Source organism: Capra hircus, chromosome 21 (genome assembly GCF_001704415.2).
Source record: "Capra hircus breed San Clemente chromosome 21, ASM170441v1, whole genome shotgun sequence".
NCBI lineage: Eukaryota > Metazoa > Chordata > Mammalia > Artiodactyla > Bovidae > Capra > Capra hircus.
Genome location: NC_030828.1, coordinates 33,751,721 through 33,893,890, shown reverse-complemented (window position 1 = coordinate 33,893,890; position 142,170 = coordinate 33,751,721). Strand labels below are relative to the sequence as shown.

The 142,170-nt window shown below is 50.7% G+C and overlaps 2 protein-coding genes and 1 non-coding gene across 4 annotated transcripts; 1 reads left to right on the top strand and 2 right to left on the bottom strand.

The window, feature by feature from the left end:
- TRNAE-CUC lies at positions 19,243-19,315 on the bottom strand. The gene has a single exon. It is a non-coding gene; the product is annotated as a tRNA-Glu (tRNA).
- On the top strand, positions 80,276-104,983 carry CCDC33 (coiled-coil domain containing 33). Its single transcript, XM_018066619.1, has 9 exons — positions 80,276-80,983; positions 98,857-99,022; positions 99,266-99,354; positions 99,540-99,671; positions 99,766-99,856; positions 100,874-101,040; positions 101,421-101,516; positions 102,463-102,549; positions 104,786-104,983. Exons 1-9 carry the CDS (start codon positions 80,915-80,917, stop codon positions 104,981-104,983), a joined length of 1,095 nt encoding a protein of 364 aa, XP_017922108.1. The 5' UTR covers positions 80,276-80,914.
- On the bottom strand, positions 107,498-121,233 carry LOC102173131 (cholesterol side-chain cleavage enzyme, mitochondrial-like). 2 transcript variants are annotated; one of them, XM_018065821.1, is made up of 9 exons: positions 120,841-121,233; positions 117,386-117,541; positions 115,485-115,709; positions 114,265-114,468; positions 113,237-113,394; positions 109,288-109,454; positions 108,922-109,000; positions 108,264-108,461; positions 107,498-107,895 (listed from the first exon to the last, which is right to left on the bottom strand). In XM_018065821.1, the coding sequence occupies exons 1-9, from the start codon at positions 120,854-120,856 to the stop codon at positions 107,764-107,766; spliced, it is 1,335 nt and encodes a 444-aa protein (XP_017921310.1). In that variant the 5' UTR covers positions 120,857-121,233; the 3' UTR covers positions 107,498-107,763.

Sequence of the window (142,170 nt, the reverse complement as noted above, 5' to 3'; positions counted from 1 at the left end):
AGGGGCCACAGCAGGGCAGGCAAAGCAGTTAGGGTGCAGAATTTAAGGAGGCGCAGTGTCAGGAACACTCACATAGCCCTGAGAGCCAGTGCCTCTTAAACGTTTGCTCCCTGAGAGCCCTCCTGGAGGGCCCTGGACTGAGCCATGAAGGGCCTCTGGAGTAGCGCTGGTCCCCAGCCCCCACCACAACTTGCTGCCAAAGCTTTGGGCCTGATAGAAGGGGGAGACACCCTAGGGAGACTGGGGAACCATCCCCGGAGGCCTTCTCCATGCATACTAGATCGTGACACTCGGCCCAGTCTGGGAAGGGAGAAAACTGGGAGTGGAACTCACAGCCTCCATCCCCAACCATCTGAGTAACCTTGGCTGGTGACCTTTCAGTTCTGATTAAAGGTGAGCTCTCAGCTTTTCTGTTCTAAACGGGGGAGAAGCACATCCTCTCTTCATGGATCACAGCCTTGTGGCGAAGGGGATTGCGTAACTCGATGAAGCTATGAGCCATGCCGTTTAGGGCCACCCAAGACGGACGGGTCATAGCGGAGAGCGCTGACAAAACGTGGTCCACTGGAGGAGGGAATGGCAAAACATCCCATATACTTGCCAGGAGAACCCCATGAGGAGTATGAAAAGGCAAAAAGATATGACACCAGGAGATGAACCCCTCAGGTCGGAAGGTATCCCGTATGCTACTGGGGAAGAATGGATGGCAATTACTAATAGCTCCAGAAAGAATGAAGCAGCCAAAGTGGGAAAAACTCTCAGTTCTGGATGTGTCTGGTGATGAAAGTAAAATCCAATGCTGTAAAGAACGATATTGCATAGAAACATGAAATGTTAGTTCTGTGAATAAAGGTGAATTGGACACGGTCAAGCAGGAGATGGCAAGATTGAATGCCAACATCTTAGGAATTGATATCTTAGGAAATGGACAGGAATGGGTGAATTTAATTCAGATAACAAAATTGCCAGGAGAAATATCAATAACCTCAGATATGCAGATGACACCACACTTATAGCAGAAAGTGAAGAAGAACTAAAGAGCCTCTCGATGAAAGTGAAAGAGGAGAGTGAAAAAGTTGGCTTAAAGCTCACCATTCAGAAAACTAAGATCATGGCATCCAGTCCCATCACTTTGTGGCAAATAGATGGGGAAACAGTGGAAACAGTGGCTGACTTTATTTTTCTGGGCTCCAAAATCACTGCAGATGGTGATTACAGCCATGAAATTAAAAGACGCTTACTCCTTGGAAGGAAAGTTATGACCAACCTAGACAGCATATTCAAAAGAAGAGACATTACTTTGTCCACAAAGGTCCGTCAGGTCAAGGCTATGGTTTTTCCAGTGGTCATGTATGGATGTGAGAGTTGGGACTATAAAGAAAGCTGAGCACCAAAGAATTGATGCTTTTGAACTGTGGTGTTGGAGAAAACTCTTGAGAGTCCCTTGGACTGCAAGGAGATCCAACAAGTCCATCCTAAAGGAGACCAGTCCTGGGTGTTCATTGGAAGGACTGATATTGAAGCTGAAACTCTAATACTTTGGCCACCTGATGCAAAGAGCTGACTCAGTTGAAAAGACCCTGATGCTGGGAAAGATTGAAGGTGGGAGGAGAAGGGGATGACAGGGATGAGATGGTTGGATGGCATCACCAACTCGATGGACATGGGTTTGGGTAGACTCCAGGAGTTGGTGATGGACAGGGAGGCCTGGCATGCTACAGTTCTTTGGGCTCGCAAAGAGTCAGACACAACTGAGCAACTGAACTGAACTGAACCATTATATCTACTAATATGGGCAAGAATCCCTTAGAAGAAATGGAGTAGCCCTCATAGTCAACAGAAGAGTCTGAAATACACTACTTGAGTGCAACCTCAAAAATGACAGAAGGGTCTTGATTCATTTCCAAGGCAAACCATTCAACTTCCAAGTCTGTGCCCCAACCACTAATGCTGAATAAGCTGAAGTTGACCGATTCTATGAAGACCTATAAGACCTTCTGGAACTAACACACACACACACACACACACACACACAAATGTCCTTTTCATCATAGGGGATTGGAATGCAAAAGTAGGAAGTCAAGGGATACTTGGAATAACATCCAAGTTTGGCCTTGGAGTACAAAATTAAGCAGGGCAAAGGCTAACAGAGTTTTGTTAAGAGAACACACTAGTCACAGCAAACACCCTTTTCTAACAACACAAAGAGCTGGCTCTACACATGGACATCACCAGATGATCATTACTGAAATCAGACTGGTTATATTCTTTGCAGCCAAAGATGGCGAAGCTCTGTACAGTCAGCAAAAACAAGACTGGGAGCTGACTGTGGCTCAGATCAAGAGCTCATTATTGCAGAATTCAGGTTTAAATTGAAGAAAGTAGAGAAAACCACTAAAGCCACTCAGGTATGACCTAAATCAAATCTTTTGTGATTACACAGTGGAGGTGACAAATAGATTAAGGGATATCTGGTAGACAGAGTGCCTGAAGAACTATGGATGGAGATTCATAACACTGTACAGGAGGAGGTGATCAAAACCATCCCAAAGAAAAAGGAAGGCAAAGTGACTGAGGAGAGCTTACAAATAACTGAGGAGAGAAGAGAAGTGGAAGGCAAGGGAGGAAAGGAAAGATACACCCAAGTGAATGCAGAGTTCTAGAGACTAGCAAGGAGAGATAAGAATGCCTTCTTAAATGAACAGTGCAAAGAAATAGAGGAAAACAATAGAATGGTAAAGACTAAAGAGCTCTTCAAGAAAATTGGAGATATCAAGAGAATATTTCATGCAAGGATGAGCACAGTAAAGGGCAGAAATTGTAAGGACCTGACAGAAGCAGAAGAGATTAAGAAGAGGTGGTAAGAATACACAGAAGAAATATACAAAAAAGGTCTTAATGACCCGGATAACCATGATAGTGTGGTCACTCACCTTGAGCAGGACATTCTGGAGAGTGAAGTTAAGGTGGCCTTTGGAAGCACTACTATGAACAGAGCCAGAGCTAGTGGAGGTGACAGAATTCCAGAATTCTGAGCTATTTAAAATCCTAAAAGACGATAATGTGAAAATGCTGCAGTCAATATATCAGCAAATTTGGAAAACTCAGCCATGGCCACAGGACTAGAAAAGCTCAGTTTTCATTCCAATCTCAAAGAAGGACAATGCCAAATAATGTTCAAACTATTGCACAATTTCCCTCATTTCACATGCTAGCAAGGTGATGCTCCAAATCCTTCAGGCTAAGTAAGCTTCAACAGTATGTGAACCGAGAACTTCCAGATGTACAAGCTGATTTAGAAAAGGCAGAGGAACCAGAGATCAAATTGCCAACATTAATTGGGTCATGAAGAAAACAAGGGAGTCCCAGAAAAACATCTACTTCTGTTTCATTGACTATGTGAAAGCTTTTCACTCTGTGGATCACAACAAACTGTGGGAAATTCTTAGAGAATTGGGAATACCTGACCACTTTACCTGTCTCCTGAGAAACCTGTATGCAGGTCAAGAAGCAACAGATACTGGACATGGAACAACTGATGGTTTACGCGCCAAGAACTGATGCTTTCGAACTGTGCTGCTGGAGAAGACTCTTGAGAGTCCCTTGGACTAGAAGGAGATGAACCTAGTCAATCCTAAAGGAAACCAACCCTGAATATCCATTGGAAGGACTGTTGCCAAAGCTGAAACACCAGTACTTTGGCCACCTGATGAGCTGACTCACTGAAAAAAACTCTAATTCTGGGAAGGGGCTTCCCTTGTAGCTCAGTTGGTAAAGAGTCTGCCTGCGGTGCAGGAGACCTGGGTTCGATCCCTGGGTTGGGATGATCCCCTGGAGAAGGAAATGGCGACCCACTCCAGTATCCTTGCCTGGAAAAATCTCATGGACAGAGGAGCCTGGTGGGCTGCAGTCCATGGGGTGGCAAAGAGTTGGGCACAACTGAGTGACTAACACTAATCCTGGGAAAGGCTGAAGGCAAAAGGAGAAGGGGGCAGCAGAGGATGAGATGGTTAGGTAATAACATCACTGATTCCGCGGACATTAATTTGTGCAAACGCCAGGGGATAATAGAGGACAGAGGAGCCTGGCTTACTGCAGTCCTTGGGGTCCCAGAGTCAGACACAACTTAGCAACTGAACAACACCAACATCCTCCCACACCAACCACCCCCTCACTCTGGAGTAAGGAATGGGAGGTAGGCTAGGAGGCCTCCGTAAAATATGGCTCCTGCCTCTTGATGCCAGAGTGGGCCTGCTTTTGGCCCTCAAACCAAGGAAAATGCGAAGAACCCTCTGTACAGTGTCAAAAGCAGCTGGCAGAAGAATGAGGCAGGCCACAGGAGTCTTCCAGACATCGCTCAACTCTACCCAGTGCCCGTATCTCACCTTTGCTAGCCCAGGATTCCTGGTCATCCTTTGAGGCCAGTTCAGACCTTGCCTCCCCATGGAGCAGACCCCACCTCAGGCCAAGGGCCAGTCACTCCTCATTCTGCCATCTCATGGTGGCAGAACCATGCCTGACATGTGGTAAGTGCTTGATAAAAAGAGTTATTATCTTTGTAACCATTTCTTGTGGAGTTCAGAGTTGGGTTAGTCATAACCTTTGGTTCGTACTCTAGAACCACTGTTGACCTGTACATGCCCTCTTTAGTCATTTGTTTTCAAGAATATAATGAACACTCGTGAACTGGCCACCCATTCTAAGAGACAAGGTTACAATAACACATCCACCTATTTCCCATTCTCTCCCCCATCTTCCCACCCACCCTCCAAGAGGAAACCATTCTCCTGAACTTTGTGTTTATTATTATTAAACAAACAAAAGACCATAGGCATCCACAGAGGCAGGATGGCTGCAGATTCACTAACAGAAATAGCTGTTTTCTCAATTGAGTTGCAACTTCCTTGCCGGCAGCGGCGGGGTTTCCTCCTTTCCTGCAGAGCGGTCAGCATGTGGCTGGGTACACAGGCCCATCGGTGAATCTTGGTTGGTGGGCTGTTTGGGGTCCCAAGGGCAGGAAGGATGAGGACTGAATGCTGGAAAGCGGCTCCAGGAATAGGGGGAAGGGCTTCTGATTGCCCTGCCTTGGGGTCTGTGTGACTTCTGCCTGCCCTGTGAGGTCACAGTATTGCCCAGGTGACCCAGCTGGGTGGGAAAGCCCACTGCTTTTCCAGGTCTGAGCAGAGAGAGGGCCACTCCTGTCTTTACCTTCTGTGGGTGCCAAGAGCCAGTTGCCCAGCTGCTGACCCTGCCCAGCTGGCCATGACCCAGAGTCCCCATGGTGCCTCTGCTTATAGAATGTCTCCCTGTTGAGAAAGCCCCAGACCGTGGCCCTCTCCCTTCCCCTGCCCAGGTCCCAGAGCCCGTGTCTGGCACCCCTGAGACCACCTTGACGTTCCATAATGTTAGCCAACCGCAAGACTCCAAGGTGCCCAGGCCAGCTGTCTGGGCAGGATTGATCACCCAATGATACCAGGTACTGGTCCCCAAGATTGTTAAACAAGGCCAAACACTCCTGCCCCCAAGAGGATGGTATGGTGAAAGAGAAAGGTATGGGCTGTGCTCCAGCATGAACTCATCTCTTCTAGAGTTCTTTGTTTCGTTTGCTCCTGAATCACAACAGAAGCTTCCTTTCTCTGGACGTTGGTTTTCATAACTGTGAAATGGGGATGGAAGTGACTTTGGTGGCTTTTCCAAGTGAGGTTCCTAGACCCCCTCGAACACGTGGGATCTGAAACAAGGTGCACTTACAGGTGTTATCAACGCAATCTGGTGATTTTTGCCAGAGAGAAGCACAGCTTGAAATGAGTATGTCATCTCCCCTCCACACACACACACATACACACACACAGAGTCTAGAAAGGAGTCTCTGCTTTCTTGTTGCTGGGAGTCACAGAGGCTCAGAGAGCCTGCTGCGATGGTTCATCATCATCCTCCAAGATCTTCCGGGAGATTTCCAGGCTGCTGCCTCGGCAGTGCACATACCCCTCTGCTCCACAGCCTCCCAGCCCTGACCCAGCCCTCTCCCTCGGCCCCAAATGCTCCAGTGCCTGGAGAGAGGGGATTTTTGTCTGTTTCAGTCACGGCGCATAGCAACTCTGACAGAGGAGCTCGACCTTTACCGTGCTCGCTGGCAAGCCCACGCCCTTCACTGTGTCACTTAGCAAAGGCATACAGGTACTTGCTAACTCAGGAGCACTCTTTTTGTAGTTACACTCCTAGGTCAAATAAACCAGATGGCTAAGGGTACCCCAACCCCAGTGCGGTTTCTACTTTATTACCCTTGACTTTGGTGTCTCTGGTTCCTGCTGTTCTCTACCCCCAGCTGGTTCCTCCTCTTGGCTCCACCCTCCCCCTTTAAGCCTCCTTCTGGAATGTCACCACCACTTGGGGCCAGGAACCCAACTGGACTGACCTGGGGGGCCCTGAACTGCCAGCTGGTTCTGGAAGCTCATTCCCACCTGCCCCCGCAACTGGATTTGGGGATCTCGGGAACCCTGAGGAGGAGCCAGATGTGTTTTATTTGGTTCACAGCTTTGGGAAACATTTTTGATAGTTGGCTAGAACCCCCTATAAGGAGGTCTGTAATATACATAATCACATGTCACATATTAATAATCCCTATTAGTATTTCTTTGTGCATCCTCCATTCACGTTTTTTCTGAGATAGTAATGTTTATAGATTTCAGTGTTCCTTGTGCATTAGGGATATCGTCCTTTTATATATACTGCAGATATTACCTCTAGTTTTTTCTTTTTTGCACTGTGGTGAATTTTGCACCATTATAGAAGATGATACGGATTTTTAAAATTTATTTTATTGTTTGGCTGCACTGGGTCATTGCTGCTGAGCATGGCTTTCTCCGGTTTCAGGGAGCGGGGTCTCCTCTCTAGTTGGGGTGAGCCGGCTTCTCACTGCAGTGGCTTCTTTTGTTGCAGAGCAAGCAAGGGCTCTAAGGTCTCAGGTTTCTTAGTTGTAGCCCTTAGTTGGGCTTAGGCAAGTGTGTGATCTTCTGGGACCAGGGATCGAACCTATGTCCCCTGCATTGACAGGCAGATTCTTAACCACTGGACGACCAGGGAAGTCCTCTGGTGTGGATTTTTAATACAATCAGTCTATCAGTCCCTTTCTTTATGATTGTTGGCTTCTACGTCCTTTTGAAAAACCTCTCCTGCTCCAAGAGCCACAACTCCTTCTGTTAGGACTGTTTGCTGGTACTGGCTCCTCAGGTTATGAGCCTGCATGAATACACACATTGTGGTTCAGAGAAATCATGTCACCTCCAAAGAACAGCTGGTGAGAGCAGGCTAGAGACAGAGGATGTGGAGGTGGATGGATCCTGGTTGCATTTCCGGCTCTGTGCCTATGAGCTAAGCTGTGCACATCAGTGAAAGGCCTTTTGTGTCCCTGAGCCTGCCTCCTCTCCTATTAAAAGGGCCTCACCATGACCGTCATAACTCCCAGGCAAGTTTAAATGCTGAAATGAGAAGGAACAGGGGGGGTATTTTTAACTCCAAGCCCTTGTGATGCAGCTGGAGAAACAGGGGCCTCTGGAGTAAATCAGCCCAAATGACTGATCAGGGGCATTCCTCCCATCCCTCCCAGCCCAGCAGCCCCTCCTCTTGCCCCAGTCAGAGCCTCTCCAGTGGCAAGGCTTTCAGATCCAGGGATACCCTGGAGGGTGGAACTTGCCTTCCTTGCTTCCCATGGCCTCCCAGATTGCTGGAGCAGAGGAGTGGCCAGGGGAGGTTGGAAATCTGTCTCCTTCCACCTCCCTCCCCACAAGAACCAATTTAAGTGCCTGCCACACAGACCATTAACCGCTTCACTGCTGGTGCAGTCTTCCTACCCCACCTTGTCCCATCCCTCCACCACCACATCCCCAAATGCCCTGAGCGATGGGCAGTCACAGGTCCCTCAGGACATCTGCTGGCTAATCCTGGCTTACTGAGGGCATGACAGACTGTCTGGAGGGTGAGACACTGGAATTAGCAACTTCTGAGCCTGCCCACATGCCGGAGCCCAGTGGTGGAACAGAGAGAGCTGTGCTTTGGCATCAGGCAGGTTTGGGTTCTCATAACCCAGCCCTGCCAGTACAGGCTGAGTAGCCTTGGATGCTAGTGGTAAAGAACCCACCTGCCAATGCAGGAGGCATAAGAGGTGGAGGTTCAATCCCTGGGTCAGGAAGATCCCCTGGAGGAGGGCATGGCAACCCACTCCAGGATTCTTGCCTAGAGAATCCCTTGGACAGAGGGGCCTGGTAGGCTATAGTCCATAGGGTTGCAAAGAGTCAGATACACTGAAGCAATTTAGCATGCATGCAAACCAGCCAGACCTCTGCCTAGAAATCCTGCCTACTGATTTCTGCACCCTGGCAGTGTTGGGTGAGTTAACGGAGCAAGCCAATGGTGAGTGTGTATCCAGCTCTGCCCCCTGGCCTATAGGAAGTGCCTTCAGGGGACATGAATTCCCTCCCCAGGGCTCAGCTCATCCTCACAGATGTGTTTGTCGGACCTGAGACTTAGCTTCATCATCAGTTCACTTCCCCACGTGGAACCTGGCATGTGGACATACCCTACTCCCTGATAAAGTCTCCAGTGTAGGCCTGGGAAGGGCAGGAGGTGGGGAAGGCCTTGATCCCGATACAGGCACACATCTGAGGGAAGAGGGGAAGGCAGAAAGGTTGGCCCACTGTGGCTCCTCCAGGTCCTGCTTGATGCCAGGCCTTGGGCCAGCCTGCCCAGTGGGCACATGCCTGAAAGTGAAGCATGAGCAGTTCTTGCCAACCCCCCTGCAAGCTTTATTTCCCAGATGGCTGTCCAGAGGGGAGGTACGGAGGATGCAGAGGACATAGAGAGGCACCACGCACGGCCTGGTCTGCAAAATGCCTGGTCGGACTTGGGGTTGCCGGGAAGTCAGTGAGAGCCTCTGGGCAACTGCCATGCTGCTGGGCGCTCACTTCCAGGGACCTCGGGAGCTCATTACAGCCACGAGGGCGCTGGAGCTACCATCCTAGGCAGTTCCTGGGAACCTGGGAGAGGGACATTAGTCATCTCTCCTGACCTCACCACAGGAACCTTAGGCCAAATCATTGGGAGAACTGAATTACCAATGGTTCTGGACATCCCCATTGACCGGGTGGGAAAAATTAAGGCTCAGAGGGGTTTTCCAAAGAGCTGGGGACATGGATGGGTTGAAACCTAGGTCTCTTAATCCCTGGGCTGCTTGTCTTGCTCCTGGATCACCACACCAGGTCAAACCTGCTGGGGAGTGAGTGGGTCACGGAGCATGCAGTGAGGGTGGAACCCTGATCTATGAGCCTGGGGGTGGCTCTGCAGCTGTTTTTCCTTCTTTCCCCCTCCACCTGGCAGGAGTCCTGAGTACAACCTCCCTCCACCTCCTCCCGCCCTGGCCTGGCAGAGGAATAGGGGAGGAAGGGGGGGTTACCTCTGCAGATGGTGATGTCTCCTGCTGGGTCCCGGGCTGGGGGGAGGGGCTCCTCAGAGGAAAGGAAGGAGAGTCTCTGTAGGGCAGGCCCTTCTGGGCTGGGGGAAGGGCGTGGGAGTGATGCTCTCACCTCCCAATTAGCCATTTTTTAGGCAAGGACCACAGCCTGTACCAAGAAGGCCTCTCTGATAAAGAGTCAGATGCACAGGAAGTGAGGGAACAAGCCACAGAAATGGATTTGTAGGGAAGAGCAGTCCAGACAAAAGGGACATCCAGGGCCAAGCCTGGGAGGCAAAAGCCAGCTTGGAGGGCGTGAGAGATCACTAGAAGGCCAGCATGGCTAGAGCGAGTGGGCAAGGGGCTCGGGGATGAGACAACGTCGGTTTCCTGGACCAGAGCGTGCGGTCCTTACAGGCCAGGGTGCAGCTGTGTGGGAAACAAGGAGCTACTGCAGGAGCTTGAGCAGAGAAGTGGTGTCTGCTTGAAACTGGCAGAGGATCGCTCTGGCTGTTTGTGAGAGGGGGCGGGGTGGCAGGAGGGCCAGAAGGAACAGGAAAGTGATGAGGCGAGTGCAGGAATCCCTTGTCTCAGACCCAAGTGGAGATGGTATGAAGGGATCCAATTCTAGACACGGTTTGAAGGTAGAGCTGGCGGGACATGCTGATGGATTGGAGAGGCACAAGGAGCTGCATGAAATCACATGCATAAAAGCCCTTCCCTTTCTCTCTGCCTGGAGACTTCCCACAGCCAGGAGCAAATGTGCCCAAGACCCCCAGGCTCAAAGGGAGAGCAGTGTCTGGGGAACCTGGACCCTCACAGAGGAAGCAGATAAGTGTCAGACAGGCTGGTCCAAGGACTCATTGTCACATTAGGGAAACATTCTCAGAGCACACGTGGCTTTTTCTCACCGTAATGAGAGGCAGAGTTGGTTTAAACCCAGGCTTTCCAGCACTCAGTGCTCATCAGGACAGAGGGGGCCAGGGGACCCAGCCTGCCTAGGCTGCCATCAGCACAAAGCCTGCCTAGGACACGTCCTTGCTTTTCTGTGAGTCAGCGTCTCACATCATTCTTGATGGTCTCCGTGGACATTTCCCCCTTTGAGGGCTCCTCCTCCCCTGCCATGGCCTGCCTTGGAATGCAGATCTGATAGTTCAAGTTTCTCATATAAGACGGTCAGCCCCCAGTTCCCTCCGTATCCCCCCAGGACCCCTTCTCCAACCTGAGAAGGTCCACTGCCTCTCCCCCAGGGCCAGGGGGGGCCTCTCACATCAGCTGGTGCTTATGAATTAGCAGGAGGCACATAAGGTAGTGGTGGGGGGCACCTCTCGCCAGATGAGGTTTAATCTAGGTCAACTGTGTCAACCCCAGACCCTGGGAAAGAGGACCAGGCTGTCAGTGCCAAGGAACTGACGAGAACTGGACACCCCAACTACAGCAGCCCAAGGGATGAACATCCCAACCACAGCAACCTCAGGTCCGTACCCTGACTCTGCCACCCTCCGTGGACTCCCCACTGCCTCCAGAGTCAAATTGAGCCTGCCCTGGGCCTCAGGAAGCTCCCTCCCCTTCCCACTTTGCCCTCTTTGCCCTCAGCTCAGGGTTCTGCTCTCTGCTTGTGAGTCCACAAAATGCTGAGCTGTTGAGACCCTGCACGTGTGAGCCCCCGCTTGGGGCAACCAGCCTAGAGACCCGATGTGCGGGCAGGCCCCTCTCCTCCTCCAAGGTCCACGGGGTTTTCTGGGTAGAAGATGGATGAGGCATCTGGAAAAGGCACATTCGTTCATCTCCATTTAGTGCTTTGGGTGACTTCATGGATGTGGATAAGCCTTTGTAACCTAGAAAGTGCTGGACCTCCCTGGTGGTCCAGTGGTTGGGACTCTGAGCTCCCAATGCAGGGGGCACAGGTTTGATCCTGGTCAGGGAATTAGATCTCACATGCTGCAATTGAGACCCAGCACAGCCAAATAAATAAATATTCTAAAAAAATATAAAGCGCTATGCACAGGTGGGACCTGGGGTAACAGGATGGACTAGGGTGAAGTTACAAGAGAAAGCAAAGAGGACCAATCGCCAGAATCTCAAAAGCAGGCAGGATTTCGAAATTACAGACATGGGTTCCAGTAAAAGCAAAGGCTTAGAGGTGGGACTGGCTGGACTTGAATGGTGAAGTGGCTTGTCTCATTCTATAGAAAGTGCTGGATCAAGACTGGGGGAGGCAAGAGGGAGGTAGAGATGTGGAGGGTGGGACAGAGGTACAGAGAAAAAGGGGTCAAAGTTGACTGCCCCTCTAGTTGCAGACTGGGTATGGGGATGACAGAGGGAAGCAGCTACTTGGACAAGAGGCAGTAAAGGGAGGTGGCCACCCTGGAAGAGGCCACTCAGCCCCGGCTTTCTCCACAGGTCACTGAGGGCCCAGAAGACCCCATGAATACCTCCCAGAAGGTGGACTCTGTCATCAGCCACCTGGCTCCCCCTCATAGGGAGGCCATAGCGGTCACTCTCCATGGGGCCACCAACCTTCCCGCCTGCAAGGATGGCTCTGCACCATGGCCCTACGTGGTAGTATAAATAGCTAGCTGGTTGAGAGCAGGGTCAGGGATGGTGTGCAAGATGGAGCAGAAACCAGCATGTGGATATTTGGGATATGAGTACCCAAAGGTTCAGGGCTGGGACTGTGACACCCAGCGAGGAAAGAAGGCCTAGTGTGAACCACCCAGGGACTGCGGGCTCTGCAGAGGCGAGGTCTCGTATCTTCCCTGCTGTGTGGGAAGCTGCTCACCATGGTTGGGGAGGAGGGAAGAGCCACTCCTTGATCTCACAACCACCAGGGTTTGGCCACAAATCGACCTCAGCAAGGCAGGGCCCCCAGGTGCAGAGACCTGGGCTGGACTCAGTGGGAGGTGATGGTCAAAGGAAGGAGAAAGCCTAAGGCCTACCTCTCCCGGCCTCTGAGTGCTCCGTCTTACCATGCCCAGTCCTGGGGTAAGGACCCCATGACCATCCTCCTCCTCAGTCCCCATCACTTCTTTGCATACGTGTATGGTGCTCAGTCATGTCTGACTCTTTGCAACCTCTTGGTCCTATGGACTATAGCCTGCCAGACTCCTCTATCAATGGCATTCTCCAGGCAAGAATACTGGAGTGGGTTGCCATTTCTTACTCCAGGGGATCTTCCTGACTAAGGGATCGAAGCTGTGTCTCTTGTGATTCCTGAATTGGCAGGCAGATTCTTCACCACCAGCGCCACCTTCTTTGGTCATTTCTATTATGAGGCTTCCCTGGTTCCTTCTGATCCCTTAATGCATGCTCCCTCCCCTCCAACCAGCTGGAGTCAGGAAGCATACTTCTTGCAGCCTGGTATCCGAGTGAGACCTGGTATGTCATGTACACTGCATGCTTCCTGGACCTCACTTCTGCTGGAAGGGCATCAAGGGGCGACAGAGTCTCCATCCAACCAAACTTCTATATGGATGGGGGGAGGGTAACATCTGCTCAGTCTTGATTATAAAGCATGTGCAGTAACCCCTCCGTGAACTTGCTATCCCTTAGCCCCTCTGTAGACAATGGGAGCCCTTAGGCCTCCCCACCAGGCTACCTACCCCTCCCCTCCCGCAGGCTCTGCCCACCTTTCCTTTGGGGGAGTGCCTACCCCAGCTGAAATCCCTGTTCAGAGCCTGGTTTGTGCGCCTCCCCCTCAGGGCACCCATCCTAGCTGAGCTGTCCCTGCTTTGGGACCCACAGCAGTGGCAACACTGGTCTGACATACTTTATATAAACAAAATTAGGTGCTGCTCCTCTGTCCCCCACACTGGGGTTTCCAAGGACAGACCCCCTCTCCCCCTCTCCATTTCCCTAACAATATGCCCAGTAGAGGCCTGAGCAGGCTTAGGGGTCAAGGAATACTGAGGCAAACATCCTAGGTTACTATGACAACAAGCCGGCCCAAGGCACCCACACAGCGAGTGGGACAGAGGATGAGCTGGAGCCCAACAGGTGACACACTTGCTTGTCTCAAAAGCCGGGTTTCCACCGCCCAGCTCCTCAGCCCTGCCCGCCCCGCCCGCCTCCATTTCCGTGCTAAGGAAGGACAGGTGGCTGGGAGCAGGCTTGGCGGGGAGCTCCCTTTTCCCCTCCGCTATTTCCATAAACCAATTATCGCCGATCATCTCGGGAGATTGAGGCCCTGCCTATCACCGATCCAGCTTGGGCAGCGGGGCGGGGAGCTGGGCCGCCCAGGGCTCTGCGACCCGCGCCGGCACCCGGTTGCCATGGGAACGCGCAGTGGGAGCCAAGCGGCGGCGCCAGGGTGAAGGGTGTGGAGGGGTGGACGTGGGTAGCGGGGGAGCGCATCGCTGCACCCATCTCCCCCCAGAGAGGGGGCAGGGAGCAGGGCCTGGGCGAGCCTGCAGCCTGTGTTCCAGGGCTCCAGGCGGCAGAGCTGCCACCAGCAGCGGAGGTGCTAATGAGATGCAAAGACAAGCAGAAGGGTGGGGGGGAGCTTCTGAGAAAGAAGGCCCAGCTGTCAGAACCTGAAAGGGGCTTTCAGTGCGAGCCCCCGGCACCAGGCAGGAGCCCCAGAGGGAGGACTGGGACCCTCAGAAGCCCTACACCCTGGAAAGAGTACCTTATCTGCCATCGCCCTTCCACGCCTGATTTCAAATACACAGCAACAGAGCACGTCCACCAAAGCTTTCATTTTTCTCACAATGAATATTTCAATGCTTGAAATATATATTGTATGTTTAATATATATTAAATCATATTATATAATATATATTGAATATATATGGAATTTTATGTCCTTTCAAAGTTTTTTTTCCCCCTCAGATTTTTGTTGCCTGTGTTTGGGTGCCCTGTCCTTGATTCCTGGCTTAGTTCCCTACTTTCTGCCATCCCATTGGTCTCACCTCAGCTAGGGAATATGGTCCTTGGGGTTCCTACCTCTGTCTGGTTCCCTCCTCCTCTCTGAGTGGTTGCAATCCCAGCAGGCAGGCCCATTTTGGGGCCAGAGAGGTGGAGTGGGTGAGAGCACCCCAAAGCCATTCACTCACTCAACTCATTAGTGAGGAGCAGAATAGGTAGGGTTCAGGTCCAAAGACGGGGCCTTGCTAGTCTGGGGTTTAGCCACTTCCCTCCATCATGAAGGCTCTAGCCTTGAGAAAATCTAGTAATAGAGTGTGTCCCCCAGTGGTGACTATGCCAGACCAACAGGTCCACGTGGCTCATCTTGTGGTTGGTTCTGCCTCTTTCCAGCTGAGCCATTGACCTGCTTCCAATCTGACCCCACTTCTTCACTGAAATGTTGATGTTGTTCAGTCACCAAATTGGGTCTGACTCTTCGCCACCCCATGGACTGTAGCACACCAGGCTTTCCTGTCCCTCACCATCTCCTGGAGTTTGCCCAAGTTCATGTCCATTGAATCAGTGATGCCATCAAACCAAAATTTTGTTTAAAATCACCAGTAATCACCATGCCTAGCTCTCCATCCACTGGGTCTCATCTTCTGTAATCTCTCAGTGGCATTAGCCCCTCATGACCACTCATTCTGTTGGAAACCCTTCCTTGTCTTGGCTTCCAAGATGCCCTACTCTTATTTTCTTTGAAGTGTAACTCTATCTCGTCTACCTGAAATTACATGTTGGCCTGTTCCAGGTTTCAACCCACGGTCTCTCTCTTATTTCTCTATACTCTCTCTTCATGTGAGCTCCTCCCCATCTTGGCATCAGTAATCACATTCTTTTTCCCCCATTCAATCCACTGCCAAGTCATGTCAATTCTCCTGTGATCTTGATTTTGGCTGCTCCTCTCCCCCAGCTCCACCACCTTAGGTTACTGCACTGTTCACCTCTTGGTACATCTAACATGACCCTTTTTCAAACCCCCTTCAAAGGCAGGTTGTCATTTGATATGGTGGTGCCACAGTACCAGTGGAACTCTCTGATGCTTTCACATTACTCCCAAGGTAAAGAGAATTCTAGGCCCAACATGGTTAGGTCTTTGTCAGTCCCTCCAGCTCCCCAGCAGCATGATACCCCCCACCTCCTTCTGTCTGCTCCAGCCATACCTGATGGACAAACATCTCTCAGTTCTCTGAGTAGTCCCTCTTCCCTCTCACAGCAGGCCTTTGCACTCTCCCTCCCCAGATCATTCTATCCCCGCTCTTTGGGGGATCATCAGTCATCACCGCCTCAAGAAAGCCCTCCCCACTTCCCAGGCCAGGCCAGATCCTCATCTATTACACGCTTCCACGGGACTCTGTACTTCTCCAGGGTTGCTGCTGCAGTTTCACGTGGTTTATGTGCTTTGATGTGATTAGTGACTTATTCTTCATCAGCGCCTCCTCCCATTGTGCCCCACTAGTTCCATGAGCAACCCCAGGTCTGTTTCCCTCACCATCTTATCCCTACTTTCAACATAGTCTCTGGAGCTTAGGAAGCTCTCAATAATTATTGAATGAACAAATAAACAAATGAAAGAATGAATCTGGCTGTACTTTGAGCATGCTCCGTGACATTGGGAAAGTTACTTTACCTCTTGAAGCTGAATACCTCACCCGAGAACCTGCCCCAAAGGGCTGAAGAAATGGGGGAGCCAGACCACCAACTGGGAGATGCTGGCAGATATAAAGCCTTACACAGGGTGAGGGGATAGCCTTAGTAGGGGTCACAGTGGGCACCTGAGACATAGCAGAGGAAGCCACAGAGCAACAGAGAGAAGGCAAAATGGAATCAGGAAAACCCAGGGTCGAGCCCACAGCCCCTGAATCACTGTGTGACCCCAGGCTGGGCCCTGCCCCTCTCTGAGTCCTGGTCTTCCCGTGGCCAAGATATAAGACTTGGCATCCTTGCTAGTTCCAGGCTTGCTGGGCTGGTTTATGCTCTGGCCTGGTAAACCGTCTCAGTTCCTTACAGGCAACAAGAGCTCCAGTTGTACCCCCCCAACAGATTACACCCCGAGGTCTGCTGGGCCTGTGGCCAGGCCCAGGGGCTCCCCTGAGTGGCTTGATTCAAGGCTCTGGGGTCTGATCAGAGCCCAGCACCTGCCTCCCAGCTTGGCACAGAGAGACCTGCCTGACAGAGCACAGCAGGGACCAGGAAGACAGTGGCCTGTCAGGTGGGGGGTATCCCAGCATGCAGAGGGTGGGGAGGGGACCAGCCAGGAGACGGCCTGCAGAGTTCTGACCCTTGGCCAAGGGCTGGATGGCTGGGCTGCCCGTTGGCAGCTGCTTCTGTGACTGCTTGCTGCCCAGAGCTAAAGAGCAGGGACAAAGCCAGTACTGGGAGGGGGAGGGCCGCTTCCTCTGTATACATGGAACAGGCTTGGTCCAGGCCAGGGTAAGAGAGACAGGGCACAGATCAGCCCAGTTAGTCATACTCAGGATCTTTGGGGGTTTTTTGGACAAGCCTGAGAGCTGTGACTCTGGCCCCAGACTGAGCCTGACCCTGATGACTAATTGAAGAAGCTATTAAAAGTAGGGCACTTTTGTCTAAGGTCCTAGTAAGAAAGGCCAAGTTGAAGATGGTTATATTTTTCAAGTGTCTACCATGTATCCAGGGCTTCTTTCATAGCTCAGTCGGTAAAGAATCTGCCTGCAATACAGGAGACCTGGGTTTGATTCCTGGTTGGGAAGATCCTCTGGAGAAGGAAATGGCAACCCACTCCTGTATTCTCGCCTGGAGAATCCCCTGGACTGAGGCACCTGGCAGGCTACAGTCCATGGGATCACAAGAGTCGGACATGACTTAGCAACTACACAACCATCACCATATACCTGTCAAATGGGCTAGGAGTGTGCGTGTGTTTGTGTGTATGTGTGTGTGATGTTTAATCATCACTTGGTCTTGTTAAGTAGGTAACATTGTCCTTAGGTTACTAAGGCTCAGAGCATTTTCATGACTGCCCAACATCACAGAACTAGTGAGTATCCAAGCCAGGATTCCAAAATCCAAAAGGTCTTTCCACTTCACTCTCTGCCTTGATCTTCATGTAGCCGCTGCCCTTGGAAGGTGATGTTGGCATCAGGGTCCCAGAATTGCAGAGAAGATCCAGTGACTATTCTGAAGACCCTCCTGGGACTTGACTGCTCACACCTGCCCGTGTCCAGTTGTGGGCCTTGGCCAAGGCCCCCAGAGGGCAGAAATTTGGGCGAAGTCGGTAGAGGCCCAATATGACCCATAGGTGCCCTGGGAGCTTGTCTCAGCAGCCAGAGCATTGGACTTACAAAAATAACACTATAATAACAAAAATAATCCAGTGACAGGTGTCATGTGAAGTTAAAAAGCAGCCCGCATTTGCTGGGAAGGTTCCACACTGAGCTCACTCAGTGCTTGGTTCTCCACGCACTCTGGCTCTAACACTGGCCCAGCGAGGCCAGTCACATTGGCCCCATTTAATAGCCAAGGAGGCCAAGACTTCGAGCAGTGAAGGGACTTGACTAAGATCGCATGGCTGGCCAGTGGGAGTGGAGCAGATGTAGAACACTGTCCCCATCTGGCCACCAGCCATTTGCTCTGGCAGAGGCCAAGCCTTCTTCCTTCCCAGCAGGATGCCCATGGGAGAAGGCGTGTGATGGAGGAGAAGGCCCTGGAATCCTGAGTTTTATCTTCCCTGCAGGGCCTCCTGCCTATGCCATAGCCTGACCTACCTGCACCTGCTCCAAGTGACGTCAGTCCCCTGAGGCTCAGAGCCTCAGAATTTTTGTTCAATGAGAACATCCCTGTGGCCCAGAGCTATAAACACAGCTGGCATCAGTGTTTAAAAGGAAGTTGGTGGGAGACACCCCAAGCCAGACTGAAGCCACAGGGTTCTTTCCCAATGTTCCCCCATCACTGCTGCCAAGGCCTCCTGAGGTCTTCTCATACTTGAAACTTTTATTCAAACCCCCAAAGCCTGAGTTCTCCCGCGGGGGTGCTGGAATCCCAGAGGGGCAGCCCAGAAAGACAGAGCTTACCAATTGAAGCAAGTATTAGTGGAGTGATTTCAGGCGATGAGGCAGGTGGGGGGGCCCTCCTGGTGTCCTCATCACATTAGACAGAGACTGTCTGGTCTGCTTATCTCTGAGCATGACCAAAACTGATGACAGGGCTCCTCCTTCCTCCCAGGACACCATGAGGAGCCCGGAGCTCTGGTGCCCCATCCAGGCGTGGTCGGACTTCGCTCTGCCCTCGCCTGGCCCCCCAGGTTTCAGGGCCACACGCCTGTAGTCTAGCGTCTGTCGAAGAGGATGGGAGGCCACTGGGCAGGGAGCCAGGACTCGGGTTCCAATTCGGCTCCTTCTGCCCTTGTGCGCTCCCGTCTCTGTCCTTTCCCATCCCTACACACACAGTGAGATTCCACCAGAAGGAATGGCATCAGGGATGGCACGGTTACAGCCCCTTCAAGGCCCACGCCAGTTAATAGGTGCAGAAGTCAGCCAGGTGTACGACATCTCGCTCACCCCAGGCTACCCATCTCCACCGCAATTCTGGAGTGGTTAGAGCTCTCAGGTTTTCAAGAGAAGATGGGAATCCAGATTGTTATGTGAAATCGGCCAGTTTTTACAGGCAGAACGAGCACCTCTGCTCAGTTGGATCTGAGTCTTACCTCCTCGTCTTCCCTTCCTGAACCCTCAGCCCACTTAGACTCAACCTCCGCACTCATTGTCACTGACTGCCCTGCTCTCCCAGGGGCCACAGACTCCCCCATGATTGCTTGTCCTTTGAACAAGTCTGAGAGGCATCCCCCCCCTTTTTTTTTTTTAAAATATTGATTTATTTGGCTGCACAGAGTCTTAGTTACAGCATGTGGGATCTACTTCCCTGACTAGGGATCGAACCTGGGCTCCCTGCATTGAGAGTGTAGCATCTTAGCCACTGGACCACCAGGGAAGCCCCAGTCGCCACTTCTTGTAGCCCTTTCTTTCTTTGCTTCCGGGACACCTGGTGTCCTGATTCCCCTTTCTGTCTCCGCCCACTCCTCTGTGGGGCCCTTTCTCCCTGTACCCTGTGAATGTCCATGCTCCCTGCTCAGTCCTAGACCCTCCCCTGCATCTCTGCACTCCTGAGACATCTCCCCCACCCCAGCCTACCCACCTCCACCCCAATTCTGGGGGTTCCAGAATGTATGGGTCCAGTTCAGACCTTTCCAGCCCCTGGACCCACCAGTCAGTGTACACTCTATGCCAGACTCAGTCTTCCGCAAGCTGGCCTTCTCATCCCCTCCTCCTCTGGGGTTCACTGTCCATCCAGAAACCTGTGCATTACAGAGACATTGTGAGTTACACTGTTGGGAGGTGCTGAGCTCACAGATGTTTAAAGGATGAGCCCGCACAATCAGTAGCCAGTCGTGTGTGTGTGCATGTGTGCTAAGTCACTTCAGTTGTGCCTGACTCTTTGCGACCCCATGGACTGTGTAGCCCACCAGGCTCCTCTGTCAATGGGATTCTCCAGGCAAGAATACTAGAGTGGGTTGCCACATCCTCCTCCAGGGGATCTTCCTGACCCAAGGATCGAACCTGCATTTCTTGTGTCTCCTGCTTTGGCAGGTGCGTTCTTTACCACCACCGCCACCTGGGAAGCCCCAGTAGGCAGTGAGGCCAGGACTCAAGAGACCCACAGCCCATGAGACTGAGCACCAACCCAGCCTCTCTGGCCCGGGAATGCTCAGAAGGCCGAGGGGCTTTATCTCTGGGGAGGGGGGCTGTGGCCTCCCTCTTTCCAGCTCCCACAAAGTTGGAGACAGAGGTGCGCCTGGCCCTGAGTGAGGGGAAGGGCTCATGGTCCTGACCTTCTCCCGCCCCATCTCTCATCTGCTGACTTCCCAGTTAGTTCCAGGGCTTGTGGGGGGTGCCATATGCATGCCAAGATGTCCTGTGGGTGTTGGAAAAGCTGGACCTGGGGAGCCAGACCATGGCTACGGTGGGCAGTGATCAGGATGGTCAGTGTGGCCAGGAGAACCAGGATTCAGGATCCAGCCCCAGGGAGCCAAGCTGGGACAGAGAGGCCAGGGTCCAATCTGCACCAAGGATCTCAAAGCCCCAGGGCACCAGAACCTCAAGAGGTCCCAGCCCCTACTGCTGGGTTCCGCTTGCCTCTTTGTGAAGACACGCTTCTGGGTTAGAACTTGGGATCTGAACTCTCCCCCTAGGCTAGAACTGATTCCAGGGTGGTCCTGATAAGCTTCCCCGGGTTAAAGCAGGGTCCCAGCAGTCCAGGCTGAGGGCTGGCCTAGCAGAGCTGGAGAGGAGGGGCTGCCTCTGTCTCCACGTGCTTTTCCAAGGGTCCGGCGCCCCTTTCTTCATGCCACAAACACTTGCTGGGACCCACTGTGCCCAGACTGGGAGCTGGGAACAACTGCAACTCTAACAAGGCAGATCCTTGTCCTCCGGGAGCTCACAGTCTAGTGGAGGGAGATGGAGTGGTGAGTAACATACAGCCCTCACTTGCTCTGTGCCCACAGTCTCCCAAGGCAGAAGGCAGCTGAGCAGGCTTCAGACCCCAGCACTTGGGAACCAGAGCTCCTGAGGGAGGCTGTCTCTTGGGAAGGGGACAAGAGGCAGGCTCTGTGTCTCAAGTCATTTTTCTGAAGCTGGGAAGTTCACTTAAATGTCTGCCCACATTCTTCCTGCTCTAAAACAGCATCTGTGAGAAAGGGGATACTCAGAGGGAGTCACAGAGAGACCCATTGAGAAGGTTCCAAGTCATGGTGGATCTTCCAGGGTTGTCTCTCCCAAGGCTGTACTTTCCCAAGGAGACTGTCATGACATCCTTTAGGAAATGGTGTTGATGGACAGCTGGGCCCTCTCTCCTCTGCCTGAGAAATGGGTCCCTCACCAAGCCAGGCCACAGGATTGGCCACAGCTGGACATGCCAAAGGGCTTCTCTGGTGGCTCAGAGGAAAAGAATCTGCCTGCAATGAGGGAGACCTGGGTTTGATCCCTGGGTCAGGAAGATTCCCTGGAGAAGGAAAAGGCAACCCACTCCAGTATTCTTGCCTGGAGATTTCCATGGACAGAGGAGCTTGGCGGGCTACAGTCCATAGGGTCACCAGGAGTCGAATGCGACTGAGCAACTTTCACTTCAGACATTCCAAAGGCTGGCAGATGGCACAAGCAGAGGCCTTTCTTTGCCTCCTATCATCCCCGCCTCAATAGAGACAAAAGGGGTCTCTGGAAAACACGGAAATTCTTCCCAGGAGAGGATGAAGAATGTGACGGTGCCTGGTAGACTGGGGCTTGAGTCTGGCTTGGACCACCCCCAAAGCTCTGTGGACTCTGATTTTCCTGTGGGCCATATGGAAAGATTATCCCTGCCTGGCTGTCTCCCTGAGCTTCCAAGGGGAGGGGTGCCTGTTGACCATAAGGGGCTCCCCTGAGAACAGCCGGGCTATTTCAGATGAAGTGTGGGTGGGGGTGTGGGGACCAGCATTCTTGTTTTACAGAAAGACTTCTTCCTTTGCCAGAGCACTCATCTCAGAGTTTCTTGGAGTGTGCCATTTCTGATTTCCAGAGCAGTCCCCGCTGCCCACAGGAGAGTGCAGGGAAGGAACCATGTCTGTGTGGATGCCGAGATGACTGGCCTCCAGTTTACACCCGCCTTACACCTTCGATCCTGTAAATCGAGGCCCCCCTGAGGTGGTGTAGCACCATCAACAATTAGTGATGGTTCATTAGCATCCAATTAAGAAATGAAACCCAGGATGAGAGCCCATCACTTCACTGAGAATAACAGCCCCGCTTATGCCTTAAGTGGCAGCCTTCCAGGAGCTCAGAACCCACAAGGATCAGATGCACTGGGAGCTGAGTGGGGGGAGGCAAGCATGAAGTGGGAGGGGGACATCATGGATGGGCTGTTATCTGGCGATGTGGGAGACTCGAGAGGAGGAGATTCAGACTAAACACTCCCTGACTCGGATCTCAGCTCCTCCTTCATGGAGCCTCTGGAAGGATCTTCTTGCCCAGCTATCCCTTGGCCAAGACTAGAAGTGTGAGGAACAGGGCTTTTCCCTCCTACCTGTCTGGCCTCAGAGGATGATCACATCTGGGCGTGGAGAGAAGGCTGGAGAGGAGATGAGGTCAGGGAGGACCACAAGCCTCGTTTTCCTCTCTGACTACTCCAACTCAGGCTCCCAACCCACTGACCTTAGAGAGGACCGCCAGCCCCTCTCCCGACCTGCCCATTGGCTCACGGCTCCTTTGAGCCTCAGGCTCTATCTCCAGTTGCGAAGGTCTTTCTTTCCACCTGTTCAAGCCCTACCTCCTCCAGGAAACTTTCCTTCCCTGGTCCATCTCAGGCAGGGTCAGAAACACAGGAATCCAGCCTCTGACCAGCCTGATCAGATGGCCATCTCTGCAGAGGCCCGCTCTTCCATCCTGTCCGCATTGTGTAAGGCTGGGCCTCTGAGACAGGAAGTGGTCATGGGGTTTGTCTCTGCCTTCCGGGGATGGGGGTAGCCCTGTGACCTGGGAATCCAGCTGCCTCTTGGGCTTCTGGAGGGTGGGGGAGCCTGGCCTTCCTGGCTCAGAGGCCAGCACGGAGGGTCCAGGTAGAAGACAGTTTCCTTGTCCTCTCAGAATAGAATGCGGCCCAGTCATGGCGCGCCAGCATCTGGCCTGCAGCAGTCTTCATCTGAATCTGTTTCCTCGCCTCCCTCTAAGGTTCCCTGTGAGAGAGCAGCAGGGCTGTGGAGGACAGGTCAAAAGGTCATAAGACCTCCTCTGCCACCCATCCACCTAAGTTCTGCCCTCCACCACATCCTTCTCTATCTACCCAAGCACTTCCCTCCCCAGGGCTTCTGGGAATATACCTCTGGTCTTTCAGGATTCAGGAGCCTGCCCATCTGGGACCCCAGCAGCCAGAACAGACCCACACTGGAGGGCTCCCCTTTCCCCTGATCCCCCAAGGGCTGCCCAGGGAATGGCACTCAGGTCAAGTCAGGTGGCTGACATCCTTCCAAAACCCTGCCTAGGAGGAGGCCAGACCTTGGCAGTTGTTCATTTTGAGGAATGTGGAAGACCTAGAGGACAGCCAGGGCAAGAGGTGGGCTGAGAGGCACAGAGGCACCTTGCGGGCTAGCAGACTGGAGGCTGGGTATGAAGATCAGGTACAGCATGTCACACAAACCTCTGGGGCAGCCTGTGTGTGTGCGTGTGTGTGTGTGCTCGCACTCGCATACACACACCCACACGTGTGCTTGTAATGGGAGAGGGGAAACCGAGGAGTCAGCGGAGCCTTCCTGGGCACAGGGACTTTGGCACATAGGTTTCCCCCAAGGTATGTGCCCTGGAGGGCATTCGACAGACAGTGGAGGCTGAGGGGGATCTCAGGGACTCGCCTGTCTCCCTCAGCACTCTGCGCCTTCTCAGAGCTCACCTCCATTCAGAGCTGAGGCCCCTGGAACCAGACAGCACTCTCCCCTTAGTTCTGGCCTCACGAAGCAAAGCAGAGTCCTTCTCCCCTCCCACTTGCAGCTGGCTGGACTTTGTCAAACACACAAGCACCCGCTCCCATGCCCTGAGGGGTAGGCCGGATGGAGGCAGGTTTACATTTCCTGCAGTTTGGGACCCAGGACTACTGCACTGGGCCTCTGAACCCAAGCCTGCTTCCATCCTGGGGTGGCTGCTCTGCTCCCATGGCTGGATGAAGTCTGAGCCCCGGGACAGTGGGCAGCAGCTGGCAGCTCCCCACGGGCCCCTGATAGAGCCAGGCCAGGGCTTTAAGAACAGGGAGGGAGGGTCTCAAGCTTGCAGGCGGCCTGTGTGGAGGCAGGTCCCTGAGAGGTCCTCTGGGTACTGAGACTGCACTGGGAGACCTGAACTCCATCAGAGGCCTGGGGGATATTAGAGCTCAGCTTCTCTCGTACCAGCTGGGGGCCCAGAGTGGGGACTGAAAGCCGAGAGTGAACTGGTTTCCTTCTGCAACTGTGTGAAGGATCAGAGGCCCCTCTAGCTCTCATTTCTAGAATAGCATCAAGACCAGGAAGAGTCAGTTATGCCAGGAAAAGCCATTACCCTGACAGCCTCCCTCCACCTGCTAAAAGCCTCCATCCTTCCCCTGGGGCTTACCCCTCCTGAGCTATTTCTTCTCAGCTCACCTAGCTCTGCCCAACCCCAGTACTCCCACTGAGGGAGATGCTTGCTTAACCCTTTCTATGCCTGAGCAGAGTCAGCACCAGCAGACTCCCTTGGCCTTTTCCATTGCCCTTCCCTGTGTCTTTCCACCTGGAATTCCTCCTGCCGGATGCCCAGGAGCTTATGTAGAAGAGGGGAGGGGACAAGAGGCTGAAGACATCAGAAGGGTGGAAGACAGGCTGGAAAGTTGGGGTCATGGGTTAAAACCTGCATTGTGTCACTGCACTGCTGCAACCTAAGTTCATCACCCACCCCGTGGGTCTGTCCTCTCTTTGCTCAGGGAAGCCCCCAGGGGTGCAATACCACGTGCCCTGCAGAAGCAGGCTTGCTGTTTTGGTGGAGAAGGTCTGACTTCCTCCTGACACATGTCCTTACATCACTCCCTGCTCAGCGCTTCTGCCTCTCTGCTTCGCTCTGCCTTCTGTCCTCCGTGCAGCCTGGTTCCTGGTTCCCAGAGGAAGGGAGGCGTGGGAAACAGACTGAACAGGCGGCATGGGAGCTGATGGGAGGCTGCTGAGAGCTCTGCGGCCTCCAACCTTGGGGATGGCTGTCAGAGGGAGGACCCGAGCAGAGCGGCAGGAGGAGAGGTCCCGGTGTCACCCCTCACTTAGCAGAGGTCACAGAGCTGGGAGGAAGGGACTGAGGAGCATGGCAGGCTGGGCTCTACCACCCCACCAGCCTTTCTGCCTGCTCCTCTCCAGCCTGGCAGCCTCTCACACACATATCCCTAGGCCTGAAGGACCTGCTTTTCAGGCATGTGGAGGTGATGGCCATATGTGGGTGGGCACTGAGTCTGGGGGCTCCGTGGTATGGCTCTATGGGCACCCTTTCATACCTCATTGAGGTGGCAGGGGGGTCGATGCTAAAGCTTATTATACTTTCTTCCTTGTCCTGATAACCATCCTTAGAGGGAGTGGCTGCTTAGAGAAGAGGAAACTGTGGCTCAGAGAGGGGAGGTGCTCGGCCAGGAGAGAACTGTGGGCTTGAAACCACTTCGGCGTAGCTCCAGAGCCTGTGCTCTTTGCATCCTTTGGTCACAGCAGCCAGGGACCTCCTGTTGCAGACCAAGAGTTGGGAGTCAAGATGAAGAGACACCAGGCCAGGAGCAGCTAAAATTATTGTAATTATTGCTACTATCGTTATTGTTAACACTCTCGTGGTATTTAACAATGTCAGATAGTTTACATGTATGAATTTTTGTCCACAACAACCCTGCATTACCACCCCCACTTCACAGATGAAGGAAGTAAAGCCCAACAAGGTCATGAACCTTGCTCAAGGTCACACAGCTACTTAAGGATTATGTGTTCAGTCGTGTTGGACTCTTCGTGACCCCATGGACTAGAGCCCATCAGGCTCCTCTGTCCATGGAATTCTCCAGGCAAGAATACTGGAGCAGGTTGTCATTTCCTCCTCCAGGGGATCTTTCCGACCCAGGGAGCAAACCTGTGTTTCCTGTGTCTTCTTCATTGACAGGCAGATTCTTTACCACTGAGCCACCTGGGAAGCCCCATACTTCAGGGTTAGTGCTGGGATTTGCAGCCCATGTGGTGTGACTCCAGGGAGCCTGTTGCCATCATCACCATGCCATACTACCTCTAGCTGAAGCAGAGGGAGGAGTCCTCAGTGGACCCCCGAGCTTGGATACAGGACTCCCATATGACTGGGTGTCCATAGTAGTAGAGCTGTAAAGGTTCGAAGGAAAGTTCCAGGCCCCTATGTCACTCAAGTTGAGAGGACAGAGGGAGCAGTGAGGGCCAGGGCATCCCGGAAGGCTTCCTGGAGGAGAGGAGCATGCTGGGCTGGGAAGGATCTCGGGTCGGGCTACTAACACAGGGGACACATTGGCTCTGAGCTTCTGAGCTGACTCCCCTGCCACACACTCCTTGTGGGGGCCTCTGCAGGTGGGGGCCAAGGGTTGGTGAGATCGCCATCTCTGCTTCCCACCCTGAGGTGCCATTTGAGGCTTCTCCCTCCCGAGTGCGGTCCCCCTGCCAAGGCTCGCTTGGATGGTTCCTCACCCGTGATCGCTGCAGTTAATGTAGCAGCACCTGTTCCAGCCCTGATATAATAACCTCCTCCATAGAAGGAGCGTTAATTCCCTCACTGAACTGTTTGATGGCTCAGGATCTCAGGGCCGCTTATCCCAGATAGCTATGGGGTGCTCTGGGATGCAGAAGGCCCACGCTCCCGCCTCACCTCGGACAGCCTGACCTTGCATGACCTTGAGGTCTCATGGGCTTGAAACCCCTCACCACCCCCTGCCCTACCCCATGCCCAGCTCCAAGTGCCAAGCCCCGGGGCCCTGCACACAGTGGCTGCTGCAGAGGGCAGTGGTGTGTGTGCGTCCCATTGGAAAGGTTCAGAGCCAGGGGAGCTGGGAGGATGAGGGTTAAGGAGAGACGAAGCAGGGGGGCACTGTACAGCTGCCCTGCCAAAGGCCCCCTCCCACCAGAACCTCAGAAGAGGGCCAGGAGAAAAGTGTCTATGCACTCAGCAGCCTGCTGGGCCGCCCTGACCTGGCAGGGGGCAGGAAGTCAGACAGAGAAGGTGTTTCCCTCCAGTTCTACCCCACCCTCAGCCTCCAGTGCCTTGGTCACCCAGAAAGGCAGGGCAGCCAAGGAGCAAGGCCTGGCGTTCCCTGGGCCTGGGCCGACGTGAGTGTCTCTGCCTGGGAGAGAGTGCGTCATGCTCTGTCCACCCTTTGCTCAGATTTATGCACAGTGGAGTCTGAGAAGGGGAACAACAGGCAGGACCCCCTCCCTCTGACTTAGCCTGCTCCTCCTCTAGCCAGGAAAACCACATCCAAGGGGGCAAAGAACCTGAGTTCCAAGGCAGTCACGTCTGTGCCCTCAGAGCTCACCAAAGCCCCCATCTCGGGGGACACAGTCAAAGTGGAGACCCAAGCGGAGGATGCGGGGCATGAGGGGGAGGCGGGGGAGGCGGGGCAGGCCGGCTGGCGTGCTGGGGTGGAGTGCGAGGCAGAACCAGGCTCCCTCAGCACAGCTGGAGACCACCTGAACATCTCCTTAGGCTCAGCTGAAAGCACTTTAGAGGAAAAAAGTCATAATGCTGTCATGCCTCATCTCCCCAGCCTGCTCGAAAAATGAGTTGTTCCACATAAATGAATTTTCCAGACAATGAAAGCTTATCTTTTTTACGACCGTTGTTATTATTTTCATGGTTGTTATTACCACCGTCTCCCACTGAAATGGCACATTACTGCTTCCTGGCACATCCCCGCGCATTGCTCACTGGCTCACCCCTCCCCAGAGGAGCAGTGCTGCTCCCATTGCTGAGATGAGAACACTGAGGTTCAGGGAACTTATGTCACAGACACAAGCTCAAGTGGTCGGTAAGGGGGGAACTCGGCCCAGGATCCCGTGCTCTCAGTGTAGCTCCTGAGGTCCTCTGCTTCCCTGGAATGGCTGTGTTGTCCTGCCTCATCCTCCCCAGGCACTGCAGGCTGTCAGACAGTAGAATGTCTGCTTCCGAGGTCGGGGGTCGTGTTCATAGAAGCTACCTAATAGTTCTCACTCCTTCACCCCCGGGAGCCTTTCTAGGCCCTGTGTTTTGGCAAATTCTGACACTGCAGGCAATTTAAGGTACCGACGTACACACGTATGGGCTTCCTGGGTGGCGCTGGTGGTAAAGAACCCACCTGCTAATGCAGGAGACAGAAGGGACCTGGGTTCAATCCCCAGGTCAGGAATATCCAACCCACTCCAGTACTCTTGCCTGGAGAATCCCACGGACAGAGGAGCCAGGGGGCTATAGTCCATAGAGTCCCAAAGAATCAGACACGACTGAAGCAGCTTACATGCACACACGCCTGTACACACATACGTGTGCACACTTGTGTTTTCCATACTGGGGACCCATCTGGCTTCCATTCTCAGGTGAGAGCTTAGGCTGGGCACGCAGCAGTATTGACCGGCTGATGCCAGGACAACTGTGGGCACCAGCATCAGGCTCTGTTAGCGCAGACTTGCAGATGCCAGGCTTATCTGGTCAGTCTCAGGCTCCCATCTTGCAGGTGACCTAGAAGACAGGCCTTACTCCTTCCCTTGGAAACCTTGCCGGGGACTTAGACAGAGCTCCTCGTCTACCTCACAAAGACGGGCCCCCAGCTGCTAAAGACGGTGGAAAGGGCGAGAGGGAGGGGTGGGAGAGGAGCACCAGTAACAGGAGAAAGAAGCTGGTTCTAGGGCGAGCCCCAGGATTTTCCTTTTCTGCCTATAAAGGGATAAGTGGAGCTGCTGAGCAAATGTGGAAAAGGAGGAGAAACTGACCAAGGATCTCATGCAGGTACACATGTACGCCCGCGTATGAACACCTTCATGCTGGTTCAGGTGCATGTGTGAACATGTGCCTGTGCCTATAGGCACACACATCTGCGTGTCTTGTATGTGTGAGTGCATTCACATGTCTGGCTGCAACAGTGTGTTATGTGTGCAGCTAGATTTACCTGGGAGCTGGTGTAAGCCTGTTGATACATCATGTATATAGTTTGTGTGTGTGTGTGTATGTATACCTCTGTGTGGCTGACAGGCTTGCAGGTTGGGATGAGTAGACCTGGGCTGTGATCCCGCCCTGGGCTCTCCACATCTGGGGGGATTACAGGAAAGAGCATGATGAGTCAGTGACCTTGGGGCCCATCTGTGTAGCAGAGGGGGAAGCAGGATTCAGCGCAGGAGGGACAAGAGGGTGGGGAGACCTTGTGGGCAGGCAGGGAGTATTCGCAGGAGCCTCTTTGCAGCCTGAAGGAGCTGGATGCTTGCTGGAACCCGGTTGGAACCGGTTGCTGTGGCGATATCTGCAGTGGGGGGTGGGGGAGATTGGGGGCCAGGCCAAGAGGTGGGGGAAGGGTGGAGGTAGCTCAAGGATGTGTTAATGAAAAGCAAAGGGGAGTCGCAGACCCCGTGTCAGGGCCAGAGCAGGCTGGCGGCAGAAATGGCTTGTCGGCCACACAAAGGGAACTATAGGAGGCCGGAGGGGCCCAATGCCCAGAAAAGAAGCTGATGAGGCGTGTTTGTAGCAAGGAGACAGGAACAGGGAGGATGGCTGTCCATTTCCCCCAATTACAGCTCATCTGCTGGCTGCCCACATAGAGCTCCAGAGATTGGGACTGGGGGTGATGAGAAATGCAGGCCCTCACCCCTTGTTTGGCCTCAGCAAATTCCAACTGGATTTGAGGACTCAGGGCCCATGGGTAATGGCCATGAGGGGCTTCAGGCTTCACAGCTACTCTTGTAAATTTGACTGGGAGCACTGGAACCCCCCAGCTGAGTGTTTTGAGTCTGCTCAGGGCTGGGTGAGCATATGGAACACTACAGATGGTTAATGAGCAAGAAAAGGGTGACTGCTACAAGGAACATTTATTTGCTAAGAATTTTATGGGTTGAAAAACATATACCCCTTCCCTACAGCAGTTATTAGGAGAGGGACAGTTTTTCTTCTTTAAAGTATTAACATTTTGCAGAGCAGGAACATGAAGCTCAGAGAGGTTAAGTAACTGGCTACAAGTTACAAAGCAAGTCAGTATGTTGGTACTAAAAACTAGGTCTACTGACTTCATCCCTTGCCTTACTCTACCTTCTATTTTTTTTTTTAAATAAATCACTTAAAAAGTGAAAGTATTCCTTGCTCAGTCATGTCCGACTCTGCGACTCCATGATCAGTAGCCCACCAGGCTCTTCTGTCAATGGAATTCTCCAGGCAAGAATACTGGAGTGGGTGGCCATTCCCTTCTCCAGGGGATCTTCCCGACCCAGGAATTGAACCTTGTTCTCCTGGATTGCAGGTGGATTCTTTATTGTCCGGGCCACCAACGAAGCCCTATATTTCTGTTTTATTGCGTTATTATTTTCGGCTGTGCAGCATATGGAATCTTAGTTTTCCAACCAGAGATGGAACCTGCACCCCCTGCAGTGGAAGCGAGTCTTAACCACTGCACTGAAGTGAAGTCACTCAGTCGTGTCCGACTCTTTACTACCTCATGGACTGTAGCCTATCAGGCTCCTCCATCCATGGGATTTTCCAGGCAAGAGTGCTGGAGTGGATTGCCATTTCCTTCTCCAGGGGATCTTCCCGACCCAGGAATCGAACCCGGGTCTCCCGCATTGCAGGCAGACTCTTTACCGTCTGAGCCACCAGGAAAGCCCACACCACCAGAGAAGTCCCTTATTCTCCTTTCTTCGAGGCAGCTTCAAGTCCTTTCAGTGCCTATTTCCTCCTCTTTCCTTTGAGCATGAATCCCATATGGCCGGCTCTTGAGGGACTTTGGCAAGTGTCTTTCCCTTTCCGTGCCTCCACGGTAGCTGTGGGGAGGAGGAAATAAGGAAGAGAAAGCAGCAAAGCTCTCAGCTCCTCCTCCACCCCCTCATCCAAATGACCCACTCAGCTCACGTGACCCAGCAGCGCTGTGCTCCCAGTGAGCCTGCAGGGCCGGCAGCTGTCCCTGGTGCTGAAACGTCCTTGTCTCAAGAAGAGAGGCAAAGGGCAAGGGGCTATCCAGAATCTCCCTCCAGTACATCCATCCACCCCGATTCTCCCTTTCCCATTCTCCTCTAGATCTCTCTTTTATCTCCCTCCCTCCTCCATCTACTTATTTATTTCCTCCTCCCCCCTCTCCTCTTCTTCCTCAAATCATAGGTTTCCAGCGTGGGAAGATGAGTCCAGGGTCACTAAATCCAGCCTCTCACATCAGCCATTTACCAACCATGTGATGCTGATAAGTTAGATCACCTCTCTGAACTCCAGGTCCACACTTAAAAAACAGAAATGGTGATTCCTCCTTGAGGGCCTGTGGTGGAAATTTGTTGGAATAATGGGTCAGGAGTGCCCGTCCCTATGCCTGGCAATCAGTCGGTGCTTACTCAGTAGGATCACCATGATTATTTCCAGGTCAGTGGTGTTCTTCAGAGTTCATCCCAAAGTTCATGGATTTGAAGACAAAACGAAGTCTCTTTGGAATGAGTTTCCTAAATGCTGCAACATTCTTAGTGTTTAGACCAGTTTTCATTTATAGACTTTTGTTGATATTTGCATTGAAAGATTTCTTGATTAAAACATTTTTTTCTTACTGAGCCTCATTTTTCCCCCTCTACAACTTATGGGAGACAAGCCCTCCCCCTCCTGCCTAAGGAGTTAGTAAGAGTGTCTGTGACCACAGGAAGGGGCCTTATTCCCGGGAAGGGGTACTATCCCTACTTACGTGTGTGTCTCTGGGTCTGTCCATGAGTCTATTGCTAAGGGGACTGGGCTCCGTTCTGTGTGTGTTCATCTCTGGGCTGGGAATCTGGGGAGCAGGAAAGAACTGCATCTTTCAGTCCCAACAGCGCCTGGCATGGATCCTTACCCTGTGCAGGCATCAGTACTGCTTGTGAAGTTGTGTGCGTCTGTGTGTTCTACAGCTGTGCACGCATGTTGATTCTTCAGCGTGGGCCCCTTGCTCACCTGTCACTGTCTCACCTCACTCGCAGGGACAGTGATCAGCTGAGCCCTGCTATGAGCCTGTGTTCATTTCTCTCTCTCCAGAAGTTATTCTCAAGGTGGTGGACAATGAAAAGAAAGAGGAGCTGTTGCTCTTCCAAATCCCCATCAAGTCCTTGCCTGTCTTCCGCCCCTACCACTTTGAGTTGGTGAAACTGAGGCAGAGCCCTGGGCTCTGGGCTCATGTAGGCTTGGGACAACTAGAGAGAGGGCAGGTGGGCACCACCTAGATGACCCCAGCTATTCCTTCAGAGCAACTCTGGGCATCCCAGGCTGACCCAGTATTGCAACTCTTGGGCCATGTGGGACTCAAGAAACATAGCTCCCAGCAGATAAACAGGAATGATTTCCATAAGAATTTGGAATTCTTCGAGTTCATCTCCATAAAACAGTCCAGTGAGCACAGAACATCTACTGCATTAAATGAATACACCGATTAAAGATGTATTCTCATTTCACACATATTTAAAGAAAGGGAAGTTACCTAAAAGTCAAAGAAATACAGTATTTACAGAGCACCTACTATATTCCAGGTCCTGGGCTAGGTACCACACACACCATCTCTGATTCTCAAGGTGAATCGTATTTTGCATACATAGAACTGAGACCCAGAGAGTAGAACCCTCATCCTGGGTGACAGAGTAAGTGAGTAGCAGAGTCAAGGGTGAGCCTAGGACACACTGTCTCCCACGCTAGCTCATTCTGTGCTGTCTCCATGCTGCCTTGGCAGGAGGAAGGCTCGGGAGAATTGGGGTGTGTGGGAGATACAGTGTTCCTTGGAATGCACCCCTCTAGTGGACAACAGGGCAAGAGCCTAGAGGGGTGCATTGCAAGGCAATAACCCCTCAGTCCATGACCCAAGCCTCCCTGCCCCAGTGCCCCCTGCCCAACCCTTCTCCTCATTGCTGACTGATAGAAAGGATAATTCAGTCTTTCATTATTCAAGTACTTTGTTAAGCACCTACTGTGTGCCAAGCACTGGTAAGAAGTATCACTTTTCCCTCTCAGTATACATCACAGACCTCTATGATTGTTTAAAGAAAAATGTGAAGTTAGCCTGGGTTCCTAACCCAAGTTTCAGTTCAGTTCAGTTCAGTTCAGTCGCTCAGTTGTGTCTGACTCTCTGTGACCCCATGAATCGCAGCACGCCAGGCCTCCCTGTCCATCACCAACTCCCGGAGTTCACTCAGACTCATGTCCATCGAGTCAGTGATGCTATCCAGCCATCTCATCCTCTGTCGTCCCCTTCTCCTCCTGCCCCCAATCCCTCCCAGCATCAGAGTCTTTTCCAATGAGTCAACTCTTCGCATGAGGTGGCCAAAGTACTGGAATTTTAGCTTTAGCATCATCCCTTCCAAAGAAATCCCAGGGTTGATCTCCTTCAGAATGGACTGGTTGGATCTCCTTGCAGTCCAAGTTTTGCTGCTTACCAATGGTATATCCATAACCCCCTAGGCCTCTATTCCTCCTCAGCAAAACTTAGATACTGTCCTTCCTAGTGTGGACATTAGGAAGCTCAAGTGCCATGATGGGCATAAAGCACATAGCAAGGGGCCTGCCACATAGTAGGTGCTCAGTTCAGATTAGTTCTCCTCCTCCCTCCCTCCCTCAGGCCCTGGCACTGACTTCTTTCCAAGCAACTCCTCAACCACAGCCCCAGAAGTCCATACCTTCCCTGGGTTCCAAGGAGAACCCCATGCCCAGGCTCTCAGGATGAGGAAGCAAGATCCAGAGAGATTAGTGCCTCACCGGGGACACTGAGCAGTTCAGCCATAACACTGGGAACATCAGCAGACCTCCTGACTCTCTGTCCGCTTACAACCCTTATCACATCTTTACAAAGAGAACAGGCAGGCAGTGGTCCTTGTGAGGGTGATGAAATATTCAAATAGAACAGGGAAGATTTATTATATTGATCTCCTTGGAAGGGCTCGCAGGGACCATGAGCTTTAATTATCAGCTGGGAGCCCCAGTAGAGCAATGCCAAGTGATTGCAGAGGGCTGGATTTATGGCCAGGGTCGGCCCCTTAGTCACGCTTCCTCTTGTGTGTCTTCTTCCAGCACCCTGTCCCTAGCCCACTGAGTCTGGGAAAGTCGATGAAGCCACTGCCAAGACCCAACTGTATGCAATGGTCATTCAGAAGGGCAGCTTCATCCCCTGCTACGTCAACCACAACCACACAGCTCTGGGGGTGTTGGCACTGGGACCCTCAGGCATGGGGTGGGGTCCAACTTTAAGCAGACCCCAGGCTCTGCCCTTGGCTGCCACCTCTGGCTGGCCTGATGGTGTGAGGCAGGGGTGTCTGGGGAAGAAACTGAGAAAGAAAAAGGCACTGGGCCTTTCAAAAGTAGCCGAAGTAGTTTGTATAGAACCTGCCCTGGGATGGCAGGAATGATGGGGATAAAAATGACGATGATGATCCCTGATCTTCTCCAGCACTTTCCAGGCATGTGACCCTGCCCTAACCTTGCTCTGCTCCTCACATACCATGCAGGGAGGACAGGAGGTTCCCAAAACCTATGTCTCCCTGACCGTCATGGGGTGAGGCAGAGTGCCCTACTGTGGCCCACATTCTCTGGTGTTCTCTCTCTTTTTCTGTCCCTTCAAGAGTAGCGACCCCTGAACTAGGGCTTACATACCCTGAGGGAAATTTTTAGGGACCTCCTTACCCTTCTTTGTTTCTGAAGAGATTTGGCTGGTCTTCCGGTTAGGTCATCATTCATTCATCCAATGAATGCCTCTTCCATTGGCCAGGTCAGGACCAGGCCCAGCTTGGGCCTAGCTGCCATACATGCTCCCCTCCCCCCATTACCTTCTATCTCCAGACCTCTCAGTAGCTCCAGGAGGACTGGCAATGCTCCAGGAAGATGTGGTTTTGGGACCTAGCCCTTCTCCCTTGCCCTCAGCCTTCAAACAGCCCAGGAGGACAGATTCAACTCCAGCCATGGCTGGAGTATGATCAGAGTGGGAGACAGGTGGCTCCCACCTAAGCTCTGGGCTTCCCCTGCCCCAACAGGGCTGGTCTGATCTACCCCATAGCACTGTAAGCCCGGTAAGGCAAGACGTGTTCGTCAGCCCCATTTCACAGCTGGAAACACTGAGACCCAAGGGGAGTCTGGTACAGGAGCCCAGAGCTCCTGACCTACATCTCTGCTTCCCCTTGAACGCTAAGGGTGTCAGACCTGCAGACACCCTCTGCTCCCATCTACCCCCTCCCCCTTTGATCATGTCTTCCCTGAAGACAGCCAGCAGCTCTCACACACACGCGCGCACACACACACACACACACACACACAAGGAAGAGTGACAACCGCTTGGCCTTGCTGTCCCCAGATCACAACCCTCAGTGAGGGGCTACACCTGTAATATCCAGGCTGAACTTCGGCCTGCAGGGCGCCCCCCACTGTGGGTCTGCCCCACCCCCACCCCAGCCCTCTGACTTGTCCTGCAGAGTCTGGGCCCCTTTGCCCTCCAGCACCCTGCCCACTCCCCTGCCCCAGCACAGATGTCCTTCCTGTCTGCTCCTGATGGCAGAGCAGAGAGCACAGTGGAAGAAATTGCTTCAGGTTGGCATGAGCAGGTAGCTGTTCATTCACACTCGACCATTCAGAACAGAACAGTTGGAAATTAACACCTCCCCCGCCATGCACACACACTTCTCAGACCCCCGTCTCAGCCCTTACACCTGTTGAAGTCCCTGTGAGTAAAAGTCTAACAAGCTCCAGTGAAGTCCCTCAGGCCCTGACCCCACTTCCATCCAGAGTTTAAATTGCCACCATCAGAGATTCAGTCTTTTGATTTTAATAAAGAGATTCTGTCTCTTGTGAGAGCTGAATGGTCCTCATCACTGTTTTAAGCCCTTGTCAGCTCATACCTGTGTGGAGTGAGCAGGCAACCAGCAGGGAGGAGTCCTGGCAGGGGTGCTTAGGAAAGGGCGCTGGAGAGACAAAGGGAGGAGAGAAAAGAGAGAGAGATCCAGAGCAAGCTCCTACTCCCAGGCACTCTCTTCCCACTGAAAGCAACGCTAGAAGGGCCAGAGACAGTGTGGTCCAACCTGGCAGGGGCCTCTTCCCATCCCCTTCCTCATCCTCCTGGCAGTCTCCTTGGCCCCATTCCTGGCCCATCCTCCTTCTCCCCAGGCCTCTGTTGGGTCTGGTGGGTTCCCAGTCCTCAGGAGGGGACTCAGTGAGGCCGCCGTGAGTCCTGGGGAAGGGAACCTGGGCACTGCAGCCCGCATCCTGAGCAGGGCTTTCTCAAGGCTAGGACCAGTGATCTGAAGGATCAGGGTCTATCATCTGTCTGGGGGTCCAGACCTGAACGATGCGGGCTGCCTCACCCTTTTCCTCTCTCACATCAATCCAGCGCCCACATGGGAGTCCTCGGCCACCAGGCTGGGCACAGAGCCAGCAGCGCTGGACACCCATCGCACTCCTGTGCTGAGGAGGGTCTCTTTGCCTCCCCAGGGACAGTCAGGTAAACCAGAACCCGGCCACCACGGGGCTTCCCGTCACCCCACTCTCGTTCCCCACGCCGTCCGGAATGAACTTTGACGTTCCTCGGGTCAGCCAGAACGGGTACCCTCAGGTATGGCGCTTTCCCTCATTCGCCCTGTCTCTGGCTCATATCTCTAGTAGCTCACCCACTCATGTATTTGCTCACTCAGTCAGCTGTTCACTTGACTGTTAAATAAGAGTTCACTGGATCCTGGCCTGTGCCCCAAGGCAGGGCTGTCTGTGCTGTGGAGCAGCTGCCCTCAGGGGAGTTTTTGGTTTGGTGAAGACAGGAGTCACATACGTGAAAAGGTTAAATATATAAAATAATGTATAATAGCAACAAACCAGGAGGGACCGGCAGAGCCATAAAAATCAGAGCGGAGATAAACATTATGTGATTCCACTTACATGCAGTACCTAGAGCAGGCGAATCATAGAGACAGACAGTAGAATGGTGGTTTCCAGGAACCGGGAGAGGAGAGAAGGGGGAGCTATTATTATTTAATGGGTACAGAGTTTCTGTTTTGTATAATGAGAAAGTTCTGGGAATCAGTGGTGGTGATGGTTATGCCACATTGTAAATGTACTTAATGCCACTGAACCATGTACTTAGAATGGTTAAAATGATAAATTTTATATTATGCCTGTTTTACTACAATAAGTAAACATTTTTAACCAAAGGTGAGAGGGGTGTGAAGGCTGGACAGGTGCCCAGACGTTGGACCGCTGAGTTTTTAATAGGGAAGGGTTGGTGTAGAATGGCTGAGAACAAGAGCACAAGATGTGGAGGCAAAAATGCACAGGACATGATACACATCTGGGCTGGAGGGGAGGGCGGTGGGTTTGAGTACAGCGTGGCGGCCGGGTGTGCAGACTGGCTGGGTCCAGCGACGGCCTCACTGATCTCTTCCCATAGTCTTCCCTTTGCCCCACATCATGGTCCCAACTTTCCTGGGGTCTTGAAGAAGATAGGAGTGCTTGGGAAGTGCTTCCTGTTGTCTGCCAACCAGAGTTCGTGTCTGGCATAATGAGTATAGAATGAGGTACCTCTTTGGAGCCCCAGTCTCCATTTAAAGGCAAAGACACTGGAAGAAGGCTTAGACATGAACAAGAGTGATGGTGGTAAGGAGGGGTGGGACAGAGGGGGACTCTGGGGACAGAGGCTTCAAACCCAAACCAATCCTCGGCCTGATTTCCCCAGAGTCATCTCACTCATGGCCCTGCATTTGCCCAGAAAATTATGAACCAATCAGCAAGCAATCCCCAGGGACAGGAAGCGCTGACTGCTTTAATGAGTGAGCCCCCTCCCTACCCTGGGGGGCTCTGGCTGCCTTTGCTGCCTAACTAGTCTGGGTGGGGGCATTGTTCCCAGTGCCTCTTGCACGTGTGGGACTGGGGGCCAGAAGCCCAGCGATGATGGGACACTTGCGGAAGGTCACCTGGCCATGGCAGTTGGGCCAGATTGGGAACTCACTGGCAGCTGGCAAAGGGGTGCCCAGGTCCCAGCAGTGAGAGGACACGGGCAGGCTTCTGTGGTACAGGTGGGGAGATGAGGGGAGTGAGCAGAGCCCTACCTGGAAGGGGCACCAGTCAGCAGCTCACACAGATCCCTGTCCTGTCCTCTCTCAAAGTTATCAGTCCCCTCATCTGAGTTCGGGGGTGGGGGATGGACTAGGTCACTGCTGGGACCTGCCCCTCGGACATCTTGGGGTATAGTGATGTCCCACCAGTCACGCACCATGACACAGCACTGTGGGTGGGGACTCGAGGGTTTAGAAGACCTGAGTTTGACCCCTCTTCTGTGACTTGCTGGCTGGGTGAACTTTGGCAAGCTTCTTCTTCTTTTTTTTTTAATCTGTTTGGCTGTATGGAGTCTTGGCTGTGGTGCATCGGGTCTTCTGTGTTCATAGTGACAAGCAAGATTTTTTTTTTTAGTTGCAGCATGTTACCCGACCAAGGGCTGAACCTGGGCCCCCTGCATTGGGAATGTGGAGTTTTAGCCACTGGACCACCAGGAAGTCCACTTGGCAAGCTTCTTGATTTCTCCAGTTCCTAATTTCTACCTTACTAGGCTGTTAGGAAGACTTACTGGGTTAACTTCTGCAAAATGTCCACATCCTGGGTGGAAGTGAAATGGATTCGGACCCTTTCACAGCTGCCCTTCCCCTAGTGCAATGCCCCCTCTGAGGCCAGCCTTGCCATTGCCCTTGTTACAGTTGGCTGCAAGTAGCATGAACCCCAATTCCCATCAACTTAAACTCTTATGGCCCCTTGGGACGGATCCCCATGAAGATGCTGCCAGAATTGGTTGATGCGTGGGCTCAGCAGCATGCTCAAGGACTCAGGATCTTTTCAACAACCCTGGATTGCCATCTTCAGCCAGTTAACAGCTCATGGGTACATAACGTTCTGGCACCCCATCCAGAGGAAGAGGTGCCAAGACCAGGAGGACAAGAGAAACTCTCCTTCCCACAAGTGTTGTTTTTTTTAAAATTTATTGAACTGTAGCTGATTCTCTGCTAAATAGCAAAGACTCAGTTTTACACATATAGACGTGCTTTTTATATATATTCTTTTCCATTATAGTTTATCACAGGATATTGAATATTAACCCCCGTGTCATATAGTGGGACCTTATTGTTTACCCATCGTCCTACATCAAATAGTTCACATATGCTAATCCCAAACTCCCCTTCCCTCCCTCCTCCACCCCCCTCCTCCTTGGCAGCCACAAGTCTGCTCTCTGTGTCTGTGAGTCTCTTTCTACTTTGTAGATAGGTTCATTTCTGTCGTATTTTACATTCTACATACAAGTGACGTCATGCGGTATTTGTCTTTCTCTTTCTGACTTACTGCTCTTAGTAGGCCAATCTCTAGTTGCATCCACATTGCTATAAGCGGCATTATTTCGTTCTTTTTACCGCCTGAGTCGTGTTCCATTGTGTATATGTATATACGTTTTCTTTACCCACTCATCTGTTGATGGCCGTTTAGGTTACTTCCTTGACTTGGCTATTGTGAATAGTGCCGCTGTGAACATAGAAGTGCCTGTATCTCTTTGAATCATAGTTTTGTCTGGGTATATAACCAGGAGTGGGATTGTTGGATGATACAGCAGCTTTTTTTTTTTTTTTTTTTTTTTTTAGCTTCCTGAGGAACCTCCATACTGTTTTCCATAGTGGCTGCACCAACTTACATTCCTGCCAACACCCACAAGTGGTTTTTATGAGGACTTGGCAACCTCCTCCAGCTGCCCTTCAGAAGACCCCCCCCTCTCATCTTTTTGGCCAGAATTGGATCGCATGCACGTCTCTCGGCCAATCATGGAGAAAAGGCATGGCATATCACCCTGCCAGTGCAGACAGGTGTAGAGAAGGGGCACCTGGACCAAAGCTGGTTCTGGGCTTGGAGGAAAGAAGGGGATGGCTGAGAGGCAGGCAGCCCTCAGTGTCTGCTTCACCCCTCTCCAAGCCTGGTGATGACAGCGAAACCTGAACTCTGATGAGTTGACTGGGCACAGCCTGTGGGACCCAACAGAGGGTGGAACTTAGGAGTCACTCCTACCCTGGCCTCCTACAGAACTGATAGAGCTCCTAGCTGATGAAATGCAAGCAGTGGAGTCTGTGCCCACTTGCATCTCTTCCCTGCTCAGTTCCCACAGCCGATCTGCACCCAAGCTCTCACGAGACCCCTTTCCCTTGCTGGCGTCTCCTTTTGGCTGGACCACTGCAGCAGCCTCCAGCAGGGCCCTTCCCATCCATCTTGAGACAAGTGGCCACAGCGGCTCCCTGCCCAGGTTTAGGCTTTCCCCCTGGACTCCTTGTCCCTACCACGGACAGGGCAAAGCCCTCACTGTCAGCCAGATACACAGGCCTTGTCCCCTCCAGCCTCCTGGGTCTCTGTCCCTGTTCACCCAGGCGTTCTCTAGCTACACTGGATGACTGGCTGTTCATAGCCATGCTGTCCTCTGTCACCTGCCAGTCTTGGCCTCTGCTATACTCTCAGACTGGAGCGGTCTTCCACCTTCTTATACCTCCTGCACAATCCCTAAGGCCCTCCCCTCTCCAGTCAGGAAGTCATAGCTTTTCTCTCAGACATTTGGCTTCCACGACCCACAACTTGCTTAGGCCTCTGCATGGATCATAAGAGTGTGTGTGTGTGTGTGTGTGTGTATCCTAACCCCCTGGCAGGCAATGAGCTCCAGAGGGGAGCATGGTCAGGCTCTAGTTCTCCCATAGGCCTTACTGCACCCCAGTATCCATGAGCATGGAGAAGCCTCCAATTAGTATTTGCTGAGTTCAACTGAACTGAGCCTTCACCTTCACAGCCAAACATCTGCTGTCTCCTTCAGCCTTCACAGCAGCCTGTCAAAGCATGGCGCCCAAAATGTCTTCTCACTGGACAATGAAAACCAGGTCCTAGAGAGGGGAAGGGACTTGCTGAAGGTCACACACAAGATTGAAGCAGACCCGGGCCCAGAGCCTAGGTGTCCCAGCCACCCAGCATCAGCTGCCCCCTTTGTGGCCACCACTGCGTCTGGGCAGAGCAGGCAGCAGCAGGCGTGGGTGTGGTTGTGGTGGACCCTGGGGAAATGTGAGGAGGGACCGTAGGCCCATGTAATGAAGGCTCTGTCCCCAGGGAAGGCAGGTCTGCCTCAGTGGCTGGGGGTTAATGGCTTTGCTGAAGATCACAGCTGAAGGTTAATCACATTCCTTATTCCACAGCCTGCCAGAGCCTTTGCCATTAGCATCTATGGGAAATGGCTTCCACACTTATGGTGCCCCCACCCCATGCTACCAGCATCTTCACCAGGTCCCTGGTATCAGCCTCGGGAGATAGTTTAACCTTGATTCCTTGCCCCCACCCCATAAACACAGGAAAGAGGCTGTCCCTTCCTCCGCAGTTCTAGGTCTGAAAGGATCTTTCCTGGGGGACTCATCTGGGAAACCATTCAGGGAGGGAGCTGTCCTTCCTGGCCAGGCAGACACTGTTTCTTGCTGTGTAGACTCCATTTAGACACATTAATAGCCCCTAGAGAGCACAGACAGCATCCATTAAACACCCCTCTTCAGCAGAGGGGGCTGTCACAGGTCCTCCTTGAGTGCCTTGGTATCTGGCAGATGGTCCAGGCTGTGTGGATGCCCCTCTGGGATTCGGGAGAATAGTCGCTCTGGGATGGGCATGGTTTGGGGATAAATCCTGAAAGGCCATTCCCGGGCACCACAGAACCCAGAGCAGCTTCTCTGACCTGACCTGGTGGCCAAGTCACTGTCCCTGAGCTGCCACCAGCGCCTGCTCTCAGGAGCACTCCCATCACCCCTGGTTTCAGGTCCCAAAGTGACTGCAGCTCATCTCCCTGGGGGCAGAGGCAGACACAGCTGAGCCTGCAGCCGGGTCTGGGAGGATGGGAGAGACACTTTAGTGTGACAGGCATCAGGGCCCTGATGGCGGGGGAGGGGACCCACACTGTGCTTCACAATCCTGCTGTCAATAATTCCTGGAGCCGGCAGTGCATTTGTGCTGACCTTTTCGAGTGATGACTGATTCCCGCAGGAGAGCCAGAGGTGGGAGCAACTGCCACCCACCTAAAAGCCCCGGGCTGGGGGCAGAGGCACGGCAGCTACTTGGAGAGTTTGTGCCAATGACCCCCAAGCACCTCCTTGGGTTGGGACCATGCAGGGCTGCCTGCTGGGTATTACAGGCTGACACCACCACCACCCTCCACCACACACACACACGCCCGATCCCATCACTCACTCATCACCTTTTGGCCTTTGCAGATGCTTGACCTTCTCTCCTTGGAATCCCTCCTCATTCTAGGGGGTCCACACATGCCAGACTTGATGCCACCTCCACACGTTTGCTCAGGAGGTTTTCCCACCCAGAATAACAGCCTCCCTCCCTTCAGCCTGCCAGACCTTTCTCTCAGAGGCTTTCTCTAGTCCTGCTTCCTTCAAGCAGGCTTTTCTGATCACCCGTGGGAGTGTCTCAGATAGTCTCTTGTTTGGAAGCTATCGTTAATGCTGTCTCATTTTGTTGTTTAAATACTAGCCACATGCGTGCCCTGGATACTGGCTTAGTCCCCCAAATGCCCTATTGAAGACCTGCTGTGGCTGCTGCGAGGGGCTGGGACACCCATGCAGGGCAGAGAGGGACTGGTGACAAGGACAGAGGTCACATCTAACTTGGCATCTAGAACACCACCAGCCATGGGTGGGAACACTGGTATAACTGTTGGGGAAGAGTTTCCCCATGATGAATCAAGTGTCTTAAAATATGTATGTCCTTTAATTCAACAGTTCTATTTTGGGTACTTGTTCTAAGGAAATAATTTAAGATACAGAGCTATGTATCAAAGATTATTTGATGCAGTTTATTGGATAAATGGGAAGGGAGAAACCAGGATGCTTGGACATGACAGAATGTCCTGCAGCTACTACAGATGGGTAATTATTGTTACTTAGGACTCTGGATATGCTCAGGTTTTAATGGTAAATGTAAAAAAAAAAAAAGCAAGATGACAATTACATGGCGATTATATACAAAATAGGCATAGGAAAAAAAAAACTGTCAATAAAAAGAGGTAATTCCCTGGCAGTCCAGTGGTTAGGATTACAGGGGCATGAGTTTGATCCCTGGTTGGGCAACCAAGATCCTGCAAGATTCACAGTGCAGCCAAAAAAAAACAAGAAAGGAACATGCAGTATTATGAACAGTTTTCTCTAACGTAGGAATTCAGGTTTTGTTTCATCTTTCTGCTTTTCTGTATTTTTCCAAAACTGTGTGTTGCTTTCATAATCGGGACAAATCTCTGTGACGTATACAGACATGTACACAAGCTGATGTCTGAACATTCCTTGATTCAGGAGAAGCTGTGACCCCACCACCTACTCCCACCTTCTCCTTGCAGCTGTTCAAGCCTGGGGGACCCCCAGAGCTGCCCCTGTGGCATCAGTCCTTCCTCTTCCAAAACCAAGATGGGGCCACCAACTTCTCCAAGGACACAGCCCTGGTGCTGGAGTACTGCCCCTCGTCTTCAAGTGAGTGACCTCCATTGCCACCTCAGGGAAGCCACACACCAGGACACATGTCTGAAAGGGTGTTCAGACCATCCTGCCTCTGCCTCCTGTGGGGATGGGTGAAGGGGTCCCGAGAGAGCCTCCGGTGTATGCAGACAGATTGGGGAGCACACTGGGGCCTGGGCCAGGACACACGGGCCCTATTCCCATACTAGATCCATGTGTTTATTGCACCACCACCTGCCTCCAGTTGAGTCTGTCAGTGACAAGAGAGGAGAGGGACCCCAAGAGCTCACAGCCTTGGGGGCAGGGATACAGGATTCAGAGACCAGCTGATCCACAGTCAATTCCGCACCATCAGACTGAAGCCCCCAAAGCGCAGAGCCAAGGGAGAACCATATACACACCTAGAGACATGGAATATGCTTGGAGTTGGCCTTGCACTCAGGAAGCCCTGAAGGGCAGAGGAGGAGATTTGCGTAGGGAAAGGTCAGGAGGCAAGAAATTGGTGGGTGGTGAGGGATGGGAGAATTAGATGTCAGGTACCAAAGCGGGCTTCCCTGGTGGCTCAGTGGTAAAGAATCTGCCTGCAGTGCAGGAGACACAGGCAACGCGAGTTGGATCCCTGGGTCAGGAAGATCCCCTGGAGAAGGAAATGGCAACCCACTCTGGTGTTCTTGCCTGGAGACTCCCAGCTGGAAGCAAGCTGGTCAGGCTGCAGTCCATAGGATCACAAAGAGTCGGACATGACTGAAGCAATTTAGCACTCAGTACTGACCAAAAGATGGGCCCCATTGGGGCCTCAGATGCTGGGATCCAAGAAGCCTGGGCTGGGGGCTTTAGTGGGAGCCCAGTTGATCTTCCCCCACAGTGAAAAGCAGTGAACCATGGACCCTTAACATACTCCTGGGCATCTCCGTGTTGCCTCTAAAGAGCCGTTGTACCACAAGATGCTGACAGGGCAAGGCCTGAATGGACTGCGCGTAGAGAAGCTCCCATCACTGTGAGTAGCCCCCTGGCTCATCCCCTGGACAGAGTCCATGGCTGGTCCCCCTGGCCTCACCCCTCCCCAACCTGCTCCACCACGCCCCACCAACAGAGCAAATCTGGTTTCTCCAGCAACTTCCAACAGGGCCTCCACCAGGGCATCTGACCACTGTCAGATGTGAGGAGTACCTCCAACACCAAAACTCAGTCTTGCCCCTGGGCTAGTGATGAAATTGCCCCTGAGCAACTTGGGAGAGGCACAGGGAGGCCCTGGGGGAGAGTAGACTTGTAACCAGCCAGACCTGAGTTCAAATCTTGACTTGCCCTAGTCCTCACAGTAGAACCTGGGACAGTTTACTTAACCTCTCTGAACCTATAGAGCACCCATCTCTGAAATGGAGACAGCATGCTGGATATGATTTCTCTGTATATCATGACAGTCTGGAGCCACACTGTCTGGTTCTAGCATTTATCAGCTTATACGACCATGGAAAAATTACTTGGTCCCAGTGCCTTAGCTTCCCTGTCTATAAAATGGGTTCATAATAATAGTACTTTTCTCATATGGTTGCTATGAGTTTTATTTTGTTTTGTTTTTGAGGAAACACCTGTATTACACTTAGAATAGAATAAATACTCAATAACAATGAGTTACAGTCATCACTGTCTATTTCTTTGTCATGTTTTTCCCTAAAAGACTATGGTCAAGGGACTTCCCTCTTTGGTCCAGTGGGTAAGACTCTGAGCTTCCAATGCAGAGGGCTTGGGTTCGATCCCTGATCAGAAAACTAAGATCCCACACGTGGCATGGCCAAAAAATTAAACTCATAAAAAAACAAAGAAGCATAATTTGGCAACCAAAAGTAATTTTTAAAAGATTATCTTGGCTACCCTGACATAATAGATAGTGTTAGGTGCTCAGTCATGTCTGACTGCGACCCCACGGACTGTAGCCCACCAGGCTCCCTGTCCATGGAATCCTCCAGGCAAGAATACTGGAGTGGGTAGTCACGAACAGACCTCAACAAATTAGAGCTTCCCCATTCCACCAGGAGGCAAGTCTGAAGGAGCCAGTCAGCTCTCCTGCGGGCTTGGGCTCAGCGGGGTAAGGAAGCAGTTAGGGTGAGCAGAGGTGGGAGACCAGCTCCTGCCTCCCTTCCACCCTCTGGGCACAGCCTCCACCAGGCACCGTCCTAGGGAACCTGGGACAGCGGGCAGAGCAGTGGCAGCAGCTGCCTGCCCTGGCCAGTGCGACCAATGGTTCCCTTTACCTCCCCAGGACACCAAGCTGAAAACCATAAATAGTGAGGCCCCACGGTGGATCTCTCCTTCCATGTGCTTTCCTCTGATGTAAGACCAGGGTCAGGGAAAGCTCAGGGCCTGGCAGCCCACACGCCAGCTCGTATAGCCTCTCAGTGGCTTGCAACCTCCTTCTCAATTGCTGACCTTGTTCAGGAGCTTTTGGAAGGAGAGGGCTGCTGTTTCCGATGGTGAGTTTAGGCTTGAAAAAAACAGATTAGGAGGAAAAGAGTTGAGAACAGAGGGCCACTCAGACCTGGGAGTCAGCCTCTAACTCCTCCCATGCCAAGCCTGGCTCCCTGGGATCGAGATGCTACAGGAGTGAATGAACTAGGATATTTGCTTCTGTCGCTGTGTAAAAACTACCACAAACTTAGTGGCTTAAAACGACACTCATGTATGAGCTCACACTTCTGCAGCTAGGGAGTCCAATACAGCAAGGCTGAAATCAGCATACAGGATACGGGCAGAGTCCTGTTCCCGTCCGGAGGCTCCGAGGAAGGGGGCACTTTAGGCTCACTGAGGTTGTCATCAGAATCCAGTCCCCTGCAGCTGCAGGACTAAGGTCCCTGTTCCCTCAGTGGCTGGGCTCAGCCGGGGGCCTCTCTCAGCTCCTGAAGGCCACCCACATTCTTTCTCACAATGCCTCCTCCGTCTTTACACCCGCGTGTCAAACCCCCCTCCCCACAGCAAAGCACTCACTTTCTCCTCTGTCAGCAGCCAGAGAGAATGTTCTGTTCGTAAAGGGGCTCCTGTGACTCGATCAGGCTCCTACTGATGTTCTATATTGAGGTCCGCGGTGCCACGTGACATAATTTTAGGAGTGATAGCTCACCGTATTCACAGGTTTCAGGGCTTAGGGTATGGAATCTTGGCGGCTCGTTTTGGGAATCCTGCCCACTGCTGAGCCCTGTCTGATGGACGGGTTCTCTTCCTCCAGCAGCTGTACCTGAGCTCTGAGTCCAGCTTGAACCTGGGTCACTTGGCACCAGGGCACATGATAGGCTGAACTCTTTCCACTTTTCCCTCTGAGGTGCTGAGAGAGGCAGGAGGTTGGAATGTGGGCAGTTTAGGACCATGAACCCCGGAAATGCTTGCAGGGGGCTGATGGCTGAATCAGCCCACTCCTGCTGGCTTCCCAGGCCAGGAGAAAGAGCCACCTGCTCTAGGGTAATACTTGGTCCTGTGACTTTACCTGTGAAGAACCCAGGGACTTCCATGTGGGAGCATCTGAGGGGGTATCTGGGAAGGTACCAGCCCCAAAGTGTCTCCCCACAAGCCCTCTGGTGAGTGCTGGAAACCTCCCAAAGCACTCCCCACTGTGGAATGCTCCGCATCACCCTCCTATGGTTCTTGGTCACAGAGGGTTTGTTGGGTACCACCTGATGTCTGCCCTCCCCCTACCACCACCAAACCAGGGAGAGGTGGAGAAGTTACCGAGAGGGGAGGATACAGAAGCAACAAAAGACCCCAAGGAAGGGGAGGCAGAGTCCTCGGAGAAAAATGTCCCAGACTGGAGCTCAACCCTCCACGGCTCTTCTCAGGGTCTGGAGTCAGTCAGTGCCAGGCCACCGCCAGCCCTTTCCTTACCCCCGCCCCCGCCCCACCTTCTACCCATTTACTGGAGCACATGTGTCCTGAGGACCGAAAGGAGCGTCACGTGCTGCTGGTCAGGGCACTGGGGGACCCAGGCAGGCAACAGGCAGGTGGGCAGGATGTTTCCTCCATCGCCCAGGGGCTGGGCACAAAGGTCTCAGTGATGAATTATTCACCGGAGCTGCGCTAAGTGCAGAATTAATCCCTTTCCTTCCAGCTGGCGGCCTCACTAAATTATCCCTCCAAGTCATGCGGGAAAATGCTGCCGAATTCATTTAGCTGCTGAGTGTTTTGATCTGGGCCTTGTGATTTTAGCTTCCCCTTCTCCCAGCCCCCTCCCCCTGGAGGCGGGTTTAAAAAAAAAAAAAAAAAAACCTTTCAGTAATGGATTTCCGAGAAGAAAGGACAAGAAAGGGGATCAAGATTGGGTGTGGACCAGGAAAACAGTACTGAAGGAAATTCAGATTCTGCAGCCAAGTGTTCAAACACACAGAGTTCTACACATGCTCTCACAAGATCGCATTTGAAAACCCACACATAGACAACCACATATGCAGAGACACACACACACACAAACTTACACACCTCTCTGCAAGGGTGTGCACATTTAATGCGTACAGATGCATGCCCCCCCACACACATGCAAACTGACACACAGATGTTTTCACACCGGCATTGGCGCACGCAGAAGCGCAATCTTTTTGTGGTTAAACTGTTTCTTGGCAAAAGCATCTGAGAATTGGCCAATAACTGACTCGCTTTGATTCTAGAATCTTGAAGTCCAATGTGGGGGCCTGAATATGAAGAGCTAACATGGATGGCTTTGGCATAAGGTTCCTGCAGGCTTGGTAACCCAATCACTTTTTCTTTTATCCCACATATATTTGACGAGGACTAGAATTTCAGAGGCCCTTGTGGACTGCAATGAGGAGAGGGAGGAGCTGGCAGACATGCAGCCCGCCTGCCTTGAATTCCCCCTCCTCAGGTGTGGACATGGCTCTTTGCTAGTGTCTGAGCCCTTTGGCGTCCTCCTCCCTAAGGGTGGTAGGAGAGTGTCGATGAAGCGATCAGAGGGTATAGCAGCTCCACCTAAAGGACGCGTCCCCAGCTCCGCTCCTCACCATTGTCTTTACTGTAACACCGCCACCGTTTTCCACACAACCGCAAGTCTTTGCTGAGCACCTGCTGTGTAACCAATACTGTCCTAGGTTTATGGGTCTTACACGGAAAAAGATGAGAAAAGGCCCTGTCTTCACAAAGCTTGTATTCTTAGAGGGCAGGGAGTGTGGACCAGACAATGAGCAAATCAGTTCACGAGCAGATATCAGCTCAGGATACGAGGCCTGATGAACCCCAAATGAGTTGACATGATAGGGAGTATTTGGACAGGCTCTTTGCATCTGCTGGGCTCTCCGAGTAAGCTTACCAGCCAAGCTGCTATATCAAGGAAGACTGGGTTCCTTCCATCTTATTGGTCCACCTAATGTGCTGCCCGCCAGTTTGTGGTGGGAGTCACGCAGCCTTCATCTCTGCACTCCAGACTCTTCCCTGAGAACATACATGCCCTGCAGATTTGGGCACAGGCCATCCTGGTTACTTGACCTTCTGGTAAACACAGTTTCCTCGCAGCCACAGCTCTCATATCATCCATTCTCAGAGCTCCAGGAACAACACCACTGTGGAACTTCCAAATAGGCAGAGACCACAGAAGTGTCTCTCAACAGCTCACCTGGACAGGACTCTCTGTGATGCTGTCCACCACGATGGTCATCCCAGCCTCTTCCTCTTGCTCTGCCGAGTCTGGGAGCTTACTACCTCCAGAAGCAGCCAGTCCCATGGTTCAGTGGCTACAGCTGATAGAAGTGCTCTCTCCACATTGAGCCCACCCTGACTCTAGGGGCTCTCCCTCTGCCCCAGGCTGCTGACTCTGCCCTCTGGAGCCACTGCGCAACCCCAGCAAGCCTCCTTCCAAGCCCTCCAGCACGCTGGTGGGCAGACTGCACAACCAAGCCTGCCATCATAGTCAATGGCAAGAGAGAGCTGTTTCCTAGGTTGGGATACTGGGTTTGAAGCTGGTTCTGCTGGCGACGGGTTAAGCTTTTTCCCTCCGATGGAACTCCTCAATGGACACCTGCTGCTTAGAGTGACCTGCCTTAAGCTGGAGTTGTGTGTGTGTAGATGAGTACATACACGTATAACTACACACAGATACAAAACCTAGGAAAACATGGACACCTGCATATACATGGAAAACTTCTCTTCATGGCCTATTCAGTCGGAGTTCACCTTGGAGGTCTATTCGACTCTGAGAACCCAGGAGTCAATGGCCACTCCACATATACATACATGAATAAACCCATAGCCTCCTCCAGTCCCTCTCTGATCTTGGCCTCTACTCTTTGAAGAGTGCAATCTGTCTCCCAGGAGTCTGGGCTTCTCCGGGCTAAGCAGTCTGCCGCTTTTAATGAACTGGTTTCTGGATCCCACAGCATCCTGGGTGCCCTGCAGCTTGCAGACAGCCTTTTTGAAGTGAGATCACTGACTGGGTTTCCTAAGCTGACTATGTGGATGGGAGTCTGGCTTGCACACAGTAGGAGCTCATTGTGTCAGCTCCTGACTCCTTGCCTGGAAATACGCCTCCCCCCAAGGCGGGACAAATCCTTACTGTCATCTGGGTGTTCTCTTGGGGCTGGGATTTGGGACCTAGAGTCTTGCCAAAGCAGGGTGCCAGGTCACCAGGCAAGGTAGGGCCTCTCGGGTGGGTAGCCACCTCTCGTTAGCCCATAGCCCTGAGAGTTGCTGGAGGATTCAAAGCCCACTGCTACCTTGGGTTTGTCACAGACAGGGTGCACTGAAGGAGAGGCGGAGGTGGCCCCTGCTCTCCCCACTGAGGGTGGCTCCCACAGTCCCATCTGATCTGACCTTCCCCCTCCTTGTTCTCCTCAAGGTGGGGGGCAGGGCTTTGAGGCCATGCAAAAGGCTGCCCTGGTGCTTTTATTCAACCCACTTACAAAGATCTCTCTGGAGACCAGCCCAGAGTGGGGACAAGTGGCTGTTTCGCAAATGTGGAGTGGAGGGCAGGTGACAGGCAGAACCATGCAGACATCTGATGAATTTTTATGGATTTTTGGAAACCACACATGACAGCCCTGGGGCTGGTCCTCAGAGAAGCCCCAACACAAGCTCATCTCCATTTCCTCACCAAGCCCAGCTGCCCAGAAGACCCAGTGTCCAGGGTAGCACAGCTGCCTCCTCAGTCAGTTCTATCCTCTGGGAGCTTCAGTTCCACCCCCAAGACTTCAGCTCTGGAAATGCTACTGTAAGGACAATGGCGAATCCAGAAATAAAATACTCTTTCCCCTCTTTCAACCTCACAACATCCCTGACTGTCTTCCCTGCCCTACCCCCAGCCCCGAACCTCACCCTGAGCCCCCTCCCTCCCTGTCCTCCCATTCTCCCAGGCCACATGGCAGGAGACAGAGAAATTGTCTCTCTGTCTCCAGTTCCCGGGTACCCTTTCCCCACTTGCTCAGACTCTAGGTCCAGTTCAGAGATCTTCCCATACAACCAAAGGAAGCTGGAGACAGATGCGTGAGAGGGCAGAGCCTGTGCCTTTCCAGGGCCCGCCTGGCCTTTGGCTCACAGGTGCTCAGTGTTGGGGCAGGGCTCACCATCCCACCATAAGAGGCTCTTGCCTGCTTTTCACAGTGCCTCAACCCCTCCCAGCGGTGCTCCACACTCCCTGCACAGGCTGTTGGTTATGATTCAACCTTCCCACCCTGCTCCCTGCCTCAGAGAGGACTTTTGACACTCCCTGCAACACACAACGTTTGACAGACTCTGCTTGCTCACTTTTCATGACAGGGAGCTCACTACCTCTCAGGAAGCTCTCTCCAGTCTCCATCAGTTCCCTTATAGGCCTCTTCCTCCCTACCTCTCTCCATTTGCCTCTCCCAGTCCTGCCTTTTCCCTTCTGAGATCAGCTCTGGAGAAATCAGCTCCCATGCCCAGGTCAGCCCTGTTGTTTGCAAACTGGCGTCGTCTCCAGCCTGACCAACTCTCCTTCCTCTGGCTGTCCTTGGTCACACTGAGTGTTTCCCTTCTCACCCTCCTGCTCACCTCACCTTGCCAACACCCCCCCTTAAAGTGTCCCCTGCAAACTGTGGAACTGGATCCGTATCGGTGGGTAGAATAGGACCAGCACCCTTTTTCTGCAAATACTTTCTCCCCTTTGGTGCAGCTGAAGTCTATCATTTGCTTTATTTGATTACTAACCAAGGCCGTGGGGGCCCATTTAGAGCCAAGAAGTCCAGTCTGGATGTGAGCCATTGTCAGGCAGCACATCTTCACCTTGACCTTCTGCTGCTCCAGTTCGAACTTAAGCAGGGCTTCTCTTCCCTGCGGTATTTCACCTTCTGTGTCTCGGCATATTGTCTGGACCTGAGATCATCCTGGACTCTGATTTCATCATGGGTCACACATTCACAGCCCCGCCTCCACCCCACCCGAAGCTCCAGGTCATCTGTTGACATGGTTAGGACACTTTGCTGCAACGTGCAGTGGAAAAAAAGATGCATCCTTAGAACTGGGTTTGAGTTCTGAATCTTCCACTTGATCTTAGCCACCTTAAGCTTTACTTTACTCATCTATAGAAAGGGGCTGTGATCCCTACCGGCCAGGAATGTAGTGAGCATTGAACGAGGGAGCATGTGTAAGTGCCCAGCACAGGGTCTTGCAGACACTCAGTAAAGCGAGTGCTTCCTATTGTTCACCCAAGTCGCTGACAAACACGTTGAACTCATCAGAGATGAGGACAGGGCTCCTGGGGGAGGGGAACGACAGAGCCCTGCTAATCCATCACTCGGCGCCCGCCCCTCATGACAGCTGCTCCACCAGATTCCCATCCATAAGGACATCAGGAGGCCTTGCCGAGTGCTGAAGATAAACGTCACCAACACCACATTTGGTCTCACAGCAATTTTTCAGGGAATGAAGAAACGCAGAACAGACAGACAATCATGTCTCCAGAGGCCAGAGCCCTGAGCTGGGGGCTGGAGAGAAGATAGAGAAAATGAAGACCTGTGAGCTCCCAGGTCAGAGAAGCCAGAGCTGAACCCAGAGCCACACTGCAGGCTCATCCTGAATGCCTCCCTGATCACCCCGTGCTGCCTTCAATGTGAGCCTACGACTCCCAGCCACAGATGGAGTGGATTGAGTCAGGATACAGACTTGGAAACTGGACATTTGGGCCTTCCTCTGGCCTGCTCTCCTCTTCCCATGAGCCCAATGCATAGCTGATGGATTGAAGAAGGGGAGGTGGGGAAGTAAGACTGGGCAGAAACTTTCAGACCAAACTTCTTAGAAAGCGGAGGCTGCTCTTGGGTTTTTCCCTATCTCAAAGCCAGACTACCGCAGCCTAGACCTCCTTTCAGCCAAACCACGAGCGCCGTGGGTCCAGCCAAGGTCATTCAGGCATGAATTCATCAGCCGTTTATTAGATCCCTCACCTGCACAAGCAGTAAAGCACTCCAAAAGAGCATCAGTATCCACCTTGCTAAGGGTTCTAGTTAAGGTAGATGCATTGAGCACAGGGGAAGAGTCATAGAGAAGCATGGTTTACACTCTGCCTCAAAGAGTGGCTTGGAAATGGGCAAGACAGGGGAACCACAAGTGCAAAGCCCCAGAAGCATGTCTGGAGTTCATGGGACATGAGGGAACTGTGGTGGGCAGCAAGACTGGAGAGTTAAATGAGGCCTAGATTGCGGAGTGTCTGGATGCCAGGATACAAGGTTTAGACTTTGTCATATAGCAGTAGGAAGCTGGACTTCCCTGGTGGCTCAGACAGTAGAGAATCTGCCTGCAATGCTGGAGACTCCGGTTTGATACCTGGTTCAGGAAGATTCCCTGGAAAAAGGAATGACAACCCACTCCAATATTCTTGACTGGAGAATTCCATGGACAGAGGAGCCTGACTGGCTACAGTCCACGGTACCAAAGAGTCAGACATGACTGAGTGACTAACACAACGTAGACACACAATAGGAAGCTGAGGAAGAGGTTTGATCAGCAGTAAGATGTGATTTGATCTATATATTGGACAGATCTCTAGATACGAATAGAGGGAACCCAAGGGGAAAGATTCAGCACAGAAAGACAAGGTTTCAGGCTAACAAGAGAAAGCCCACAGCTTATCCACTGAGCCATAGGCAGGGCTCTATTTAATACTAAAATCTCTGCCAGAATTTTTAAAAAATCTTTATCACTGGCTTCCCTCCTCTGACCCCACAACTTGCTTTTAGATTAACCCTCTGACACCATTTTCTGGAGAATGAATCATGGCCCCAGTGAGGATTAACACTTGGGCCCTTCTTGGCTGGCAGACAGACTCAGAACTTCAAACCCCACTACAGCTGCCAGACCACATGGTTTGTCATAAATGAGGCTTTCGATATTCAAGGGAGACGGCAAGCACTCTTGGAGGGACTCCTTGCCTGAGCCTCGCCTTCAGCTGAAGAGATAAGAACCTACAACTGCAGCCACAGGAAATGACAAAGCGCGACTGAGGGGGATCCACGGCACAGGGCTCATTACAGCGCTTGCCAGCGGGCGAGACACCCTTATCAGGGAGAAAATTGCATCAGACCTCATGAATTACTAGCGATTGGAAGCAGATTTCTCGGGACGCACTTTGTTAGATACCTAATGAGCAGGATACAGGCGGGCAGAGCCCAAAGCCAGTAGGGCGGGGGACAAATGTCTTTGTTAAACAGAATTTGTCAGTTTCCGCTTCAGGCTCCCTGGGGAGGGTTCAGGGCCAGCTAATTGAATTAAGAGGCCTGTGCGCTCCAGCAAGAAGGTTCTGGGCGGGGCGAGAGGCAGGCAGGCCTCAAGACGGGCACTTTCAGAACCAAGGACAGCAGCTGCAACCCGGCTAGTCTGTAATTGCCAGGGCAGGTTGGAACTGTTGCATTTTGCATGATCAGGGATCTAGGGGATGAACTGAGTAGGAGGGAGGCAGAAGATCCTGGGGCGGGGGGGTGGGGGGGGTGGGGGGGGGCGGGGAGGGGGGAGACAAGTGACCCAAGATGCCTTGAGCCTCTTAATGCTATTGGCCTGGTCTATCTCAACAGACCCTCCTCTGTAGGCAACAGCGAGGGCTGAGAAGGATAAAGAAGGGGTGTCTTCTCCCCTCCATGCCTCATGTGGTGTGGGCAGCTGCAGCAAGACAAGGAGCGGTGGGCTGGGCGCTGAGTCTGAGCCAGTGCACGGCTGTGCATCACTTTGAGCTTTCAAAGTAAGTCTCCCAATTACAGCCCTAATGAAGCAGGACATGCTGTAGCCATGGAGCCACAGAGCAAGGGGCCACTTGTCAGCCCCAAGCTTCCTCCGCAGGCAGGGCCAAGCTTACCAATAGAAAAGCAAATAAGCAGGCTTGTGGGGTGAACCAGCAGCCTCCTCCCCCACCTGGAAGAAGGGAAGGAGAGCAAGGCAAGGCTGGACCTGAATACGGAAGAGCTAGTCCCCAAAGCCCCACCCTCTTTCCGTCCCCATTTTAGCACTGCTTCAGCCTGACTCACTGCTACCTGTAGTGTCAGACAAGTTCCATCCCATGAAGAGCAAGGAGAGGAGGGCACGACCCCCTCCCCAAAATGTGGGCAGGCAGTGTTGGCCCTAAAGAAAGGGAATGACTGAGGAGCATTTAAGCACTATGTGAGGTGCTATGGTGGTCCTGGGGCCCCTTACATCAACATGACTGGAACAGCTGCCTCTGACCTTCCCTTTAGAGCCTGCGTTATACGGAAGTGAAAAAGATTTTTCTAGAAAAGTCTCCCACCCACCTTGCCCCAACCCCCAGGAAGGGAGGAATCTTAGCAAAGCTGATGGGGGCAAGGATTGGAAATGTGGGCAGTAGGCCTGCAGCAGTGGGGGCTGAGGAGGTACTGGCATGAAGCAGCTGTGGAAACAGGTAGAGGCCAGGGCCAGCCATGGAGAGGACAGAGCGGGAACCAAGTCTGGCAGAGGCTATAGAAAGAGCCGCGGGGAGTCCACAAGGGGTATGATGGGCAGGACAGACTGAAGTCCGTAAATACCCTGCCTTTCCTTTCCTCCTCCTTGGAACAACCCCTCTGCCCACCAGCAACTGATGGGGTGGTCTGGACTGAGGGGTCTGTCGCATGTTTATCTTTGTGATGAAATTAAATGAATTATACATAATACATTTCCAAATGCACATAAAAGTAGTACCTGGTGAGTGCCCAGCCGTGATCAGGGGTCCAGTAAGTGTTGGCTCTGGGTCACCAAATTGACCCATCTGGTACTGGGACCACACAGGGTGGATATCAGGCCGACAGGCTGCGGGGGGAGGGACACTGTCAGCAATGTGTCCCTGCTTTCAGAACTGACGGGGGCACCTCTGGAGACCTCGCCCTTGATTTCATTACTTCTACTTCCTCCCCTAACTGGATTAGATGGCAGTCTATGAAATCCAGGGCATTCAGATTGGCTTTCTGCCTGGAAATGAGGAGAAATGTCATTATAGGTCCTGAATCAGCATCTCACCCCAGTCCCAGGGGCCAGTTGGTCAAATGGGAGTTGCTCTTTGCTCTGGCTAGCTATTCTTTCCTTCCCTCTCTCCTGCATCCTCCCACCTATCCATCCAACCGGTACACATTCTGCCATTTTTCTGCTACAGCCAGTCTGGTGTTCAGCTGTTCCAAACAGGAGACAGCCGTGGTGCTTTCTACTACCTAAAACACACAGACGACCAGAAAACCCCGAAGCATCTGACTCAGATGCTTTACAGAGGGCATGTTCAGTGGGGAGTCTCTGAATGAATGAAACTTACTGAGAGGAGCTGATGAGAGAGACAGCCAGGCCTCATATCCAGGGACAGAACAGCCCCAGAAGTCTTGGTTATGAAGTGCAGTCAGTGCCGACGTCAGCCTCGAGGTCACCCAGTGCTTCACTCTTCCCATCCCCAGAGTCTTCGTACAGCAGCTTTCTCCTGGTACCCATGTGATGGAGGGAGGGGGGGTGAGGCCCAGACTGGACAGGATACCTCTGTACTTGTATGAATGTCCCTTAATCTGCTGATGCAAGCCTGAAAATGCTTCTTGTTAATGAAGTTCTGAGCACCAAATTTATTTTATTTTATTTTTTAAGCATTTACTTATTTATGTGTTTATTTGGCTGCATTGTGTCTTAGTACCAGATCTTCGCTGTGATGCACAGGCTTCTCTCTAATTGTGTCTCATGGATTCCATAGTGCAGGAACTCAGTAGTTGTGATGCTTAGGCTTAGTCGCCCCTCAGTATGTGGGATCTTAGTTCCCCGACGAGGGATCAAACCCTTGTCCCTTGTATTGGAAGGTGGTCCTTTACCACTAGACCACCAGGGAAAGCCCCACCAAATTTATTTTTAAAGGTAATGGGCTTCTCTGGCGGCTCAGTGGTAAAAGAATCTGCCTGCTAGTGCAGGAGAAGCGGTTCTATCCCTGGATTGAGACGATCCCCTGGAGAAAGACATGGCAACACACTCCAGTATTCTTGCCTGGGAAATCCCATGGACAGAGGAGCCTGGTGGGCTACATAGTCCATGGGGTCACAGAGTCAGAGTCAGCTTAGCAACTGAGCGTGCATGCAAGCACAAGTAATGGGAAGGGTCATTGTCCTAATTCAACTGGTCCATATGTGTGGACTTTCATACAGAGCATCCACTTAAAGAGAGGACCACCTGCATTCATTCTGTTTTGCTCAGGGTCAGACATTCGAGCATGTCTAACGCTGAGCACGTTTGTCCTGGTTGGCATGGTGTCCGTTGTTCAATTTGCTCCTAGCACAACACTCTAGACAGTGGGATAATTTGTCCACTGTGTGGCCAAGACAGGATTCCAACAGCTGAAGTAGGGTGGAAGTGGGTCACTGTTGAGGTCCCTGCAAACTTCAGACTGACTACACAGTTCTTTGAACAATGGGCACATTTTGGAGGCTAACATGGATTTTCAACAGAGCTTTCAAGTAATCTCTCCCCAAAGGGAGTATGAGACATATCCCTAAGCTTGAGCAACTTAAAGTTTTGCCAGAAAAACAAAAGTGGCAAATAAACCTAGAATGGGAGGAAAATGTGAGAGCAGAAAGCTGCCCAGGTGGCGCCAGTGGTAAAGAACCTGCCTGCCAGTGCAGGAGATGTAAGAGATGCAGGTTCAGTCCCCAGGTTGGGAAGACCCCCCGGGGGAGGGCACGGCAACCCACCCCAGTATTCTTGCCCGGAGAATCCCATGGACGGAGGACTCTGGTGGGCTATAGTCCATAGCATCGCAAAGAGTTGGACACAGCTGACTTAACACACATGATTGTGAGAGCAGAAAAAGCCAGCTGCTGGGCTGGGAGAACCCAGAAAAGCTTCGAGCAAGTGTGTGTGGAGGCCATCAAGGGTTGTTGCTGGTCGTTGCTGTTGTTCAGTTGCTAAGTCACGTCCAACTCTTTTCGACCTCATGGACTGCAGCATACCAGGCTTCCCTGTCCTTCACTGTCTCCCTGAGTTTGCTCAGACTCATGTCCATTGAGTCAGTGATGCCATCCAACCGTCTCATCCTCTGTTGCTCCCTTCTCCTCCCGCCCTCAATCTTTCCTAGCATCAGGGTCTTTTCCAATGAATCAGCTCTTTGCTTCAGTTGGCCAAAGTGTTGGAGCTTCAGTTTCAGCACTGCCAATGAATATTCAGGGTTGATTTCCTTTAGGATTGACTACTTGGATCTCCTTGCTATCCAAGGGACTCTCAAGGCTTCCTGGAGGGGCTGGTATTTGAGTGGGGTTAAATTCTGGAAAAGCAGAGATGGGAGTATTAGTCATGCCAAGGGAGGAAGAAGAGAATTAGGAAAAACAACATGGATGGAGAAAGAGGCCCATCAGAGTAGAGAAGATGAGAGGGTGAGATGAGGAGATGGAAAGGAAAGCAAGTCTACAAAGCAAAGGGTGTCAAAGGAGCAGAGAGGTTTTCAGATCTGTTGTTATTACACCAAGGGTTGGAGTCACAGATGGCACAACTTATTTATTCTTTCAACAAATATTTCTTAGATTTCCCTGGAGGTCCAGTGGCTAAGATTCCTTGCTCCCAATGCAGGGGGCTGGGTGTGATCCCTGGTCAGAGAACTATATCCCGCATTCCACAACTAAAGATCTCACACCCTGCAGCAAAGATCGAAGATCCCATGTGCTACAATTAAGACCCAGCACACCAAATAAATAAAATAAATACTAAAAACCCACAAATACTTCTTGAGTACCTACAATCAGGCAGACACTAGGGATAAATGGGGTCCCTGTTCACTAGTAACTTGCATTCTAGTGTGGAGAGTGGAGGAGGGAGGCAGACAGTCAACAAGGAAACATTTTTTGAAAGTGAATTTTCTGGTAAATACTGTGAAGACAGTAAAATGGGATAGTGTGGATAGAATGTATTGGAGGAAGGGTTACTTTAGGTGGGATGGGCCTCTATCTCCAAGGTAGGGACTCTCTGAGAAGAGCCCATCTGGGCTGAGACCTGAATGATGAGAAGTGGATAGCCATGTAAAGACGTAAGGGACTCTCCAGGTAGAGAGAACAGCAGATGCAAAGGCCCTGAAGCGAGAAAGAGCTTCAGGCAAGGTTTTCCTCGTTGGAAGAAAGGCAAGGACAGTGTGGTTAGGGCGCAGTGAGCAGGAGGCAGGTGGTCGGAGGTAGACAGGGGCCAGGCATGCAGGCCTCCTGAGCCAAGAATAGGAGTGGCTTGGGGGTGTGGAATGGCACGGTTATGGTAGAAAAGTCACAGAGCCACGTCTCTGCACCTTCTCTCCACAAAGGCCGGAAAACTTGACACCAAACTACAGCAAAGGCCTGCCCGTCCTGGACCCCAAGATCTTAGATGAGAAGCTGGGTGTCATCCGTGAGTTCTGGTGCAAGGCCACGGTGAGCTGCATGATTGGGTCCATCACATCCACTTGGCAGGAAACAGAGGCCGAGTCTCAGGTGCCCAGGGTGTCCAGAGAAACGGTGAATGTCTCCCCTCTGAGCCAGGCTAGGAGGGCCAGAGTGGGGATTGGGCCTGGGGAAGGGGCTTGCCAGCCACCTGTGGGCTGTTCACTCCTAGGTGGCCAGTGGACCTTCCCTTTAGGCTCCTTCTGTATGTGAGTCACCCTAAATGGGTGAATTCTTCATTTACCTAGTCTCTTTTCCTTTTGAATGGAACTCCCATTTGCACTTCCCAGGTGGCGGAGTGGTAAAGAATCTGCTTGCAAGGCAGGAAACCTGGGTTTGATCCTTGGGTCAGGGAGATTCCCCTGGAGGAGGAAATGGCAACCCACTCCAGTATCCTTGCCTGGAAAATTCCATGGACAGAGGAGCCTGACGGGCTACAGTCCAGGGGGTTGCAAAGAGTCAGACACGACTGAGCACACACACACCAGGGATTTCTTCCCAAACAAACCCCTGCCACACTTGTAAGACTGGGTTCCTTCCTCTGACTCAAGTTGTCATCAACACAGAACTTCCTTGGGAGCTCACCCTCTGGGTAATGGGAAGCCCCCGAGAGTTTGAACTTTCGAAAGAGGAAACTGGGGCTCAGAGAAAAGGAGACTCGGTCTTGGGTCACAGAGTCTCTGCCCTTAGTCCCGGGAATTGGTCTGGCTTCCTGTTGACCGGACGCTGGGAGAGGGATGGTGCAGGTGGCTGAAATGATGCCTTCCTTGGATAAGGGGTCATGGCCCAGTCCCAGCCCCTTGAGGCGGAAAGCTCCAGACTGGCCGCCGGAAAGACAGCACCGTCCAGGGCCCCCACTGAAGTCCTGCCCCAGCCACCATGGGTGAAATCACACGTGGCTTCTTCCCTTCTCCCCCAGCGCATCCCATGAGGAACACTGCTCTGGAAGACACTGAGGAAAGGCCCGAGCCGAGGCCACCGGCCCCTAGGGGAGCCCTGGGCCTCCTCTTCCCAGGACTTACCCCTCACCACCGACAACCTCCGCATCTTCCCCTGGCACTTCTGCACCTTCCTGGAACATGTCCCATCAGACCAATAGGGAGGGAGCTGTCCACTAGGTGTGCCAGGATGCCCCCACGTGGAGTGCCCCTGCCCACCCCCAACGGTGCCCTCCCTGGAGACCCAGAGCACTCAGGCCATCTTCCACATTCACTCTTCTCACCTCTGCCCCCTGGGAAAGCGGCTCTCAGGCTGACCTGCCAGCCCACCCGTCAGCTGGGTTGAAAATAAAGATTCAGGCCTGACTTTGGAGACTTTGGGTAGTGTGAATAATCCAATGCCTGCTGCCCCCACAGCCTGGCCTCGTGACACCCCTCTTGTGTCTCTGAGCAGAGGATGTGCAGGGGAGAAAGGAGGAGGGGAAACAGGGAAGAAAGGGAAAGGGAAGGCGCCACAGGAGGGGAAAGGCAGACCGGGAGGAAGGAGAAAGGCAAAGGCATTCCGTCCCTGGTCTCGCCCTGCAGAGACCTCACCCCTCCAGGGCACTCTCCTCCCCTCACCCCTCCAGCCCCGGGGGTCTCCTCGGGGATGCTAAGCCAGCCAAGCCTCGGTCATCACCCAGTGAGGCCCCGCTTACTGCTGGATGCAGGCCTCACACTGTCCCAGGGAGTGGAACTGGGTGCTGGGCCAGTGGGACCAAGGAGGGAGCCGTATGGGCCCCACTCCGGGTACTGTGCATGGCAGCCCTCTCTGGTTTGGAGTCTGGTGAACATTTCTGCTTGGCAGAGGATCCGAGGTCTGAGTTGAAGTCAGTGGCTCTGGATTATTTGAGAGAAATTAGATAGCGATGGGGGCTTCCCAGGTGGCACTAGTGGTAAAGAACTAGCGATATAGGAGACATAAGAGACACAGATTCAATCCGTGGAGTCAGGAAGATCCCCTGGCAGAAGAAATGGCAACCCACTTCAGTATTCTTGCCTGGGGAATCCCATGGACAGTGAAGCCTGGTGGTCTGTGGTCCATAGGCTCACAAAGAGTCGGACACGACTGAAGCAACTTAGCACCCGTGCGCAAAGATGGAGATAACTTAGTATGGTCTTTGTGTTTGGTTAGGGAGGATATGACTTATTAATAGAAAGTGTTGGAATGGGCTGAGCTGGATTTCTCATACTGCATACAAAATGTATTGGTGTTAATGGCAATGATGGGGGTAAGAAGGAGAAAAAAAAATCAGAGCTGAGGGGAAAGGGCCTTTACATATAGGATGGATCCAACAGGTGGGCAAATTTAAACATTTTATTCATATATATATATTTAATGTCCTCTAATACTTAAAGGATAATAACTTGGATAGTGGCCAGCTAGTCTTGACCCTCTCTAAAGCATTAAGCCGTGGAGATGAGTCCATATTGCACTTGAGAAGTCAAAGCTAGCCACCAGGAGGAACCCTTTTTGAGCGAGGGGTTGAATAAATATCATGACTGGCAGGGGGTAGGAGGAGAAAAAAGTGGCCCGAGGGCACTAAGGCAGGATGTGAGGAGGCTCTGAGTATGAACAAGGGGGCTCAGGGCTGCCCTGTACCCTGTCAGAGGTGCTGTGAGCTGGGTCTATATGGAGAACTAATTGCAGCGTGCCCTCTCTGGGTATCCCCGCAGCACCCTCGTTGGTGGACTCAGTCCTCTATCCTCCCCCTTGCTGGGTACGTGGCAAGGTCTCAAGCACTGGCTCCTCGCCCTAGCTTCCTGTTGAATTCGGTACCCTCAGCCACCACCTTCCAGGACTTGAACTAAGAGCACTTTGGCTGCCTCATCTCTGAGCTCCAGGGCCCAGGGCAGGCCTGGTTCCACACGGATGTAGGTAAATGCTTTGGGACCGTGTGAGAGAATTCCTAGCTGGACAAGGGCCTCAGAAAGAACCTTAGAGAGAGTATCCAGGACAGTCTCCTAATTTTGCAAAGGATGTCAGTGAGGAAGCCCAGCCGTGGGACGACCCTTGCCCGAGGCTTTCTGACTCCACCACCCCAGGGTGTCCTGCACACAGCCGAGTGAACACCAGATGGCTGCAGAGGCCCACACATACCAGCCCTGGGCCCTTTGGCCACCCTGACGCCACTGGATCCCTCAGACACTGAAAGTACTCAGGCAACAGGCCTGCCTGTCTCTCTTTCCCATTCATCCTGTCCCAGGCCCAGCTTCCAGACTATTCTATGCTAACTTTTGGCTCCATTCCCTTTAACCTCCAGCCCAGCCTCTGTCCTCCAGTGCATCATTGTTCTGTCTCTCTCTGTCTCTTATCAGCACAGATTTACCATGCTGATTATTCCCACCTCTGCTTTGGTTGAGTCCGAGACTCAGCCCCCAGCTCCAGTTCTAAGCCTTTAGCCAGAGCCTCGAAGGACCAGCACAGGAGCCAGACAAGCATTCATGCAGCCAGCAGAGCCCAGGAACAAGGACTAGACCGTGGGTGGGTAGCAACTGTGCACAGCTCCGTGACAGGGCGCATGTAGCAATGGGTTCCATAGCAACCAAACAAAATTACATAGCAATCAGTGAGCCATGTGACTGAGAGACACAATGACAAGCTATAGGCCACGGCCAGGGGGCTGTGGAGCATCGTCACACAGCAATAGACCCAAGCCACACAATGATATCACACAGCCGGCATAGAGGAAGGCACAGCCACGGAGCACGGCAGTGGGCAAAGACGGCAGTGTGCACACCGTAGACACAGCCGCAGAATGTGGAAAGACACCTCACTGCACTAGCACACATCTGGGTGGCCGTGGCACCGTCACGGGTGCGTGACTCCTGGATGTACCGTCAGGGAGCGGTCAGCAGAAGTGGAGCCTGGCAGACAGCGGTGGGCTCACGATTGACTGTGTCCCTCGGCTCTCAGCCGCTATATCTGGACTAGGAGCCTCTCAGCACCACCTGATTCCAGGAGTCATTAATCTGTGTCTGGTCTTGAGCACACTCCCCAGAGCCCAGAAACGATTCTGCCGCTGATTTCCTCCAGAGCCTAATAGGAAATTGAACATTTGCTGGAGAAAGGATCACCTTGGGAACAGAGAAGGGAGTGGAGGAGAACAGGGTCTGTGCCCCCTCTTCCAGGAGGATACCGCTGATGCTCCCTGCCGCCCTGGGCCTGCCTGTCCCAGCCCCACACCCCTCTTCCCTTACTGGCCACGCTTGCCCTAGTGTGCCCTGGTGTGCCCTGGTGTGCCCTGGTGTGCCCTGGTGTGCCCTTGGATCTGCCTTCAGGGCAGTCAATTCTTCCTCCCTTCATTCAAGACACCTGATTTTGACACAGGCTTTTCAAGTTCCATTCTGTCCAAGAGGTGCAAAGTGCCAGTCCTGAGTGGACCCACCCGGGTCAGGGCCTTTGTGAGTGTGACCTTGAGTCCAGAGTTAGTCCTGGGCAGAGCTAAAGAAAGCCTTCACCTCCCTTCTGAACAGCCTAGGGAGCCTTCTTTGGAAGAGGTAGGCTTTTGAGTGAGGGTGAAGAATGAGATATTAAGAGTCATCCCAGGGGACTTCCCTGCTGGTCCAGTGGCTAAGACTCTGAGTTCCCAATACAGGGGACCTGGGTTCAATTTCTAGTCAGAGAACTAGATCTCACATGTTACAACTAAGACCCACACAGACCAATAAATAAATAATTTTTTAAAGCCGTCCCAAACATGCTAACTCTCCAAATTCCAAACAACTTGTAAGCATTCCCTGCTTGCTCCCTAGACACCCTGAGCCCACCTCCTGCTGAGCCAAGCAATAGATGAGGGGCCCCAGGCAGCCTCCAGACAGAGCAGCTCCTCTCACTGGGGCTTGTAAAAAAAACCCTTGCCATTGCCCAGATTTCTGTTCCCCAGCAGCTCCAATAGCAATTTCTCTAACCAGCCAGGAAAAAAGAACTTGCCCCGGAGCCAGGTGCCCAGCCGTGTGCCCAACCGTGCAGGGTCCTGGAAGGTGGGGGGGGGGATGGAAAGAGGCCCAGGCACCCAGCTCTGGGAGTTCCCAGCAGGTAGGAGGAGCAGGGTAGGTACACAGTAGCCGGGAAATATTTGCCCTTTCCTCTGTCTCTCTCCTCCAGTGCCCCCCCAAACCATACCCCTCTGTTTAGTTCCCTCCCTCCTTTCCTCCACTGCTCAGAGGAGATTTGTGGCAGACCAGAGGGCCCTCATACCAGCAGATGAATGAATAATTGACGAGGGTTGTTTAAAGATTCAGTGGAGTTTTTCCAACCTCACCGCACTGGAATAACTCATTTCTTTCATTCTCTGTTTGAAAGCCTAACCCCCTCCCTTCATCTTTCCCCTTCCTGGTCCCCACATGCCTGCCCTGCTCCGAGCATCACACTTTTGTTTCTCTTCCTCTCTTGAGTCTGCTGAACCCTGAATGATCCCTTGATCTCTGCCTACCCCCGTTTCCTTTGTGTCCCCTTCCCCAGCTGTCCCCACCCCCATTTAACCTGGTAGGTTGACTTCAACTCCTCTAGACGTCATTTCCCCAAGACAAAGGGCCCCATTTCAAGGATGAGGTAAGGAAGGAAGGCGGCAGGCGCTGTGGTTCCTCCCAGGTCACACAGCTGTGGAGGGGGGGGCTCTGGAGACCGAGGGCAGACCTCCCAGCCCAGGGACGGCTTCCTTCCCAGCCAGGCAGAGAGGGGTTGGCTCTGCTGTGCCTTCCCAGGGTGACTTGGAGCCCTTTGTGTCCCTGGACCTTGATTTCTCCCTCTGTAATTGAAGAGAACCACTTACCTGCCTTGCCTGCCTCTCAGGGTCAAATGGAACTGGTGAGGGGCCATCAGAAAGGGCTGGCATGTAGCAGAGACACCTGTGAGCCTGGGCCTGCGAGTCTGCCTGGCATGGCCTTTATGGAGTCCAGCCGTCCCTGTTTGCCCAAGACTGAGGGATCCCGGGACATAGGACTTGCAGAGCTAAACCTGAGTCCCAGGCAAATCGGGATGGGGTCATGGCGTGGGCTCTCCCCTGCCCCTGCCCCAGCCCTGCTGCTTTCAAGGTAGTAGCCCCCTCAGCCCCCCACAGCCATAGGACATATACCCTCCACCTGTCAGCCCAGCGCCACACTGTGCCCCACACTCACAGCACTCCTCCTTGAAGTGACCTTGAACTCCCTTCCCTTCTCTGGGCCCCAGTCTCTTCCTCTGTCTGCAGAGGAGTTTGGAGCAGATGTTCCAAAGCCCCCTGGGGTCCCTGGGCTGTGACTGGAGCCTTGGTCCTGCCCCCAGGCTCCGGCCTAGGAAGAGGACTGCTGACTGAGGTGAGGTTCAGCAACAACCTCGGCTCCCCGGGCACCGTGTGGTAGCAGGTGATGCGTCCTGGGTAGGAGGCAGCTGCCGACAGTGGTCCCCAAGTATGGACGCCACGCACATCAGTGGCAGCTAGTAGCAGGAACATCAGCTCAGGTTGTGAGCATCACAAGGCCAAGAGCCTGGGGTCAGCCCCCAGAAACCAGAGTGACACGGAGCCCGCCCTGGGAGGCAGATTGCCCAGTCCTGAGAGTCGGAGCCCCACCCAGATCTTTGGTCCACAGGAGGAGGAAAGATGCAAGACAGACAGATGGAGGCAGAGACAGAGCAAGCCTCTGGTGCCCCTCACAGCCTCTGTCAGATGGCCCTGACTGGTGCCCCCATGGACCACCAGCTGTGTTCCAGAAACATCACTGTCACCCCATCTCTCCTGCTCCAACACCCCAGTCTCTGCAGTTCAGCCTCCACTGCCCAGTGTCCGTGGTCCCGTTTGCCAGGTCAGGCTCCTGTCCCTGTCACTCTACAATCACCCCTGTCTGTCCACCTGGCTTTAGGCTCATTTAAGGATACGTGTTCATCGCACACGGGCACCAGATCCACTCCCATCCCGAGCCCAGCTCCTGCAGGTAGAAGGTCTTCTCAGGACTCCAGTCCGCCTCAGCTCCTCCCCTGCACTCCTGCAGCCTGAGTGGTAAGCCCTGCATGCTGGCACTTGGGGGCTGTCTAAAAATAAATCTTGTGAGGGTGCAGCAGTCACAGCTCCCGGGCTTGGCTGAAAGCCGTCACCAGCTCCACTCTGCTTCTTCTTTGTCCTTCTCTTCCTCCTCCAGTCCCTACAGAGCGAGAGAGGAAAAGGTGCTTACCAAGCATTTGAGAGAAACAAGGATCTTATCCTATATGCCTCTGTTATCTCCCTCTGCAGACTCCTCCTCTCCCCCCTCTCTCAGCTGTGAGCCATCTCCACCTCTCAAGAGCTGTGTGACCTTGGATAAATCACTCCACCTCTCTGGGCCTGTCTTCTTATTGTTAAGTGCAAGAAATCCACCCCCTCCCCACCCATACACAACCTCTTGAGGCTGTAGAGAGGGTTAACCAGAGAGTGGATGACAGTACGGTGCATTAGAAACTGTAAGGGCTGTCCACTTTACAGGAGGCTTATATAGTCACTGTGTTGGTGGGGCTTTTGCAGACAGAGAATGAAAGGGGGGAAGCACGCATCTGCCAGGCCTCCCCACTCTGACCCCTTCTGCACAAGGGCTGTTCCCAGACCCCTGACCCTCTTCTCCCTCCTTCCCCCCATCTCCGGCATCTCCCTGGTGGGCCATTCTCCTCCTCCATCCATCACCTGGGACTAAAGAGATTAATAAACGAGACTCATAACTCAGCTGCTGGGATGCGGCAGATATTTACAGCTTCGTTTCAATTTGCAGAGAGATTAAGTGTTTGTCGATTTATTGTCTTGGTGTGTTTGTGTGTGTGTGTGTGTGTGTGTGTGTGTGTAGCTGAGCGAGGCCCCCTGCAGGCTGGCTCCACCTCCCCCAGTGCACATACTCTCTCGCTTGTGGGCTTACTCCCTCCCACACCATCCCACACCCCGGCCAGGCCCCTGGAGCTGCTGGGGAGCCCAGGGTCAACTAGTAGCCAGTTCAGAGAAAGCCACTAGCTGCTGGAGTGGGTTTGTTTTTCTAAACACCTTGACCAGAGTGGCAAGTGGCTTGGCCACAGGAAAGGTCCCCAGGGCCCTTGGAACCAGGGTTTTAGACAGGACAGGGGAGGAATACCATCCTTAGATGATTTCAATTCAGTTCAGTTCAGTTCAGTCACTCAGTCGTGTCCGACTCTTTGTGACCCCATGAATCGCAGCACGCCAGGCCTCCCTGTCCATCACCAACTCCCGGAGTTCACTCAGACTCACGTCCATCGAGTCAGTGATGCCATCCAGCCATCTCATCCTCAGTTGTCCCCTTCTCCTCCTGCTCCCCAATCCCTCCCAGCATCAAAGTCTTTTCCAATGAGTCAACTCTTCGCATGAGGTGGCCAAAGTACTGGAGTTTCAGCTTTAGCATCACTCCTTCCAAAGAAATCCCAGGGTTGATCTCCTTTAGAATGGACTGGTTGGATCTCCTTGCAGTCCAAGACACTCTCAAGAGTCTTCTCCAACACCACAGTTCAAAAGCGTCAATTCTTTGGCGCTCAGCCTTCTTCACAGTCCAACTCTCACATCCATACATGACCACAGGAAAAACCATAGCCTTGACTAGACGGACCTTAGTCGGCAAAGTAATGTCTCTGCTTTTGAATATGCTATCTAGGTTGGTCATAACTTTTCTTCCAAGGAGTATGCGTCTTTTAATTTCATGGCTGCAATCACCATCTGCAGTGATTTGGGAGCCCAAAAAAATAAAGTCTGACACTGTTTCCACTGTTTCTCTATTTCCCATGGAGTGATGGGACCGGATGCTATGATCTTCGTTTTCTGAATGCTGAGCTTTAAGCCAACTTTTTCACTCTCCTCTTTTACTTTCATCAAGAGGCTTTTTAGTTCCTCTTCACTTTCTGCCATAAGGGTGGTGTCATCTGCATATCTGAGGTTTTAGAAGGGCCCTTTCTGGGCTTCCCCCAGCCTCATCTCTCCCCAGAGAGCAAGGGGTCCACAGGGCCAGATAAATGTACTCTGGAGCCCAAGCCTCGCAGTCTAGACCAGTCTTTCGGTATCCAAGACCTCAGAATTCCCTGCCTGAATGGACCTGAGCCTGCTTCTGAGAGCTGTGCAGACCTGTTGCCAAAGTCTATCCTCCCAAGATCCAATACTTTTGGGGATGCCCATAAGCCGAGGAGATAGCTGTTTATCGGGGAGTGTGGGCACCTGCTGGTAGCCTCTATGCCCTTATCCTGGGCCTCACAGATGTCAGGGGCAGACCTAGAGATGAGGAGACATGATTCCATGGAGAAGGCCCCCAGCCTAACTGGGAGGAGCCTGCAGAGGCCAAGGGAAGTGAGCCAGCCTGGGTAGGTGAGTTAGAAAACAGCGCTTCCCCAGGGACTGCAAAGGGGAAAGAGCTCTGCCCTGAGTCTGAGTGGGGCTTGAGGAGCTAAGACAAGGGCATGTGGGCACAGGGAACAAAAATGTCAAGCACTCCCCCAACCCCGCATGCCCTGAGCCACTCCCCTTCCCAGTGGACTTTGCAGTCAGGCATATGAGCTCACTTGCTCATTCATTCACTCATTCATTCATTCAACCAGGTTTTTGAGCATCTACTCTGTGCCAAGCCCTGTTATCTCCCCCTGCAGACCCATCTACTCATCTGCACAGCTATAACAGGTTTGAGTCCTGTCTCCACCACTCAGGAGCTGTAGGACCTTGGAAAAGTCACTCCACCTCTCTAGGCCACCTCATCTGTTAAAAGGAAGGAATCCTCTCCCTCTACCCGACTCTTGAGGCTTTTGAGAGGATTTATAAGAGAGTGGATGGCGGTACATGGGAAACTGTAAAGGGCTGTCCACTTTGCAGAAAACTTATTAATAGTCACTGCATTCACGGGGTCCTTCCAGATGGAGAGAGAAAGAGGGAGGTGGCACAACTCACCCAGACCCTCCCTTTTGATCCCTTTCCAGAAGCTTATCCCCAGGTTAAGTGACAGTAACATGATAATAGTGAAGTGAAGTGAAGTTCGCTCAGTCGTGTCCGACTCTTTGCGACCCCATGGACTATACAGTCCATGGAATTCTCCAGGCCAGAATACTGGAGTGGGTAGCCATTCCTTCTCCAGGGGATCTTCCCATCCCAGGGATTGAACCCAGGTCTCCCACATTGCAGGCGAATTTTACCAGCTGAGCCACAAGGGAAGCCCAACATGATAATGACCCCCTACAAAGGTCCCTGTCCTCAGGAAGCCCAATTCAACAGAAGAGTCATTGTTCAATTGCTCAGTCATGTCCGACTCTTTGTGACCCTATGGACTGCCCCATGCCAGGCTTCCCTGTCCTTCACCATCTCCCTGAGTTTGCTCAAACTCATGTCTATTGAGTTGGTGATGCCATCCAACCATCTCATCCTCTGTCGTCCCCTTCTCCTCCCAGCACCAGGGTCTTTTCTAATGAGTTGGTCTTTTCTGATGAAACAGAAGAGACACATCAGAATTCACAGGAGGAGAGTATGTCCAGGGCTGGGGAACAGTCGGCTCAGGGGATTGTAGGAGCACAGAGGGGAGTATACCTAACCTTAACCTCAGTGCCAGGAAGGGCACATTTCATAAAGAATGCCAGGTATGGTCCACAGACGGCACGGCTGTCAGGAGTTGTTGGTATGAAAACCGTGGCGGATCATTGATTTGCCAGTAGAAGAGAAGTGTAGGTGAGTGAACTTGTTCCTGCAAGAGCAGTCTGTTGAGTGGCGATGACGTGTGTGTGTGTGTGTGTGTGTGTGTCTCCATATCCCCCAAGTGGGACCCTGGCCTAGTATCTCACCAAGAGGTACTGTGGAGCCTTTGGGCTAGTCTCTTCCCTCTCTGGACTTCAATTTCTCTATCTATAAAATGGAAATTGGCCAAATCAGGGCCTAGCCCCAAGCACCCAAGAACCAGGCTCAGAGGGGGAGAAGATGAGGGGGCCACCGGGAAGAGAGGAAATTAACAACTGAGAGAGCACCAGACAGGAGAGGCATCTGAAGGCCTGGGGCCCAGTTTCTGTTCTGCCACTGACTGGAGGAGACACCCTGGCTGACTCCTTCCTCCTCTGGGCCTCCGCCTCCCTCCTCTGCGGAGTGAGAAGCCTGGTCTTCATGATGTCCTCCTTCATCCCGGCAAACAAGGCAGGCAGAGGGCGGGATGGCCTTCTGGCTCGCTCCTTAGTGAGACGGCTCTTGCTGCCCTGTATCACTGTCCATCTCAGTTCCTTGATTAAACAGTGGGTGGGTGGGGCAGGAGTGCAGCTCTCTCTGTAAATAAAGCCGAGATGATGAGGCCATAAATTGCTGAGCACTCCAATCATCGATTGCGGAAGGTAGGAGGGGACTGCAGAACCAGGGGAGACTGGGACAGATTTGCTAAGCTGGGAAATGGGACCCATCCCTTTCCACAAACAGCCAGCTCAGCCTTCCTTTTAATACTACTAATTATTCCATCAATCTTTTACTGAGTCCTTACTCTGCTCCCAGATCTTTGTCATAATCTTGTTTCATCCTTGCACCAATCTGATCAAGGATGTACAATGATCATCCCCATTTTCCAGCTGGGAAAACTGCTGGAAGCTCGATAACTGTCTCAGGGCCGCAGGGTGAGAGCATTCATTGATCCAGCGCAGGTCTGGGTTCTCTGCCCAGGGCCTGCTCCTGCAGCTGCCTTGGCCAAGCCTCGTGACTCAAAAGTCAAGGGCCTGACTCATCGTCTTCCCGGCCTGTCTGGGTGGGAGGACTGCCTTGGTCTCAATTAAACTCCAAAACAGAGCTCTGTGGCTGCAGGTCCCCTCCCCAAGCCCATCCCAAACCCTTGAGAATACATGTGGAGATCTATACATCACATTACCTACAACCCAAATAATGAAAATTTGTAATTCAAGCCGGACCCCCCTAACTCTTACATACATTCTATTCTTCTGTCATGACAGATATATATAATATATATGTATATTTAGATATATATATCTTGCATATGTTAATAATATATGTCTTATATATGCATATCTTAGAAACAACCTCAGAGGATTCTCAGATTCCACCTTGGACCCTGTTGACATGGGGAGCACAGCTCCCAGCCCCCGCCCCTAGTGCCCCCACATTACACAGGAGGCACCCCCTTTCCTTCCCTTTAGGCTCAGTTTCAGCCCCACACCCTACTGACCCAGTGACCGTGGGAGGCCTTTCACCTGTGTCAGGGTGCACCGTCCCCTTTAGGAGGACAGGCACTAGAAGCAGGAAGGGATTCCACGGTCCCCTGTACCAGGGTGTGGTCTAGTGCGGGACTCAGACCCTGCATGGGCACAGCCCCTCTGCCCCACCATCTCCTCCCACCCCACGGGGAGGGTTCAGCCCTAGAAGGGCTGGAGTAGGACTCCATTTAAGACACAGGGCCCAGGGCAGGGCCCCTTTTCGTCCAGGGTCAAGGGCAGAACTGTCTCTCCCCCAGCTCAGTGACTCTATTAGGGTGGGCTCCTGAGCTCAGATTAAATGCTTTTCAGTACAATCCAATTTCCTCCCGACGTGGACTAGAAAAGCCCAGTTCATGCATGTGCGTGCACACACACACACAGACACACACACACTACACTTGGTGTTAAATATCCAATCAGGTCCAAAGATAATAGAGAAGGGCCAGTTCACTCCCAGTTTAATCAGATAAAATGCCCATTCATCGCTCCTCCAGCCGCAGCCCTCCGCTCCTCAGTGCTGCAGCCAGGACCAAGCAGACAGGGTGGGAGGGGAGCAAGGGGAGGGGTGAGAGGCCAGTGGGAACTATGGGAGAGGAGAAGGGGCTGAGTAGGTGGGCTGTGCCTTTAAATCTTCAAGGAGGGGGGGCAGCGTTGCCCACAGGGGACTAATTATCCTTCAGCCTTCAGCTCTTACTCAAACAGACAAAAGGGGGCTCGAAGCCCTGGTGGCGCTAAGCTTCTGCGGCAGAATGTTTTTTTTTTCACCCTCAGATATGCAAATCCACCTTGATGTGTGGACACTGGGGATGGCCAGATAGCGGCTCAGGGATTTTGAAAGGCCAGCTAGGGCACGGGCCTGGCAGCTGGACCACCTCAGAGGACTGATGTGGGCAACTGGCGGCATCTCACGGTCCCTGAGTCCTGCTCCCCGCTGGAGGAGAGTCTCCTGGAGGCCAAGATGAAGGCCCCTCCCTCTCACCTTCCTTCAGAGGTGGGGGCTCCTGTGGAGTGCCAGAGGGGCTCCCTCGGGAAGCCAGCTCAGGGTCCAGGAGCTAGCAGTCCAGATGGAACTCTCCTGTACACCTGACCCTCTCTGCCTCGGCACAAAGCCACCCGGCGTGTTGCTCCCAAAGCCTTCCACAGTTCCTGTACCTGCTGCGTGAGCCCCTCGGCCTGATGACCCCTGCAACCTCTGAAGCCTGTGCCCCAACCCAGAATATTCTACCCACACCCAACCCTACTCATGCTTGCTCACAGCTCAAGGCCTTTGCTCCTCTGCTCTCTCTGCCCACATTCCGGGGAGCCTGGATATATGCTCCATAAATGGGTACACAGGTGCATAAAATGTCCCTCCTAAGCAACCACATGACCTGGGGAGAAGACAGGTCTGGATCAGAGATAGGAAGTTTGCTTCCCACTCAGTACCCAGCCAGCACCTATAGGAACCTCAGTCTTTTCAGCTGTGAAATGGGAATAATGATAATGCTTACGCTAACGCTACACACTAGCTTTAAAAATCCCATGGTGCCTGGAAAGTGTTCTGTGAGGTGTGAAGGGGCTCAAGTGCCTTAATATTCACAGCAGGAAGTGAGGACAGTATGGGAGAGTTTGGGCAGATTTCCTCTCTCTCAGCCCCTCCAAGACCCTCATATCAGACTACATAGCCACTCCCTTGGGGAATCCAGTCCCCCACTGTGTTTGGATCTCTGCCTTACCCAACCCAGACCTTCCCAAATCCTCTGGAGTATGTGATCTTACTGCTGTCTCAGCAGGAGGGACTTGGGACCTGACATTAGAAGCAGGAGGGGAGCTGGCCCTGAGGCAGGACTTGTGCTTGGAGCAAGTCTGACTAGTCAGGATTTGAACCTGGGCCTTAGCTGGCCGGGGGCATGGGCACCCCAAGAGACTGGGTAGAGAGAGAGCCCTCAGCAGCAGCACCACCACCCACCTCCACAGCCCCATGAAGCCCATCCCTTCATTCCTGCCTAAGCCTGGTGTGCGGTGAGTGGGATTCACAGGATGGGGAGGGGGCAAGTCATGAGGGCAAAGTGCCTAAAAGAGGCTGGGTCACCAGTCAGGTGAGAAGGAGCTTTGAAGGGACCCACTTCCTTGTGGCTCAAGCCTCTGAAGGCAAAGCATAACATGGTTGTCCAGAAGCACCACCCAGGAGGCTGAAAGCAGAAAAACTCTGTGACGCTAGGGGATGAGCCTGGAGCCTGGCAGAAATGGAGCCCAGTGTCTAGCACTTCTGGGCTGGCTTGCAGACAGGAGAGGACAACCAGCCAGAAAGGGTCCAGACACTGAGGGCGTGGGGCAGACGACATAAAGGTTTCTTGAAAAGAAACTCGATACGGCTAGAGAGGCAGAGACAAGGTCGGCGAGCTCCCAGGGGTGGGGAATTACACTTGCCCATCCCCAAGTACCCTGGGGCATTGTCCAGGTATGCCAGCCTCCCCCAGAAAGCCCTGGGAGTCTGGCCCTTGGGCACATCAGGTCCAGGCATTTGGAGTAGAGGACCTGGCTTTCCAGAGGCTAAGGTGAGCCCTGGAAAGAAGGAAGAGAGATCCTACCTCCAACTCCTCTGTCACCCCAGCCCCTCCCCATTCACTGTCTCTCTCTCAGCTCCAGATTGTCTCAGTACCCTTGAATCACGCCAGAGGTCCAGACATCCAGCCTGGGGCTCCTTCCTCCACACCAGAGACTTGGCAGGTAGCCTGAGGACCTCTCTCTATTGCAGTCTGCCCCAGGGCATCTTTGCTTCTGGCTTAGGGAGGGGACACTGAACGGGAAGCAGTGGACACACAGGCCTTCACAGAAATGATGAATTGTAGAGGGGAGGGGTTCTGAAAATGAAAGTCTAAAATTCAGGCGTGGAGCACGCTAATCGAGACAAATGATGTTCTACTAATAATCTCAAATCCTCTAGCCAAAGATAACCGAGAAGGTGGGTGGGGACCTCAGGAAGTTGTGCTGGGAAAGGACAGGAGGGACTCAGGCTCCCGTTGGGTGATTTAGGGGAGACTTCAAGGACAGAGGGCTTTTCTCTAGTCAGATGCTCTCAGGAGGGGGGATAGTTCCATAAGCAAGGATTTTAGTGATTCTCATCCAGAAGGAGGGGAAACAACGAAAACTACAACCGTTCTTGGTAAAGAAGCAGAAGGCACTTGTATTAGCCAGGGAAGGCTGCTGTCTTGTCACCCTTGTGGTTTGGGCAATGTTCACGTCTCAGCTGTGTTCAGACACGATTACGGAGTGTCTTGCTGGTCAGAGAGTAGCCTTGTCAATGCTGTGAAATTATGTTCAATAGGAGAACACCAAGGTCCAGGTGGGTGTGCCAGGCCAGCTCCTGGCATGTAAGGGGCTGCTGCCTTCTTTCTCAGTGACTTCAAGCAGACTGACCAAGAGGAGAGGGAAGGGCTGTGTTGCACATGCACCAGTGCCAGGCCTGGTGCTAGACTGTTACAGACACTGCCCAGTTCATCTTCACCCCAGTCCTGTTCCCACTGTACAGATGAGAAAACTGAGGCTCAGAGTGGCCAAGTGCCTGGCAGAGCCAAGAGTAACTGGCAGGCGAACCCTGAGCTCCCTGGCCTCAAAGTCTCTTCCACCCCGCTGCCTTTCGTCTGGAGGCTGAACCTCTGCCGACTCTCTGGGGCCTGGGACCCTAAGTCGTGTCCCCCTAGGCATCCCAGCTGGGCGTCTCTTGCTGCAGCGGCTCAACCCGCTGTCACAGTCCAGCCGGAGTGTCAGCAGCCGCCACGGCTCAGGCTGGTCCCCTGTGTCTAGAGGTGTGAGGGGTAATGAGGCCCCGTAATTAAGGTTTCTGGAGACATGGCCAGGAGATTTATAGACAGGCTTTGTCAATAACCACGTTAGCAACTGCAGACCCAGAGAGACATCGATAAGTGCTCGTTACAGCTTCTCACCCGTCCTCACCGCCCCCTCCATCCCTCCCAGGCCTGTCAGCCTGCCTGTTCACGGTGCCTATGTACACAGGCTTCGCTCAATTAATTTGCACTTGTTGGCACCATCTGTTCTTTTCATGTGTCCTTATAGGGAGTGTGTGGGTCCTGCCTCCCTACCAGACGTGCTCCTGAGCAGGCCCATGGCTCCCCCCTCAGACTGGGGCTCCACAGGCAGGGGCACCGTCCCCTCCCTCAATCTAGGACCATCCCCCTGAAGGTAGGACCAAGTCTTCCTCTCCTTCATCTCCCTCCCCACCTCTAGCCCCTCACCCAGGTGAGCTGAGGGCCTTGGTCCTCCCATCCCAATCAAACTGTCCCCCAGAAAGCTGGCTGCCCCAGGGGGACCTGAGAGGCACAGCCTGAGGTTTTCAGGTTTCTGCTCTAAGAAGAGGGACATCGCGGAGCCACAGGGTGGGAGGGGGCTGAGAAGTCGCAGCCAAGTCTGCTTCCTGTGAGGTGAGGTGGGGCTGGCCTGGTGGCTCCAAGATGTCAGGATAGGTGGCCCACCCAGAGAAAGGGCAGCATCCTAAATTCACCTGCCGGAGGCTGGCTCCCCATCATCCCCAGGTTCTCAGCGGCCAACATCCCAGCCCAACCCTTTCAGGCCACTCTCTCCTCCAGAAGGTCTCGGTCCTTCCAACTCTGATAGACTGTTTTCCAGCCCTCAGCATGGATCCTGAAGCAGCCTGGCTTTCCCAACCCTGATGAGCTATGAATGCCAAGCTGGCTCTGCCACTGAGGTCTGTAGGAGGCAAGGCAACTCCCTGCCCTCTCTGGGCTCTGGTGCCCTCTGCAGCTCGCTGGGCATGGTTACAAGGCAACCAGGTCCTGGGAAAAGTGTAAAAGTGTTAGTCATTCAGTCACGTCCAACTCTTTGCAACCCTATGGACTGTAGTCCACCAGGCTCCTCTGTCCATGAGATTCTCTAGGCAAGAATACTGGAGTGGGTAGCCATGCCCTTCTCCAGGGGATCCTCCTGACCCAGGGATCAAACTGGGGTCTCCTGCATTGCAGATTCTTTACTATCTGAGCCACCAGGGAAACACCCAAAGGTCTTGGGAAATTCATCATCAGGCTTGGTGCCAGCATCTAGCTCCAGCCCAGCCCACCTCTCTTGACTATGATAGGCTTAGATCCCAGCCTGGCATTAAAGTCCCCATGACTGGGCCCTGCAGCCACACCAGCCTCATCTCTCACCACCCCTCCTCAGCACACATCCGGACTGTCTGCCCTTCAGCCAGTGTGCCAGGCTGCTTCTCGCCTTCCCTCCTTTGCTCCTGTGGCTCCCTCTGCAGGCACCCACTGCTTCCTCACTCCTTTCTCACCTGACACACTCCTACTCACCCTTCAAAACTCGTTTCAGCTCCGGGACACCCTCTCTTTACTCTTCTGCTTGCATGCATCCTGGGGTGAGGAAAGGCTGGCTGAGGGGCTCCCCCACTTATGCGCTGACCATCCTGTGTATCGTATCACACTCTGCTTGCTGCCACATCCACTACAGGCTCCCCGGGGACAGTACAAGCCCCAAGCATTGGTCACATGCGTGTCCCTGGCAGTACAGGCCTGGTCAAACGGAGCTGCTGGGCAGTGTGTGCTGAATAGATGGACCCTAGTGCCCTTATCCCAGCTTGGAGAAGAGAGATACTTAAGCCTCCCCCACAGATGGGGGGCTATGTGCCTTCTCCCTGGGCTGCCTGCTAATAGAACTCTGGAGGCCTCAGAGGGGGCTGTGGATTCATTAGGGCCCAGTGCAGTGCCCCACCAGGGAGGCACCCAAGGAGGAGGCTCTATCCAGCTTCCCACCCAGCTCCCCCAGCCGGACCTAGCTGCAGGCCCAGCACAAGAACCCCATGTAGATGTTGGTGTTAGAGTCATAGTGAGTCCCCTGCCACAGCTCCAAGCTTATCCTGCCTGGGCTCCTGGAGCAGGGTTTTGCCTGGGCGGCAGAAGGGGAGAGGCGTGTGATTCATGGCTTCCATGTGTATTTCAGACCCACTGGTGGCATTTCTGCCAGGAGAGGCTTTTAGAAATGGAGACCCACACCCCCTTGGCGTATGCCAGGCCTCCAGGTGCTGGTGTCTGAGGCCCCACACAGCCCATGCGCAGGGACACAGAGCCTGGGGTGCCCACAAGCCCCCTCCCAGGCTGAAGCAGAGGCCCATAGCTTGGCAAGGCCCGAAGAAATACGGCAACGTGCCAGAAGCCATGGGACAAATCACCTCGGTCCCAGCCTCCTCCTCTCCCGTGTGTTGATGTGCTTTATTGCAGGGAAGGGCAGAGCCCAGGACAGCCTCAGGATGTTGGAGCCAGTCTTGGAGCCTGTAGGGTGGGGGGAGTAGGTCAGGGTGGGTGTTATGAGACCTCCAGGCCCTGCTCTGAGTTCCCCTGAACTGGGAGCCGGACAGCCCTAGGCCCTGCAGTGGCAAGATCCCAGCCCTAGTCAGTGAGGAAGTGGGGAGCATAAGCCCTGCCTCAGGGGACCCGAAGGCCAATTGAGGACAGGACAGCCAGCCCCAGAGTCTGAGCAAGTGGTTAAGAGAGTGGACTCGAGCCATCTCCTCCACTGGGACAGGTTCCTGCTGCACCTCCACTGGGACAGGTTCCTGCTGTACCTCCACTGGGACAGGTTCCTGCTGCACTGCCCACCTCTGTAGAACAGATGTAGTGGCAGCTGCCTCACTGGGTTCCTAGAGGGATGAAATCAAATTCATCTCTACAAAGTACTTAGAACAGAGCCTGCCCATGATGAGCGCTTCGGGTCTGGTTCAAGCTCTGGAAACCCAGCAAAGGAAGCTGCCATCGCTTCTCGCCAAGGAGAGTGGAAAGGCTTTGTCAGGAGGGAGACTGTTTAAGAAGGGATCTGCAGAGATAGGGTGAAGGCGCCTCCATCTTGCCTGTGGAAGAACTGTAACGGCTCAGAGGAGAACAGGACAGAGCCTCTGTTCTTCCCCCAGCCTTGGTTCTGAGACGACAGAAGCGCTCGTGGAAGGGGAGCTGGGCTTTGAGGCTGGAGGGGGCAGGGCCGGGGCCACATTGGACCTGGACCACGGAGTTGGGTGAATAACCTCTGCCTCACTGCCACCAGGCTTCTTTCTTCTTCCCTCAACTGCCTCCCCACCCCAGCCTGGTGCCTACCCTGCTTTCCTGGAATCCACAGAGGAAGGATATCCCCCAGCCCCACAAAGAACCCTAGAACTCCCCTAGCAACTCTGCTATGCCTCACCATGCTTTAAGGAGTAGGACTCCTCAGCACCCATTCTACGGATGAAGTGACTGAGACAAGGCTTCACGGGGGCAGGCTCAAGTCTTTGAGTCCAGCTTCTTCCCACCTCCCAGCATCCCACATTTATGGGGTCCAGTGACCGACCCCCGAGGGCTCCACTCCCGCCTCCCACCAGAGCAGACTGGAAGACAGCCGTGTCTGGGGCCTGGCTGAGCTCAGCAATGCCTCTGCACGGTGCATTATTGATGGGGCTTCTAATTGTGCGTTTCCCAAAGTCTACAGGCCTTTGATGAAAAATTCATGGCACGCCCGAGGATGGGAGCAGATTCAATCGATAGGCAGCGCGGCAGGCGTGCGAGCCCAGGGCCCCTCTCATTGAGGGGGCGGGCGGCTGAAGGCCGGGCTGGGAGAGGATGTTACTCTGGCTTTGCCTATATCCCAGGCTTCTTCCCCGGGATCTTGGGATGGAGGTGGGTGGAGATGGGAGATACACCAGAAGGCAGCAGCCTGTTTCCCCTGTGGGGAGGCTGAGGGGCAGGACCAGGAAGGTCTAGGCCCATATCTGGGATGCCATCTGAGAGGCTGGCGCTGCCCAGAAAGGGTGGCCAAATCCTTCACAAGCCTCATTTCCTTAGAGAAGGGTTAGAACCCCCAGGGGTCCCACAGAGGAGATGATAACATTTCCAGAGCTGCTCACGTGCCAGGCACTCTGATTAGAGCTCTACCCACCCCCTTGCCCCAGCCTCAGTATCCCTGCCTCCCAGCAGCTCTGGGAGGTGGGTGTGATCACACTCTCCACCTCACAGAGGAGGAAACTGAGGCCCAGGGTGGGACTCGAACACAGTGCTGAGCAAACACAAAGCCCACTGCCTTCCCACAGCTTCCAGCCAGCTCAGGTATGAGCCCCAGAGCTGTGTGGGGCTTATTCTGCTCCATACTCCTGCCTTTATGATATCATATTCATATGATAGAGAGGAAGAAACCCCATGAGGAATGAGTGAATTCTACAGGGTCTCAGAGTAAATTCAATGAGAAATGAGGCCTGCCAAGGAAAGGAGTAAGAGCCCACCTACAATACTGACAGGGGCCCCCACCCACACAGAACCCTGGGCTAGCACCCAGCAGTCGGGGGTGGGGGTGCCTTAGACAGGCTGGAGCTTTGGAAACAGGTCAAGCTGTCTGTCTTGGACTGTCTTCTTGAACCACCACTGAAACCCCAGAAACCCCCATCGTTCCTCCATGCATTTATTAAATAGATGAGCAAATATATATGGAGTCCCAGCTTCATGTAGACATCTTGCTAGGGGCAGATGGAGGGGTGGGGCCATCAGAGGAGGCTTTGGGACCAAGCTTGCCTGAGATAGACAGGCTGGACCCAGCTCAGTTGGGGCAAAGCCAGACAGAAAACGCCAAGCCCTAGGAGGGTGTCTCGGCAGTCCCAGGCCAAGGGCAGTTGTAGCAGATGGCTTTGCCTTAGAGACCAAGGCCGTTTCTAGGTGGTGGGCTGCCTTGTTTGGGTTTGTTTTCCATTTGCTTCCCAGGGAGTTCCTTTTAAAGACATCCACCCATGCTGTCTCCACTGAACTAACAGGAAAGGAATTTGTCCAGACTATCAGGACAGCGGAGATGGGAAGGCCCGGGGGGCAGGCTTGGGGCGCTAGGCCTCACTATGCAGCTGCAGGAGAAAAGTAAGCCCGGCCTGGACCACTGCAGGAGGACTGCTGAGGGTTCAAGGGCCAGAGAGAAGGGAGACTGAGGGCTAGAAATAGGAGGAGGCTAAAGGGAAGAGGACAGGGGAGACTAGGCTACGGGGTAACCAAAAGGCAGAGACAGTGGGAATGGATGGCGAGACTAACAGGAGACTGAGGCCTACATAGAGGGCAGGTCGCGGGGGGATGCTGAGACTGGGGTTGGGGAGACAGAAGGTTGGAGCCCTTCAGGGTCTTGCCCGTTTCCTGGTCTCCTGGCCCCACAGCCCTTCCAGGTCCTGCCATCTCCTTGCAGTTCCCTGGCTAAGGAATAAGCCTAGCCTGATTCCAGCCACCCCACCCAGATGCCCTTACCCTGGAACAAAGCGGGAGTGGTCCCCTGGGCCTGCCTGCTTCCAGCGCAGGGCAGGGCTTAGTCACCAGGCAGGCACTTGTTGTAGCAACGGTCCCTGGGGGCCCATCCTGGGGAACGGAACTGCGAGCAGGAAAGATGGGGGAACCAGAGTCTCCATCCCCTCCAGCCCCCCAGGCTGCCCCAGGCCTCCTGGACAGCCACTCTGTAAGTCTGCCCCCATACCGCTGGTTCTGGGAGGATGGGTTGGCTTACCTAGCAGCCAGGTGTGTTGGGGTGTGTTGCCTAGCAACCAATAAAGGTATTCCCAGAGCAAGGTAGAGAGAGGACTAGAAGATCAGGCCCCCACAGCCACTGGCCACTGGATGCCTGTGGTCACTGGAACCTCTGTGGGGCTCCCAGGCCCAGCCCAGGCTACCTGAGCCCACACCTGGGAACCCAGAAAGGGAAGAGAGAAGGACTTCTGGAAACACCCCTTAAAGTGACCACTGCATCCTGCTAACTCAGGGCATGTCTCTGGTCTCTTGGAGGTCCAGCCCTATATCCTAGAAAGTGGCTGGGGCTGGGCTAGCCTGGGGCAGTCAGGCCAGGAGGTCTTGTTGATAGGGCCAGAGCTCATAAGGGCCAGTGAGGGTGAAGAACAAAGCAGATTATTCAGTCATTAAGTCATGTCAGACTCTTTGCAACCCTATGGACTGCAGCACACCAGGCTCCCCTGTCCTTCACTATCTCCTGGAATTTGCTCAAATTCATGCCCATTGAGTCAGTGATGCCATCCAACCTTCTCGTCCTCTGCTGTCCCCTTCTCCTTTTGCCTTCCATCTTACCCAGCATCAGAGGCAGGTGGGGTCATCCAAAAGGAGGGGAATCAGCCTTAGGCCAAGGGGCCTGCCTTGCCTGGGATAGGGACACCTTTCTCCTTCAGACTCCAGGAGCCAAAGCCTTTGTTCTTTCTTCATGGCAAGAACCCAGAGCAGGCCCATGAGGGAGCATATCTCCAGCCCACAGATCAGGAGACCTGGAGTAGGTCAGGGCCTTGCTTAGGGTCACACAGCTGATTTGAGCAGAGGCTAGATTAAAACCCAAGATTGTGGCCTCCAACCAGGGCTCTCCTCACACCCCACATGGAGCACTCAGGGACAGCAAAGCTCTAACCAGGGAGGAGGCTGGCAGGACATGAGCACAGGGGAAGGGGTCCTTATTGGAGAGTAAGCAGAGCCTGTAAAGCCAGGGCAGGGATTTGTCTGCTCATCAATGCCATGAGTGCCTGTTCCTCAACTTCCCTGGGCTGAGATCAATGACCACCCTCAAGCTGAGTCTAGGAGAGGCAGGTCTCTGATCTCCATACCTGAGGAGGTATAATGGAGGTAGCCCAGGAGATCTTCCTGGAGGAGGAGGGTCCAGAGCGGAACCCTGAAGGTCCACAGGGAGGCCTGGGAAGGGAAATGGGAATGGGAGAGAGCATCCTTCAGGAAGCCCCTTCCCCAAGCCAGCCCCACCCCCCTCCATTGTCCAGGCCCTGCTCAATTAGCCGGCTGACTCGGCAGGGGCCACCTAGGCAGAGCTTGGGGTCAGCAACCAAGGCCTTGCCATCACCCCTCCAAGCTTCACTGTGCTGAACGCAAAAGCTTTCCAGGCGCCGTCTCTGCTGCCACTGGAAGGAAAAGAAAGAACAGAAGGAAAGGAAATTTCACTCCTTCCGTTTCATTGCTGTAACCTTGGGCTGAACAAAGAGGCAACTGCCTCCCCCTCAGGGAACCTGTTTTGAACTGCAATTTGCACAGATTTGCTTGTGTTTGGGAGGCTCAGCTGACATCTGAGGTGTGGAGGTGTCGGGTGGAGGCACCAACTGGAAAAAAATTGCACAAGCTGAGATCTGTGAGTTCAGTTTTATGTAGGGTCTTAGGACGGTAGCTCAGGAGACAGCCTCTCTTGTAGCTCTGATGGAGCTCCTTCAGAGAGGTAGTGGGGGAGGTCAGCAAGCACATATGTGACTGTGGAGAAAGGGGTCCATGCCACCAAGCCCTCATCTCGGTAGAAGGCTGCTCTTAGTTACGAGGAACAGATATCTCAGTTCGTGGGTTTAGTGCTTTTCTAAGTAGGGGAAGATGCAAGATTCTGGATTCATACAATTTTCTCCTGAAAATGTACCTAACTATCTGAAGGCTTCTTCTGCTGTTTTTCCCAGAGCACAGAGTGCCTCATTCCTGATTTTTGCCCTGAATTTCTTTCAGGGTGTACTATACATGGAACTGGATTAGGGACATTCATAAATTCGACCAAGGTTTGGGAGGCGTTGCATGACCAATTTTTAGTAGAAATCCTCATTGCTGAGTCGGCAGGGATTCCATTGCTAGGTCCCTCGGTGGACTATTATTGGACTAGACCCTGTTAAACACACCTAGAAGTCTCTGGACATGTCTAACTAATCTGTTATGGTCCGGGAGAAGATTCCCTCTTGTTGCTTCTTCCCATATCTGCAACTACACTATTGCAATCATTGATCCGTTTATCTGGTCGGTCATTTCAAGTCACCAGCCATCATTCTTATCAGTAGCTGTCACACACTGGAGAATACAAGAAATAATAATCTTGTAAAATAGGCAAAATATAATAATATGTGAGTGAGTGTTAGTTGCTCAGCTGTGTCTGACTCTTTGAGACCTCATGGACTGTAGCCCACCAGGCTCCTCTGTCCGTGGAATTCTTCAGGCAAGAATACTTGAGTAGGTTGCCATTTCCTCCCCCAATATAACTAGTAGGCTTTATAAGGTCATAAGTAAGAATTTAAGCCAAGAACTTCCATTAGATGCTGCCCAGTACATCCCTGGTCAGCTGACCCAATCTGTTTAGTATCAATCTCTATCTTTAAGGGCAATGATGTATTAGTCCTGTTCATAAGGCATCAGCCCCAATTTCCTAGTGTTATTAGGCTGATCATCCTTAGTATGATTTAACTGTCCCTGACATAAGGGGGGGTGGTCCCTTCGATTTAAGCCATAATAGCCTGATGTATAAATCCATCCCATAACTGAGGGGGGGTTGTCCCTCCTAATAATCGAGAAGTTGTATTCTTTGATTGAAATTTAGGTCATTTCTCTGATTGAGCCTGAGTAAATTTAAAGATCTTGCTTAGAGCCAGTATGATTGATTGGCCAAGTGGGTTCCATCTAGTAAGATCAATAGTGACTCAGACAGAACTACAACTTCTTTCTTCTAGAACAAATTTCCTAAGGGCTATCCAATTAGAGCCTCAGAGAGGAGAAATCCACCAAGGAGTACTGGTCATATTGGTAATTGACCATAAACCCAACACTTGGATTAATTTTGAAGTTCCGCATAGGCTTACGCTCATGGTAGAAAAAACTTTTGATTCATATGCAAAAGTTCAAGACCACAAAAACACTATAGATAATCACACAGATCAGGTCCAGCATCTCGGAATTGCTGTTGACTGCTGTGGTCAGGCACAACCTCTGTCCTCTCCCCTGCCTCCCCTGCTCAGACTTCTGATCTCAGGAACTACAGAAACAACACCAATTTGTACAAACTGAGTGTTTCCATTTAAAAGAAATGTGGTTAATTTCCCCTTAAAGCTACAGATTAGCTAAGAGTGACCTCTCAGACATCCTGAGGGGACCTATAGGAGCTCTGCCCTTCAAATGATGACCAATCTGGCAGGGTCCTTGGCCACCACTCCAGGGTTGGGGCAGGGCGGGGGGGTCTTCCTGACCCTACTTCCCCAACTCAGAATGGCAACCAGAGGTTGTGGAGAGGAGGGAGAGGTCCTTCCGTAAGTCAGGATCTTCCACAAGCTAAGGGCTTCCTTGGTAGCTCACACTGTAAAGAATCTGCCTGCAGTGCCAGAGACCCAGGTTTGATCCCTGGATTGGGAAGATCCCCTGAAAAAGGGAATGGGAACCCACTCCAGTATTGTTGCCTGGGAAATCACATGGACAGATCGTGGGGTCACAAAGAGTTGGACATGACTGAACTACTAACACTTTCCAGGAGCTAAGCAGAGACTGGTAGGGTAAGGAGTGCCAAGCTAGAGTGGGGGTGGAGGTCAAGGATGTCTTCTAGACAGAGCAGTAAGATTTCAGAGATAGGGAGGAGCCCAGGAAGGCTGGCCCCTGAACTTAGTGGCCAGGTGATATGGTTGTGCTGTGACAGATGGCCTTGAAATTGAGTTGGAAGTTTATTATGCAGGCACATGGAGCCATTGGAGGGCTCCTGAGGCCAGGCAGAAGGTTCCAGTTACCTCTTGCTGCATAATAAGCATCCTGAATTTAAAGCAGTAATGTCTTCTTTTATATTCTCAGTTTTGCGGGTCAGGAGCTAGGCCAAGGCACAACAGGGAGGCCTGGTCTCAGTCCATGATATGTGGGTTCCCAGCCGCCATGACTTCCCAGCCCAGGGAGGCTGGGGCCAGGCAGACATCTCTCTCCCACACACTTGGTCTGGGCTTCCTCACAGCGTGGCCACCTCAGGGTAGTGGACATTCTTCTCTGGGGGAACAGCAAGGCTTCCAGGAGGAAGGGTGGACACTATGAAGATTCTGATGACCTGGCCTGAGAAGTCCCAGAGCTTTGCAATGTGCCATTCTGCAAAGTCTCTGAGGCTCATCCAGTTATACGAGGAGGGAGATTAGATTCAATAAGAGGAGGAACACAGCCTTTCTAGCCCTCTTTCATTGATCAGAGAGGTAGGCTGTGTATTGAGGGAGCACAAAGAAAGACCAAATGTAAGAGAAGCGGAGAACCATGAGGCCTGCCTGCAGAAGGCTCCAGAGATCAGACCAGTCAGCCAGGAGCAGTGGAGGAGGCTGCCCCCTCCCTGTGTCCTTCTGGGCAGAGGGAATTCCTGAGGGAAGGGTGGATATACCTACAGTCTTAGCTGGTTTCTCAAGGGCCGGGGGCTTCCCAAGTGGTCCTAATGGTAAAAAAAAACCTGCCTGCCATACAAGAGATGCAAGAGACACGGGTTTGATCCCTGGATTGGGGAGGTCTGCTGGAGGAGGAAATGGCAGCCCACTCCAGTATCCTGGCCTGGAGAATCCCATGGGCAGAGGAACCTGGCAAGCTACAGTCCACAGGGTCGTGAAGAGTCAGACACGACTGAACACACACACACACACAAACACACACGCACACACACACAGGCAGAGGGATTATGAGGGAATAGAAATGGGCCCTCCTTGCTTCTGTAGGAGTCCAGGAACACCAAGGCCTGGCCAGACCAGGGTAAGGGGGTGTATGGGTAGGAATGAATCTTTCTGTCTCTGACTCAAAAAAGCAGCTTCTAAGGGCTCCTAAAACACCTTGCTTGAAGGGAATGTGCACACACCCACCCCCAGGCAGACTCGTTGCCTAGGAGATAGCCCCAGTCCTTGGAGAATGGAGAAGGTCAAGGGCAGGGTGGCAGCTCGTCCTGTCCCCTTGGAGACAGCAGCTCAGTAAACCCTACCCCAGGCTTGGCTTCCTGGGCACCATAGCAGCCTCCCTCCACAATGCCCAGAGCACCCCAGGTAGAACTGCAGCTCTGCCTCTGAGAGTGGGGCAACCTTGAACACATCACTCAGCTCCTCCCACTCTGGGCCTCAGCTTCCTCCTCAGCAAATTGGGTCTGAAAATGCCTCCCTTGCAGACTCATTGCTCAGGTCAGAGAAAAAGTACATAAAGGGCCTGGCCAGTGACAGACGTTCAACAAAGGGGAGCTGCTGTCATGAGGCTCCGTGACCCTTACAGGTCAACCTGGGCTTTGTGTATCTTCCTGGGTGGATGGAGGACTTGTAAAGATTTAGGCTTTGGGGTGTGTGCGTGAGGGCGTGGCGTACACGTTTTAAACTGCACCCAAGTCCCTCTCAACTGTTCCTTTGGCGCAATGGTCAGCTATGCATGTGTATGTATGTCAGGGTCGCTTCAGTGCTTTGAAATGGCTCTTGTCCCAAGTCCCATCTCTCCCTACTCAACCCCATCATTTTCCCTGGGGCTGGCTCAGGACAGAAGTCCCAGCTGAGGAGCAGGATTTGCTGTGTGACCTCTGGTAAATTACTGCACCTCTCTGGTCTCCATGGGCAGTTCTCAGCAGAATCTCCTAGATAGAGTTCTGGGGCAGGAGGTGTGAGATGGCAGGTTAGACTACCGGGGGGAAGACCGTGTGTGCCTGCGGCTGGACAGCACCCCTAGACATGCTCCCCAAGAGCACGGGGCCCACTCAGGCCATACTTCCCACTGCAGGCCGAAGCCAGAGCATCTGTGGAAGGCGAGTGCCCTCTGCTGGCTGCAAAGGCAGACCACACTGCAGGTAGCCTGCCAGTCAGGGATCCCTGAGGCCTGGGGACCCAGATGTTGGGTGGTTCCCCAGGGAAGGGCAAAGTTGGAAGGGTGCATGCCCAACCCTGCAAACCCACCCCCTGGCTGGGCCTTCCCACCCACCCTCTGCACCCACTCCACCCCCTGCAGAGCCCTGTCACCCATGCCACCTTTGATCTGGACACCCCAGGATTCTTCCTTCCCCTTGGAGCATGAAGCCCCCGCCAATGCCGTAAATCCCCATGCTCCAATCCATGACCCCTAAACACCTCTCCCTGCATGTCTCCTCATCCTCCAGAAAACCCCCTCGCCATCCCCAGGTCTCTCTTCTACCCGGTATCCCCAGCCACCTCTGTCCTTTCGCATCCTCTGTCCTCCTCCTGCACACCCTCCTCCTGGCACTCAGAGTGCTGGCCAAGGTCACCAGGGGCCATTTCCTTCAGGTCCCGCCCAGAGGCTTCCTGTACAGATTGGAAAGCTAGTAAACCCCACCTTTTATCAAAACCCTTTTAAATTGTGAAATACAACCCCCATGGAGACAATTGTGCTGAACAGAAAAATTAAACACAACCAAATTATCTTAAAGTAAACATCCATGAAACCAGCACTCAGGTCTAGAAATGGAATATCACCAGCACCCCAAGTCCCTGGTGCTTCTCATCTCCTAGACATGACCCCTGGACCCGCTCATGTCTTATACTCTGCTGCTGCTTCTTCTTTCTTTTTAAATTTATTTAGCTGTGCTGGGTCTTAGTTGTGGCATGTGGCATCCTTAGCTGAGGATACAGGGTGGAAAAGAGACCTAGGGATGGAGAGGGGGTTTTCTGGAGGATGAGGATTTTTTGTTGGCCGCACATGGGATCTAGTTCCCTGACCAGGGATCAAACCCAAGCCCCCACACTGGGAGCTCAGTCAGCCACGGGACCACCAGAGAAGTCCCATTTGCTTTATTTCTTTATATTATCAACACTTCCGTACATCTCCCTCATCACTATGGCCTAATAGGCCCTGTTTTTAACTTTCTATAAGGAGCATCACGTCACGTGTTTTATTTTGTATATGGTTCATTTGCTCAGCTTTATGTGTGACAGTCATCTGTATGGTTGTGGGGTGCTGTGGGTCCTCTTTTACATTGTTGTATAGTATTCTATTGTATGGGTTCCTCCACCCCACCCCAACCTCCTCTCTTACCTATTCCGTTAATTCCTCACTGTCACACCAGTCCTTTATATGTTTAAGAAGGTAATTTCTACTTTGTATCCAGCTTTGCAGCTTATCTACAGGGAAAGTTGGTCTATATTGCTGCATGTGCCATTATCCAAGTTCAGTTCAGTTCAGTCGCTCAGTCGTGTCTGACTCTTTGCAACCCCATGAACTGCAGCACTCCAGGCCTCCCTGTCCATCACCAATTCCCAGAGTTCACCCAAACTCATGTGCATCAAGTCGGTGATGCCATCCAGCCATCTCATCTTCTGTCGTCCCCTTCTCCTGCCCCCAATCCCTCCCAGCATCAACGTCTTTTCCAATGAGTCAACTCTTCGCATCAGGTGGCCAAAGTACTGGAGTTTCAGCTTTAGCATCATTCCTTTCAAAGAACACCCAGGACTGATCTCCTTTAGAATGGATTGGTTGGATCTCCTTGCAGTCCAAGGGACTCTCAAGAGTCCTCTCCAACACCACAGTTCAAAAGCGTCAATTCTTTGGTGCTCAGCTTTCTTCACAGTCCAACTCTCACATCCATACATGACCACTGGAAAAACCATAGCCTTGACTAGATGGACCTTTGTTGGCAAAGTAATGTCTCTGCTTTTGAATATGCTGTCTAGATTGGTCATAACTTTCCTTCCAAGGAGTAAGCGTCTTTTAATTTCATGGCTGCAATCACCATCTGCAGTGATTTGGGAGCCCAAAAAAATAAAGTCTGACACTGTTTCCACTGTTTCCCCATCTATTTGCCATGAAGTGATGGGACCAGATGCCATGATCTTCATTTTCTGAATGGTGAGCTGTAAGCCAACTTTTTCACTCTCCTCTTTCACTTTCATCAAGAGGCTTTTTAGTTCCTCTTCACTTTCTGCCATAAGGGTGCTGTCATCTGCATATCTGAGGTTCTTGATATTTCTCCCGGCAATCTTGATTCCAGCTTGTGCTTCTTCCAGTCCAGCATTTCTCATGATGTACTCTGCATATAAGTTAAATAAGCAGGGTGACAATATACAGCCTTGACGTACTCCTTTTCCTATTTGGAACCAGTCTGTTGTTCCACGTCCAGTTCTAACTGTTGCTTCCTGACCTGCCAAAGCAGAAGGCTATCTCCCCTCCTTTCTAAAGCTCTGTGGCCTTGGCCAAATCAACCTGCATCCACCCCTTTTCCTCCTACCCCTCTGGCAATTTCCCTGAACTTGAAGGCTCCTGTCCTACCACCACCCTTTTCCTTTGTCCTTGAACCCCTCTCCCCACCCTACACTTCCTCTGACTCTGGAAAATCTCCTCCCTGTCAAGGTTTCCATCACACCTGGGAGGCTGTCTTCCCACCCCTTTATCTCCAGCTGAGATTCTTTAGCTTACCACCATCACCTTCACCTGGAAGCCACACAGGTACCTCCCACCCAGCCTGACTGCACCTCAGGCCAACTCCTCAGCCTCCGTACTCCATGTACGCGCCTCCTCCCCTGAAGACCCACTGCCTACCCCTGATACAGGTCCTAACAAGTTCACCTGGCTCGCTGTTCTTAGCCTTCATTCTCCTGATTTATCTTCTGGGCTCAGCATCCTGAGAGGTCTTATCACAGGCAGCCCCTGCCCCACAGCTTAGGCCCTTCCATGGCCTTCGGAATGGAGTCTTAGGCCCTGAGACTGGCCTTCAAGGCCGTCTTCTGTCTGCCCAACTACCTCTCCAGCTGAACCCCTATTTCTCCTCCCTGCACCCTGCTCTCATCTGCTTTGTTCCTAATCTCTCTCTCACCTCCTTGTCTTTGCCACAGCATCTCCTCTGCCCAGGGGCTCCCCAGGGGGCTCAGTGGTAAAGAATCCCCCTCCCAATGCAAGAGATGCAGGAGACTCTGCATCTCCAGGGTCAGGAAGATCCCCTGGAAGAGGAAAGGGCAACCGCTCCAGTATTCTTGCCTAGAGAATCCCGTGGACAGGGAAGCCTGGCAGGCTACAGTCCATGGGGTTCCAAAGAGTCAGGTATGACTGATCGACTGAGCAGTGTACACGCCTTTGCCGGGAGAGCCCTCTCTCCACCTCCAGAGAGCTCATTCCCAAGAGTCAACTCAGATGATCACTTCCTCCAGGAAGCCTTCCTGCTCCACCCTGCCCCGAGACTGGAATAAGACTCTGAGTTTCCCTCTGTCACAGGCACTTCCTGCCACCTCCTCAGTGTAGAGGGGAGCCCATCACGTTCCTGGAACAGTCTGGACTCTTCTGGGCTCTGAGACCCCAGCATAGCTCACATGTGGCACTCAGCAAGTGCTGTTTGACTGGATGTTTGCTGAGCTGCTTCCAGTCAAGGCTTTATGACTGAGTTTCTGCGACCTTGGGCACACTGCCGCCTTCTTGCCTCTGCTTCCCCATCTGAACAGTGAAGGTATAAGGCGTACCTGGGCTTCCCCGATAGCTCAGTTGGTAAAGAATCTGCCTGCAATGTAGGAGACCCCAGTTTGATTCCTGGGTCAGGAAGACTCGCCAGAGAAGGGATAGGCTACCAACTCCAGCATTCTTGGGCTTCCCTTGTGGCTCAGCTGGTAAAGACTCCGCCTACAAAGCAAGAGACCTGGGTTTGATCCCTGGGTTGGGAAGATCCCCTGGAGAAGGGAAAGGCTACCCACTCCAGTATACTGGCCGGGAGAATTCCGTGGACTGTATAATCCATGGGGTCACAAAGAGTCGGACACGACTGAGCAACTTTCACTGTCACTTTGGCCAACATAGTTGGTTGTGGCCACAGGGATATTTGAACAACCTCAAATGGCTGAAGTGCCTCTGATCCCACCGTAAAAAAGTTCTTTGTGGGGGAGAGGGGCAAGCATTGCCCTCTTCAGGCTTTTGTGAAAGATCACCACCACCCCTCCTCTTTTATTAAAGGTGAGGGAGGCTGAGGTGGATGCTGGGCCTCAGCTTCTGTAAAATGGGAGCAGTCAGATAATCATACCTTCTGGACTTGGTACTCAGGGCTATCACACAGATACTTTTTTTTCATCTATGTCCAATAATTCCTCATTGTCTCACCTGCTCTTAATACGTGTAAGGTGATTTCTACTTTGTATCCAGTTTGTAGGTTATCAAAAGTGGTACAAAGATGGGAGGTAGAGGGAGATCCCTAGTGGCCTAGTGGTTAGGATCCCAGGCTTTCACTGCTGTGGCCCAGGTTCAATCCCTGGTCAGAGAACTGAGATCCCACAAGCCAAAGTGGCCAAAAAAACAAAGATGGGATGTGGTGTCTTCAGGCAGCCTATATACCAGAGCCAGGCAGGCCCTCATCACACTTCCTGATTCCACAGCCACCGCTTGAGATGAGACTATTTTCCCATTCCACAGATGAGGACACTGAGGCTCAGAGCATAGTTACTACCCTTCCAGGGCCAGAGAGGAGGTGCATGCAGCAAAGGCCACCAACACCCTGTAGCAGGGGAGTTATGAACCCAGGGCCACCTGGTGCCTCTCACGTCAGCTGCTCAGAGAGCTGGGGTCCCAGTGGGTGAGGCGGTACAGTGGGCACTCAGGGTCGGGCACAGGTAGAGTCCTTGTCCCTAGAGGATGTGCAGGCCCAGAGAGATAGGAGTGAGGCTGACGTCCTGCCCACAACCCCCACAGCAGAGCAGCCTGGGAGCTGGAAGGGGAGGGGGCAAGTGGAGGGCAGGCACACCACAGGAATCTGGGTCGTGGTGTCCTGGGTTTTCTCAAGGCTGCACTGTGACGCAGAACGTGGCCCTGAGCCGGGAGCCCAGCCCAATCTGTTTGGAGAGGTCAGGGCTGCCGTCGAGAAGCACAGCTCAGCTGTGGGGGTGAGTGGAGTTGGAGAGGAAGGGAGGTTGCCGCCCCTCAGGGTCCCCTGGGATAGAGGAAGCCGGCAAGAGTAGAGCCTGAGGGCGGGTGATCCAGGGCCAGGTCCCTCTCCACCCCTCCAGGGGAGATTTGGCTGGGGGTGGTGGTGGGGCCTGTGGAAGCTCAGTAGGGCTAACCTCCGAGGGATGGAGCCCCCAAGAACCCATCAGCCATGTGGCTGATGTAAGGCCTCCCCACTTCAGCAGGAGCCACACTGTCCTCCATTTCTTTTTTTCCCTTCCTCTGGACCTCATCTCTCGTTCTTTGTCAAAGAGGAGGGGTGTTAAGAATAGAACTTTGTTCACCCCTAAGACTCCTGAGTGAGAGGTAATAGAGCATTAGAAAGGGTGAGCCCAATAAGAAGAGGAGCTGATTAGACCCGTGGGGCAGGCCAAGGTCACAGCCCCTTCCCCAGGACTCCCTCCACGCAAACGTGCACAGGTGCACACACATGCACACTCAGGAGCACACACACGCACACTCAGGAGCACACACACTACCAGTCCTCATGCAATTACAAATTACTGTTGTTGTTGTTCATTCAATCATGTCCAACTCTTTTCGACCCCATGGATTGCAGCACGCCAGGCTTCCCTGTCCTTCACCATCTCCCGGAGCTTTGAACCCATGTCCATCGAGTCGGTGATGCCATCCTGTCCTTCACCATCTCCTGGACCTTTGAACCCATGTCCATCGAGTCAGTAATGCCATCCAACCATCTCATCCTCATCCCCTTCTCCTGCCGTCAATCTTTCCCAGCATCAGGGTCTTTTCCAATAAGTCAGTTCTTCGCATCAGGTGGCTAAAATATTAGAGCTTCAGCTTCAGCTTCAGTCCTTCCAATGAACGCTCCGGATTGATTTTCTTTAGGACTGAATGGTTTGATCTCCTTGTAGTCCCTTAGACTACAAATTACTGAGTGGACTATAAAAGATCAAAGATTAGGTAGTGGAAATGGGGGAGAGGTTCTCTGCAGATATTAATAGTTCAGCCTGAGTAGAGATGTGAAGGGGGAGATAGGAGTGCTGGAGGGGAAGGGCGGGGTTGATGGGCATAAGGGGATGGCTTGTAAGAGGCCTTGAATACCAAGCCTTAGATTTTGCCTCTAAGTTGAAGCAGGGCAGGAAGAAAGCTGCTCCAAACCTCAGGCACTCATTCTGAACCACAGCCGTGATGATCTCAGCCCTCCCCATCCGCACACACATAGACTAAGGTACCCGGACCTCAGCATCTAGCAGGGTTCTTCCCTGCCCAGCACCTCTCTCGCTGCCCCCCTACCTTGAGCAGGACCTACTGAAGGAGAAGCTGGTGAAGCAGCAATGGGATCAGGCCAGCAGTTTTCTCACTGTGCTAAGCAGGCTGCATGCCCACCTGTCCCAACGCAGGGAGACCTGGGCACTTCTGGCTCACTGAGGAGCAGGCTGGGGATGCCCTTCTTCCATCTCCATGCCAGGCAGCCTTGGCATCAGGGACAGAGGGTACCCTGGGACCTTGGGACATCATATGGACACCGGTGCCTGTGCTGGCCACAACCCCAATCAGTGCCCCTCAATTTCTGTAAACAGACTCAGCTACTGTCAAGGCAGGATCCCAATCTTCTTCCCTCTGGGTGAAGCCCCAACCTGCCTCAATCCAGTAGGTGCAAAGAGCACAGGTTTTAGCAGGGTCTGGGTGCAAAGGCTCGCTTCACATTTGCAGGCAATGGGAAACGTGAATTAATCTGAGTCTCATAGGATGTTCTGAGGCATCCTTTAGGCCCTCGACAAGGGTCAGCGTGGGCCTGCTTGCTCTCAGAGGGCCCTGCCAGGAAGGTAGAGCAGATCTGGCCATTTCTCCCAGACAGGACTGGATAAGCCTCACAGGGTGGAGAGGCTGCGATCAGGGCCCAGAACCAGGGCCCACAGGGAGCACCCAAAGCTCAGGGCTGGAAAGGACCCCACTATTGCTGAAAACCAGGATGATCTCCAAAGGGGTGGAAATGTGGAGGCTTCCTGTATTTAAATGAAGTTGACCAGGATTTCCTTTCTTTTTTAATTCATTAAACGTTTTTAACTTTTTAATGTGAAGTACAACACCCATTCAAACAAACACGCAAAACATAAATGCATACAAGGGATGAATCATCGCAAGGTGAACACACACATGTAACCCCCTACAGGTCCTACAGGTCAAGAAGAGCACTCCAGCACCCCAGAAGCTCCCTCATGCCCTCATCATCTCTCTACCTTCCCGAGGGGATCTAATACCCTGATTTTTAACTCGTCAAAGTGTACTTGCTTTTAGAGAAAGTCTGTATGGAATTGTAGAGTAGGGGCTTTGTGTCTTTCTTCTTTTGCTCACAGTTAGTTTGAGAGATTCCTCCATATGGTTTTCCATGACCACCATTCATTCATTTGTGTTGCTGTGTAGCATCTTACTGTATGACTCTCCCACCATTCTACTGCGATGGGTGCTTGTTATTTCCAGTTTAAGATTATTACAAGTAATACTACTAGTAATGTTCTTAAACCAGCTTCTTGGTGCATTTGCATGTGCATTTTGGGGGGTGGTATATACTCAGGAGTATAATTGCCAGACCATAGGCTATGCAGGCATTCGGCTTCAATAGGATCCAGTTTCTGAACAGATCTGTGAAAGGATGGTGGCACTTCCCGTTCCCCCAGCAGGGACTAAGAGCTCTACTTGTGCTACGTCATCACCAATATTTGGTATGCTCAGGGTTGTTTTGTTTTTGTTTTAGTCAGTGTGGCAGCGTATAGCAGAATCTTTTTGGTTTTAAAGGACTAATGAGGGTGGCCACTGATTCCGATGCTTATTGGCTTATTTTGTTGAGGGTCAGTTCAAATCTCTTGCCTGTTATTCTCTTGCATAGTCTGTCTTTCTCTTGTTCATTTGTGGGAGTTACTTTTTTATAATTTTATTTATTTATGTCTTGTGTATTCATTGGCTATGCTGGGTCCTAGTGGCTGTGCAGAGTTGTCTCTAGTTGCTTTCAGCAGGGATGACTGTAGTTGTGGTTCACGGGTTTCTCTCTACGGTGGTTTCTCTTGTTGTGGAGCGTGGGCTGTAGGGCGCTTGGGTTTCGGTAGTTGCGGTTCCCGGGATTTAGGGTGCAGGCTCAACAGTTGAGGCTTAGTTGCTCTGCAGCATGTGGGATCTTCCTGGACTAGGGATCAAACCTGTGTCTCCTGCATTGGCAGGTGGATTCTTTACCACCGAACCACCAGAGAAGCCTGGGAGTAGTTTTTATATCTGAATATGAGCTCATCTTTGGTTGTGTTTGTTTCAAGTATCTTCTCCCACTTTTCTTGCACATTTCACCCTGTTAATAATGTCTTTACATGAATACAATATCTTAATTTAAATGTACCAATTTATCAATCTTTTCTATCCTGATTTGTGCTTTTTTGGCATATTTTGGTTTGGGGTTTTCTTTGTTGTTTTGGGTTTTGTTTTGTTTTGTTTTTTGCCACACTGTGTGGCTTGTAGGATCTTAGTTCCCTGACCAGGGATTAAACCTGGGTCCACAGTGGTGAAGGCCAGCATCTCAACCACTGGACCATGAGGGAAGTCTCCCCTTTTTGGAGATATCCTGTTTTGAAATACCTTTCCCTACCCCAAGTTCATAAAGATGTTCTTATCCTCGTCTCCTGGAGGCTTTATTGTTTCACCTTTTACGCTTAGATCTACAGTCCCTCTGGATTTTGGGGGGAGGGGATTTATTTTTAATTATGGTATGTAATAGGAGTCAAGTTTCCCTTTTCTCCAGATAGATATCAATCGATGCAGCACCTTTTATTAAAATGACTGTCCTTTCCCTACCACCCTGTAGTACCATCATATGTTAAGGGTCCATATATGCGTGGATCTGTATTCGGGCTCTCTCATGCTTTGGCCTGCTTGTCAAATTTTGCGGTTATATTACCCTGTCTTAATTACTGTAGCTTTATCATAAATCTTGACAGCTGATACAGCAAGTCTTCCCACCTGTTTCTCTTCAAAAGCATTTTGGCAATACTTGTTCTTTTTATTTCTTTATTTTATTTAGAACCAGTTCATCTGTTTCTCCACATATACAAGAGGGTTATGATCTTAATTGAAAATACATTGAGTCTATGAATCAGTGTAAGGAAGAACTAACTCCTTAAACATTTCGTCTTTCACTCTGTGAACATGGTATAGCCTTCAATGTATTTCGGTTTAAATTATTTTTAATTAGATGAACAACATGAATAAATTCTTAGAAAAATGCAGAGATTAAGCAAGTGTTCCTTTTCCTTCCCAAACTGAGCAGTTACTACTGTTACTATACTTCTGTATGTATGCTCTCATGCACACATGTACGCACATGCATTCACACGTACACATACCAGTTGTGGATGCGATCATATTAATTTGCCACATTGCTACTTTATTTTTTTTAACTTAAAAATACAGTGTGGACATCTCTGCCTCAGAACAATTGAATCTAGGTCATTCCTTGTAAGCGCTGCCTGTATCCAGAGACTGAGCATTTCCTAGAATAAAATCACACATTGCAGCGTGTGGAGCATCCTTGAACTTGTTTTCTTGGACAAGCTGTGTTTTCTCTAAAAGATAATTCTAAATCAAGGAAACCCACTTGGATACTGCCGTAATTGTTCAGAGAAGACATGAGAAGAGCGTGAACTAGGCTAGGGAGGGAAAGGAGAGATGAATTTTCTTTTTCAAAAATGTCATGTGATTCCTCCTGATGGTCTACTGAGCCTCCCAAACCCCTGTCCATCAAGGGGCTGCTATACATTGAAGATGTAGAGCACAGCAGAGGAGGGAGCAAGGGAACCCAGGCTGAGGGTAGCAAGGACGAAGAGGAAGGGGTCTGGCCTGTTAACTAAAGCTGGTACTAGAACAGTGATGGGGTGGGATGGGAACTGCTGCCTCCAAGGCCTGCCTGCCTGAGGCAGGGCCCCTGAACTCTGACCTTGCAGCAACTCCATGCTCCTCCTGCCAGAGAAACCTGAAGCTCAGCATGATGAAGGGGCTTGTCCAAGCTCACTCAGTGAGTCAGTAGCCAAGCTGGGCTACTGCCTGGGGCCCGACCACAAAGCCCTGAGGGGGTGCAGTCTCTGGGCTGAGTGTCCTAGTTAACGTAGCTGTCTGAGGGCACCAGATGGGCAGATCTACAGGAGCCAAGACCTGAAACTTGACTGGGGCAGGTGCTGGGGAGACAGACCCAGCGCTGGCACCATTCAGAGGCAGTCTAGCCAGAAGGCTAGACAGCAGCAGGTGACAAGTGGTATCTGATGAGCCCCTGCTGTCTGGAAACCCCGCCCTGGGAAGCCAGCAGCCCACCATGCAACAGGTTGGAGGCAGTGACTGGGAGCCAGGCCATATCCCCAGTCAGCATGGGGCCCAGGTGGGAGTTGGGGACCGAGCTCTGCTTCCTGAGGACTTGGGAGCCCCTTCCTGGCTGGAGCCCCCGCCCCCCCGCCTGCAAGGCCTGCACAGTCTCAGGAAGGCCACAGGCCACAAGCTCCCCCTGGCCTTGCTTCCCTCCTCCTGCTCCACCCCCAACCTAGTGCCTCCCTCCTCCCCCTCTGCGGACCTTTCTGGCTTCACGTTTTGAGTCTCTCTTTTCTATTTTGTTGTACTGTTTATATTTAAGAAGCTACCTTCACAAAAGTGTTTGTAAATAACAGTAGGGAATTTCTGATTATAAAACAAATAGTGTAAATATAACCTATGAATTCTCCTATGTTACACACAAGGGTAAACGTGAATTTTTTTCCCAAGTTGAAATCATAATTCTTTGTAATAACCTGTTTTCATCACTTCTCAAAATATTGTGAAGTTTCCCTATATGGGGCATCGTGACAGGATTGCACAGTGCTTAAGAACAAGGATTCAAGGGCCAGCAGGCCTGGATTTCAGACCCTGACCCTGCCGCTCATTAGTTTTGTGACTGAGCAGGCTACTCACCTCTCTGTGCCTTGTCTTCATCATCGGTAAAATGAGGATGATAAGAGAACCCATCCTCACAGGCTAAATGAAGGAGGCGGGCCTGACCTAGAACATGGTAAATGCTCAGTGAACACCAGATATTAGTATTGCTGTTAATCCTATCCTAATGACAGAGCCTGGCATCCTGGCCCCACCTCATATCCTGGATCCTATAGCTGGATCCCAGCGCTGACCCTGAGTCCTTATCTGGGTCTCCCAGGCTTACCTTGGGTCCCTTCAAGACCCCTGGGCTGGTTGGGAGGCTGGTGCCCAGGGGCAGCTCCCAAGGGGCCTTCAGGGAGATTTCAGAGAGAGTCTTCCTCGGGTTCTCAGTGACACAAAGAAGAGGGATTAGAGAAGAAAGAAAGGAGAAAGGAGAAGGTGAGAATGGCCCGAATTTAGCCAGGCCCTGGAGAGCTGGCCCGGAGCTTTTCAAGTCTCTATCATTCAGGGGCTTCCTCAATGGTGTCTGAGGCCTGGGTCCCCCCTAGAAGGCATCTCATGAAAAGATGTAAGCCCCCAGAAGAGCACATTTACACAGCTGTTCTCACTGACCAGGAGGGGTGAAGACCCAGTCATGACCACCCCTCCAAGGAGTTGCTAAGACTTGAGGGCACAGCTTGGGATTCTCTCTGTTCTTTGGCCTCGGGAGTGACCCGCTGACCTCTAAGTGTGAATGTCGATATTGGGTGGCAGCCACAGTGGGGCTGGGGGTTCAGCTCTGAGCTCCGGGGTCCGCAGGAGATGAACAACTACCGGCGGGCCATGCAGAAGATGGCAGAGGACATCCTGTCACTGCGGAAACAGACCAGCGTCCTGGAGGCAGAGAACCGCATGCTGAGAAGCCAGCTGGCCCAGAAGGAGGTAGAAGAGGAGTCAGCCAGCCCTGACAAGGCCCAGAACCTGGGTGAGGGCATGCAGGCCAGCTAGGGAACAGGGAGGTGGGGGCCTCTCCCAGGTGTGTGTGCTGCGGGACACGGGCTAATCAATAGGAGTCTGGGGTCTCTCCGGGGAAGGAAATTGAGAGTCCAGCCCTGTCTCAAGCCCCAGGACTGAGAGACATCTGCCCTCCCCACCTGCCCACCCTCAAGTATTCCAATTTGAATTGGGAGGTGCCTCCTCCCTGAGCCAGCTCCTCCACCACCACTAGCATCCATGAAGCAGAAACTGCTGCTGAGTGAGCTGGACATGAAGAAGCTGAGGGACAAGGTGCAGCGTTTGCAGAATGAACTGATTCTAGTAAGCCAGGGCTCAGAGTGCAGAGGGGAAGGGCGCCCAGGAGGGAGTGTCTGAAAGTAGAAGGGAGAGGGACATAGGGGCCAGGGGGCCAGGGCTGAGCAGAGGGGGCTAGGATAGACCCTCGGGGCCAGGGGCACCCCTGTTCCCCCTTCTCTCCCCTCTCTTCCCCCGCCCCCCACCATCAGAAGAATGATCGAGAAAAGGAGCTGCTCCTCCTACACCAGGCTCAGCAGCCACAGGCTGCGCTGCTGAAGCGCTACCAGGACAAGCTGCAGAAGATGAAGGCGCTAGAGGAGACCGTGAGGCACCAGGAGAAGGCAGGTGTCAGAAAGGCCAGGTTGCCTGACCTGGCCATTGAGGGGAAGGTGTGGTGCCCCGGGGCCAGCCCAGCCTTTGTGCTCTGCCCTCCAGGTGATCGAGAAGATGGAGCAAGTGCTGGAGGACAAGCTGCGCAAGAGGGGCAAGCCCCTGCAGGACAAGCCGCAGGGAAAGCCCAGCATGCGTGAGTCTGCTCCCCAGCTGTCGTCCCGCCCCTGGAGGCCCTGCCTTCTTGGAGCCTCTCAGTTTCAGCAGCAGCTTCAAACTGCCCAGAGGGTGCTAGTTCCCCATTCATTCAGACACTCAGCACTTCCAGAGGCCCCCTGAACTCTCTTCTCCTGCCAGGGAGCCCCTCAACACAAGGGAGGGGACACAGCATGTGAACCATGCTAGAAAGAGGCTCTGACCTTCCAGAAGCAGCTCTGAGACTCAAGTGAACAGAGATGGGCTACCTGCAAAGCGGGGCTTTTCCAGGCAGCAGTTCCCAACTTCTTAACTCCAGGACCCTTCAAATTATATGCTCATCTCCCTGTATCTTCAGAGAGTCTGCTTCTATAAAATAAACAGAAAAAAAAATATTTTGGTCAAGTCCATGATTTGCTTTCTCCATCAATGTTAACGAAAGCCATCCAGAACTGCCCATCCGAGGCAGCTCTGATGAGCAGAAGAGAACCAGGTCACACGGGATCAGGTCAGCCCAAGCAGAGGATTTCTGTGCCACCTCACTGGGGACCCCCATAAGCCCAGCCCTGTGACAGCCTTCACTGCATGGAGGTGTCAGTGGGAAGGAGGCATTTTTGAAGGCCTTTAAGAAACAATGAAAGTTGAGCCCGCCTTTCAGGAACCCTGAGGTTAGCATGAGAGATGAGAAGGCAATCTTGGGAGAGGAAACAGCCAGGCCCTGGCTCAGGGAGTAAGGATGCCAGAAGCAGAGAAAGGAGGAGAGATAGAGATGAGGAGCTGAAACAGACCCAGGAAAAAGGGTGGGGCAGTGATTAGGGAGATCACCCAGGTCAGATTCTAACGAGCCTAGAACGATGGCCTCTGGAGGCGTGTGGACCTGATCTCACTGGCAGTAGGGAGCCATAGCAGGCTGGGGAGCAGAGGATGAGCAGAAAGAAGGAAAACACTGAGGCAGATTGGACCAGGCACACGGAGGCAGGAAAGCCTATCTCATGCACATCTATGGCCACATTCACAGGCTTCCCCATGCTCTGGGCCTCTGGCCTTCCTCTGGGTCCTACGGGCGAGAATCTGCCTGTTGACGTCTACTCAGTGCTGCTCACGGAAAACTCGAGACTGCGGGCAGAGCTGGATAAGAACCACCACCAGTCGGCCCCCATCATTCTGCAGCCGCAAGCCCTGCCGGTAAGAGCCACCAGCACAGGCGTGGTCCTGGGCCTGCCTACCCAGGTCACCAGGTGCCCAGAAACCACTCACCACACAATCCGAGGCGAAGCCCCAGACCAGGAGCTAGGTTTCCCAGGGTCTTCAGTGTGCCTGGAATCTCTGGAGAGTCTCTAGCTCTCGGGCCTTGGCTCTTTTCCCCTGGAGAACACTACGAGTCTGAAAGCTTCACCCTTACCCTCATCTAGTATCCTGGGAGAGCAAGCAAGCCCCTAGCTGACCCCTGAGCCCATTTGCCACTGGCTGGCCTGCAGTGGGCTCCACACAGGGCTCTCAGAACTCCATCCTGGAGCATTTCCTGGGATTAGTACAGCCTTGGAGAGCCCTTTCCCTGATTCCAGGTGGACCCTGGGGAGTTGGAAGCAAGAAGAGACCTGGCAGAAAGCCTGCAAGAGACAGAAGCCCCGGGCCACTCCAGGGGCACCCTGCCCGCACAGGTGGGTGTCCCTGGCCCCTCCCTCCTCCCGAGACTGTTACAGGTGTCTGTGCTTTATGCAAACCCAGAGACTGAACATTTGGAATTACAAGCCAGGTGGGCTGGGAACAGCAGAGTTTTTCTCTTCATCCCAGGATTTGCAGGTGAGTTCTGTTTGAAAGCACCCTCGATGTGTGGACATCCAGGTAAAGTGCGGAAGACAGGGAACCCTCACTTTACAAACGGATCCTTTACTTTACAAAGACCCACCCCCCACCAGCTCAAGATTCACTTCTGTGCACTAACCTAGTGCTCCCTAGTATTAACACATTTTTTCTTAAAAAGGATTTACTCATTTACTTATGGCTGTGCAGGGTCTTTGTTGCTGTGTGTGGGCTTTCTCCAGCTGCAGTGAGCAAGGGCTACTCTTCGTTGTGGTGCATGGGCTTCTCATTGCAGTGGTTTCTCTTGCTGCAGAGCATGGGCTCTAGGCACGGGGGCTCAGTATTTGCAGCTCCCAGGCTCTAGAGCGCAGGCTCAATAGTCGTGGCACATGGGCCTAGTTGCTTCCAAGCATGTAGGATCTTTCCAGATACAGGGGTCAAACTCGAGTACTTTGCACTGGTAGGTGGGTTCTTCACCCCTGAGCCACCAGAGAAGCCCTCCCTAGTATATTTTTACATTTTTAATTGATGTACAAAAATTTCATACACTCAAAATATGTGGGGAGAACAGCTGTGAAAAAAGCCACATGCTAAGTGTGAAACCCTGGACAGGGGCTTTGGCCCTGAGTCTGAGGTTCTGCAAAGAATCGGACACGACTGAGAGAACAGCCGGGGCTCTGCACTGGGAGCTGAACTTGGAGCTTGGACCTGGCTGATTTCCCCCTCAGCATCACCTGGCCTCCCGAGCTCACACAGCTGCAGCCCACGACGGGGACCATGTGCCAATTTCTGCTGTGCCCACAGGATCTCCTTGCCAGTAATTCAGACAAGTTTAACCTCCTGGCCAAGCTGGAACGAGCTCAGAGCCGGATCTTGTCCCTGGAAAGCCAGGTAGGTGAGGCGAAGGGGTCTCACAGGCCAGGGAGTCTCCACGCAGTCAGAGACCTGGCTCCGCCTCTATAGTTCAGGAGGGCTGGGGCTCCGTGTGTGAGGAGGGTCAACTCCAAGTTCAAGGAGGGTTTGGGTCCATTTGTGGCCAGAGTCGGGGCTCTGTGTTTGAAAAGGATCAGGGCTGCATGTGTGAGGAGGGTCAGGACTGAATTCATGACCAGGACTGGGGCTCCCTGTATTTAGATATCAGGACTCCCTATTTAACATTTGGGTTCAGTGTGTATGTGTAGGGTCAGCACTCAATCTGAATCCAGGGTCAGGGGTCCATGGTGACCAGGACTGGGGGCTCCCTTTTGTGACCAGGGCCTGGTGTGTGACTGGGGTCAGTGCTCTGTATGAGAGGAGGGTCAAGGCTTCGTGTGGGATCAGGGTGGGGGCTCTGTGTGTGTCGAGGGTTGGTGATGGATGGCTTTATTTCTAATATTTATTATTCGGCTGCGTTGGGCCTCAGCTGCAGCGCACGGGGTCCTCACTGTGTCATGCGGGATCTTTCCTTGCAGGGCACAGACTCTAGCTGTGGAGAGCATGGACTCAGTAGTTGTGGCACACGAGCTTAGTTGCCCCGAGGCATGTGGGAGCTTAGCTCGCCTGCGTCCCCTGCGTTGCAAAGCAGATTCTCAACTGCTGGATGACACGGGTGTCTCAGTAATCAGTTTTGGTCTAGGGTCTGGACTTCCTGTGTGAGGAGTGTCAGAGCTCAGTGTGTGAAGAAAGTCGGGGTTCCCTTTGTGACCAGGGTCAAGGCTGCACATTAGAGTAGGCTAGGGCTCAGGTCAGTCTCCATGCATGACCAGGGTGGGAATGCCCGGTGTGACCAGGGTCAGAGCTCTGTGTGTGTCCGGCACTGCTGATCGCTGTTTGCTAGGGTCGGGACTCCCTGTATGAGGAGGTTGGGACTCCAAGTGTGAAGAGGGTCAAGGCTTGCTTTGTGAGCAGGATTTGTGTTTCAGGACGGTTAGGGCTCTGTGAGAAGAACTGGGGCTCCACCGGTGACCAGGGTCAGGTCCACATGTCAGAAGAGGGTTGGGGCTCAGGGCATGAGGAGGGTTGAGGCTCCATGTGTAAAGCCTCGAGAGTGGGGGCTCTGTGTGTTTGGAGGGTCAGGTCTCTGTATATGACCAGTGTCGGGGCTCCATATGTGACCGGGATCTGGGCTCAGTGTTTGTCCAGGGTCAGGGCTCTCTGTGTAACCACGTCTGGGCTCAGTGAGGAGGCTCAGGGTTCAGTCTCCATCTGGGGTCAGAGCACCGTTTGTGACCTGGTTTGGGGCTCCTTGTATGAAGGGTCAGGTCTCCATGTGTTTGGAGGGTTGGGGCTCAGTGTGAGGAGGGTGGAGGCTCCATGTGTGACCAGGCTCAGGACTCAGTGCTCACCCAGGGTCGGAGCTCCCTGTGTGACCACGTCTGGGCTTAATGAGGAGGGTCAGGGTTCAATCTGTATCCAGGGTCTGGGCTCCATTTGGACCAGGGTCCGAGTGTGATGTATGACTGTGTCCATGCTCCGTGTGTGATCAGGGTGGTGGCTCAGTTTGTGAGGGGGGTCTGGGATCTGTGTGTCAAGAGAGTTGGGGCTCCATTTGTGATCAAGGGGGCTACCTTGGTGGTGAGACCTGGGTTCAATCCCTGGGTCAGGAAGATCCCCTGGAGAAGGGAACGAATGGCTACCCACTCCAGTATTCTTGCCTGGAGAAATCCATGGACAGAGGAGCCTGGTAGGCTATAGTCCATGGAGCTGCAAAGAGTTGGACACAACTGAGCGACTTTCACTTTCACTTTGTGATCAGGATCAGGGCTCCCTGTGTGACCAGGTTTGGGGCTCAGTGAATGAGGAGTTTGGGGGCTCAACGCATGACAATGGTAGAGGTGAGACAGGGTTTCCCGTACGTATAAGGAGGGCTGGAGCGCCGTGGTGGAGGATTGGTTGGACTCATTGTAATAGTGTCTGAGCTCAGTCTGCTGGTGGAACTAAGAGAAGATCCATCAGCCACAGTCAAGCTGTCACTTAGTCCCTCTTCACCCACTCTTGTCACCCTGAGGTCTCTAAGGAGGGTAGCTAGCCCACATGACCCAGGGTTTTGCTTTTTCCCCAAAGAGCAGGCTCAGGTAGGTTGTCCTAGCTCTCAGGGAGGGGCCCTGCTGCCTAGCGGTTCTCCATCTATGCCTCTTCATGTCTATAGTTAGAGGACTCAGCTCGGCGCTGGGGACGAGAGAAGCAGGACTTGGCCACACGGCTGCAGGAACAAGAATATGGCTTGCGGCACCCTTCCAACATGGTCGCCACAGACGTGCCCGTGAGTGATCCCCATGGGGGAGCTTCTTGGGGCTCGGGTGGTGGGTCTGACAGCTATCCCACCTCCAGAGTCACTGGACCCTGATAAAAACTGTCCAGGGGGTCCTACTTCCTGGCTGGTAGTCAGAAGACCCAGGCTCAGCTTCTGCTCAGTGCCAGCTGAAGCTCTTGCCCCATCTCAATGCCCCGGTCTAAGAGGAATAGTGAGTCCTGCCAAGACATGCCCTCCCCTTCAGGTAGTGATGAGTATCACCAATGAGATGGCTGTGGTTGACAGGTTGCCCACGAGGGCATTTCTCGAATGCCCTGGCACTGGCTGTACCTTAGGACTGGATTTGCTCATGGGCAGAGTAGCTGTGGCCCCACCCCACCCCACAGTGCCTAAGATTCGCCCATGAACAAGCCCTTCTCAGGCAAGCGCAGTGCTGCAGACCTGCCAGAGATGGGATCGTGCTGCCAGAGAGAAACCTCGCCAGCTTCCCAAGAACAAATAGGCCCCTCAAGCTCAGCCCTGGGCCACCCAGCCCCACAAAGCAAACCCCCTGATTGCTCCTGCTCTTGAATTATCAGTATTCTGCTTCTTTCCTGGCTCCTGGACAGATCTGAAAAGGATTGGGGAGCTGGGGGCTGGAAGGAATACCGGGCTACCTTAGTAGACTCACCCACTGAGCCCTGGAGACTCTGAGAGAAATTAGGTATGACCTACTGTGGTTAAATGGGTTTGGAAATATTTGAGAAGTCATGACCCACTGGATTTCGGATTGTCTGAGGCATGACTTTCCAGGAAAGATGCATTTTATTGGATTACTCCTCTGGGAGCAGGGGCATACTCACTTCATCTCGCTTTGCCACCACAGAACCCTTCCAAGGACCAAACGCAACCCTCCAAGTTGGATGCCTGATGCCCAGCTCAGAGACTAAGCTCAACAAGCTCTCGAAATCTCAACAGACTGACTCCTAGCAAGCCTCCCCATCTGTGTGCTGGAGTCTCAGCCCCACCCCCTTAAACTGACTTTATTAAATGCTGAATGTCGGTGAGCATTCACCCTTTTCCCAGAGCAGGGCAGCCTGGGGTACCTAAGCTTCCTCCTTCCAGACCCCACTCTGGGTCTGGGCCCTCTGCTGTAGCCCTATAGCCTCCTGCCTGTCCCAGGAGCTACCCTCTTTAAAGAGTCAAATGTCATAGTGGACTCAGGACAGGGGTGGGCAGGGAGAGGGAAGAGGCCTTTCAAAGCATGAACCAGGGAGACAAGCCCCATTCAGACCTCCAAAAGAATTGAGACCACCAGAGGTCAGCTGGTAAGAGAGGCTGGGATTTTCTACCTGCCCCTCAACATGTATCATATCTGAAATCCTTTGTTTCAAGTTTGCTTTATCTGTTTCTTGGGAAGGAAAAGACTTGAAGCCTGCCTGTGACAATCAGTTACATGTTAGTATGAAATACTCCATTCACGAGGGATAGGCTGAGCTGGGAGTGTTGTGTCTAAACACATCCAGGGACAGAAAAGCAGAAGGGGCTAGAAGAAGGAGCCCTCCACTGAAAGTTAGGAGGCCTGGCTTCTAGCTACAAGCATGCTGTGTGACCTTGTGTGACCCAAACAACCTCTCTGGGCTAACATCTGTGACTGTAAGGCCCTCCAGCTCTATCATTTCCAAGCAAAAATGACTCAAGCCTGGAGAAAGGAAAGGAAGCAGGAAGGAGAGAGAAAGACAACAAGGAAGAGGATTGTGATGAGGAAAAGCAGAAGGGCTCCAAGAGTGAATTCAGAACCTGCAGATCCTGGTAGAAGAGGCCAAGCCATCTGTGCTGCTATCCTGAGCAGCACTAGCCCCTTATGTCTGCCTGACTTGAACTTGGGTAGCCAAGGGCCAGGGAGGATCAGGTACCTGGTCAAGTCAGGAGTCACAGAACTCAGAGGGGGCCAAGGGGGTTAAAATTGAGACCATTTTCAGGCAGTCCAAATAATGCACCAGAGGCTCTGCCCCAGTCTCCCTGCCTAATGCCCAGAGCTTGGACCTGTGGGCCCATCCCACTGGTGCTGGAAGTTAAGGCCTGGGGAAGCCCAGAGAAGGGTGGTCAGGTGGGGTAGAGGAAGCATGCCGGCCTCTTCTTTCCAGAGCCAGTCACCTCACACCAGCCCCTCACCCACATCCTCTTCACCATATTATCCCCAGATATCACGCTCAAGACCCTCATTGGCCCTTGGCAGGAAGTCCTCATAGCCCCACAGGCAATTCCCACCCAAGGCTCAGCCAAGCAGAGCACTGTAGGCGCCTCATCCGTGATAAGCGGGCCTGCCCCAGGAGCCAGGATTGGCCCACACCTCTCAGGCTGCTCTGTTCTCTCAGCAGAACTCTGCCAAGTTCTTTATCCCTATGCCAGCTGCTCCAGGGGTGCAATGGCAATAGCCCTCCATCTGCTCTGCCTCATAAGCAGCAGGACAACACGGAGCTGCTATAGGTGGGTGGGTCCCGGCAGAAAAGGCTTCAAGGGTAGCAGTTCTCCATTCATGCTCAGATCTACCTGCTGACCTGGGTCAGAAAGCATCTCTCCAGGAGTGATGACTGCCTTAGGGGGTCAGAAGGAAACTGAAAGCACTTTGCAGCGTTCACCCGTTTATTGCCTTCATAGGGTGGGTGAAGAGGGGGAAGAGGTAGGGTGAGACAGGGGTGCCTCAGCTGAGCGGAAGCAGCTGACCCCTGAGTGCCAGCTCCATCTGGTCACAGCTTGCCAGAAAGGTGCAAGGGGTGTGGACTGAGTGAGCAATGGAGGTGCGGGTACCTCCACGGCCCCACCCCCTCGGGCCGTCCTCCCACACCCTGGCTAGCTGGATTGGTGGAAAGGGGAGTGCCCGCCCTCTCCGGTCACGCCTGGGGCGGGTCCTGGTTGAAGGGCCGGAAGACAAGGAAGATGGGCTTGTCCGGAGTCAGGATGAGGTTGAAGATGGTGTTCACATCACCGATCTGCTGCATTTCAATCTTGAAGTTCTCCAGAATCTGAGAAAGAGGGGTAGTGGGCTTAGGGGAGAGGCGGGGCAGGTCTGGCTCCCCCAGCCCAGGCTCATTCACCTGGGAGCAGTTGCGTGTGATGTGAGATGCTCCAAGTGGGTCTACCTCCAGCTCCTACTGAACCCTGTGCAGAGCCTGAAAATACCACTAGCACTCTGTCCCCCTGGTTCAGGCTTTCACTTTGGTTTCTACGAAACCTTTTCCACCCCACCCTCCTCCCATCATAAGTTCTGTGGGACCTTACGGCCAGGGAGCCCGTGGATGGTGAGTGGATTTGCCCCAAAAGGAGACAGCAGGAGGCTGTGGGGGAGGGGAGACCAAGTCCCGGGAGACAGATGTCCCCAGGTCAGACTCACGTGGATGAGGAAGAGGGTCATCTCCAGCTCGGCGATCCGCCGGCCCACGCACTGCCGCACTCCCCAGCCGAAGCCCAGGTTCCGGAAGTGGATGAGGTCCTTGTCTTTACCCAGCCACCTGGTTGGGTCAAACTTGTCCGGATTGGAGAAGAAGGCAGGGTCTCGGCCCATGGCATAGATGGCCACTTGCACCAGTGTCTGAGGACAAGGTGAGCCGAGGTCTGAGTAGGCCTTACCTCCTCACACCCAGAACAATACCAGCACAGCATAATACCCACTATGTGATCTTGAATAAGGCCCCACCTCTCCCTGAGCCTCGCCCATCCAACGGGCACCACCAAAGACACTAGGCTGGGGACGGGCCAAGGGATTGTCGTGCCCCTTTCCTCAGTCCCAGAGGACCCTCAGAAACCCAGGCAGCCCGTGGAATCTCCCTCCTAACCTAGAAGTCCAGCAACATCCCAAAACCACCATCCGCTGTGACCATCCCCTCTGCCCTTCATTCACACTTGGACCACTGCTGCCAAGGACCCCACCAGCCAGCCCCAGGGAGAAAGGCAGGACAGAAGCCCCCCTTGCCACTATCTTATGCAATTGCAGTCTGCCCCTGGCCTCCCCTGTCTGACGACAGAGCCTGCAGCCTTCTTGCCACACCTACCTTGGCAGGAATCAGGTAATCTTGAAGAACCAAGTCACTTTCAGGGTATCTCTGCAGGGTCACGGAGATAGGGTGGAGTCTGCCAGTGGAAAGCATTCAGAAGCTGATGCCCCAAGGCCTGGACAAAGGCCCGGCCCCCAGCATGGCAGCTCAGCTCCAGCTGGAGCACCCCGGCGAGGGTGGTGTTCTGGAGGCAGGACCCCTCCTCCCCATTCCCAGCTGTCTTCCCCAGACTCCTCACTTCCTGCTACCCATTTTCTCCACCAGCCCATCCTTGAACCCTGTGCTCAGGCAGCACCCTATCCCTGCCCAGGGATTTGAGGGAGTAGGGTGGGGCAGGGCAGGCATAGGCGGGAGTGGACTTGCCTCAGCGTCTCCTTGATGCTAGCTTTGAGAAGTGGGACCATTTGCAGCATCTTGCTTATGTCGCCCTCTGCCTGGCGTCGGGCATTCAGAACCTCCTCCCGCAGCATCTCCTGCACATTCAGGCTGCGTGCCATCTCGTACAAGTGCCACTGCAACGTCATGGATGTCTGGTGGAGAGTGTGGGGGTGCAGAAAACCCAGAGGGCTGGTTACTCATGGGGCATCTAGTTCATTGCCAAACACTTCCCCTCACCCTTGTCTAGGGATCCAGAAACCACTATCCACATAAAGCAAACCACAATTCAGAAGGCAAATGTCAGGACTTCCCTGGTGATCTGGTGGCTAAGACTCTGCATTCTCAATGCAGGGGTGGCCCAGCTTCAACCCCTAGTCAGGGAACTAGATCCTGCATGCTGCAACAAAGACCTGGTGCAGGCAAATAAATACTTTTTTTAATTTTTTTTTTAAGGCCAATGTCCAAGAAGCTTTTCTTGTGGTCCAAGCAGGAATGTTTGGGGCAGCACTTATCCCTGCCCTCCCCACTCACATCACCAGAGCCCTCCCATCTTCCCAGCCAGTAGAGGGTCATCCCCTAACTAATGCCTTCTTCCAAAGGACTCCAGAGGCCTTACGAGGCCAAATCCTACTTCTGTAATGGCTGTACTCCTGATGACTGCCGTTCCTCTTGAAATGCCTGTTAAACGAGCAGCCCTCTCCCCAGCAGAACTTCCCTCTAAATGTAGCATCTGCCTATAGTAGTATAGCATAAAACGAGGCTCAAAAATGCTGAAACCAGAACAACCAGACCTCTTTTATGTCAGAGTTGCAATTAGCATGTGGTCTATACTGAGACTGACCAGCTAATCTCAGAGCTAATGTAGTGAGTGTTAACTTTCACTGGAGGTATGCGTGATCCTCCTCAGGCCCCATAGAACAGATTCTTCAGTGATGGAACTGGAATATGTCCTAGGGCTAGACACACAGTGTTGGCATATTAACTTGCCAAGGATCATATTTTGGTCCAAGAGGTTTGGACATGCTTCTTCTTCCTCTCAGTGGAAGCAATTGTGGAAAAAAAAAAAAAAAAAAGCCATCCAGTCACTTCCCAGCTTGAAATCCTTGCCTGGATCCCTGGAGTCCCCAGATCAAGTCCAGAGGCTGTAACCAGACCCATGGACCCCCTCCAACACCTGCTGGTTGCTCCCAGCCCACTGCCACCTCTCTCCAGCATGCTCCAGCCACCTTGAGCTACATGCAGCTCCTGAAGCCCAGAAATCTTCCTCATGCCATTCCCTTTTCCTACAGTTCCCTTCCCCAGCCTTGGAAGCAGGTGTGTACCCCTCCCTTAAGACTCAGATCAAATGCATGTAATTGTCTCACTCCTTCCAAGCCCTGACACAGCGTGGGTACTCAAGAGATACTTGTGTAATAAGCAACAGGGCTGAATCACGAGGCATCAGGTACTGACAACACTGAGAAAAGAGGAGAAACTGACATGGCTTTTGCAGGATGAGGAGAGAGACTACTGGCTGTATTCAACTAAGTTAGGGCTTCCCTGGTGGCTCAGATGGTAAAAGAATCTGCCTGCAATGCATGAGACCTGGGTTTGATCCCTGGAGAGGGGAACGGCTACCCACTCCAGTATTATTGCCTGGAGAATTCCATGGTCAGAGGAGCCTGGTGAGCTATAGTCCATGGGGTGGAATAGAGTCAGACATGACTGAGTGACTTTCACTTTCACTTTTCACCTTCACCTGAATTACTGGTTGTGTGACCTTAATGAATTTCCTTAACCTCTCTGTGCCCCAGTTTCCTCATCTCAACAAAGGGGAGCAGTAACATACCGCAAAGTATTGTTTGTGAATGCTAAACGAGTTAAAAGAGTTAATGTGAAAAGCTTAGGCTCCTGCTTGCTGTATAGTGCTTGCTTAATAAATGTTACCCAAGAATAACAGCTGCTCTGGTGCAGGTGAGCTTTTAGCAGGGAATCCCTTTTACATGACTGACAATGAACTATGTTTAAAATATGCCCAAAGTCTCCATCTGCAGCCCAGGAATGGAAACTCCTGCATTAGAGGTTAGAGCACAATGTAAATAGAATACGTAGGAAATGAAGTTATTCACCCAGGGGCTTTGTCACCTGCTTCTCCCCAGTCCTGAAATGCTATTTCCTCTCTCTCCTCCTGGCACAAGAGGGAAGAGAAGTTGACTACTCTGTGGAGTGCTCTCCCTGTCCTGCAAGGCCACGCTGGTCTCTCCCCTCTTCTTAGCATTGTCAGCACCCAGTACCTCGTCATCCAGCCCTATAAGGTGAAGAGGTGGTCGTCTGGGCCCATGCTGCCTCCTTGTCCTGGGCTGAACTGTGTCCCTCCCAAAATTCATATGTTGAAGTCATAACCTCCAGCACCTCACAGTGTGACTGTATTTGGAGAGAGGGCCTTTAATAAGGTAATTAAAGTAAAACAAGAGCTTCCCTGGTAGCTCAGCAGTATAGAATCCGCCTGCCAATGCAGGAGACACGGTTCGATCCCTGAGTCAGGAAGATCCCCTGGAGGAGGAAATGGCAACCCACTCCAGTATTCTTGCCTGGGAAATCCCATGGACAGAGGAGCCTGGCAGGCTGCAGTCCATGGGGTTGCAAAAGAGGTGGACACAACTTAGCTACTAAACAAGGTAAAATGAGGTCATATGGGGGGTCCCTAATCGAATAGGATTGGTGTCCATGTAAGAAGAAAAGGGAATGTTAGTTGCGGCACAGGAACTCTTAGTTGAGGTATGTGGGATCTTGTTTCCCAACCAAGGATCGAATCCAGGCCCCCTACATTGAAAGCAAGGAATCAGAGTTCAAATGCTGCAACTAAAGATCCTGCATGCTGCCACTAAGACCCGGCTCAACCAAATAAATAAATATTTTTTTGAAAAGAAAAAGAAGGAAGTAGGGGAAATCATGTGAAGATGTAGGAAGAAGACAGCCATCAACAAGCCAGGCAGAGGGGCTTCAGAAGAACGCAACCTTGCTGATACCTTGATCCAGAATTATGAGACACTACACTTTTGTGGTTTAAGTCACCCAGTCTGTACTACTTTATCATGGTACCTCTCACAAACTTATACGTGCTTCCTGTCTGAGCCATTTAGGATATCTGAGGTCTGCTGTATTCATCTTTATAGTCTTGGGGCCTGAATCATCACTAGCAATCAAGAAACGCTAATGAATTAACCCTCACCATCACATTCGCTTGAGGAAGTTTAAGGTTTAGGAAAAGGGAAGGCACACAGGACAGAGAAATTTTGACATTCAAGAACAGAAGCTTCTGGGACTTTCCTGAAGGTCTAATGGTTAAGACTCCACGTTCCCAGTGCAGAGGGTCCGGGTTCAATCCCTGGTCAGGGAACCAGACCCTACAGGCCACAGCTAAAGATCCCGCGTGCCACAACCAAGTCCTGACACAGCTAAATTAATACAGTAAAATAAATACTAAAAAAGAAGTTTCTTGGATATTATTCTACCTGTGGACCTCTGGGAGACACCGTGCATGATGCCTTCAGACACTGGGGGCATCAAGGGGGACTGAGGTCTGGAAGTGGGGGCATGGAAGGCAACAAAAAGATTTGGAGGGCAAGCCCAGGGCAAATTCCACTGGTTGGTTGGCTCCCAGCTGCTCAGAGACCCACCTGCCCTCCTGATACCAGGTGAGCTGTGTCACCCACCTGAACCTAGTCACGCCCTCTTCATTAGCAAAGGGAAAATGGTGGATCAGCCTCAAGGCACGCTCAGTGGATGACTGACTTGAGCTCGCTCTCCCAGAAGATTAGCATCTAGGAAGTGGGGTCAGGAGGGGGAGATGGAGCCTTCATGGACAGGGGTTTCAGACAATGAGGAAGGCTGTGGGGAAGGGGCGCAGGAAGGGACCGGATGTACCCCTACGGCCACCTCACTGGGTCCTCACCGTGTCCACACCCCCAGCCAGCATCTCCGTAATATTGGCCTTGACATCCTCCAAGAGCATCTTCTCACTTTTCAGGAGGTGGTAGAGGATGCCTGGGTAATTCCTAAATTCTGTTTTCTGTCTCAGATCCTGGTAGAAGATCTCAGTGTATTTTTCAGCTGTGGGACAGAAAGAAAGAAAACAGAGGGAGGCCAGGAATTTCCCTGGCTGTGCAGCGGTTAAAAATCCATGCTTCTCCTGCAGGGGAGCACAGACTCAATCCCTGGGCAGGGAAATAAGATCCCACATGTTTCCAGGTGACCAAAAGAAGAAAAGGAAAAAGCAGCAAGGCTCTCTCAGAGGGGCAAGAAGGAGCACAAGGGCTTGAGGATTCTGGAGCCCTGCACTTTCTTAGCTGCTGTTTCTTTGAGGAGCACGCTCTATAAAGTTCCTCATACCTGTTGTTTTTTTTTAATTATTAATTATTTAGGGTAAATGCTATCATGCCCATTTTACAGATAAGGAAACAGAAGTCCATCTAAGATAATAACTTGCGCAAGGTCACAAGGGTGTCCAGGCAGAGGCAGGATTTAACTCCAGACCTGGCATCATCACCACATCCCAGTCAGCCGTCTCCACCCTGTCACCAAAGCCCTGCTCTGTCACTAAGCACAGCCGTGTCTGAAATGCTGGTCTTTAACCCATGTTGGGGATCCCAGGCTCCTTGGAAGCATACGATAGACCTCTTTAATCCTCTTTCTTCAGAAAAATCTGATCATCCCCAGGAGCCAGCTTTCTGCCTACCATATTCAGGGGTTCCTGGTCCTTCCTGATGGCCATCCGTGGGTTTTCTATGCGGCAAGTCGTAACTTGGGACAAAGCGGCAGGCCAAGGTCTGAGGCTCCCAACTGACTTTCTCTCTCCCTCTGTGTCTTTCTCCCCACTCCCCCAACCCTCAGCCTTCCAACCCAGGCCTGGATTTCCCATCTCCAGAGGCAGACAGGACTCTCCTGGCTCCCACCTATGACTTCCCAGGGTACAGCCCTCACCTTTGTTGAAAATTGTGTCCCATGCGGCTACATGGTCCCTCCAAGTCTTGGTTCTGAACAGACGGTACAGTTCTGGAGGGAGGTTGAGCAGAGGGACACTGGTATGGAACATCTTGTAGACGGCATCAATGAACTTCTGGGCCTCGGTGTTCACTGTGTCCTCCAGCATCCCCAGGCGCTCCCCAAACATGACATTGGTGATGGCTGCAAAGTTGAAGAGTCTCATCCAACCTGACCATCTGACAGCCTCAGCTCCCAGGAAACTATCGCCTCCCCCCCTCCCCAACACATGGAAGCCCTTGCATCTAACCTCAGCCTCCTTCAGTAAAGAAACTGAGAGCTGAGTCCCAAAGGGCTGAGATTGTAGGAATAAGGAAAACTGCCTTTGTGGCAGTCAATCAGGCCCTTCAGAGGGTCATAGGACAGACCCTAAAAAAGGATCCCTCAAGTGGGAGGCAGAGCCTCCAGCACGGCTGAGAAAAGGCTCAGGCTGGGAGGAAACTGCTCTGTCCCCCTTCCACCAGCACTCCCCAGCAGCCTCTCAGCTTTCCTCCTGGGAAGAGAGACTTCTCGTCTATAACTGATCAGAGTGGCTAAATACTTCCTGGAACAGGTCAGATGAGTGCCTGGGGGGACATTAGTCCCCAGTAACTGGCCATCCAGGGCCTACTCTGGCTGGTCATAAGAAGTCACAACAACCCTCAAGGGTTTCCTGCCTCTTGGGTCAGGAATTTTATGCCAAACCCTGGGCACTCCAAATCTCCTGCAGTGACCACATGATCCCCATCAAGCCACAGGGCCTTTGCATGTGCTGTTCCCTCTGCCTACACTGTCCAACCTCTTTATTCCATCTGGAAAATTCCTACACATCCTCCAATACCCTGTTTCAATTACCCACCCAACTCTCCCCTCTCCTCCCAGACTTCGAAGGGAAGCTCTGTCCCGAGAGAGAGATTTGCTGAATGAAAGGCCAAGTCAGACCCTGGCTTTTGGAGGAAACTGGTGACAGGGACCCACATTTTAGAAATTCCTGCCCCCATATCATGAATCAGATGAGAGCGTGCAGCTCTCTCCCGGGTAGCTGATGACAGAGAATGTGTTCAGCGGCTCCTCCCAGAAACCGATCCTGACACTTCTTCAGAGTCTATGCTGGGTCTCAAGGTGAGATGCTGGGTTCTCCCATCCCCAGGACTGTCGCCAGGTAGGTTCCGGTTCCTTACACTCAAAGGCAAAGTGAAACAGGTCTTCCTTGATGTCCCCTGCAAACTTTCCGGAGCCCTGCTGCTGGATGCGCTTGCGCAGGAGGCTGACGAAGTCCTGAGACACTGGATTCAGCAGTGGGATGAAGTTCTTTATTGCCTCTGGAGCCATCACCTCCGTGTTCAGGACCACCCGGTCTTTCTTCCAGGCTCCTGACTTCCTGGAAAAACATGGGCCCTCGGGCCCTCATGGTCACAAACCCCAGGCCTAGCAAACACAGAGGGGGCTGACTAGGCTTTCCCAGGAGGCTGAGCCACAGCTTAAAGTCCAGCGCTCACATCCACAGCCCTCCCTGCCCTACCCTCCTCCCAGCTTCTGCCTGGCCTAGGTGGGACAGAGGGGAGGGAATAGGGAGGCTTGTGTGACAGAAAAAAAAAAAAAAAGCTGAAGATCAAACCCCTAACCGTGCTCGACTCCCTCTGCTGCTGCTGCTGCTGCTCCTTTAAACAAGATGGAAATCCTATTCTTAGAGCCTTTAAGTAACTGTCAAGCCCTCTAGTCTTGGCCTCTGCTACAGATCTGCCCTCCCCACCACTTCTGCTTCCTCCTGGTCAATCTCACCTCCTACCATTCAAGGCTCCCTCTACATCACCTTTTCTGGCCCCTGCACAACTGACCAACCTCTGTACCCCCAACACGTCTCGTTACTTTCATTGGTGGGGAATCTCAGGTGCCCAGAATTGGGTTAATACCCATTCCTATTCACAGCTTACAGCCCTTTCTTGAAAATAGATCCGTGCAAAGCCCTCTTTGTTATTTGGGGGCTTTTTATGTTTACAAGAATGTTATTATAAACTCACAATCCAACATGAATACTAGAAGCTTGATGATAACTTTCAGATGCCAACCTGGTCCTCCCACATCCTGCCTCCCTTCCTCCCAACCTGAATCTCTTCTTTGCTTTTGTAAATAGTTTTATCTGATCAACATATATTTCCAAAACGTGCTTTTTAAAAATGCATGCTTGTTTTCAATTTCTTATAAAAGCTGTCATGACTTGCTTTTTTCACTCAATTTATATCTCTAAGTATCATCTGTATTGTTGTGAGACACTGAGTCTGTTCTTGTTGACTGGGGCCTGCCACCGTCACTCGTTTCATGCTCCTGTTAGGCATTTAGGTGATTTCCCGGTTTTTGCTATTATGAACAACTGCATTGCAAACATCTTAGTACATATCCATCTCGGTGGGTGGGGTGGGGGTATTCTTTGGAGTATATTCCTGAGAGCAGAATGACTGCATTTTAAGTATGGGTTTATAATGGCTGCATTATAAACATTCAACTGCAGGAAGTAATGTCCAACCATTTTCCAAAGTGGTGACATCGGTTTTCAGTCCCACTAGCAAGCTAGGAGCACTCTAGTTGCTCCATATCCTCATCAACATTTGTTATGGTCACATTTTCTTTTTTTGATGAGCCATTTGGTGGAAAATGCATCTACTGCATTTAGATACACTGACTTGTTCATGCTTCTTACTGCTCCTTTAGACTATAAGGGACTCTCCTAGGGGCAGGGCCCTGCCCTACTTGTCACTCAGAGTCCAGCACCAGGACTGGCACATATGAGGCACTCAATAAAATGGGTCTTACTGGATGAACCAGTGAATGAGAACTTTTCAAGGTCTTTAATTACTCAGTAAGATCTTCTTCCTGACCATGTTCCTGAAGATTGGCAGGGCAGTTCATCCTCCCCATCATCTGTTTGATGGAGGCAGGAAGATGACAGGGATTTGTCTAGAGGCCCAGCTGTTAACAGAAAGGGCAGGACAAGCACGGCCCCAGCATCTCACCCCCAGCATTTGCCCTTGCCCCAGCCACCGAGCATCTCCCTCCAGCCCCTGGGAGAGGGCCCAGGACTCACTTAAACAGGACTCCGATGGGTTTCTGATAATACTGGTGATAGGCCAGCCAGGGCGGGATGTCATATCTCTGTGGGTAGGATCCCTCGAACTTAAAGAGATGGGCCACGTCTTCAGGGTGAATGATATAAACTGACTCCAAATTGCCGAGCTTCTCCCTGGAGGGGCAGAAGAGGGGCGCTGTGAAGTCAGGATCTGCGGAGAGTCCCACAGACCCTGAGCAATCAGGGCACAGGACTCAGCTCCTCTGTAACCACCCTGCGGCCGACAGCACAGCGCGGACGGGCCTGGGAGTGGATCCTGGCCCCTAGTTTCCTCGCTGTACGACCTGAGTCTCCTCCTCTGAGTCTCAGTTTCTTCAGTGGGGATAAATACAGTACCTGCCCAACAGGACTGCTGAGGAACAGGATGATATGAAATCTATGAGTGTGACTGCTGTTGCGTGTGTCTGTGCTCAGTCTGATTCTTTGTGACCTTATGGACTGTAACCCACCAGGCTCCTCTGTCCATGGAATTCTCCAGGGAAGAATACTGGAGTGGGTTGCCAAGCCCTCCTCCAAGGGGTCTTCCTGCCCAGGGACTGAACCCTTGTCCCTCGTGTCTCCTGCATTGGCAGGCGGATTCTTTACCACTGTGTTACCTGGGAAGACATTCTCTAAGTAACAGCTTCGTGCTCATCTTATCATCGCAGTGGCTCCTACACATCCTCAGGACCAAGCCCACCCCTACCCAGGGCCTCCCCTGGATCATCAGGCCCTCCAGTGTTCATTCTTCCTGTGTGTCTACACTCTCAGCACCCTCCACCCTCTCAAGTATGCAGAGCCCAGAAACATGGCACTTTCCTGGCAGCTGGGAGTAACCCTGGACTAGAGTGACTCCAGGTCACACACCAGGCCAGGCAGTCCCTTCTAAGCTCTAGGATTGACGTTCTGGGACTGGTCACCCTCCCCCAGGAATTAGATGCCCAACAAAGTACTCTGTCACTATTAAAATAAAACAGAGCTAAATCATCAAGCCCCAGGTATAAATATACCTTAAGACACTTTGCATAGTATTAATGTACAACTGTCATGAAACAACAGAAAATTCTGCTTCTCACTTGTATCTGCCTTTTGCATAAGAAAGTTAATTCAAGATACACTTCAAGGTAAAATATAAAAGCATACAAGTATAAGCCAAATTCTCATTCTCTCCCTCTCTCTACCCTCCTTCCCCTCTCTTCCTTCCTCTCCCTTGAGAATGGAGAGAGAGGGGAAGGGGAGAAGGCGAGGCTGGGGAGTGGGAGAGAGCATGGCTTTAGCCACTAACCCACAGAGCCCAGGCCTATCTTCCCCAAGTCTCCTTGGCTGACCATGGCCTCCCAGAAAATCCCCCCAGTGTTTTTCCAGCTGCCACACATCCTCAAACCACTGACTCCATTAAAAACAGCTAAGCAGAGTCCTTGAAATGCTATTGTTATTATCAATTCTACCTCTGGGAATCTAGCCCAAGGCAGCTATCTGACATCAGTGATGCCTGATGGATGAAATGTTCATAGAAAAAAAAAAAATGGATAAGGATGTCTAATAGTTAAAAAAAAAAAACTAGAGTGGTCTAAATACCCACTTTAAAAAGCTAGCTGAAAAAAATATGCCTTATCCATACTATGGGCTAATATGCTGCCTTTTAAAATTATATTAAAGAGAGAAAAGAGAAAAGAAGTCCTTGGTACAGTGTTATTGGATAACACAAATAGCATATAAATACATTCACATTCTGAATGGTACATAAATATTACCAAAACTGAGATTGTATTTGATATCAATTTTTCTAAACTATTGAATAAAGAACAGGAATAGACTTGTATTAAGGGAAAGTCCATGAACTTGTAAATTCCTCATGTTCATTTAGAAGTTTGTTATTTCCAGGCTATAGTTAGAATACTGACACCCTGAATAATATAATAATATGCGTGCTCACTCACGTCCAACTCTTTTCGACCCCATGGACTCTAGCCCGCCAGGCTTCTCTGTCCATGGGATTTCCAGGCAAGAATACTGGAGTGGGCTGACGTGTCCTCCTCCAGGGGATTTTCCTGACCCAGGGATCACACCCACATCTCTTGCATCTCCGGCATTGGCAGGTGGATTCTTTACCACTAGTGCCCCCTGGAAAGCCTGACACCCTGAACTGGAAGCTAAACAATCAGGATTCCAGCCCTGGCTTTGCCCTGATGAACTGTGTGACCTTGGCAAGACCCTTCTCTCTGGGTCTCAGTTTTCCCATCTGTGAATTGGGAATAATGCCAAATTTAAGGACAGGTTGCAAGACTCAAATGAAAGTGACTCAGAAAATAGGGGCTTTATAAAATAAAGAGTTCCTACAAGGGGCTAGGAACAGGAAGGAGGAGGAGAGGAGGAAGTAGGGAATAATGAAAAAATCCATGGAGTAAGACTGGGGAGAGAGGCTTAGAAGGGAGAGAAAGAGACAGACAAAGAAGAGAGACTAAGAAGCAAACTTCTTCCAAACCAAACATTCAGCCTGGGGCTAAGGGGATGCCCTGTCTCCAACCAGTTCTAAAAAAGCGCTTGTAACTGCAAAAGGGGGAATTCCCTGTCAGTCCAGTGGTTACGGCTCAGTGCGCCCACTGCAGGGAACACAGGCTCAATCCCTGAAGAGAACTAAGATCCCACAGGCCACGCAGTGCATCCCCCCCACCAAAAAATAAATAAATAAATAAAGTAAAAGTAAAGCGTTATCCTTCCTCATATCCCTTCCCTGCCCTCAACCATCACCTTTGCCACCTCTAATCCCCCTCACCTATGCTCTCAGAAAGGAACCCAAATGTCTCTTGAAGCCCACCTACCTTAAAAACTGCTAAACCAGAACAAGTGAGGCCTCCCTCCCAAGGGCAGCCCCCAGACCTCACCCCCACCCCAGGGCAAGAAGGTGGGGTACAGCGAGGCCAAAAGACCAAAGGCCCTCCCTCCTAGCTGGATGCAAGGCAGATGTTTGGGGAAGAGGGACGGCAGCCAGGCCTAATGGAAGGGACCAATCAGCCACTCGGAGCCCCACAGGCCCAGGGGTGACAAGACCAGCACCCTAGCAGGACAGGCTTCTAGCTGAGTGGTCAGGGCTAGAGTCCTAACCTCTCTGAACTTCCTTCTCCTCTGAAAATGGGGATGACAACCACACCTTGCAAAGTGTCCTGCAGATAATGGAGGTACCGGGGCTTATTCTCTTGGCCTCCCCACCTCCCCAAAGTTTCTAAGGGTGTAGAGCCCGGGGACTGTTGAGGCCTCAGGGCTGGAAAGTGAACCCACTGTCTGGGAAGCATTAACTCTACTCCTGCCACCCCAGGCAGGAAGAAATAAAGTCAGAGGTGAACCAGAGCCTGGAAAGGGAAGGCAGACCTTTCAGGGAGGGGGCCACCACCGGCTTCCCTATCCCGCCAGCCCCCATCCTCTGCCAGGCTTACCTGTAAATGGGGCCATACTTCTGGAAGTTCTCGATGTGGCGAAAGTGGATTCTCTGTGAGCTCTTCTTCCTCCAGAAATGGTACAGGTTAATCCAGCCGTTGTCACCAGGGGAGGGGATCTCACTGTAGGGGCGAGGGGTCCTCGTGGAGATGCCAGCTCCCTCTCCAGTGCCCACCCTGTGGTGGCCCCAGCCCTCCCTGCCCGTGTTCAGGAGGGGTGGGCAGGCTTTGACCAGGGCTGAGCGGAGGGGAAGCCCCCTGGCCAGCATGCTGCCCCTACAGCTGCCTCTGTCCCTGCCCGTACTGCAGCATGTGACTCTGGCCCTGGGGCCCTGGGACCCAGCTTATAATCACCAGCTCAAGGCTAAATGAGAAGCTGACAGGGAGGTCAGCTTCCTCCAGCTGACTCCAGCCCACACAGCTCCTCCCAGACTCAGTACTGTAAAGGAAAGAATGTAGCCCATCATTTCAGTTCTACAAACATCAAGCATCAGCCACAGTGGTCACCTACCTGAGGGAACTCCCTCCCTCAGTGCACCCTGAGGAGACTTCAGGATGAAGAAAAACAGAAAGCATTTGCATTGTACTGGTCCCTAGGTAAGATGTTTATCTAAGGGAAAATTTCCATGACCCCAGATTCTTGCACACATAACTTCTCTGGTGGCTGTCAGTAAAAAATCCACCTGCAATGCAGGAGACGAGGGTTCAGCCCTCGGGTTAGGAAGATCCCAGGGAGAAGGAAATGGCAACGCACTCTAGTATTCTTGCCTAGAAAATCCCATGGACAGCGGAGCTTGGTGGGCTTCAGTCTATGGGGTCTCAAAAGAGTCAGACAGGACTTAGTGACTAAACAACAACATATATAGAAAAACACTAAAATCATTCACTTGAGGTGTCTGTTGTTTGGGATTAGCAGTAATCTTTTTATGACTACATATTCATCCCCCTTCTCCCGGCAAAAAAAAAAAAAAAAGATTGATATAAACCCTATATTTTCCCTTACTTCTTTGGAACAGATCATTGGAGCTGGCTGAGAGCAGTCTCCTAGGCCGAAGTCCTGTAGGGGAGCAAAATCTGCCACCCAAAATATCTCTTTAGAATGCAGATTACTTAAAAATGAAAACAATCAAAGCCCAAAAGACTTAGGAAAAATTGACCTTCCCTCTAACTGCCTGAAGAATTTAAACAGAGGGCCTGTTTCAGGAATCTACCAGGGACATCTACAGAGAATATGGTCTTGGAGATGGAGATGAGACCCCTCTGTATCCCATTATCTCTGCATGGGCCAGCAAACATCTATTTACCAATCATTTGCTATTCCATCTCCATGCCTCTTCAAACCCCTTAAGCCCATACCTCCAACATCTTCTTTTACGGGAAAAACACAAGATACTGGCCCCAGATAGCTGAGATACAAATGAAAAGAATTATTTCAGTGAGCCCAGACTCTTATAGTTGTTGTTGTTTAGCCGCTCAGTTGTGTCTAGCTCTGCAAACCCTTTGATTGCAGCATGCCAGGCCTCCCTGTCCTTTACCATCTCCCAGAGCTTGCTCAAACTCATGTCCATTGAGTCGGTGATGCCATCCAACCATCTCGTCCTCTGTCATCCCCTTCTCCTCCTGCCTTCAACCTTTCCCAGCACCAGGGTCTTTTCTAATGAGTCAGCTTTTCGTATCAGGTGGCCAAAATATTGGAGCTTCAGCTTCAGCATCAGTCTTTCCAATGAATATTCAGGGTTGATTTCCTTTAGAATTGACTTGCTTGATTTCCTTGCAGTCCAAGGGACTCTCTCCAACATCACAGTTCAAAAGCATGAGTTCTTCAGCACTCAGCCTTCTTATTGTCCAACTCTCACATCCATACATGACTACTGGAAAAACCATAGCATTGACTATATGGACCTTTGTCGGCAATGTCTCTGGTTTTAATAGGCTATCTCGGTTTGTCATAGCTTTTCTTCCAAGGAGCAAGTGTCTTTTATTTTCATGGCTGTAGTCACCTTCCTCAGTGATTTTGGAGCCCAAGAAAATAAAGTTATTCACTGTTTCCATGATTTCCGCATTTATTTACCATGAAGTGATGGGACTGGATGCCATGATCTTCATCTTTTGAATGTTGAGTTTTAAGCCAGCTTTTAACTTTCCTCTTTCACCTTCATCAAGGGGCTCTTTAGTTCCTCTTCACTTTCTGCCATGAGGATGATGTCATTTGTACATATGAAGTTATTGATATTTCTCCTGGCAATCTTGGTTCCGGGAATCAAGTTTGTGCTTCATTCAGCCCGGCATTTCACATGATGTACTCTGCATATAAGTTAAATAAGCAGGGTGACTATATACAGCCTTGACGTACTCCTTTCCCAATTTTGAACCAGTCCGTTGTTCCAGGTACGGTTATAACTGTTGCTTCTTGCATACAGGTTTCTCAGGAGGCAGGTAAGATGGCTTGATATTCCCATCTCTTTAAGTGCATGGGGATGACCCAGAGAGATGTTATGGGGAGGGAGGTGGGAGGGGGGTTCATGTTTGGGAACGCATGTAAAAATTAAAGATTTTAAAATTTAAAAAATAAAAAACTAAAAAAAAAAAAAAAAAAGAATTTTCCACAGTGTTATGATTCACACAGTCGAAGGCTTTAGCATAGTCAGTGAAGCAGAAGTAGACTCTAACTTTCCCATGTATAGAAAAGTGCTAAATTCATTAACTTAGGATATCTGGTTTCCTTTAATTATATCATTTTGATGTTCAGACTACATGCCCTTTGTTACAAAACTTCTATATAACCTGGCTCCTCACCTCACCTCCTCAGAGAAGTTCTCTCCCAGGCTTAAAGTCCTAAAAGTTCCCACCAAATAAAAACATATTTCTCAACTTTTAGGTTGTGACTATTTTTTAATTAGACAGTATTTAAGGTGAAAGTTTCAAGTATTTCAGCGTGTTAGTTTTTCTGGATCTCTCCCATTTATGTGTGTTGTTAAACTCCGTTTTATTTTCTTCTGATGAGACATCAGTCTCATGTCAATTTCATTCTTAGACCAGCAAGAGGAACCTAGAAGGGCAGAGGAAAATTTCTTCCTCCCCAAGAGCTGGCAACAAGGGTGGGATGCAGCTTTACTGGCTGGACACTACTCACTTCAAAGCTGCTACAGTTAAGAGACCCTAGAATGACTGACAAAATTTAAGAATTCTTACTATGCCTGTCTCCTGAATCTCTATCTTCTAGATCTATTGGAAACAAGAGTGGTAAGTTATTCTCTTTCCTAAAATAGATTATCTGGAGAAAACAGATATAGAGCTAGCTGGATTTGGCGACTCTTGGCTTGAAATTTGGCAGAGTACTCTTGATTTGTTGATTCTTTTCCTCTCAGAAGTTGTCACTGTTTTCCTTGTCTGTTTTTTGTGTCCTTTGTCCTAAGGAAGAAAATCATTCATCTGATTAGGTTTTCCTTTCGTCTTGTTCTGTGTCTTGAGAGCTTGGCTTGTAAACCAGTGAGAATACTCTCTATTTTCTCTACCATCTCTGGCAGGTGCACTTTTGCGGTTGTTGTTCAGACACGAAGTCTAATCTGTCTCTTTGTGGTCCCATGGGTTACAGCATGCCAGGCTCCTCTGTCCTCTACTATCTCCTGGAGTTTGCTCGAATTCATGACTATTGAGTTGGCGACGCTATCCAACCATCTCATCCTCTATCGCCCCCTTCTCTTCCTGCCTTCAGTCTTTCCCAGCATCAGAGTCTTTCCCAATGAGTGGACACATCCCATCAGGTGGCCAATGTTTGGAGCTTCAGCTTCAGCATCGGTCCTTCCAATGAATATTCAGGATTTATTTCCTCTAGGATTGACTGGTTTGATCTCCTTGCAGTCCGAGGGGCTCTCAAGAGTCCTCTCTAGCAACTCATTTTGAAAACGTCAATTCTTTGGTGCTCAGCCTTCCTTATGGCCCAGCTCTCACAAGGTGCACCTAGCAGTGTGCACTTGGGAGCCAGCTGAATAGACTGGGATTCTTAGCAGTCTCTTGGTCCAGCTGTGCCAATTCTCAGGGGACTTTGTCATATGGAGTCTCAGTCCATATGGGCCTTTGTTATCTCAACCCTCATTGCTTTATTAGTGAGGTAACAAAAGTCTTTAATTTCTCAGACTATATTTGAGACTGAACTTTCTGGATCTTGTGAAGACTGAATTCTCTACACTCTCTTGTGGGGATGTCTCTTGCATTTTGTTGGTTTGAGTCACTATTAAGATCCTTGTCAATGGCCAGATGATGGATCCTTTAAATTGGAAAAGCTTCTAAAGTGATAAAATATTTTACAGAGCTCTCATCATAAGTACCTGTTTTATTGGTACCTATTAAAAAGAATAAATTAAGAGGGTAGATACAAAGAAATATAGCAACTAACTTTAAGAAATCCTTGATGAGAAAAAAAGGAAAACAAAACCAAAAAGAGTTTGGAAAGCCTTAAGGAGTTTGGTGTCTCAGTTTTCCCTCATGGGGAACAAGGTGGAAATTTTAAGGGGTTATTTAAAAATAAGATAAATAAAACAAATATTGTAAGTGGTAGAATAAAGAGAAATCAAAAGGGAAGAGTTACTGGACCCCTCAGGCAGAATGAAAATCTTTAGATATTTATTAACTAATCGGATAAATAAAACAGACATTGATGGGATTAAAACAAAGGTTTTAGGTTTTCCTAACACTGGGTGGGTCAATGAGATCCCCCCTCCCCTGGTCTCCCCAAACATTCAGTTCAGTTCAGTCGCTGAGTCGTATTCAACTCTTTGCAACCCCATGGACCACAGCATGCCAGGCCTTCCTGTCCATCACCAACTCCCAGAGTTTACCCAAACTCATGTCCATTGAATCGGTGATGCCATCCAACCATCTTATCCTCTGTTGTCCCCTTCTCCTCCTGCCTTCAATCTTTCCCAGCATCAGGGTCTTTTCAAATAAGTCAGTTCTTCCCATTAGGTGGCCAGAGTATTGGAGTTTCAGCTTCAACATCAGTCCTTCCAATGAACACTCAGGACTGGTCTCCTTTAAGATGCTCTGGATGGATCTTCTTGCTGTCCAAGGGACTCTCAAGAGTCTTCTCCAACACCACAGTTCAAAAGCATCAATTCTTCAGCACTCAGCTTTCTTTATAGTCCAGCTCTCACATCCATACATGACTACTGGAAAAACCATAGCCTTGACTAGACGGACCTTTGTTGACAAAGTAATGTCTCTGCTTTTTATTTTTATTATTATTTTTTTTACTTTACAATATTGTATTGGTTTTGCCATACATCAACATGAATCCGCCACGGGTGTACACGTGTTCCCCATCCTGTACCCACCTCCCACCTCCCTCCCCATACCATCCCTCTGGGTCATCCCAGTGCACCAGCCCTGAGCATCCTGTACCATGTATCGAACCTGGACTGGCAATTTGTTTCACATATGATATTATACATGTTTCAATGCCATTCTCCCAAATCATTCCACCCTTGCCCTCTCCCACAGAGTCCAAAAGACTGTTCTATACATCTGTGTCTCTTTTGCTGTCTCACATACGGGGTTATCGTTACCATCTTTCTAAATTCCATATATATGCATTAGTATACTGTATTGGTGTTTTTCTTTCTGGCTTACTTCACTCTGTATAATAGGCTCCAGTTTCATCCACCTCATTAGGACTGATTCAAATGTATTCTTTTTAATGGCTGAGTAATACTTCATTGTGTATATGTACCACAGCTTTCTTATCCATTCATCTGCCAATGGACATCTAGGTTGCTTCCATGCCCTGGCTATTATAAATAGTGCTGTGATGAACACTGGGCTACACGTGTCTCTTTCAATTCTGGTTTCCTCGGTGTGTATGCCCAGCAGTGGGATTTCTGGGTCGTATGGCAGTTCTATTTCCAGTTTTTTAAGGAATCTCCACACTGGTCTCCATAGTGGCTGTACTAGTTTGCATTCCTACCAACAGTGTAAGAGGGTTCCCTTTTCTCCACACCTTCTTCAGCATTTATCACTTGTAGATTTTTGGATGGCAGCCATTCTGACTGGCGTGAAATCGTACCTCATTGTGGTTTTGATTTGCATTTCTCTGATAATGAGTGATGTTGAGCATCTTTTCATGTGTTTGTTAGCCATCTGTATGTCTTCTTTGGAGAAATGTCTGTTTAGTTCTTTGGCCCATTTTTTGATTGGGTTGTTTATTTTTCTGGAATTGAGCTGCAGGAGTTGTTTGTATATTTTTGAGATTAATTCTTTGTCAGTTGCTTCATTTGCTATTATTTTCTCCCATTCTGAAAGCTGTCTTTTCACCTTGCTTATAGTTTCCTCTGTTGTGCAGAAGCTTTTCATTTTAATTAGTTCCCGTTTGTTAATTTTTGCTTTTATTTCCAATATTCTAGGAGGTGGATCATAGAGGATCCGGCTGTGATTTATGTGAGTGTTTTTCCTATGTTCTCCTCTAAGGGTTTTATAGTTTCTGGTCTTACGTTTAAATCTTTAATCCATTTTGAGTTTATTTTTGTGTACGGTGTTAGAAAGTGTTCTAGTTTCATTCTTTTACAAGTGGTTGATCAGTTTTCCCAGCACCACTTGTTAAAGAGATTGTCTTTAATCCATTGTATATTCTTGCCTCCTTTGTCAAAGATAAGGTGTCCATAGTTAAGGTGCGTGGATTTATCTCTGGGCCTTCTATTTTGTTCCATTGATCTATATTTCTGTCTTTGTGCCAGTACCATACTGTCTTGATGACTGTGGCTTTGTATTAGAGCCTGAAGTCAGGCAGGTTGATTCCTCCAGTTCCATTCTTCTTTCAAGATTGCTTTGGCTATTCGAGGTTTTTTGTATTTCCAAACAAATTGTGAAATTATTTGTTCTAGCTCTGTGAAAAATACCGTTGGTAGCTTGAAAGGGATTGCATTGATACTATAGATTGCTTTGGGTAGTATACTCATTTTCACTATATTGATTCTTCCGATCTATGAACACAGTATATTTCTCCATCTATTAGTGTCCTCTTTGATTTCTTTCACCAGTGTTTTATAGTTTTCTATATATAGGTCTTTAGTTTCTTTAGGTAGATAAATTCTTAAGTATTTTATGCTTTTCGTTGCAATGGTGAATGAAATTGTTTCCTTAATTTCTCTTTCTACTTTCTCATTATTAGTGTGTAGGAATCAAGGGATTTCTGTGTGTTGATTTTATATCCTGTGACTTTACTATATTCATTGATTAGCTCTAGTAATTTTCTGGTGGAGTCTTTAGGGTTTTCTATTTAGAGGATCATGTCATCTGCAAACAGTGAGAGTTTTACTCCTTCTTTTCCAATTTGGATTCCTTTTATTCCTTTTTCTGCTCTGATTGCTGTGGCCAAAACTTCCAAAACTGTGTTGAATAGTAGCGGTGAAAGTGGGCACCCTTGTCTTGTTCCTGACTTTAGGGGAAATGCTTTCAATTTTTCACCATTGAGGATAATGTTTGCTGTGGGTTTGTCATATATAGCTTTTATTATGTTGAGGTATGGTCCTTCTATTCCTGCTTTCTGGAGAGTTTTTATCATAAATAGATGTTGAATTTTGTTAAAGGCTTTCTCTGCATCTATTGAGATAATCATATGGCTTTTATTTTTCAATTTGTTAATATGGTGTATTACATTGATTGATTTGTGGATATTGAAGAATCCTTACATCCCTGGGATAAAGCCCACTTGGTCATGGTGTATGATCTTTTTAATGTGTTGTTGGATTCTGATTGCTAGAATTTTGTTGAGGATTTTTGCATCTATGTTCATCAGTGATATTGGCCTGTAGTTTTCTTTTTTTGTGGCATCTTTGTCAGGTTTTGGTATTAGGGTGATGGTGGCCTCATAGAATGAGTTTGGAAGTTTACCTTCCTCTGCAATTTTCTGGAAGAGTTTGAGTAGGATAGGTGTTAGCTCTTCTCTAAATTTTCGGTAGAATTCAGCTGTGAAGCCATCTGGACCTGGGCTTTTGTTTGCTGGAAGGTTTCTGATTACAGTTTCAATTTCCATGCTTGTGATGGTCTGTTAAGATTTCTATTTCTTCCTGGTTCAGTTTTGGAAAGTTGTACTCTTCTAAGAATTTGGCCATTTCTTCCACATTGTCCATTTTATTGGCATATAATTGCTGATAGTAGTCTCTTATGATCCTTTGTATTTCTGTGTTGTCTGTTGTGATCTCTCCATTTTCATTTCTAATTTTATTGATTTGATTTTTCTCCCTTTGTTTCTTGATGAGTCTGGCTAATGGTTTGTCAATTTTATTTATCCTTACAAAGAACCAGCTTTTGGCTTTGTTGATTTTTGCTATGGTCTCTTTTGTTTCTTTTGCATTTATTTCTGCCCTAATTTTTAAGATTTCTTTCCTTCTACTAACCCTGGGGTTCTTCATTTCTTCCTTTTCTAGTTGCTTTAGGTGTAGAGTTAGGTTATTTATTTGACTTTTTTCTTGTTTCTTGAGGTATGCCTGTATTGGTATGAACCTTCCCCTTAGCACTGCTTTTACAGTGTCCCACAGGTTTTGGATTGTTGTGTTTTCACTTTCATTCATTTCTATGCATATTTGGATTCCTTTTTTGATTTCTTCTGTGATTTGTTGGTTATTCAGAAGCGTGTTGTTCAGCCTCCATATGTTGGAATTTTTAATAGTTTTTCTCCTGTAATTGAGATCTAATCTTACTGCATTGTGGTCAGAAAAGATGCTTGGGATGATTTCAATTTTTTTGAATTTACCAAGGCTAGATTTATGGCCCAGGATGTGATCTATCCTGGAGAAAGTTCTGTGTGCACTTGAGAAAAAGGTGAAATTCATTGTTTTTGGGTGAAATGTCCTATAGATATCAATTAAGTCTAACTAGTCTATTGTATCATTTAAAGTTTGTGTTTCTTTGTTAATTTTCTGTTTAGTTGATCTATCCATAGGTATGAGTGGGGCATTAAAGTCTCCCACTATTATTGTGTTATTGTTAATTTCCCCTTTCATACTTGTTAGCATTTGTCTTACATATTGGGGTGCTCCTATGTTGGGTGAATATATATTTATAATTGTTATATCTTCTTGGATTGATCATTATGTAGTGTCCTTCTTTGTCTCTTTTCACAGCCTTTGTTTTAAAGTCGATTTTATCTGATATGAGTATTGCTACTCCTGCTTTCTTTTGGTCTTTATTTGCGTGGAATATCTTTTTCCAGCCCTTCACTTTCAGTCTGTATGCATCCCTTGTTTTGAGGTGGCTCTCTTGTAGACAACATATATAGGGGTCTTGTTTTTATATCCATTCAGCCAGTCTTCGTCTTTTGGTTGGGGCATTCAACCCATTTACGTTTAAGATAATTATTGATAAGTATGATCCCGTTGCCATTTACTTTATTGTTTTGGGTTCGAGTTTAAACACCCGTTTTGTGTTTCCTGTCTAGAGAAGATCCTTTAGCATTTGTTGGAGAGCTGGTTTGGTGGTGCTGAATTCTCTCAGCTTTTGCTTGTCTGTAAAGCTTTGATTTCTCCTTCATATTTGAATGAGATCCTTGCTGGGTACAGTAATCTGGGCTGTAGGTTCTTTTCTTTTTTTTTTTTTTTAATTTAGAGAATACTTTATTAGTTTCTGTAATCAAACCCATGTAGATAAGACCTTACATATTTAATACAGTGTGTTACCCCTGTACAAATGGAAAAAATTATGTTTAACGTTTCTAGACCAATATGGCTGTTAATTTCTGTACAATGCCAACCCAACACGGTACAACTGGGATACTTTTTCATTCATCACTCTAAGTATGTCCTGCCATTCCCTCCTGGCCTGAAGAGTTTCTATTGAAAGATCAGCTGTTATCCTTATGAAAATCCCCTTGTGTGTTATTTGTTGTTTTTCCCTTGCTGCTTTTAATATTTGTTCTTTGTGTTTAACCTTTGTTAATTTGATTTATATGTGTCTTGTGGTGTTTCACCTTGGGTTTATCCTGTTTGGGACTCTCTGGGTTTCTTGGACTTGGGTGATTATTTCCTTCCCATTTTAGGGACCTTTTCAACTATTATCTCAAGTATTTTCTCATGGTCTTTCTTTTTGTCTTCTTCTTCTGGGACTCCTATGATTTGAATGTTGGGGCATTTAACATTGTCCCAGAGGTCTCTGAGATTGTCCTCATTTCTTTTAATTCGTTTTTCTTTTTTCCTCTCTGACTCATTTATTTCTACCATTCTATCTTCTACTTCACTAATCCTATCTTCTGCCTCCATTATTCTACTATTTGTTCCCTCCAGAGTGTTTTTGATCTCATTTATTGCACTATTCATTATATATTGATTCTTTTTTATTTCTTCCAAGTCCTTGTTAAACCTTTCTTGCATCTTCTCAATCCTTGTCTCCAGGCTGTTTATCTGTGATTTCATTTTGTTTTCAAGATTTTGGATCATTTTCACTATCATTATTTGGAATTCTTTATCAGGTAGGTTCCCTATCTCTCCCTCTTTTGTTTGGTTTGGTGGGCATTTATCCTGTTCCCTTACCTGCTGGGTATTCCTCTGTCTCTTCATCTTGTTTATATTGCTATGTTTGGGGTGGCCTTTCTGTATTCTGGCAGTTTGTGAAGTTCTCTTTATTGTGGAGTTTCCTCACTGTGGGTGGGGTGTACAGGTGGCTTATCAAGGTTTCCTGGTTAGGGAAGCTTGTGTGGGTGTTCTGGTGAGTGGAGCTGGATTTCTTCTCTCTGGAGTGCAATAAAGTGTCCAGTAATGAGCTATGAGATGTCAGTGGGTTTGGAGTGACTTTGGGCAGCCTGTATATTGAAGCTCAGGGCTATGTTCCTGTGTTGCTGGAGAATCTGCGTGGTATGTCTTGCTCTGGAACTTGTTGGCCTTTGGGTGGTGCTTGGTTTCAGTGTAGGTACGGAGGCATTTGATGAGCTCCTGTTGATTAATATTCCCTGGAGTCAGGAGTTCTCTGGTGTTCTCAGGATTTAGGCTTAAGCTTCCTGCTTCTGGTTTTCAGTCTTATTTTTACAGTAGCATCAAGACTTCTCCATCTATACAGCACCATTGATAAAACATCTCCTTTCAAAGACAATGGGCTGCTTTTCTGGGTGCCTGATGTTCTCTGCTAGCATTCAGAAGTTGTTTTGTGGAATTTTCTCAGCGTTCATATGTTCTTTTGATGAATTTGTCGGGGAGAAAGTGGTCTCCCCATTCTATTCCTCTGCCATCTTAGGACCACCTCCTCTCTGCTTTTTAATATGCTATCTAGGTTGGTCATAACTTTCCTTCCAAGGAGTAAGCGTCTTTTAATTTCATGGCTGCAATCACCATCTGCAGTGATTTTGGAGCCCCCCAAAATAAAGTCTGACACTGTTTCCACTGTTTCCCCATCTATTTCCCATGAAGTGATGGGAACAGATGCCATGATCTTAGTTTTCTGAATGTTGAGCTTTAAGCCAGCTTTTTCACTCTCCTCCTTCACTTTCATCAAGAGGCTTTTTAATTCCTCTTCACTTTCTGCCATAAGGGTGGTGCCATCTGCAAATCTGAGGTTATTGATATTTCTCCCTGCAATCTTGATTCCAGCTTGTGCTTCTTCCAGCCCAGCGTTACTCATGATGTACTCTGCATATAAGTTAAATAAGCAGGGTGACAATATACATACAGCCTTGACGTACTCCTTTTCCTATTTCGAACCAGTCTGTGTTGCATGTCCAGTTCTAACTATTGCTTCCTGACCTGCATATAGGTTTCTCAAGAGGCAGGTCAGGTGGTCTGGTATTCCCATCTCTTTCAGAATTTTCCACAGTTTCTTGTGATCCACACAGTCAAAGGCTTTGGCATAGTCAATAAAGCAGAAATAGCTGTTTTTTCTGGAACTCTGTTGCTTTTTCAATGATCCAGTAGATATTAGCAATTTGATCTCTGGTTCTTCTGCCTTTTCTAAAACTAGCTTGAACATCTGGAAGTTCATGGTTCATGTATTGCTGAAGCCTGGCTTGGAGAATTTTGAGCATTACTTTACTAGTGTGTGAGATGAGTGCAATTGTGGTGTAGTTTGAGCTTTCTTTGGCATTGCCTTTCTTTGGGGTTGGAATTCTGGTCAGATTTTTCAGTGTATTTTTTTTCCAGTTTTTAAATTTTTCTAAATTGGGAGTAAACAGAGTGGACTTGTTTATAAAAATTTAAAAACTGGAAGAAAAAAGTATACACTGAAAAATCTGACCAGAATTACTTACAGCGACAGCTAGACCAATTAGTCAAGTTAAAGACTGACCAAAGAGCCTGAGTCCCTTGGCTCCATCCTTCAGTGATGACCCAAAGCCTTTTACACTGGAGTAGACAAAATACCAGGGGACATCGGAACTATCACAACATTGTTAATTGGCTATACTCCAATATTTTAAAAAGTTTTTAAAAAATAGCCAGAGGATAAAACTTTCTGGGACTCATTGCAAAACTGAGTCCCCCCCTAAAACTGAGTTCCCCTACCAAGTTTTTGATTAACTTCTCTGTCCAAAACGCTATTCTCTTTCTTGTCCCATTCCTGTTCCCCCCACAACTGAGGAATATCAAAGCAAAGAGGAGATTAAAACTGAGCAAGATCCTGTCAGACCTTCCCAGTGACAAGACCCCTCTGTGTCCCCCACTTCTTGTTTGTAGAAAAAGCTTTCATCTCCTAGACCTTCCCTGAGTTCCAAACAGCAGGTTCAAGAAGTTAGCAACTAGAGAAGTGAGGGAATGCAAAATCAAATGAAAATCTCTCCATCAAGAAAAAGAATGGTAACTTACACAAATAGTTCAGTAATAAAAGAATCTTGGCTCTTCCTCAAGGGCTCTAGATAACCATCTGATTCAGAGCTTTGAGTTGTTTTGCAGAAACTAAAACCCTCCCCTGGCAAAGGAAAGAGACTCACTGACCACAAGGACATGGACCCCAGACTGGCTGGAATCAGAAGGTGGATGATAAAAATTCCTGAAATATCACCCTGTTGCCTCACAACCAGCCAATCAGAAGAAAGTCCACAAGCTGCACCCATCACCCCTAATGTTGCCTTTGAAAACACTTTCCTGAAAGCCCTTGGGGAGTTCAGGTCTTTTGAGCAAAAACTACCCGCTTTCATTGCCGGTGCTCTGCAATAAACTCTGTACTTTCTTTCACAACAATCCAGTGTCAGTAAATTGGCTTTGCTGTGGAGTCAGCTGCTGCTGCTAAGTCGCTTCAGTCGTGTCTGACTCTGTGCGACCCCATAGACGGCAGCCCACCAGGCTCCCCGTCCCTGGGATTCTCCAAGCAAGAACACTGGAGTGGGTTGCCATTTCATTCTCCAATGCATGAAAGTGAAAAGTGAAAGAGAAGTTGCTCAGTCATGTCCGACTCTTCGAGACCCCGTGGACTGCAGCCTACCAGGCTCCTCCGTCCATGGGATTTTCCAGGCAAGAGTACTGCAGTGGGGTGCCATTGCCTTCTCCAGTGGAGTCAGGCAAAGGAACCCAAATTTGGTTCAGTAGCAGCTGTAAGACCAGGACCTACTGATGGGGTCCTAATGGAGGCTATGGTTAAAAGAGTAGGAGTTAACAGAATTGAGATGAAAGTTTCTAGGGAAACTGAAATATCTGAATGGGCTTTTTGTATGATGGTGGCGTCTCTTTTGCCTGATTTGAACAGAGGAGCCTGGCAGGCTACAGGCCATGGGGTCACAAAGAGTGAAACACGACTGAGCAACTGAACAACAACAGTCGTGGGGACAGACATTGTGCCTCACTGGGAAATGTTTCCCCACCTGTAACACAGGGCGCAGAAATCCAGCCTCAGGCAATGTTAATTAAACACGCTGAAGAAACTAGTAGGGATGACTGAACCCATACAATGTGAGGTAAAAACTGGGGATTCACATTGTGTGGGTTCAGTTGCCCCTACTAATATCAAGGGGTTAAAATGAGCAATAGTGAATGAAAGCTTTTTGCCCATAGGGTGAATTGATCTGGGGTTGATTTATGTGCTTGGAAAAGGGGTCTTTGTTGAATTTCTTGTGCAAACTTTTGAAGGCATAGTACACTGAACTCTAAAGTTTTAGAACATAAAAATCTTTTGATTTCCCATTTAGTTGAAACTCTCACTGATATAAAGAAGCAAAGTGAGAAAAAATGTAGTTGGGCAAATCAATCTTTTGATATCATTTAGACAGCAGTCCACTTCTTTGGGGAATTGAAAGTAACTGTCTTTGTCTTGAAAACTCTACAAAGTCAGAAATATAACTAGACTGAGCCTAGTTGACTTGGATCGGGTAAAACTTGAAACCAAAGAAGAGACCTTTTAAAAAATATAAATTGCTGGAGTTCTCCCTTACCCAAAAACTAGTTCACAGGGTTTCCCTAGTGGTTCAGTGCTAAAGAATTCACCTGCCAATGCATGAGATGTGAATTTGATCCCTGGTCTGGGAATATCCCACTTGCTGCGGAGCAACTAAGCCCATGAGCCACAACTACTGAAGACTGGGCCACCTAGAGCCCCCTGCAGCAAGAGAAGACACTGCAAAGAGAAGCACTCGCGCCACAACTAGAGAGTAGACAGCGATCGCCGCAACTAGAGAAAAGCCTGCACGCAGCAACGGAGACCCAGCACAGCCAAAAGCAAATAAATGAAATTATTTTCAAAACACTAGTTCACAGCCTACGTAAGGATTTATTCAGGACAAATACCAATCTTAAAATTCCTTTCCACAAATAGTGAAAAGCCTTAGCCATCAGAGCAAATAAACTTAACTTATTCCAACTGCTATTTATAAACTAATGAGTTTTATACTGTTATGTCTGATTCACAACTAAAAGTTTTAAATGCAAGCTATAAGGTCTCTGGTTGTGTCTGTCTTCAAGTCTAAATGTGTACATTATAGATGTGGTAGTTTTCTACCTCTGGATGTATTGCCAAAATTAATTTGTAAAAGATCTCTATTTAATGGGCTTAAAAGTAAACACTTACAAATCAAATAACTCTAAATCTCAAAAGTGTAACAGAAACTAATCCAAACATTTTTCAGGTTCACACGTTCTGGGACTAGTGCACGCGAGCGTGCTCAGTCGTGTCTTACTCCTTGCAGTCCCAGGAATTGCAGCTCCTCTGTCTATAAACTTGTCCAGGCAAAAACACTGGAGTGGGTTGCCATTTCCTACTCCAAGGGTTCTAGGACTAATTTTTAGTAAATAAAAGCAAATGTTAAATTATTGGCTTAATTAAAATAAGCATGTTTTTACTGTTATCAGCATTAAATGTAAAACTTTTATTGTACTTAGGCTTACCACAAGCCAAATAAGCTTATGCTATCCCTGTTACAAAATCTATCAGCAAGAAAAATTGCTTGGGATGATGGGTGATTTTACGGAGAGAAAAAAAGTATTTCGGCAGAAACTATAACACAGCAGTTGTGGATGTTAGATTCCGGTTCTGTTTATTATCTTTGAGGTTTTTGTTTTTCCATCAGTAAGCTGGACTGGATCCTGAATTCTTAGGGTTTCCTCAAATATTTGACTATAGCTCTCCACACTCTTCCAATTTTTTTCCTACTTTGACTTGGAATCATTGAGAACTGAAACCGTCCTTTTTCCTGAAGCCCTGCAAACTAAAGCTCGATGATTGGATAGAAACTTCAGAGAAATCACCACAACAGCTCATGTTTAAACAGCTTTCACTTCTCTTGTTGTTGGGGCCACTCAGAAAGTTTACCTAAATACCTGACAGCATCGTCACAGACATTTCAAACTTCAGCAGGTGGTTCGACCCTCACACCTAGAAACCTTGACTGGTAGCTTTCAGGACTCAGACACTGGGTTTATATTAATAATTTGCTCCAATCACTAACCTTTGTTTTCCTCCACAGAAATGTCTCTTATTAAATACCTGATTGCTAGCACCTTATACACCTAACTTTGAGAATCCCCCTGTATCAGCATCTCCTAAAATGAGTCCTATTATCAGGACTACGAGAGATGGAACAGTCCACCAACTCAGCTTCTGGAATGTGAAACTTCTGAAAAATTTCAAAGGCAGGACTGCAAGGAAGCAAAACATGCCCAAAATATCTCTGAAATGCATATTGTTTCAAGACGGAAACAGAAGACTCAGGTAGAAGCGTTTCATTTTCTCCCAAATTCCCTGAAGAATTTAAATAGAAGGTCTGTTTCAGAAACAGACTTATTATCAGAAACATCTACAAACACAGGCTAAGTACCATGAGGTCACAGAGTCCAGCAATACTGAACAACTGGGCAGGCTCACATGCAGGCACCAGCACGTGCATGGGGGCGGGGGCAATGCTTGGAGATAGGAGACCACTCCATCCCATTGTCTCTGCTGCTGCTACTGCTAAGTCGCTTCAGTCGTGTCTGACTCTGTGCGACCCCATGGACTGCAGCCTACCAGGCTCCTCCGTTCATGGGATTTTCCAGGCAAGAGTACTGGAGTGGGGTGCCATATGGCCCATCAAACATTTATTTACCAAGCATTTGCTTTTCTATCTCCCTGCCCCTTCAAAGTCCTAAACTCCTTTCTTCAGCATCCTCTTTTGTCTTCAGTTGAAGATGGTATCTATGGTGAAGTTTTCAGCCATTTTGGCGACTTACTCAGTTTTCCTGGGTCTTTCCCATGTATTCATGTTACTAACTTCTTTTTATTTTCTCCTGTTAATCTGTCTCATGTCAATTTCATTCTTATACCAGGCAGAAGAACTTAAAAAGGTAAAGGAAAATTTCTTCCTCTCAACAGTCTTCAGGTAAGTCCCAAAATAAAACTGAAATCCACTGTTCTCACCTTGTGTGTGTGTGTGCCTTTTTTTTTTTTTTTTTTCAGTTGATAGTACAAAGGCTTGACCTGGAATTCCTGTAGTCAGAGAGGCTCCGCAAAGCACAGGAGACCCCTGTGTCTCTAAACTCAGTGCCAGCCCCAGTGGGCCCTTGTAATGATACAGAAATGGTTCAGATTTACGCCTGTCTTCTACTGGGGCCCTTTGCTAACCACCTCTGTTGTGGGACCTATTGGAACTGAATCCCCCTAAAACTGAGTTCCCTTACTGAGTTTATGATTAATCTTCTTTTTTTTAATGTATTTGGCTGTGTCAGGTCTTAGCTGTGGCACAGAGGATCTCCGCTGTGGTGCTCGGGCTTTTTTCTAGCTGTGTCGTGCAGGTTTATTTGCCCCACAGCATATGGGATCTCAGTTCCTCCACCAAGGATCAAATCTAAGTCCCATGCATTGAAAGGTGGGTTCTTAATCACTAGACCACACCAGGAAAGTCCCTGATTAATCTTTATGCCTAAAACTTTATTCCTTTTCTTTATCCCCTCTGACCTCAATCCTGTGCTAAACAGAGTTAAATGAATAAGTGTTATTGTCGATAACATCATTAATGTACTAAAATTTGCTGTTCTAGATATCATCATCAACGTAAAAACTCAAGTTGTTTCTTCAGGACAGGATAAGCTAACAGATCCCCAAGCCATAGAGAATTATAAACCAGGGACATCTTGATTCCCAAAACTAAATTCAAGAAATGCCACATAAGTGTCACAAGACCATGCTTCATTCCAGCCTCTTTGCTCGTCCCCATTTAAAAAACCTCTAACTTGGACTTCCCTGGTGGTACAGTGGATATGAATCCACCTGCCAATGCAGGGGACACAGGCTTGATCCCTAGTCCAGGAAAATCCCACATGTCAAGGAACAGCTAAGCCCAAGCATCACAAGTATTGAGCCCGTGCACCTAGAGTGCAGGCTCTGCAATGAGAGAAGCCACTGCACGGAGAAGCTGATGCATCGCAACTAGAGAAAGCCCGTGAACAGCAACACAGTCCTATCGCAACCCAAACTGAAATTAATTAGTTGATTAACAAAATGAATAAAAACCGCTAACTCAAAGACCAAGCAGAGTGGCTCTGAGGCTTGTATCTCACTCCCTTGCTTGGCACCCTGAAATAACCACTGTACTTTCTTTCACAACAGCCTGGTGTCAGCAGGTTGGCTTTGGTGCAAGTCAGGCAGGCAGACCCAAATTTGGTTCAGTAATGCTAGCTGCTGCAGGAATCTATAAGGTTGTGCAGACAGCCTGGTGTTGGGGTTAATGATGAGGGGCCCAAGAGGAGATTGGAGCCACCTTGCAACTTCGGGATGACATACATCTTAGTTGCCACCTCATTATTTCTATGCATATGATTATCAACTGTTTTTGTATAGTTCTATGATTTTTCAAGTTCTACTTTTTCTGCTCACAAAAAAAAATGCCTATACTTTCTGAAAATGTTGTAATTGACAGGTATTGTGATTATTTTTAAAGATATTATGATCTGTAAAAAATAAACTTAATTACAGTAATGCTTGCTCACTGTAGAACACTAAGGAAAAGGACAAACAAGAAAAATTGAAATCTCCTGAGCCTTTCATGTGGAGTGAAAGAAACCAGACATGAAAGGGTATATACTGTTAAATTCCATTTTGACAAAGTTCAAGAATTGGCAAAATGAATTTGTGCCGTTTAGAAGTGGTTCTCTTGTGGGATAGTAACTAGGAGAGGGGATGTAAGAACTTCCTGGGGTCCAGGGATGTTATCTGTCTTAATCTGTGTGTTCATATTTGTAAAAATTCACCTGAGCCATCAACTTGCAACATTAGTATTATCTGAAATATACACAATTAAAATATAAAGAAAAAGAATGGCCCTTTGCAAAGAGGAAACTGCCTCACCGAGTAGGAGTTAAATCCAAATCAAGCAGATCCCGGATCCCTAGGCAGAGTGGAAGGAAGTCCTTGGCTGAGGGTGAGCACTGCAGACAGAACACAGACGATCAGACCGGGGAGGGTAGCAGAAGCCCTGGTCCTGAGAAGCTGTGCCCAGCTGGTATGGAAGGGCAGCAGTTCACCCAATGGATTCCAGCAAGGATGACAGCATCGCCCTACCCGAACATCTGTCCTGCTGGCCCAGAAAGTGGCCATCAGACTCACTGTTTATGGAGCCAATGAATCAAAAACCGTCTTTTATCCAAAAAATGCTGGGGGACTTCCCTGGTGGCCCAGTGACTAAGACTCTATATTCCCAACGAAGGAGGCCCACGTTTGATCCCTGGTCAGGGAACTAGATGCCACTTACAGCAACTAAGAGCTTACAGGCCGCAACTAAAAATAAAAAGATCCCACATGCCGTAGTGAAGATGGAAGATCCCATTTGCCACAACTAAGACTCAAGACAGCCAAAAAACAAAATAACTGCTGGGCATCCAGGGCTGTGCTGTCCCAGGGACAAATGCCCACACATTGCTTTCTTTTTAGAGATTATCCATTTAAGAACCCACACCCCGTTTAGAGGCAAAAGCCAGAAGCTCCCTTTCCCAGCATCCCTTGTACCCAGTGGCAGGCCAATGACTTGGGCTCTACCAATCAAATGCCACCTTTGTGAAATGTTAGTGAGAAGCTAGTGACATGGAGAGGTAGCACCATGTGGAAGGTATCTGGCACCTGTTGTGGCAGAGACCTCCAGGTTGGGCAGCTGCAGTGTGTGAGCCTGGGGCAGAGGGGAGTGCAGGGGGAGGAAGGGCATGGGCAGGGATCAGTGGGTGGCCACCAAGGCAGCCCTGGGATATGATTCAACTGATGTTTCTGACACTGTGGCATCCAAGCCTGATTAACTTCCCTCTGAGAGATTTTGTGAATGACACAGTAACCCTTGATAAGTTCTTTCCCTGAGAAATACTAGCTGGAGTGAATTCTATTCTTGACAACTAAGCACTCTCAATGAATCAATAGTAAACACAATTGGCTTAAAGCTCAACATTCAGAAAACTAAGATCATGGCATCCGGTCCCATCACTTCATGGCAAATAGATGGGGAAACGGTGGAAACAGTGGCAGACTTTATTTTGGGGGGCTCCAAAATCACTGCAGATGGTGACTGTAGCCATGAAATTAAAAGATGCTTGCTCCTTGGAAGAAAAGCTATGACCAACATAGACAGCATACTAAAAAGCAGAGATATTACTTTGCCAACAAAGGTCCATCTAGTCAAGGCTACGGTTTTTCCAGTAGTCATGTATGGATGTGAGAGTTGGACTATAAAGAAAGCTGAGCACTGAAGAATTGATGCTTTTGAACTGTGGTGTTGGAGAAGACTCTTGAGAGTCCCTTGGACTTCACGGAGATCCAACCAGGCCATCCTAAAGGAAATCAGTCCTGAGTGTTCATTGGAAGGACTGATGTTGAAGCTGAAACTCCAATACTTTGGCCACTTAATGTGAAGAGCTGACTCACTGGAAAAGACTCTGATGCTGGGAAAGATTGAAGGCAGGAGGGGAAGGGGATGACAGAGGATGAGATGGTTGGATGGCATCACCAACTCAATGGACATGAGTTTGGATAAACTCTAGAAGTTTGTGATGGACAGGGAGGCCTGGTGTGCTGCAGTGCATGGGGTCACAAAGAGTTGGACATGATTAAGCGACTGAACTAAACTGAACTATTTTGGTAAAAGTCCATCACACTCCTACATGTCAATTGTCATTTACACCTAAATTAATAAAGCTAGGTTGGACCATTTTGTATCATCTTACTTTTAATTTATCCCCTATGATTTGTTATGGAGACATTCCGGGAACCAAAGAGAGAAGGTCTCATAACAAAGTACTTTTGAGGGACCTCCTTGGTGGCCCAGTGGTTAAGATTCTGCACTTCCAATGCAGGAGACAAAGATCTCACATGTTGTGGGACATGGCAAAAAAAAAAAAAAAACAAGAAGCAAAAAAAAGTGGTGTTTGATGAAAACAGGGGGCCATGGGTTTGTCATGGGGACTGCCTCTGTAATACCTGTCATTCTATCACACTAAGATAAACATAAGCCAAATGTCAACTGAAGAAAAAAACTGCACAACATGAGAGCTGTGAGGTCAGTTTTATTGGGAGACTTATTGAGGACTATAGCCCAGGACACAGCCTCTCAGACAGCTCTGAAGAACTGTGCCAAAGAGGTAAGGAGAGAAGTCAGTGTATACACGATTTTAGAGTCAGTGTATACACACATTTCGCTAGAAGGCTACTGTTAAGTCATGAGGAATGTTATCTCAGTAAATTAGTTCTTTTGTAAGTATGCAAGGTGGAGGAATCTGTGTTCAGACAATTTTCTTCTCAAAATATCTAACCTCTGGAGGCCTCCTATACTTGTTTTCCCAGACCACAGACTGCCTCATTCTTGGTCTTTGCCCTGAATTCCTTCCAGGATGAACTGTAGGTAGAACTTGATGGTGGACAAACATTTTGATGTATTTCCTTTAGTCCTGTTTCCTAGCTCCTCATCCGATTTTCAGGACCTTCCTT

Coding starts and splice junctions, on each gene's coding strand:
- CCDC33 (XM_018066619.1), top strand. CDS start 80,915: ATGGGGGAACCAGAGTCTCCATCCCCTCCAGCCCCCCAGGCTGCCCCA. Junction 99,355..99,539: donor TGCAGAATGAACTGATTCTA/GTAAGCCAGGGC, acceptor CCCCACCATCAG/AAGAATGATCGAGAAAAGGA. Junction 102,550..104,785: donor TCTTGTCCCTGGAAAGCCAG/GTAGGTGAGGCG, acceptor TCATGTCTATAG/TTAGAGGACTCAGCTCGGCG.
- LOC102173131 (XM_018065821.1), bottom strand. Junction 109,455..113,236: donor TGGCTGGGGGTGTGGACACG/GTGAGGACCCAG, acceptor ACTCTCCACCAG/ACATCCATGACGTTGCAGTG. Junction 107,896..108,263: donor TGACCCTCTTCCTCATCCAC/GTGAGTCTGACC, acceptor CCTCTTTCTCAG/ATTCTGGAGAACTTCAAGAT.